This window comes from Spermophilus citellus (genome assembly GCF_964194105.1).
Source record: "Spermophilus citellus genome assembly, chromosome: 2".
Lineage (NCBI taxonomy): Eukaryota > Metazoa > Chordata > Mammalia > Rodentia > Sciuridae > Spermophilus > Spermophilus citellus.
The window spans coordinates 66,095,567-66,231,711 of NC_138183.1; the positions used below are offsets into that span (position 1 = coordinate 66,095,567).

Here is a 136,145-nt window from a genome sequence, read left to right on the forward strand (position 1 = left end):
GGTGATGTAAGTAATCCACACTTCCAGACACTTAACAAAGTAACAGGGAGGGGAGGACGCATACAAAAAGCAGAATATTTATATTTTATTTGCTCATACTTAATTTTTGAATTAATATAGTTTAATGAAACATATAAAAGAGTAAATTAGATATAGACAATTAAAATGAGGCAAAAGAAAAAAATAAGAGTAAAACTATAAATAGGAAGTAAGAATAAAGTTAATCTATGGGCTGCAGTTGTGGCTCAGAGGTACAGCGCTTGCCTAGAGTGAGGCACTGAGTTCGATCCTCACCATCACATAAAATAAAATAAAGGCATTGTGTCCACATATTTTTTAAAAGCCCTTAAAAAAAGAATAAAGCTAATTTAAAAATACTTACCACTGAATTCTGAGCATTTTCTAAAAATGGGACACAGATTTATCTCTGAGCTTTCAACTATCAATGCAGAGTTAAACATAATCTCACTTATAAAATGCCAACTATCTGTAAGGAAAAAAGAAAGCAATTTCTCAGAAGCTACCGTTGAAGAATAATACACAAAGGTGAATATTATTTGTTGTATTCCCGGAATCCATCCTCCCCTTCATCCTTCCTAACAGTCTCAGTTTTAGTTTTGCTCAGGTATCTACTCTTCCTTCATGCAGCATTTGTGATTGAAGGGAGTTGATCCCAAATGTGATCAGCTGATTTGTATAAACTTATTATACCGTTAGTATGAGCCAAGCAGTGATTGGTTTAAGAATGAACATATGACTCAACAGCAGCCAATAGGATACAAGGAGGTGGTTGCTGAAGAACTTCTGGGAACATTTTCTTGGCTTTGAGAGATACTAATAAGAATCCAATGTCTCTTACCTGATGTATGTGAAAAGAAGCTGCAATTGCTACTGAAATCCATATAGGAATCATGAGGGAAACTAGATTGAGGACAAACAAAACATACAAGAAGGGAAGAGCCAAACAACTGAAGAGAAATGAATTCTTTTCACTGTACCAGAAGTTATTACTACTGCTAGACATCCACCCATATAAACATCATTATTTACTGATTTGATTCCAATGTCTGATATCTGTAGTCCCCAAAATGCTGAAGCATATGCCTTCCAATGTATAAAAGCATGATCTCTCTCCCAAACTTAACATCTAAGTAAGTATAACTGTATAACAACACACCCTCTCCTATTCAACTGCACATACCACAAATATTACCTTAAACTTATCTCACATGGCAGTCTACTGTGCAAAGTTCTGGGAATGTAGTGATGTGATGATGATGTAATAAGTGATATGAAAAAGTACTTCATGCCATAGGAAAGAGATCTGATCTATTCTGTGATGCAAGCAGGAGGCCTTCTAGGAAGATCCATTTAAATGGAGATAGGAAGGGTTAAAATTGAGGAGTCATTTGCCAGGAGGAAGAAATAAAGGAGGAAGAATATTCTCGGCAAAGGAAACAGCATTTATCTCAGACATAGGGGAACTGAGGTTAATTCAGGAGAGCTGGAACTGAGATAATAAAGTAGAAAATAGGATGAAATGAAGCTGAGGGACAGGCAAGTGCCCCCTAAGCAACATGAAGGATTTGGAGCTTTATCTTCATGATAAAGCTTTATCTTCATGATACCCTAGATGTATTTTAAGCAGGGGTGAGATAACATTTTCAAAAGACTATTCTGACATGGAATGAAAAGGGTCCAAAGTGGATATGGAAAGCCACTTTAGGAGGCTCATGTGGTAATCAATGTGACAGATGATGATGGCTTCGATAGATGGTAGCTACAATGGATGAAGACCTGCATAGACCAGACAGTGTAATTTCCAAGATTTGTTGATAATGTGGATGTGTAGAATTAAGTAAAGAGAGAGGTAAAAAAAAAAAAAAAAAAAAAAAAAACAAGCACCAGGTTTGTGTAAGTAAAAGATTAAATGAAGTGCCATTCATTTAATGAATGGTACTTAGTGATGAATGGCATTTAGTCTACAGCAAATAGCAGTAGACTAAAGAGGAGGCTTGAAGGTTGTAGGAAGTAATGAGTTGAATTGGTTAATTTTTTCTAACATTTTATTATGAAAAATTTCAAGCATACAAAAAAAGCTCAAAGAACTGCATAATTTACTTCCATGTACTCAACATCTAGATTCTATAATTAAGGTTTTACTGTATTTTCTTTATCACATCAAATATTAATCCATTTTATTTATGTATGTATTTCAAAATTGCAGGGGTCAGCACATTTCATCCCCTAGACACCTCAGCATACATATAATTAACTATATATTAAATATTAGCTTTTGACTTCTTTTTTATTCCTCTTTAAGGTAAGATTTATATGCACATATCTTGTGTATAATTCTGTCAGTTTTGACAAGTACAGTCATGCATTTCTTAATTGTGGGGTTACATTCTGAGAAATGTGCTATTAGATAATTTTATCATTATATGAGCATCGTAGCATGTATTTACAAAAACCTGGACAAAAGAACCTACTACACACCTATACTACATGGTTCAACCTATTGCTCCTAGGCCACAAAACTGTATAGCATGCTACTGTACTGAATATTATGGCAATTATAATACAAGTGAGTATCAAAACATATCTAAACATAGAAAGGGTATAGCAAAAACATAGTATAAAAGATTAAAACGGTATACCTGTCTAAGGCACTTACCATGGAGCTTGAGAACTGGAGTTGCTTTGGGTAAGTCAATTAATGAATGTGAAGGCCTAGGATATTAACTGTATGCTAATAATAGACTTTACAGATACTTGACACTATAGATACTAATTTTATTTAAAATTCTTCTTCAACAAAATATTAACTTCAGTTTACTGTAACTTTTTTACTTTATAAGCTTTAAATCTTTTGACTCAATAACAGCTTACATATACAGTGTACAGCTATATAAAATATTTTCTTTATCTCTTTATTCTATAAGCTTTTTTCTATTTTTAGAAGTTTTTATTTATTCTTTTTTTTATTTTGTTTAAAACTAAGACATGGGGCTGGGGGTGTAGCTCAGTGATACTGTGCTTGCCTAGCATGCAAGGCTCTGGGTTCAATACCTGGCACTGTAGAAAACAAAAGAAAAGAAACATAAGAAAACAAACACATTCATTATCCTAAGCCCACACAGGGTCAGGAGTGTCAGTACCACTATCTTCCACCTCCACACTTTGTCCCACAGAAACATCTTGGGGGCAATGACATGCATGGAGCTGTCACCTCTGATAACAGGGCCCCTGGAATCCCTCCTGAAGGGCCTGCCTGGGGTTCATTTTGAGGAGGTAGAATTCTTTTCAGAAATATGTCCGTGGTAGTTTGCTTTTTAAAATTTTTCACCATACATTTGCTTGTAACTAGATAATGCATTATGAATATTGCTGTCTATTATTGAAAAAAACCTCTTTGTATCGGTGGGTGGGTGTGTATTTTTAACCTTTTCAAGGTGCGTGTTTAGGTTTGCAAGAGCTTCGGCTAAGCCCTTCACTGAATTTTTTCTTTTTCTTCTTCAATTTCCTTTTCTTTTGCCTTTTCTTCAGCTATGTGTTCACTAGTAATGTTTCAGCTCCATTATAATCTTGGAGGACCCCCATCCTATATGCAGTTCTTATTGAACAAAACATCATAATGTAGCACATGACTATATATTCACCTGTGTAACCCAAGCCCCTATTGTGATTAAACATTACCATTAACCTAGAAAATTTCCCAGTGCTAGCTTGTTCCCAATAAATTAACTCCCCAGCACCCAAGAGGAAATCACTTGTGATTTTTTTCCTGTAGTTTGGCTTTTGGTCTTCTAAATTTCCATTTTAAAAAGTGGAATGACTTGCATTTACTCTCCTACGTCTAGCTTCCTTCACTCAACAAGTTCTTGAGACTCATTCAGGTTGGTGAATACCTCAGCACTTCATTCCTCTCCATTGCTAAGTACCATTCCATCATAGGACTATTGCCATTTTATTTTCTGTTTACTCCTTCAGTTTATTATGCCTCTTTTCCTCCATTCCCATCCTCTTTCATGTTAACAAAATTATTTGTAGAATTCCTTTATAATTCATGTGTTGGTGTGTATATGTCTATATTATCAGTTGGTATGTCCCCTCACCTTCCTCCTTGTCCTTAATATCACCATTATCAAATCTTCATCTAAGTTGAAAGTTTAAATTGACACTTTAAAGATATCACTGGCCAAACAGTTTCTGATGAGATGTTCACAGTCATTTGAATCATTTTTTTTATCTGTACATAAAATTCTGCTTTCCTTTGGATGCTTTCAAATTTTTCTCTTCATTGATTTTCAGAACTTTGCGCCTAGACAAAGTTTTATTTGTATTTACCCTTGGTAGGGTTCTTCCTGAACCTAGAAATATGTCTTTTACCAAATTTGAGAAAATTTTGGCCATCTGTTTCTTTTTTAAAAAAAATTTATTGGGACATTATGATTATACATAATAGTAGGATTTTTTGACATTCATATATGCACATATTATAATTTGATCAACTTAATTCCCCAGGATATCTGTTTCATTAAATAAATTTTATGCCTTGTTTTCTCTTTTCTGTCCTTCTGGAACTCAATTATATGTATTTTAGACCTTTTGGTATTGTTGTATAAGTTCCTGGGAATGTGCTTATTTAAAAAATCTTTTTCCTTTCTTTTCTTCAAATTGGAAATTTTTGATTGCTCTGTTTCAAGTTCACTGGCTCCTATGTTTTTTATGCTATTAAGATCTACAGTAAATTTTTATTTAAAATAGTGTATTTTTTAGTTCTAGAATTTCTATTTTGTTCTATTTTATTATTTATATTTTTCTGTTAAGAGTTACCATTTGTTCTTTTAGTTTGTGCATATTTCCTCATCTTCATAAATTGTTATAATACCTATGAAATCTTTATCTACTAAAATCTTTACCTTCTAAATTTACTAACTTGGCTGAACTCATTTAAACTCTGCCTCTCTTGGACAGTAGCTGAAGCCTCTTTTAAATACTAGTCTCAGCAGGGCTACTTGGAGTCTGCCCCAAGCAAAAATGCCCAGTGTGTGGTTAGCTAGATACATATATTTGAATTTTGGGAAAGAGATTTGAACTAGAGATAAAGAGATTTTGAGGAATCAGCATATAGATGGCAGATAAAGTCACTGGAGTAGGTGAAGTCTCTGAAGAATAAAGTGAGAAAAAAGTATATTATATTAATTTTCCAGAGCTACTATAATATAGGACCACAGAATAAGTGGTTTAAACATTAAAATTTTATTTTTCATAATTCTGGGAGCTTAAAGTCTGAGATCAAGGTGTCAACAGGTTGGTTTCTTCTAAGAATTCTTCTTGTTAGTTTTGCACCATTGTGACCAAATACTTGACAAGAACAACTTTGAGAAGTGTATTAGTAAGCTTTTTCACTGCTGTGACTAAAGGATTTGACCAGCACAACTATAGGGGAGGAAGAGTTTATTTGAAGACTCATGGTTTCAGAGGTCTTCGTCCAGAGAAGGCTAGCTCCATTCCTTGGTGCTTGAGGTGAGGCTGAACATCATGGTGGGTGAGGATGGCAGAGGAAAGCAACTCACATCATGGTGATCAAGAAGCAGAGAGACAGACTCCAGTTCCAAATACAAAATATATACTTCATAGCCACGCCCCCAATTAACCACTTCCTCCAGCCACACTCCACTCGCCTCTAGTTACCATCCAGTTAATCCCATCAGGGATTGATTTGCTGATCAAGTTAAGACTCTCACAATCCAATCATTTCTCCTCTGAAACTTCCTGCATTGTCTCACACATGAGCTTTTGGAGGACACCTCATATCCAAACCATAATAAAGAAGCAAAGTTTATTTTGGCTCACAGTTTCAAGATGTTAGTCCATGGTGAGCTGACTTCTAGCTCAGGGTCCAAAGTGAGGCAGAACATTATGGCAAAAGGGCATGATGAAGGATTGCTGCTCTGTTGTTCATGGCAGCCAGGAAACAGCAGGGCAGGGCAGTCACTGGAAAGGTGAACCCTTCCAGGGCACACACCAGTTACCCATTATCTCCACCCATGCCCTACCTGCTTACAGTTACCATCCAGTTAGTCCACTCAAACTAGGATGGACTGATTAGGTTGCAGCTCTCATTTTTTTTTTTTTTACCTCCTGTATTAACACAGGAGCTTTTAGAGGACATACTATATCCAAACCATAGCACCTTGGCTTACCCATCTTATAAGGACATCAGTCATTTTAGATTAGAGCCCACCCCTAAAAATCTCATGTTAGCTTTATTAGCTCCTTAAAGACTCTAGCCCCCAGGGGCTGGGGTTGTGGCTCAGAGGTAGAGCACTTGCCTAGCATGCCTGAAGCACTGGGCTTGATCCTCAGCACCACACAAAGTAAAAAATAAAGACACGTGTCCACCTATAACTAAAAAATAAATACTTAAGACTCAAGCTCCCAAATACAGTCATATTCTGAAGTTCTGGGTATTAGGACTTCAATATATAAATTTGGGGGAGGGAGAAAAATTCAGCCCACAAGAGAAAGCATAAATTAACCAAAGGAACTCTAGCATTTAGGGTCAGAAAGTGAAAGAGAGGCCAGCAAAGGAGGCTTAAAAACATATGTCGTAGAGGGACAGCCAGGAGAACATTCTAGGTGCCAAAGGAAGAATGAGCTCCCAAGAGGAAAAAGTCTACAATGCCAAATGTTCCTGTGAAGTTAAACATGATAAAGACTAAAAGATATCCAATAGGTTTAATGAAAGGAAAATCATTGATGAGCTTGATGAGAATTATTAAAGTGATGATGGGAATTAAAGTCTGACTGATAGATTGAGCAGTTAGAAAGAAGGAAATAGAGGCATTTAACTCCCCTGGAGTTGGAAACTGAAAGAAGGCAATAAGAAACAAGTCAGGCATCATTGCAGCACTTACTGTAGATTATTTCATTCAACCCTCACTTCAACCACTTTCACTGTGGTGTACTCACTACTTAATTGAATTTAATACTTGTTAAATGCCTACTATGTGTCACACATTATTTCAAGAGCTTGGAACAAAACAAATATCTCTGCTTTTGTGAAGTTTAATTCTTGTTGAAAGAAACAAAACTATAATCATTAACAACAACAACAATAATAATAACAATAATAATAAATTTTTATTATATAAACAGTAAGCTATAAAATTATATAGCCTATTAGAAGGGATAAGTACTATGGAAAAAAAAAAGAAAGGATAAAGAAAATGAGAATTATAGGAAATGGGGAAGGGAAAAAGCTGCAGCATAAAATATTAATGAAAATATGCAATATTTCTACACTTACAACTACCAAACTAAAAAATTTTAAGAGATCAAATACATGGAAAGATGTACCATGTTCATGGATGCCTCTATACAGTTAGTGTATCAGTCCTCTTCAAATTGGTTAATATATTAAAGGCAATCACAATCAAAATCACAGCAGACATATTTTTGTAGGAATTGGTGATTTAATTTTAAATATATAAAAATTTAAAAATCCTTTTTAAAAATCCCAAGAAAATCTTGAAGAAGAAAAAGTTGGAGGTCTTCAGTACTGATTTTCAGAATATAGTATACAGCAACAGAAACATCCCACCTGCTGGCTTCCCTTGTGTGCAACTAAGATCTGTATACCTGTCCAAGAATCTTTTATGCAGTAAAAGCACATCACAAAACAACCTAAGTTAATTCAAAGTCTTCCCAAAGATATAAATGAACTAAATATACTCCAATGTTAACATTTGGTAATGTTGTCCATGGCAGAGAAAATAGACAAAGCATTAAGAAAACTCTTTTATCTCAAAAGAAAATTATTAGCTCACTGGAGATTTATTTTCAATTCTGTTTGCCCTAATCCAAAATTTCCCAAAGTTTATGACTTGGTAATGTTATTTTATGAGAATGAAGGGGAATGATTCTTGATCACATAGGGTTGTGCTGAGTTCAACAAACTTTTCTACAGTGATTCTATTGACGCAAAACTTCCCAAAACTTTTAATATGTTAGTATGCTTTATAAGTATCCAAGATAGCAGATAACAGACATCTGCATTTCAAACCTTCATAAAGTAACTAGTGTTCAATGAAACAACACACTTTCAGAAATTCTACCTTAGGTCAATGAAAAAATGCTGCAAATATTAACTAAATTTTTTCCAACTCAGGAAGAAATAGCTAATTTTAATGCTTATTAGAGAAAATCTTGTATTATATGAGATATAAGGCATCTACTTTTTTCCAAAAGAACATAGGATTAGAAATCAGGAGATGTGCTCTTGCTGTTGATAAGGTAGAAATTTGGTGATACTGAAAAAGAAAGACTGAATCTCAAAAGAAAAGTACCCAAGAGCCTTTGGAATGCAGGAAACACTTGTGAGTCCAAATGCAAAACAAGCATTCCTGAGCAACCCAGCCTGTGCCCTTGGTTAGTGCCTCTGACCCATGCCCTTGCCTGCAAAAACTAACATTAGGGCAAGAGGCAAACTGGCGTGAAATTGTTTAACTACACCCTGACTCCATCTCTATTTTAACCCCTAGCTACTATAAATATTAACACCAGAAACAAAGGGTTTTCTGTCTTTTCCTTTGGAGATGGCCTTCTTTCACTTGCCTATTATTTTGTATCTAATTGGTTCTTTATGTAATCTATCTTTCCCTCCCACTTTCCTTTCTTTTACTCTAGCTTCCACATATAAGAGAAGACATTTGACCTTTGAGTTTCTGAGTTTGGTTAATTTCACTTAACATGATATTCTCTATTTCCATCCATTTACTGGCAAATGCCATGATTTCATTGTTTTTAATGGCTGAGTAGAACTCCATTGTATATATAGCTCAATTTCTTAATCCATTCATCTATTGACAGGTATCTAGATTGATATAATTTAGCTATTTTGAATTGTGCTACTATAAACATTGCTGTGGTTGTGTCACTGTAGTGTGCTGATTTGTGATCTTGTTGAGAAAATATCCAGGAATGGGATGGCTGGGTCATAAGGTGGTCCCATCCCCAGTTTTTTTTTTAAGGAATCTCATACTGCTTTCCAGGGTGGTAATACTACTCTGCAGCCCCACCAACAATGTAAAAGTGTTCCTTTCTCCCCATTACCTTGCCAGCATTTATTATTTGTATTCTTGATCTTTGCCATTCTGACAAGAATGACATGGAATCTTTGTGTAGTTTTGATTTGCATTTTCCTGATTTCTAGAGATGTTGACCATTTTTTTCCTGGGGCAAGACAAATTGATGAAAACAGAATAATACCTCTGAGTGAGAGATGGGAAGGAATGACTGGAAAGGGGCATCATGGAAATGTTCTATATGTTGAACGGGGTGCAGATTGCATGAACACATGCATTTGCAAAACTCATCAAATTGCATGCTTAAAATCTGCATTTTATATGAAAATTATATCACAATTTTTAAAAAGAGATTACAAAAAGCATAAAGAGTTGCTTCTGCCTTCTATGATGAATACTTATATAGGTTCCTTCAAACTATTTCATGTCCTCTGTGGAGAAGTTGGAAATCTGAGAGTATTCTTCCCTACAGTCAGGCTTCTGCATCTGAATTGGATTTGCCAATTAGTATGTCTGTTCAAGACTTGGATAGTGGAAAGAAAGCAACATCACCTTGCCATTTCCATGGATCTTTGGGCAACAAGTAGACTCTGACAAATGATAGTGCTGGCAGTGGTCAGACCCCACACTGCTATAAAGCAGCTGACAGTGAGAGCCTGACAGACATCAGTGACAGAATGACAGTAGCAAACAAACCTCTGGATCTCAGTTGTGGGAGAATGACCTTGAAACCAAGAGCCCAGGGGCTTTGTCTCCTCCATCCCTTCTAAGGTTTTGTAAGCACCTTATTCCTGTTCTAAATTCTTTTCTGGTTCAAATAGCTGGAATGGTTTCCATTTCCTGCACTGAACCCAGATACAAAGCCCCACCCCAGACCTAACAGAATAATGCTAGAACCAAGTTCAAGGGTGATTGTGAGGCTTACATGAGATCCTACAGTTGAAAGAAAAAAGGGACTTGCAATAGAGCAGATGCTCAGTATATTAGGAATCTACTAAATTATTGGGATTATTGGGTCAAATTATGGAGATTATTACTGGACAAGGTATAAGAGAACATAAAAACTTAGTGGCCTATTACAAAAACACATTCAAAATTTCAACCAACTCATCCTTTCCTAAATTCATATGGATTATGGTATTGCAATCGGAGGAAGTTAAAGATGTTATTTAGATGCAGTTGTTTGGACCAGGGACTGGTGAAGAAGCCCAAGGATGTCATACTAGGTGTGAACAAAAAGGCCAATTGCCCTAAAGCTGCTGATTGGGGTCAGCCGTTCCCATGTGGTCTCTCACATCTACTCCAAGCCTGTGAAAACACTAGTCTCCATACAGTAGGCATAATGGTCTTCTAAACTTGCAAATCAGATCATATCACTTCCTTTCAATGACTTCCCATTATCCTTCAAATTAAACTGTAAACTCTTGGAAACTTTAGTTAATAATACCCCTGTGGTCCGTTCTCTACCTGGTGTTCAGATCTTATCTCACATTATCCTTCCCCTCATATTCGTATCTCAGATTAGGCTGTATTCTGAATATTTACATCCCATAAAATTCATAAATTGAAATCCTAGTCCTGATGTGATTGCATTTGAAGAAGAGGCCATTGGGAAGAAATTAGGTCATGAAAGTAGAGTCCTCACATGAGTGATACTGGTGCCATAATAACAGCCAGAGATCTAGCTAGCTCCTTTTCTGCAATGTGAGGATACAGTGAAAAATCAGCAGTCAGCAACCCAGGAGAGGGACCTCACAAGAACCAAACATGCTGGCATATGATCTCACTTTCAGCCTCCAGAACAATAAAAAATAAATTTCTGTTGTTATAAGCCATCCAGTTTATGGTATTTTGTTATAGTCTTATAACACTAAGTTAGACACCAATGGGCTTTGGAAAATGTAATTGGTTTCTGGTGGCAAGCATTGCCAAAATACCCACTAAGGAACCACAGATGCAGAAAATCCTGATAAACTGAGTCTTTTGTGTAACCATGCATTTCAATTTTTTTTCATTTATAAGAAAACTTAAGCAGTTTCCATCACCCAGTTTTTTGTCCCAACATAAAAATAAGATGATGATATTATTATTATTATTATTATTATTATTATTATTATTATTATTTCAGCTTGAAGCATGCCAGAAAATTACCTTTGCCTTTCTAAAGCTGCTCAGGCAGTGCAGTCTCCTGTGGAAATATCAGACAGTGCTTTCCTACAAATCCCACACATCCCTGCTCTGGAACCAGAGAAAATAAGTATGGTTCTTTTTCCCTCTAAGAGCCTTGACACCTATGACCACCATTTACTGAGCATGCCCAGGCTCTAGGTGCTCAATGGACAGGCACAAAGAAGAATGAGACACAGTACTATCTTTAAGGAACCAAGAATTTGACAGAATGTGTAATGTTCTGCATAGCCAGGCTCAGTGACTATCGTACTAACTCCAAAGAGTTTGTGTGAGAATTAATGAAATTAGTCCTGAGCCTGGCAGATGGTCACTGCTCAAAAATGTTAGCCATTATCATCATAATTGAGGTGAAAAGTTAATTCTAAAATAACTTTCATCTCAGAAGCTTTTTTCCTAATCTCTTAGAATTCACAAGATTAAGAAGGCAACTTTCCTCCTACAGAAAAGGTGAAGGTTTAGTTTCTCTTTTTCTTGTTATTCTCTTATTGTTCATTGGTTTTCCTGATAAACATTTTGCTGAGCACCTACAATGTTCAAGAAGCATGCTAAATACTGGAGGTAACATACAGTTTTGGACTCTGCACCTTTTGTATCCCAGCTGTTATAGCACACATTTTCACTTAACAATTTAATGAAAAAAAGAAGGGAAAGATTGGAAGTACTGTGAAAAGACAAACTAGGGTAAAGACTGACCTAGTCTTGAGGTAAGGAGAGTGGCCTGGAGCAAGTCACAGTTGAGCTGAACTTTGAAAGGTAGGTAGAAATTAGCTAAGTCAGGGTTTGGATATGAGAAGTGGGAGGCCCATTTCAGGCAGAGAGAGTAGCAAGAGAAAGGACTGTGAAGGAGCAGGGCGGGTTTCCTGTTTGGTAATGGTGTATATGTGTGGTTATATTTGTTTATTTTTACCTTTCTTCATAGACCAGAACCTCAATGTTATGGTAGGAAGTGAGGTGTTCCCCCAAAAGCTCCTTTGCTGATGCATGAATACTCAGAGGTGAAATTATTAGATTATGAGAACTATAGCCTAATCAGTCCACTCTAGTTTGAATGGTCTGACTGGGTGGTAAGTATAGGCAGGTGAGGCATGGCTGGAGGGCGTAGATCACTGCAGCTCTGGAAGGGTTCACCTTCCCTCAGGTCCCTTATTCCTTCTCTCTCTGCTTCCTGGCCACCATGTATGCAGCAGCTTCTCTGCCATGCATTTTCACCATGACATGCTGCCTCACCTTGGATCCAGAACAAAGAAGTCAGACAACCATGAACTAAGACTTCTGAAACCATGAGCCAAAATAAACATTTTCCTCCCCTAAGTTGTCCTTTTCAGGTCCACCAGTGGCCTGGACACTTGTTCTAGCAGAGTCATTATCTGGCCTCTGCACATATATATGAGATCTTAAGTCAGTCTAACCTTTTGTGGGGGCTTCCATTTCTTTATTTGAAAAATGAGAGTGTTAGGATAAAGTGATCTTTAGGGTGATTCTGATGATCTCTTATACTACTTGGAGATGGTCTGACATATGTTGACATATTTACTGGATCCTCCTTCTCTGGATATGCCATATTTCTGATATATGGCCCCTACCACTCTGAACATGATTGATTTGGGGGTGTGAATTTGACTCAAGCTTGTTTTCTTCTCTGGAACTTTTAAATTAGGCTAATCCTCTGAATAAATTAAATTAAAAACTGGGTGGTTGTTGGGAAATCACTTTCTTCCCATTGGGTAGAATACTTAGGGAAAGGAAGATTTCAGAGGGAGAAGAATGAAGCATGAACAGAAAGTTCTTATCTAAGTTCTTATTAAAGTTCTTATCTAAGGCTTAGGTGTATACTTCTGCTTGTATTCCACTAGACTCCCTTATATCTTTAACAATAAATTCCCCTTTTTCTTTAAGCTAGCTTGAATTACATAGTGGATTGTAGTGTTTTTCTAATGATGTGTTCCCTTACCTACTCCTTTTGGTTTACCTATGGGAATTCTCCCCTTACTTTTCATGGGGTTCTATCTAGTAAGACAAACCATCATCAACACTGCCTTCCAGGATGAGTTCATAATCTATCCTGGCCAATCAGGGCACACTATAGCCCCTGGCCACAATGATTGCTTTGTGTATGGGGCTTAAGACCCAAGCAAGGTTAATAAATGTCTTCCCTAAAACTGATATGATGCGTTGGAAAATGAAGTTCTCTTTCTGCTGAGTGGCAACTGAGATATGTTTAGGATGTTCAGGCACCTTTTTACCTGATTTGTGAAGTAATGCTATCTGCAGAATGAAACCAAGCAGGGACAAGCCAACCTAAAAGATGGAGCGAGAGAGCTCTGAAGACATCATTTGTACCTTATATTCTGCCCTGCCTAAAACTAGGTCCACTACTAGACTTTCCTGGTTACATAAGCCAGTTAATGTATTTCATTGTTGCTTTGTTTAACCAGCTAGAATTGGGTTTCCATCACTTGCAACCTAAATATACTTGATTAATATCAGTTAATTTCTATTACTTGCCACCAAAACCTTAACTGAAACAAATATATACAAATAAAGAGTTTGATGAAGTCTTGTAACTTGAACAGTTTTCCCTGTAGAATTAAGAAAGACCACTGTTTGAGCAAGGGTTCCTGAGTTACTCAGGTAACTCCTTTCAGATGCACTCTCTTGAATCTCTAGTTTCCATCATGGGTTGAATTGTGTGGCCTCTTAACAAAAGTAGTTGAAGTCGTAATCCCAGTATTTCAGAATGTGACCTGACTTGGAATTAGAGACCATTGAAGTTATAAGTAGATAAGAAGAAATCACACTGAAATGAGGAATGGGGGCCTAATCCAATATAAGCATCTTTATAAGAAGACATCCATTCAAGAAAGAACCCCAAGGAAGGCTACTCCTACAATCCAAGGGACATCTACTCACATCTACAAACCAAGGAATACTTGAAATTTTCAGAAGCTAGGAGAGAAGTGTGAAACAGATAAGATGCTCCCTCAGAGCTCTAAGAATACAGCAGTCCTGCGAACACCTTGATTTTGGACTTCTAGCTTCCAGAGCTGTGAGACAATAAATTTCTGTTCTTTTAAGCTGTCCAGTTCATAGTTCTTCTGCTATGGCAGTCCTAGAAAACAAAGCTCCCAAACCATGAAGCACTGCTAGGGTGATGGTTCTAGGTACGTATGCAGAAAGAACAGAAAGTTCTTATCTAAGTTCTTATTCAAGTTCTTATCTAAGGCTTAGGTGTATACTTCTGCTTGTATTCCACTATGCAGTTGCACTTGCTGCCTCCCAGAAGGGTTTTAGTTTTATTTAGGTTAGAACAGCTGTCTTTAGACTACCTCCCTACTACACTACTCCCCTTTCATAATTTCTTTCCTTTGGCTCTAAAGAAACTGGAGGCCCAAATGGAAATTCTGATAGAGTATCCCATGGTCAACCCCAGTGGAATTGATTGAGTTCAGAGCCTGGTTTCCAAGGCACAGAGATATCTAAGGAAGATGGCATTCATGACTGGCAGCAAGGAGGAAGAAAGAAGACAATGAGAACCACATGCTTCAACACAGCTGGCGGCAAGGCAGACACCCACCAGCTAGCATCCAGGGCCCTGTTCCCAGCCTATGTTTGGGCAGTGTGTGTGGCAGCCATGTTGAAAAATGAGGGAATTGTCCTTTTCTTTTCCCAATAGCCAGTGCCAACCCTCAACACAACCTCTGGGAGAGCCAGCCCAGGGCATGGAAAAGGAGGGGAGTGGAAGGCTGAACAAAAAGTAAAACAAGCACAAAACCTGTATCTCTGTCGCAAGAAGAGATGTACAGGAAAGAAAGTCCCATTCCAAGTGCCTGACCTCCTTAGCAAGCTAATTAGAAACCAGATATGATGTGGGATAATGCCACATTATTATGAGGGGGTTGTAGGACAGGATCACACGCACCAAGCTCTTCACTAGTGTTGAAGTTTTATTTTGGAATGTCCTCCAGAGTCTCATATGTTAAAGGCCTGAACCCCAATGCAGCAAAGTTCAGAAGTGGGGATCTGGGGAAGTGATTAGACCATGAAGGCTCTGACCTCATCAGTGGATAAATCCATTGATGGCTGAATGGACTACAGGGAGGTGGTGGAAACAGGGGACAGATAGAGCATGGTTGAGAAAGCAGATCACTGGGGACATGCTGTTGGGGATACATCTGATCTTGGGCCCCTACTCTGTCTCTGCTTCCCAGCTTCCATGAGCTTAACAGGTTTCCTTCTGCTGTGATGTTTCTGCCTTGGCCAGCTGATCATGGAGTGAAATCTCTGAAATCATGAGTCAAAATAAATCTTTCCTCCTCTAAGTTGTTTCTTTCAGGTATATCACAGTGATGAAAAGCTGAATAACAAAACCAGTTTGAGAAAGTTTTTCTCGCCAAGGCCACCAGAGATGGCTCTTTCACGTAGACTGCCATGGAGGTAGGGGAGAAATGAAATTTTGGGTCTGGGTACCTTTTGCGAGGGGTGGGGGTGAAGGAGAAATGTTTTCAGTTTTGCCACTTGGGTGTGTCAAGCTAGAAGTGTTCTTGAGGGCATCCCATTCCCACCCCACACCATGCGCCAACACTTGGGGGTAAAGAGATAAATACAATATGTACCCTTTCAGGACCTTATAATCCAGCAGGTAAGAACCAAGCAGTAAAACACTGTGGGATAAATGCTGTGACACTCCGAGTGAGTTGTGCCTAGGGTACCATGGGGATCCAGCAAAGATGTCCCCATGTATACATATTCTTAAATTAGCTGTTCATCACAATATTGAATGACTACATAGGATGCCATAGGACACACGTAGCTATGACTACAAAGGACAAATACCTATTTTTGCTTAAGCCTATTTGAGTTCTTTTCAGTCACACTAAAGAAACAAATCCTAATATAATCTCCAGGGGGAATATTTGAGTCAATATGCATTGGTCAACTATAGGTCTTCAGTTCCCACCCCCCCCCAAAAAAAAAGCACAAAAAATTAGGATGCTGCCTTTTTTATCTTTTTCTCACAGTGTTCATCTTCCTATCTCTAGTTACTGAACAGACTTTTAAAGAATACGCATTTGAAAGGTCACCAAGGTATGACTTGCTAGTGACATTCATATGCAATAGTTTAGAGCTATCGGAACCCAAAATTTAATGTTCATGCTGCAGTTTCTTCACTAATTGTACAATATAAGTCTCACAGTTTTTCTAAGCCTAAATTTAGCAGTGTCTATGCGAAAGATATGAGATCATGTTTATAGAAGTGTTTTAAAATCCATAAGGCAGTGAGTGGTACATGTGAGTCAAAGCAGATAGGAACACATTCCACCTTGGAAGTCAGCTGCTTAGAGGAGAAAAACACCCTGAGTGGAGGAAGCACTTATCTCAAAGCAGGGAGGTCAATTTGGACATTTTAGTATTAGATCAATGATGCAAATTGGAACTCCCTCCCTCTGATGATTGAGAATGGCTCAAAAAGTGAGCTGACCTACAGTCTTATCCGTTCTTTCTCCTAACCCTCCCCAATATAGGCAGACAATGTTAGTGCCATGAAGTTCAAAATTCCCAGAACCTTCCAGATTATTCTCATTACCAAGACAGGTAGCCAACTAGAAACTACTACTAGGGAGAAAATCATTTTACAACCTAACAGTCATTCCAACCTTTTCAAAAAAGCATAAGTGGGGGCTGGGGTTGTGGCTCAGTGGTAGAGCACTTGCCTAGTATGCAATGAGGTACTGGGCTCAATCCCCAGCACCATAAAAAAAAGTAAATAAACAAATTAAAGATGTCATGTCCATCTACAACTGAAAATATTTTTTTTAAAAAAAGCACAAGGACCTCTTTTAAATACCTATTATTTCCACAGACCTGTTTCTATATGAAAGAATCTACTAAAAAAATACTGCTGACTTAGAAATTGTATGACTCAGTAATGCTTTAAAGTGGATTTATATGCTATTCACCATCACCATAGTTCTAAACATCTGGAAAGCCAGTCCTACAAGAAGTACGAGGTGTACAATATGTTCAGTCATCAGACAGTCTTCTTGGGACACACAGATTCCTGGCAAACAGATCAGACAAGTAGGACAGCCCCTGAGGGACTGGGACAGCTGATCCATTCCTATTTCCCCTGAAGCCCCCTTTATTGTTAACAAAGGTTTTTGCCACATACTCCTTTGATCTTCTACCTTTCAGGTAAGTGGACAGGAAGTTCAAGGTCTTTGTGGGGTTTTGTTATTATTATTATTTTTTCATAACTTGGGCTACATTCAAGGTTCTGATTGAACCTTCACTGGTCCTTCACCATCTGTACTCCCAAAAGACAAAACTTGGGACTGTGAATAACACTCAGGTTGTCAAGGGAAGAGCTGCGAAAGTGTATTCTTGGCATACAGGATCAACAGCTCTTACACACACCCATGAGGTAAACTCTACATTTTAAAAGACACTTAAGAGTATTGGCCAGGCTCTTTTCCTAAAGAAAATATTGGGGAGGGTTAGGAAAAAGAGAGCCTATCAACAAAGGAGCAGGGCTGGTGGAGATTCAAGACAGGGGCTTGCTGTATGTTCAAGAATATCTTTTCAAAAGCCCACTTACAAGGCCCAAGCCCTCTCACGTTCCCAACACTAGGTGCATCGCCTCCAAAACCTCATCTTTGCATCTGAATGATAGCTACTGCCAGATGGAACTCTAGTCAGACTTCTCTACAAAAGTAGGTGTTTTGAGGATCATGCTTGAATATGGTCAACCATAGGACTTTGAGGAAACTTACATTTCTCCGTGGTTCCCTCCCCCATCCCACAAGGGTTTCTCCCTAAATTCTCCTGACCTTTTCTTGCTGAAGATCCAAAGTGGACTCTACTGGTATATGAGCCTCTGAGCTATGAAACAGTTAGTGTGACTCTTAAAAAAAACAGGGAAATTTTTATAACACACCTGACCCCTCAACAAAGGAAGGTGGTTTGGATCAGAGTGGGGCTGGCAGTCTTTGTTCTGAAATCCATATAGGGGAGGTCAATACTGGAGGACTGGGCAAGGGTTAAACATAAATCCTGAATTTTCCACCTCAGTTCCCTACAACTGCTTGGCTTCTCACAAATAGCCCAATCAAGAACATTCATGTTTATATATTCTATTTTTCTAAAAATCCTACTAAGCCAGGAACCTCCAACATAGCATCTGAAGAATAAAAGCATTACTTGATGTTGATATTGTCCCTCCCCCCCGACCCAGGGTGGGGAGAGTTCCCTGGTGAAGTAAGTTTGAAAAGCGGTGGATTTCAATAGACAGTTTCAACTGCAGGACTTCTGAGAACTTTTGCAATGTTAACATACAGTGTGACTCTTCAAACCTGGGTTGGGACTGTGGCATTTTCTAAATCTGTTAATTCGTTCCAGGCAAATTATACTATGATGTTCATATCCTGTTGAACATGCTCTATAAAGAACTATGCTGGATCTAAAGAGTCCCTAATTTTTAGGCAGAGAATAGTGCTCTAACTCAAATATCCTGCTTCCAGCCCTGGAGAAGAGGCAACAAGCAGGAGCCCATGCCCCTCCCAGAGGATGTGAAAGGCAGACACATGATGGACAGCATCAACTGAATCTACCTGGAGACTCCTTCTTCCCTTTGCTAGGCTCCTGTCCCTCCTCCTGGCATGGCCACTCCCCACATACTGCTCCACACCCAGGATTGGCCATTACTTTTCCCTCTGGGTTATCATCCAAGGTAGTGTTCCTCTTTCTAGACCAAGAATACCACTGGCTAAAATGCTGACCATTTGCCAAGCTTCCATGTTAGCTTTGGTCTACTGAATACAAAGATCTTGCCATTGTCAGACATGGATTGTTAAATTGAATTCATCCTTGTCTATCCAATTCTTTACCATAATGGTGGAAGACTCTGGATGGTGAAAGGTGGTAGGAGGCAGGCAGCGGACATCTTTTTGAGGATATCTAGGGAATTCAGCAATGCAGTCCACAGTGCACACCTAGTTTTTGCTTGCCCAATACCCACTTTCTTCATTGTAAAAACATAGATTTTCCTTTGAGAGTCATCTCTTCCTTCCCTCTTAGTCCACACAATTTGAGTGAGGCTGACACCATTACCACTTGAGAGAGAAAAATACTCCCCAGTTCCAGTCAAAGAGTACTCTGTAATCAGCAGGAGATGCAATTCTAGGAGATTTTAAAAAATTTTATTTTATTTTTTGAAGTATGGGCAGAGATGCTCTCTCGGTCTACTAGAGTTGTCTAGAGAACAGAAAACTAAAGATTATGCTGCTGGGAAAAAATACTGAAGAAAGCAGAGCTGAGTGATGGGACAATATCAGTGTGAATTCTGATATTGTCTGAATGCCTGGATCCAGCTACATCTGAAGCCAAATAATCTACTAAATTTCTTAGTTACAAGAGCCTATAAATTCTTTTGAATCAATTTGTTGGATTTCTCATTTGCAACAATATTCACCCCAATTTCAAAGCCTTCGGATTTACCCAAGTTAAAACTGACTTCCATATCCCTGTCTTAATATCTTGGAGCTCAAAAACCCTTAACTTTTACTCTACCATCCATCAAGAAGGCAACTCAAAGATTATTAACACCTACTGTGTGCCAGGGTTTTTGATTATAGCCTTTTGCAGGTTTTGTTCATATCCTAATGAAGCAATTGGGGCTTAAAGACCAAAGCTTGCTCAAGGGTAGATGGAAGACTTAACACCACCAGAGCCTTAGGCACATCTGACTTTTTCTGTTCCATGCAGCATGTTGTTCCATAGCATGAGAAAGGCTATGAGAAAGGTAGATTGATAGAATATTTCAGGCCAACAACTAGAGGATGATAATTTTTCTTTCTTGGTAGGAGAGGGTATACTTCCTTGCAACTGTTTGGTGTACATGTGGTAGGATCTGACAGTCCTAAGTTCAGCCAGGCTTGTCATTCTGCCCTTACTGGATGGATGCTGGCATCTGTGCTGGAACACAGTGAACTTCACTGAGAGGCCTGTGGGCTTTCTTTTTAATTCTGTCACGTTTGTCATGGGGCAGTGTGACCTCAAGCCATGTGCAGGTGCCATAGCTTGTATCTGTTCTTCTAACTGGGCACATTTGAGTACTAGATGTAAAGATAAGCCCTGTGGCTTACGCTGACATTCACCTCACCATGAGCTAGAAGGCTGCTTGGAAGAGTCCCCCCAAAGCGAACAACTCAAAGGAACCTAACCACAACCATGTTCAAGAGCTCATCTCAATACGAGAGTGGTGTGAGTAGCTATTTCCCATTTTCAGATGAAGTAACAGAGGGTCAGGTCAGAAGGATGGAGGGCCAGCCAAATCCTACAGATGGAGCTACGATTCAACCACAGGTCTAATTCCTAAGCGTGTGGTAGTTCCATAATGCTCTTTTAAAATTTGGGAAACCAAAGCTTTCCTAATAACTGACTTTTTTAAAACAAAAGATTTTTTTTTAATAAAGAACTTTAAAATCATAGCCACACCAAACCTTAAAATATGGACCCAGACCCTACCACCACAACTTACCTGGGAAGATTAAACAACTAACAGTAGGGTGAGTGCTGGTAACAAATAGCAGGGGGTATACTGTGGGGACTGCAGAGATCCCTCAGGAACTGCTGAGGCTTTAAATTTGATGTGTCTTAAACAATGGAGGCATCAGAGGGTTGAATTTCTAGGGCTTTTATGACAGTGTTATCAAACCACATGTAAAAATGTGTGTATCTCAAATCTCTGACTTTTTATAATCTTCCTTTTAAATTGCTTGGTGGTCAGCAACTCATTTAAAATAGAATTAGCTGGTTCATTTTATATCATTGTATGCTTAGAAATCCTTGCGGGGGGGTAGGGGGGTGGGCGGGGAACCCTCACCTATAGTGTTCTCAATATTTTACCAATGAAACGGAAGAACATTTATTTCATTGTGTAGATATTTATTTTGTCTCTTTTCTTTGCATAATTTGCAACCAATTTTTTTTTTGTCCCCATGTCTTTTACAAAGCTAACAGACACTAAGCAACAGTGGTCAAAACAGAGCTTAGGACTAAGAGAGGAGCATGCGGGAGGCCCAGGACCCAGGTACACTTCAGCACTTAGAACAGCCTGAGATTGGTTGTCACAATTAAGATGGATTCCTTCTTGCAGCAAGCCAGCTACCATTTCAAAATATACGCTCTCCACTAATATTCTGCCTTGAAAACGATAAAGAGCTTCAGAATTTCCTATCATTCCCAGATGCACCAGGAAGAAGCACCTGTGCCCATCATCTCCATTGCGGAGCATCATTTGCTCCCAGGATGAAGACCAGTTACCTAGATGGCAACTAATCAGTCCAGCAGCAGCCTACCACACTCTCTCCACCATGACAACAAGGCCCTCATGAAATCATCATTTGTCATTGCTGTTGGTTCATAAAATTTCATCTTTAACTTGGCCTTTGATTCCTATAAATTTGTCTACCTTTTATTAAAATGTATTAATTTTAAAATAATTTCTCTACTACAAAAATTTTGGAAATCTACCATTTCCCAAATTGTAGTAGAGAAATTATTTAAAAATTAATAAATTTGAATATTTTTTTGATGCAAGGTTCTTTAGAGGGTTGGGAATAGAGAGGAAATATAAAGGAACAATGTCCTGAGCCATCAGAAACTTAAATGTCCAAACACTTAGGGTGTTCTGAAACAGATGCTAACCCAAGGCCCATGCTCAGGGCTAGGGTCAGGCTATCTGCCAGGTATGGGTCAAATATGACAAGGAATTAAACAAAATGACAGCTTCTGCTTATTTGTGTAAAGGAATGATGTCACTTGGCCTCTGTTAAAAGTCAAACACTGATAAATTCTTTTACTCAAATGGCTTAAGATGTGGTCGACAAAAGAACAAAAAGACTTAGTTGTCTACTGACATTCCCATTAACTATTAGTCACTTCTAAAGAACAAGATAGGGTCATCAGAACAGGGAAGCTGTGACTAAGCCCCAGTTACTTCCAGTAGCTCTGAAGCAGGTAAGGAACAATGGAGATACAGGTTGGGCCTAGGGTGCTGCGTGCCCATTCACCGTGGCTTGGCTTACCTGACTCACATGTACCTCCACAGGTTTCCAGTAGCACCAACCAAAAAGCAATAGAATACCTACCTTCTTCTCCTGACACACTTGACAAAAAACCCCAATAAATCTACTTCTTCAGCCTATCCTGTTCCCCCCCTCAGGTACTACCAAAACTGAAAATTCTGTTTCCCTGGTTCTTCAGTTTCTCCACCTACCTTTGATTTTATTAATTGCTTCAAACCTTCTGGACTCCATCCTGCCTACTTCCTTTCCCCTTCTTTAGCACTCTCAACTCTTGTGTGTGTGTGTGTGGTGCTGGGGATTGAATCCAGGGCCTTGTGCATGAAGGGCAAGCACTCATACTGAGTTATAGCCCCAGCCCCATACTAAACTCTTTTGCCTAGTGACCATAAATCCAAATGTCAGTTAGTTGATGTTGGCCAGTGTTGGCCTCATCTGGGAGCCTCCCAAATTGACGACCAAGATAGAAATGGCAACCTAAGAGTGACAGTGACAAAGGACAGGTACCATGTTGCAATATAAGTTTCTGTTTTTCATTTTTTTTAAAGTTGCTTCTGTGATTAGACAACCTTTACCACTTTTATCGGAAAATATTTTTAAAAATAAAAAACAAAACCAGTGAGGTTTAGTTGCCCTGATGGGGCAATTTGAATTTCAGCAGGTCCTCCTGTTGTTCTTTCCTAATCGGCATGATGGTGTAATACCTTAGTTTCCTCCCACCTCTTACCAAGGTTTTGATAAGTATGATAAAATCATCAGGATATGATGGAAAGAGATTGATTCTCTCTGCTGAGAGACAGAAACAGGGTCTGAGGATATACACAATGATTCTACCATGATATCGAACAAATTCACAGGTATACTTGCCTACAAAACTTAATGGTCCCATTGAACAACTACTGCCGGAACTCAGAGCACTCCATTCCTGTTAGCAGAGAGGGGTGGACAGGCCAAGACAGAAAACTAAGCCCCCAAATGCTGGAATCTCTCTCAGCAAACTACCCCAGGTCAGTAGCTAAACCAATCAGGATCAAAGCGGGGAACACAGCAGAAAATGTAGGAATTGAAAGGTTTCCACTATGTACCGGCAAGCAGCAAAGGGTAGCTTCTGCCCGAGGAACAATACTGTTCCTGAGAATTAAAATAGGGGCTGGGAGGAAGCTATTTAAAAAATATTAAGTTTTTCCTTTTCTAAGCAATTCCATCATCACTTCCACCCAATGTTCCAATTCCAGAAGCAGGTGTGCCACATGGAGGGCTGCTTCCCCACCACATACTATCAGATTTGTAGGCAGGAGCACATATCATCTTCTCTACTTCTTGGGATGACCTGTCTGGTCTGAACCTGCCACCCTGAATTGACCGGAGGTATCATTTCCAGGTCTTGTGCCAAAGGACAGAAGGTTTCTGTCAGATAACAGACATGTCCAAGCAATGTGGCTACTTCATTCTATATCTGAGTTCTATATGGGTAGGTCTGAGTTAAGATATCAGCGTGGTAGGCAGAATTCTAAGATGGCCATCTGTGATTTCCAACCCCTGCTTATTCAAACCGTAATCTAGACACTGCTGTGACCAGCTGATGTTAAGACCAGGAGATTATCCAGGGTAGAATTTGTTGCTATGAGTCACCTGAAAGCAATATTTTCTCCAGTTGGCATCACAAGAGGAAGTCAGATTCAAGTTGAGCATGGTGGCACATGCCTATAATCTCAGTGACTCAGGCAAGAGATCCTGTTTCAAAATAATATAAAATGAGCTTGGGATATTGGTCAGTGGTAGAGCACCCCTGGGTTCAACCACTGGTGCCACCAAAAAAAAAAAAAAAAAGAAAAAAAAAAGCAATATGTAGGATTCAGTTCACCATTGCTGGCTTGAAGATGAAGACAGTCAAGTAAATAGAAATGTGAGGAGTTTCTATATGCTGAGAATTATATTCAGCAGCCAGCCAGCAAGGAAGTAGAGATTTAAGCACATATACTGAATTGTCAACAATCTCAATGAGCTCAAAGCACATTCTTTCCTGAAGTCTTCAAATGAGAGTCTGATCCAGCTGACATTCTCACATCAGCTTTGTGAGACCCTATATAGAAAATTCAACAAAACCTACCCAGATTTCCACCCTATAGAACTATGAGATGACAAATGGACATCACTATAAGCTGCTAAGTCTGAGTTCATTTGTTATGCACCAAGAGAACACCAATACAATACTTAAAGTTTTCAGTAGAGTGCCTCAGCTCATATGGCCAGGCCTTCCCCAAGCTTAGCTCTCCATCTCCACATCTCCCACATCCCATGCTCACCAGAACACAGCCTTTCATTGGCCTTTTTCACTAACAAAAAAGATTTTTAAAAAAATGGTACCAAGAAACATTGGTAAGGCAAAGACCATTCCTTTCTGCAAAGCCCACCCAGGTGGAGAATATCCTTAGACCCTTCCCCTGCTACCAACCACAACTCCATACATACCAAAATATGAAACCTATTTGTTGGCAGGGAGAATCTACCATGGGTCCTGAGTATTTCTGCACATGGTTACTGGGAAGCCTTTATCAAATCCGTTCTTAGAACTATGTTTGCAGCAAATATTCTTGGGAGATGAAGTAATGTCTCCAGGTAGAAAAAAGAACAGTCTTGCTAAAAAAAGAGGTGGAGTTTCCAAATTATGCACTGCATTTAGAAGGGCCCCTTCATGTTCACTGTGGGACTTGTGAGATAGGTGCTATCAATATAAAAAAGAAGCTCATACTGCTTTCTGTGCTGAGTACAACAGTTCTCTGTTTCTGACCCAGGACTTTCATGTCTTCTTTTAGCATCCATGAAACAGTAATCAACCTTATCAGCTTATGCACAGGTAAAATCCCAGATGCTGACTTCATTATACTTAGACCTTTAAATCAGAAGATCTTACTTTTTTTTTTTTTTTTTTTTTTTGTGATTCTTTCACTGCATTTCACCAAAGGTTTGATATTCACTGAACCAATTACAACACTGGGAAGGAGATCTTACGTTTTTACATTATAAATACCAAAGGAACAAAACACGCATTTTGAATTTTCTTCTGGAGATAATAAAATTTATATCATAGGGCTGTTATAAGAATAAAATATAGTATAGCACACTTGGTATATAGAAGACATCCCAAACACCCAATAACTGCTCAACCCCAACACCCCAGCTACCCATTCCTCATACACACCATGAAGCAGACGAGGAAAAGCATATGTTCATGATAGCAATCCAGTCAGAAGACAAGAGATAAAATGGTCTACTATACCAACTTCAGACATTTGCATGGCACTGCAGGACACATAAAGAGCTCCCACACATATTGTTGCATTTAATCCCTACAATAGATACCACGGTCAAAGAGGTGGGTCCTTGCAGAAAGAAAGGCAACAGATTCCACAGGTCTGGAAGATAGCTGCAGCCCAGAAGTCCATGAATGTGAGCTGAAAAAGTACAGAATGCTTCTGTGATACTGATTTAGAAGCGTGATCATGTCTTGAGGACACTGTTCCTCTAGGTCAGCCAGGGAACATGTACTTCCACCAGGCCTCCAAGGAATGTTAATGCCACTGAAGAAATAACTGGAATCCACACAGCAGAGAGATGCCTTTTATTTGCATATTGATATTTTAGTAGGAAATCCTTAATATAAGTGGCTATCCTGCTCTGGATCAATACATGTGGACTTGGTCCCTTTGGTGTCTTTGGCAGCTTCTATAGGCAATGGGGCTTTATCTTGTGACAGTATCACTTGAGAGTCTTGCTAAGGTTGGAGAAGCCAATGCCCACACAGGTCATCAGCACTTTATCCCCACCTTTAAGTTCTTCACCACACGGCTTGGTTTCAATTTTAAACATAATCTGGAAAAAGCTCTTCAAGTGCCGCAAAAATTCTATCCTAAAAACAAACAAACAAAAAGGGATTTATTTTTTTAAATTTCTCCTCTCCCTCCCCATACCTAGAATTCAAATTTTTAATTTTCAGACCAAATACAAAGACTGAAATTAAGAGTTTCTAATCAAGCAGTATTTACTTATAGCCTACTAATTTCCAAAAAGGATTTAGCTTACAGAGATGCACACAAAACAAGTTTAATTGAAAAAACAAAAGTTAATCCATGACATCCACAACAAATAAACCATTTAGTCCTACATTTTCGTTAGAGTATGAACATATGGTGATAATTCTGAGTGGTCCATGCAGACAGAAACATGTAATTCAATGATTCACAGCATCATGATGTGAAAGACAAGCAAAATGATTCTTTCTGGTGTTTTTAGATAAGTTCTCCCTTCGTTCCCCAATAATTCCCCTCTGTTTACTCAACAAATATTGAGTGCCTACAACTACATGCAGGCATTGTTCTTGGTGCTAGGGAAGGTGGTGGCCACCTGAAAAGATGAAAATAAAAATTCTTCCCTCATGAAGATTTTGATCTAATAGTACAGACAAGATAAATAAATTCAATATTTTTGAAAAGTACAATGGTAATTTAAATAAAGCAAACAATACAGATGGGGAAGATATTGGTATAACTGTATTTATGCATATTTGACAGAAGGCAATATTTAATAATATGGTCATGGAAGAGTTCACAGTAAACATGGCAAATAAGATTCAGGAGGTTGTTTCTTATAATCTCACTTAACACAGAGTGTTAACAGCATCCCAAGATGACTTTGGGAATGGCAATTCTGTAGGCAGTGTGGGCATACAGGCCTCTAAAAGGATGCCCTCTATGAGGTGACACTGCAGACTCAGCACTACCTCATTGAGCCTGACTATAAGACTCACTTGGAGAGGTAACTAAACCTGTGTTCTGATCAACTTGCAATCAAAAGGGAGCAGGTGTCCATGTGGAAGAGCCCTGAGTCACAAATAGGCAAAAACTTGCCTTCCCCACCCTCCTACCAAGAACTAGCTATTATTAGTAAGCATGCCTGGCAATTCTTATCAGGCAAATTTGGGAAACACTGGTTTGGGGAAGAATAGTGGCATTAGCTTCTTTAATGAATATTACAGAAAACCTGTACTATGCTGCCTTCCTATCAAACTACCCAAACTCCATGTCCCATCCAGATAATTCTCAACCTTCACTGTACATGGAATCACTTCAGGGGCTGTAAAAAATGCTGATCCTAGACATGTAGACCAGTGGAATAGAGTCAAGAAAAAAATACATATTTAAGGGCAATTTGATAATTCAATTGGGAAAGAATGATCTCTTCAAAAATGCTGTGGAAACAACCAGATACCCACAAGCAAAAGAATGAAGTTGACCCTTCCTCATTTCACAGAAAAATAAACTCAAATGGATCAAAGACCAAGCTGTAATTGCTAAAAAGATAAAACTTACCAAAAAGTGGGGGGGGATAAATCTTCATTATTTTTTTAAAAAATTTTTTTAGTATATTTTTAGTTGTAGTTGGACATTTATTTATTTAGTGGTGCTGAGTATCGAACCCAGTGCCTCACACGTGCTAGACGAGCACGCTACTGTTGAGCCACAACCCAAGCCCCTTCATTACTTTTTTTAAATAATTTTTTAGTTGTCAATGGAATTTATTTTTATTTATTCATATGTGATGCTGAGAATCGAACCCAGTGCCTCACACATGCTAGGCAAGCGCTCTACCACTGAGCCACAACACCAGCCCCCCTTCATTACTTTTTGCTAGGCAACAGTTTCTTAAGTATGACACCAAAAGCACAGCAATAAGAGAAAAAAAATAGATGAAATGAATTTCACTGAAATTAAAATCTTCTGTGCACCAAAAGACAATATCAAGAAAGTAGAAAAACAACCTACAGGATGAAAGAAAATATCTGCAAACCATATGTCTGATAGGATCTGGTCCCCAGAATATTCAAGATCTTTTTCAACTCAATAATTTTGTTAAAAAATTAAAAAATTAAAAACTAAAAGATGGACAAGAGATCTAAATAGATATTTTCTTTAAAAAGACATAGAAATAGCTAGTAAACATATGAAAAGATGCTTAACATCATTTGTCATTAGAGAAATGAAATCAAAACCATTATAAGCTGGGTTCAGTGGCACATACCTCTAATCCCATAGGCTCAGGAGGCTAGGGCAGAAGGATCGCAAGTTCAAACCCAGTCCCAGCAAAAGCAAGGCACTAAGCAACTCAATGAGATCCTATGTCTAAATAAAATACAAAATAGGGCTAGGGATGTGGCTCAGTGGTCAAATGCCCCAGAGTTTAATCCCCAGGACCACCCCCCCCCCCCCGCAAAAAAAAAAAAATCCATTATGAGATACTACTTCATACCAAACAGGATGGGTACACTAAAGCCAGACAATAACAATAATGTGGGTGAGGAAGTAAAGAAATTAGAATCCTCACACACTGCTTGGAGGAATGTAAAATGGTACAGCTGCCATGCAAACAAACTGGTTGTTCTTCCAAATGTTAAACAAAAGGCTACCATATGACATAATAATTTCCCTCTGAGGTATGTACCCAAGAGCAATGAAAACAAACACACCACCTCCCCCACTTTGTCCTAGGGAAAAACAAAAACTCATACACAAACGTTTATAACAGCATTAGTTACAACAATCAAAAAGTAGAAACAACCCAAAAGCTCATCAGTTGATCAATAGAAAAATAAAGTGTGACTATTATTCACATTTAAAAAATTTTATTTAAATGTTTTTATTCAGATAAAATTGTTTTTTATTTCAATAAAATGTTTAAATGATTTATTTTAAATAAAATGGAATATTATTCAGCCATAAAAAGAAACAGTACTAACACATGCTCAACACGGATGAACGTGAAAGTATGTTAAGCAAAAAAAGCCAATCAAAAAGGACCACATACTGTATGGTTCTATTTATATAAAATGACCACAACAGGCAAATCTATTACAAAGGCAGAAAGTAGATTAGTGACTGCCTGGGGTGGGGAAGAGTGTAAGGTTGACAAGTGACCACAATTGGGCACATGGTTTTTCTTCTGGGGGTGATGAAAATGTCCTAAATTTAGGTTGTGGTTACACAACTCTGAATCTGCTTTAAAAAAAAAACTAATAAATTATACACTTTAAGTGTAAACTGCATTGTATGTATATTTCAATAAAGTTGTTAATAAATAAATACATATCAGGCTGGGGTTGTGGCTCAGTGGTAGAGCGCTTGCATAGCACATGTGAGGCACTGGGTTCGATCCTCAGCACCACATAGAATAAATAAAAAAAAATTAATAAATAAATACATATTTATGAAGTAAAAAAAAAATACTGATTCTGGTTCTCGACCCTACTCAGTCTATGCCAAACTAAATATAAGTCTACTGCAATTATTTTTCCTCCCTCTCTGTGCCTCTGATCTAGTCAAAGGAAGCAAAAGGCAACAAGGAGGAAAGAACATCATCCTATCTGGCTGAAAATGACCAGTGTGTCGGGGCAAAGGGACAAACCGGCAACTACCTTGGAACACCAGAGCTCAGGTGAGTGTACAAGCCCACAGAAAGCGCTCCACTTCTTTTCATTCCCTTCCACCCAGAAATGTACAGCCTCACCTTCATCTTTAAAATAGCATCAACTCTTCTATGAAGCATTCCTTAGTCAACAATGCCTACCCTATGGGATTTCCCCTCCCCTCTGGGGTTTCCCCAGCATTCTGTTTCTGGTGTCTAATTAAATGCTTACATACAGTTCTGTCCATAACTGTCCCCTCTCCCTTTGTAAATTATATAAAAGCATCAATGACCTACTCTATAGATGGAATCCATTATACCTTAGGCACTATCTAAGTCCTCAATAAAAAGGCACTGAATAGAATTTAGAAGTTATGGGTGATTTTGAGAAATGACTTCCAACATTTTTGGCAATTAAAGGAAACCCGTTCTCCCCCTGCTGGCTTTTCTGTCTTCCTAACCAACTGAAATTTCTCCCCTCTCTCCATTCATCCCATCACCTCCCTCACCCTGTCCTAGGGAAAAAGAAAACAAACACATCAAACCCATACTAAAACAGGCCACATCTGTGGGCCAAGCTTCCAGCTGGCAGCAACACAGAAAAGGCCAGCCGTTTCACCCACTCATCTGTATTCCAAGGAGAAAACAGCTTGTTCTCTCTTTCACTGCTGCTGTGGACTAACATAGGCCCAGGGCTCTCTCTGCTCCCAGGGCCTTACCCAGCCTACTTCACTCTGAATCATTTAACTGTGCTTGAAAAGCCAGACACCTTCCCCAGCTGGCAGAACTCCTGAGGGGCCTCAGCTTGCTTGATCTCTTGGAGGAGGATGGGAGAAACAGGCTTGGGTATGCAGGACTATGTATTTACAGCTCTGGGGTATTTGTAGCCTTTGGAACAGTTAGAGAAAGCAAAGTCGGTTTGACTTTTTACATAATGTTCTGCCAACCTCTCTGCCTGTCTAAGGAAGGCTGTAGAAGAAACTGGATTAAGGTACATTTCAGAATGTCTTTCCCCCCATCTCCAATCCATTTTCCCTAAGTCTCCAGTAGCTGGAATATTAAACAGCAAAAATGCTTAGAATCTGAGAAATGACCAGGGATGATGGTAAATTCCAACAAACAGCCTTCTTAGGAAAATGGAAACCAAGAGAAGAACAAACTCACCCAGATCTGCATGCAGATGAACAAAGCCTGAACCGGTGCTGCTCCCAAACCCTTCTCCACAGCCCCAGGCTGCCTCCCCATTCACAACACTTCTTTTTCCTTTGCTCTCATAGCACATACTGCAGACTCACACTTCGTAGGTACAACCACATGGCAGGACAAAGGGACCTACAACACACTGTGGGCAACACTGCCCTTCAACTGATGACCACCTGCACAGTGCAGCTGGTAGCCTTTCAGTAGAGCCATTTTAGACAACTGGAACTATGAAACTCCTGGGTGAAGGATTTTACTCCTGACTCGGAGAACTATGTCTGGAAAGAAGCTTTATTTTTTTCAGAGGTGATTTATTTTCAGAAAATAAAAAATGAACTTTTCTATGCAAATCTCCAATCCATCTAACAAGCAGATTTTAGAAAATTCTGGAGCACAGACATAAATTTTCACATATTTTCAAAATGTGGGTTGTTCCCATTGCCATTACCACTGCTGGTCAACAGGCAAGGGCCATCAGACTCATGGCCATTAGCCCACTGAATCCCAATTACCCAAGACTTGCCAGGTCCTGCCCCTTAGAAACAACCCCTCTTACCAGGACCCCTTCTGAAGCATGTTAGCGAAGGGAAAGCAATCATGGGCTCAGCTTTCTCTTTGGCAGTTCCACAGACACAAACCATGACAGAAGGCCCTGCCTCTTGCTCCACCAAACCACTCAGTTTCCATGATACTTGGATATAGGGCAGACAAGAGTTGGGGTTAGCCACAACACAGGTATGTAAGGCATTATTCAAGAGGTTAAGGAGAAAGAACTGGGAGTAGGAAAAGAAATCTGCTGTAGTCATTACATGGAAGCTTTTAAATATATTGTGGTGTGTTTCTGAAGCTTATCTAACATCAACTCCAAGAATGAAATGATTACTTCAGGAAACAGAACAAGGCAGGCTGCATTGTTGAGACTCACAGTTCCAAGCAGAGTTTGGCCAGGATCAGGCCACAATGTCTCCGTTTTCATCTGAAAAGTAAGGGCATTACTTGTTTTTTACTACATGCCAAATATGTTCTGAGGCTCAAACATTAACAAAGGTGATAGAGCATCACAACATTTGTAAAGCACTTCATAAATGTAAGGGAAAGGGCACTGTGTGAGCACCCAGGAACAGTGAAGCTTCTCAATCTGTTGATCTTCATTTGCTGAGCTTCGTTCTGGGCGGGTCAAGCAGCCTGATCGCAAGAGTTTAAAAATGATGAGGGCTCGAGCTCCCTAGCACTTCCACAAGTAATGGGAAGAAGTTATTTGTCAGAGTTAAGAAAAAAACTATTTTCTATGATCTATTTTAGACTTCCAACTAAAGATAGGATATAGTTTTACAGCAGAATTTGAAACGAAGACTCTCATGGCACCCTGCCTCAGGCAAAGAGCTGGGAGTCCAATAATGGAGAGAATCCCAGCTCTTACATAAGAGCACAGTGATTAAAGGAAACAGGAACTCCAGATAGAGCTGTTCTGATCTGAACCCCACTTCCTGTCTGTGTGACCCTGGCACATGACATGACCTCTGTGTGCCTCAATCCCATCACTTGTAAGATGATGCATATAGTAGCAGTACCTATTGTTGTTGTTGTTGTTTTAACCCACCCCCATAGGATTATGCTGAGAACTGAATGTGTAAAACATTATTTGAAGGCTGGGGATTTAAGTGGTACAGTGTTTCTCTACAATGCACAACCCTAGGTTCAATCCCCAGCACCACAAAGAAAAAAGAAACAAAACAGTATCTGGCTCACAGTAAGCACTGTTTTTGTTTTGTTTTTTTAATAAACCTCTACTTTTCAGAATTTGTGGGAATAGTAAATAAGATACACATAATTTGCTTAGTAAGAGGACTACAGGAAGTTACTCATGTTTAAAAATCAATGGATATAGATTTGTAGGTAGATGAGTAGACAATTTGCTGCTGACTTCAGTCCTGGGATTGCCCAAAGCAAGTTTACCTCCTAGTGTTCAAAGTGACCTGACTAGGAGAATGGACTAGGGTAGGGCGAGGAGGTGCCCAAGCAGGAACCTTGGTAATAGAACTGACTATCTCCTCAGGAATGTTGCCAGGAGCACTAACTACCTGACCTCACTTAGGCCTCACTCCCTTTCCATGAGCCCAGGATTTCAGAACCATTCATCTTATCTACAGAGCCTGGCTTATAGATGCTGAACACCACACCAACGGTCCCCCAAACACTCTGTGGCAAATCCAGAACTTGTGGCTGGACTCCAAGGTCTGGCATAGGCATTCACAGGGAACTCTGGTAATCTCAGTCACCTGTCACAATTTCTAAAAACACTAATTAAGATGTTTATTGGTATGTATTTTTCTTGCTGCTAATCCAACTTTTAAATTAAGTATAAATCCTCCCCTAAACTACAAAACGAAGCTTTTTAAGTACAAGAGTAGAACCAGTGTCACCAATTTTAAACTACATTTTAAAAAACAAAAACCACCACCAACAAATTTAACACAAATAGATTCTCCATATACCAGTGTGTAATCCAGTACTATTTTACTCTGATGAAAAATAATCTCTCTTGCCTTCCTTGAGAATTTCACATGTAGACTTACTTTTTGGACTAGTACAATAAAACTATCAACAGCAACCTCCCAGAGCAAGAGAGTGAGAAAAGAAAACAGGAGGGATACAGATATCTTACTTTCCAGGTAGGGACTGAAAGTAGCACTGAAAGAAAAAATACCCTTCTTAATCCCAGTGTTCTGTAAATAGACATTTAAAAAAACTACTTAAACAAAGCAAAATATATGCAAACTGCCAGAAGAAATACATTTTTTTAAACCAATGAAGATGTTGCTTCTGGTTTTCTTTAGAATTGTGAGGTTTCCCCAAACTGATTTCTATAATTTTAACTGAACATAAAAATCTATGTGAACTAGGGAACACCGTAATCCCAGCTACTCCGAAAGCAGAGTCAAGTTCAAGGCCGGCCTGGGTAACTTGGGGGAGACTCTGTCTCAAAATTAAAAATAAAAAGGCTGGGCATGTGGCCCAGTGGAAAAGCACCCAGAGTTCAACCTCCAGTACTGCAAAAGAGAAAAATGAATGAGAGAGATACTTTGGTCTCCAAAACTTTTGACTCCAACTAGAATAATCTGTTCCCTCTACCATAATGGTACTGGCAATGGATTCCCCTATTGGTACTGAAAATGGGCTCTGCCCCATTTTACCCTTGACTGTCCTCATAAGTAGGATGTTGACTATGCCAATAAGGTTCTACCTTTACCATTCATCACTATGGGCCACTGGAGCCTTCCACAGTAATTAAGGGCAAAAAGTATCCAAACACAAACAGAGCTTTCTTGAAAATAAATTCTCTATTTCCCTCTCTGTACTAGCTTATCAAAAAGAAGAGAGGCTGCTGTTCCTACCCCAAAACAGAGCCCTCTGCATGAATCCCTGGGAGGCAGGTAAAGCAGAGGAATAAGAATGTGTCCAAGTCACAGGCCAGGTCTCAAAACACATAATCTTACAATCTGTCATACTCCTTTCAGAGCAGACCATTGTCTTCCTGAACATGCAGTAATTTAGGCAAGGTTTCTGGAAGACAAGACACTGCAATTAATGTTTGGTGAAGGATGTGCTGAGAAGGATACAGGAACCTTTAAAAATGTCTAGTCACATCCTGGCCATCTCCAATGGTCTTAAAAAGATTGTTTAATCTCTGGAGCCAAACTGAAAAAAATCTCCAAAAGGAAAAAAACAATTTTTTTTAAAAAAATAAATAAATAAAAACATATATTCCATTTTCACATAGTGTTCTGCCAAAACCCATGCACAAGGACCACATGCATTTTGGGACAAAAACTCTTTGCTGTGTAAGCTGTGAGGCCTTCTGCTGCCCCTGAAGCAGAGCCTGGGAAAGCAGCAAAGACGCTATCTAAAAAGTGGATTGGGCTTGGGGCAGTCACACAGCTATGTATCACTTCTAGCAAAATTTTGATGAAAAGTGAATATCTGCATTTAGGGTGCTATATTCCCAGCCTTCACCTCCTCTTCAATGCTTCACCATGTCTATTTTAGCAATGTTGACTACTGGTGTTAGCATGTCGTTTAGGATTACTCAATTTCAGGTTTCCTGTCCCATGAAATACTTTACACAAGTTATCAGGAGATAACGTGCTGCTCACCAGTTCCCTTTTGTTAGTCATCCCCCACTGCTAACAGAATGCACTCTCTTCTATTTTCTTGATCCAAAAAGACCTTCCATCACTAACCCAAAAAATAAAAATAAAGCCTCCAAAAGAATCTTAGTCCCTTGGCTGTCATGCTCCCAAAGCAAGGACTCACTGCTGCACTGCCCTGTCATAGTTCTTGCCCTTTTCTCAACGTGATGGCACCACCATTCTTCAGTTATCACAGTACTGTACCTTTCAGATATACAGCATCGGTACCATGATAACCGAAAAAGGACAGTTCAGTCTCATATCTAGCTGAGTATTCTCCCTCCCAACTTATCACCCACAGATGGACATATAATCATCATGAAGTACATAAGCACATGAGTATGCCAAATGAAGTCAAGTACTCCAATAGGATGTTTTCAGCAATCTCACTATTGATGGGAAATGCTTCTGGTACTGTGCTCTTCATAATTAGTCTTCTGACTAGCTTCTCTTTTTGTTTGCTTTCTTACCTCAGCAGTCAATTTCTGCTAGCATCCAACTGCCAAACTCCCCACTACAATTTCCCTACTAGTCTAGTAATATTACTATAAACTTTGCCTTTCTTCATCATTTCTAGCCAGCTAATACCTATCATTTTGGAGAGAAGGACAGCCCATTTGAAGGACTTAAACTAAGAACAAAATCCAAACTATATAGAACCAGAAATCAACCTCTAAAATTGAAGCAAAATCTAAAGCACAGACAAAAGAACTACTACTCAATAAATATCTTGTAACTTCCGTTACATGGAAATAAGTGGGTAAGGAGAGGAAGGCAGCAATCCTTGTACGTCAAAAAAAAAAAAAAAACCATCAGGTCGTGAGCAGCAACTACCAGTTCATTTAAGCAGGTGGTCATATGATGGGCTATGCGCAGGGCAACATTTCTATCATTTCTACAATTAGAAAATTAAACTGGACAGAATAATGAAGTTGAAAGAAAACAACTTACGTATAAGGAGAGAGTGGTCCTAGCAGAACTTTGGAAACATCCTGCTGTCCAAGGGTCATTAGCAGTAGAGCCAGACTTTGATTTGTCGAGTCCACACATCCACCCTGTAAACACAAACACTTTAATGATTAATCATTATACAAACCAGAAAATGGAAAACCAGCAAAAGAAGGAATGAGGGAAAACCCAGAAACACTCAGAATGTTAGAGTGTACTAAATAGGAGACTACAACGTTCAAGTAATAATAAAACAGAACACAGGTCTTATAAGAGTAAACCCTGTATCAACTAACATGAAGAAGTTAAACTAACAATTCAGCAAAGCAATTATAAAGCTGAGATAATCAGAATGGATAACATTCAAATTTCCTGAAGTCAATCTAGTGAAAAATGAAACTTTCCCTTGGTAACTGAATAGCAGTGAGACATCATTTTATTAAGTATAAGGAAAAAAGGCAAATTCAAAGAAATGTTCAGTTAATTTCAGAGTTAAGTGCATTATGTTTATATTTCTTCAGTCTGTCACAAAACAACACAGTCAACCCGACATAAAAGCAGCTTTCCCTTTAAAGAACCCTACTCCTACACTTATTCCAACCACTCAGAATCTGCTGGTCATGCTCTTAATTCTCTTCTTTACTTCTTCCTGAGTACCTTGAAACTGGAGAACTGTTACTGTGACATCCCTCCATACTTATTACTTATACATTATTTCCTCCCCATTTTCTTTCTTTTTTCTTCCAAATAAGCAGAACAGGAATCTCTTCAAAAATTTCCTCCCAAGACACAGCTGCTTTGGTTGCCTTTCTTCTTTTGTTCATTTTCTCGACCACTTCAGTCAATTTGCTTCTAGGCATTACTGCTATTTAAACTTGTCTTAAAAATGTCTTTATTTCAGATCATTCTTTCAGGTTAACTTTAGTTGCAACAATTTAAACCTTATATTGTACACAGGGCATGTAGGATGACCTAGAATTTCTACCTATTTTGCACAGGTCACATGTGGCATGCTGCTGTCCCAGGTTAGACTCTGAATAGAATAAGTGGCCAGTCAGTACTGTTCATGGGGGACATTCCCTTCCTTTTTAATGCATGCAGGGTAAGAAATAAATCAGTTCTCAGGTACAAACACTCATTTTCTGGCTGTCAGATTTCATTTAGTAACCTTGACAAGAACATAGGAAATAAGGGGGGTTATCCTACTGCTAGTGTTAATTAAAATGTATTGCTCTTCCTCAATTACCTAATAAAGAATAGGGAACTATGTTTATCTCACTCAGCAAAATTTAGGACAAAAGTTCCTTTTCCAAACAAAATCAGAAATCTCACCAACAAAATTAATTCTGTTTTACGGATCTTGCGCCCTTTCATAATACTGCCTAAAATCAAACTGTTCTCTTCGGGCTCTGCTTCCTATCACTATGCTGTTATTGCACCATTCTCAACTGATTCTTATTAGATACTGGACCAATATTTTAATGCAATAAATATGTTAGGGTCCTTTGCAGGATACCAAGGAGGAAGTTGTGGGGGCTACAAGATGCCAAGGCATGGGATAGGTTGCCTGCCACTTACCCAATACCAGAGGGAGGCTTTGATAAACAGGGACTTGAACTGTCCCTGAACAGATGAATAGGCTTTGGAGAGGGAGAGCAGGACAATGGGAAATAATGAGCCAGGGCCAGTGTGGAACAACCGTAGGGGGAAGGTGGGGTAGCCAGACTGAGGAAAGGCTTTCCTAACTGGGTTAAGAGTACTGACTTTATCTCAGGAAAGTGAGAAGCCAGGGAAGGTCCCTGAACATAGAAGCAAAGAGATCAACACAGTGTTTGGAGGGATATTTAGACTGCAAAGGAGGCTGGAGAGGATTTGGAAAAGACTTCTCTGGGCCAGTGTCCATGTATAATCCAGGTCTGAGGTGAGGTGAGGTGGGATGGGATGGGCAGGACAGGAGGGAAGTTCCTGGAAGTCTGGTACAGAATCTAGGGGCTTAACAATCAATAAACAAAGGAATTGGGTCAGAGGCTTAAAATTTTGGTAAAAATAAGGAGTACCTTCAAAAGGGGTGGATTTTTATTACTCATTCAAATCATACTGCATCACAGATCTGTAAAGAATTACTTTAAAAAGCATGAAGTATATTATTTTACCAAGTAAAGATTATAGTCACACAAAGAAGTTTTCTTAATGATTAAAACAAAACAAATTTGGTCAAAAAATAACAAAATGGTTTAGTAAAGCTCTTAAGTAGAGTAAAGGGAAAAAAAAGGGGGGGGGAGGCCTAATCCAGATTGTTTTTCCTTTTGTGGACTGGTGGGCTGTGCTTTCACCCTAAGGCTCATAATTCATTCCAGCTGTGCCTGTGGGCTCCCTGAGACTGCTCTAAAATGTGACGCTTTCAATTCTCCTAAGGTCTACTAGAAAGGAAGAGAAAAGGGCCCATGGTCCAAGGGAGGGCTGGTCAGCCACCACAGGATCAGGTAAAGTAACCCTAAATAATTCAACAACGAGCTTGAGTACACACATATTACATGCATCTTTTTGCCTCTCACAATGTATAGATGGCAAATGTCACAAATTAATTAACTGGAAGATCAACCTCTTCATCACTGACTTTCAAACTTTTAGCTACTACCCATCTTTCAAAACTATCACCAAAGCTAGTATCAAAAAATGAACTGATTTAGCACCAAAAATCTTGCAGCAGATCTTGACTGCATGACAGGACACTTCCTCCTTGAGGAGAATTTTACCTCCTTCCTTCACTATGGTCCCACTGTGAGGCAAGAAGAGGGGGTGGAGCCGCTGTCCACAGGGTACAGCTATAATGCTCTGTCTTCCATTTTTAATTAGATGAACATTATTACATAAATCCACTTAGGACTTGGAAATTTTAATTAATTCTGAAACAGTTCATTCTCACTTATCTCACCTTGTGACCAATGAGATATTTTCAAGAACACTGGCATAATCAGGGAAGCAGACTATGACAGTAAACTGTCTTTCACTGTAAGGCCTTTCAAGGGAGCAATAACCAGAATCCAGGCTCCTCTGCACTATAGAGATTAATAAACTGAACCAGTGGCAAAAGGTAGGATTAAAAGAAAAACAAAACCACCAGTGTACCCACTTAACCGATTTTATTTCACTGGCTCAGATGTGATTTTTGCTACTTTAAACAGGATACAACTTCCTTGGAGACCACAAAGATGACTAAAAACCAGAACGAAATACATAAACAGTAAGATGGAAGCTCCTTAGATGGAAAAGAGAGAGAATTTACAAATATTCAACACCCTCCAACAGATTTTATATTCAAGATTTCTTGAAAATTTTGAGTGCAATCAGTCTCTATTCCTACATGGCAACAACTAAGGGAGACGACAGCCAAGCCATCTGGATTATGTTCTTACTAGTGTCTAGCCCAAAAATGTGGAGCCTACCATCCCTCAGAACCTGGCCTGCACTCTGCACATGTTGGGAAGGGTTTTGTCTTTTTGAGGCAGAATCAAGGCAAAAGAGAGTACAACTGATCAAAATTCTGGTACTAGGTTTATGACACTCTTCTAACCTAGTACATGGCATTTTGGAGAATGTACTTTCAGACAGCTGCTTCTTATTCCTACTGCCATCATCTTCTCTTCCCTCACAATTTCTTCCCTTACTTTAGGTCGCCTCAGCTATTTTGGGGAATCAATAAAAGTATATGCATGCTTATGTGCACATTGCATGCATGGATTAACATAGAAAGATGGTCACTAAGGCAGGTTGATCTGAGCTGTGTCCCATCAGCAGAGGTGCAGAAGCAAAGTGATAATCAGCTGAAGTCTGTCCTCAACGTTGTATTGTCTTTTCTTTGCCCCAGGTTCTCGCGCTTTCCAAAGCCCACCATGGTATGACACTGGCCTGCTTTCCCTAGACATTCATCTATGCTCTAGAATAGATTGTAAAATCCAACCTGCTGGCATTAATTTATACTGAATCAATGGTCACATGCAAAGCCAGATTTCCACTTTTTCTTGAAAATCCTGAATGCAAGGAGTCCCCATTCCCACATGGCAACAACTAAGGGAGATGATAGAATCTGTCTAGTCAGGGCAGTATACTAGTCACTAGTCTCACCTTACCTGCTTTATTTTTTTAACCTTCACTCTTTTGCCTATTCCAGTTCTTTCTCTGCCCCCATTAAAACTTCTTTGCTGTAGTTAATACTAAACTGTTTAATAAATAGGTACAGATTAACTCCTTGGCTTAAGCCCTTGGAGAACACCAAGAATGGGTGACACCAAACTGCTTTTCCCTGATTACTCTTCTCCTAGCACCCGCAGAGGCTGAGGACATACCCTGTAGATTTCTTCGAGCAGAAGCCTGGCACAGTTCTTGCCAAGGTCCTCTGGAAGCACAGCTGCTCCCTGGCCCTGTGGGTTGGAGGCCAGTTCAGCACTGAGGAAGGTGCCATTGGTGGTCTCAGCAACCAGTGACAACCCAAAACCTGGAGACCTAGGGATTCAAAGACACAGACACTTAGTTGGTAAAGGTACATGGGCCAGCAAGTAGAGAACAGAAACATCTTTTGGATGGCACTGTGTCCTAAGGCTTCCTTCTGTTTGCATGAAGCATTAGAGTGCCTGTAGCTTACACTGGAAATAACAGATGACATAGTGAGGTCACACAAAGCAAAACTAGCAGAGGTGTAAGTTTGCATTGCTTTACCTCTTAGCCCTCCACTCCCTCCCCTCCTTAGCTGCAAAAGCTCTTACTGTGAGAGTTTGTAACAATCAACAGTACCTGATAACCTCAAGGGCTATCAAGTATCAAGAAAGATATAGTTCTCCCAACAGCAGTCACATGTGACTTGCAATCACAACAAATGACCTGCTTTCTTCAACACAACTCAACATTGCTCATGAAGTACCTTCTGTTTGTCCAACAGAAAACTAGCCAAAATTATTTGTTTGAGAAAAACTATTTATGACATTAATAAGGTTTTAAGTATATATGAGATCACGATGTGGAAGAACTATACTGACCAGTTATTTGAAAATTAAATTGTCACCAGGAGTGGTGGTGCATCCCTGTAATCCTGGGTATTCAGGAGGTTGGGGCAGGAGGATCACAAGATCAAGTCCAGCCTGAATAATTTACCTCAAAATAAAATTTAAAAAAGGACTGGGGATGTAGCTCAGTGTTTGCTTAGGGTGTGTGAGGTCTTGAGTTCAATCCCCAGTTCCATAGGGGGGAAAAAAAAATAATTTCAATTAATTCAATCATCTAATCAGTCAATATTTAGTAACACCTGCTAAGAGAAAGGGGCACAACAACTTACCCACTTAAGCAAAGGCTCAGGGCACTCTGACTCATGTTTAACAAGATAACATTACCCACCATCAGAAATGCCTAAAAATTCTAGCACGACCCCAAGTTGCCTTTGAGTCACTTGACCAGGAGGAGGAGGGTGATGGCACACAGCTTATCACAGAGGAAGTAGAATGCAAAAAAAAAAAAAAAACCAGAAAAGAGAGGAAGGGAGGGAGACCCAGAAGACAGGCTGATACTGCTGCTTTAACCCACTGACCTGCATTTTCAAATTTTCCTTTCCATGTGAATTTTTTAAGGTGGTTAAATCAGTACTGTTCCACTTAGTTGTTTTCTTTGTTGATACTGGGAATTGAACCCTAGGTTAACCACTGAGCCACATTCCCAGCCCTTTTCATTTTTTATTTTGAGACAGGGTCTCATTAATTTGGTTAGGGCCTTGCTAAGTTGTAAGTCACTTTGAACTTGCAATCCTTCTTGCTTCAGCTTCCCAAGTGCTAGGATTACAGGTATACACCACTTCACTCAGCTCACATAGTATATTAGGCAACTTTTAGAGAAAATAAAGAATATATAAAGAATATACATTGAGCTTTATGTATATTACTCTTATTTTCCCCTCAATTTGGGGTGGGTACATTATTGGGCCTAATTTATGTTAGGTTGACAACGCAGCAAGCCATCAGGTGACCTGATTATCTGCATTGGTATAGATGAAAAGGAGAGCCTCCAAATGGGAAAGGGCTAAGAAACAAAGTATTTACTCTGAGAGTAAAAATGGGTCACAGTGAACTGATACGCATGCTAGTCATAGCACTGACACAGACCACCAAAAATTGCCAGCCCTCTAGGTCCTGGACCATGGCCACAGAATAAATTCTCACTCATCTCTAATGGTAGGTGATGTTAAATAAACTCACTCCTATATTTGAACAAGCCAACTTGTGGATATTTCGCTGAATTAGAAGAGAAAAATACACATCCATGACTTCATTAATTTTAAAACCAGAGAAAAAAGATCAGCATTTGTTATCTCTAACTGGAAATTTAGAAAATCAAACACAAACTTAACTCATACATTGGTTTTATGTCATTTTGCAAATGGAGCATGGAGTCAATGACCCATGGATCTATATCATGTCCACATCTTGATTCATATGTAGTAAGGCTTCTTTCTACTCACTGTTAGCAAGCATGAAACTTGATCATGCACTAGGGTCAGCTGAGTCAGAGGCATTATTAAAAACTCCACTATAGCTGGTAACAATCAGCATGGACTTCAGGCCTGCTCTGCTTCATTCCTGCCCACTTATTGCTAAAACTATCAACCAGATTTAAAAAAAAAAAAAAAAAAGGACTATCAGGATCAGGCCACTTGGACAGCTTCTGCAGCTACCTGTCCTTCCCTAGCCCTCTGCAATCCTTCTCCAGAAAACATCTCGACAACATAATTCCAGACTTACAGCCAAGATGGGAGTGGGGGAGGGACAGCAATAGCAGGCAGGCACTGTTTCTGTAGCAACTACCTTCAATGTGTAAGTAAAGAAAATACTATTGATACTTGAGTAATAAATCAAAGTTTAAGACATCATTGACTCTCCCAACCCCCAGCTTTGCACAGAAATCCTTTCCCAACTCTGACCTCTGACACCACCATCTTTGTTGCTTTGAACTATGAGCCAACATCATATTTCTGAAATCACCTTCACCAAGGTCAAAGATCTTTACTCACACTTAACCCCTTTCCCCACTGTTCCTCTTTTCTTTTTGCTAAGTTAAAATAGACCTTGGGTGGAAAAACTGTGAAAAGGATCAGCTATGGTACCACTTAAGAAAAAGTTAACTTTGACCCACAATAACCAACTTCACATTATTTTTAGGAGACACAACCTAAAAACTTCAGATTCAAAATGTAATGACACCATCGCTCACACTAAAATGATTCAGCAAAACAGGAAAACAAAACCCACAAAGAAATAAAGTAAATGTGGCAAAACACTCATTGATAACTATAAGCAATAGGAAGCTATGGAGGTATTCACTGTGCTATTCCTTGAATTTTTTGTAGGCAATAAACAAAAATGGATTCAATTGCTTCCCTACCTTCCCAGTTTCTAAATATACAAACAAAACCCAAAACAGGCATTACGCAGATCATTTTTTTTCTCTATTTTCATTTTAATTTTCCTTCAAGTTTTTTTCTATTTTTTAAAATTTCAGTTTATATTTAGTTTTTTAAATTTTTTACCAAAGGCTTTAAGTAAACTCAATTCAAATCTGCAATAACAACTTTCTCTGGATCTAGGTGTGTTGTTATTACAAATGGAGAAAGAAGCTGACTTGCAGGTAAATGACAGAGAATTTTTCCCCCTGTACTGTTATTTGTTCAGGGCGTAAGAATCTGTTCATTTTAAATTTTTGTTGGGCTAGAGTGTAGATGGAATTAAAGCTTAAGTCACTTTTTATTAATAGATAGGTTTAATCCCCAACGGTTAAGAACTAGACCCTAAGCTCCTAGCCCTAGCCACTGGGATGTTTTCCAAGTGACAGTGACTCAGAAGTGCCTATTGGTGATAGAAGCAATAAGTTGGAAGGAAATTAATTCTGAAATAATTCTTCCCCTGCTACCCAACCTCAGAGCTGGCAGTTTTAACTTTACCCAGAAGAGACATGTAGCTACCAAAGGTAGCTACAAAAGTAGGTTCCAAAATGAAGACACTTACTTCCCAGAGTTGACTCCTTTCATGTGATCTGTGTAAATATAGATATCAGGTATGAACTTGTTGAGGAGGCCCCTTGCAGAATCCACGATCCGGTTTGCCATCTGAGGTGATACACGTACAGAGTACCTGCAATCTGGAGTTAAGGGTGTCATGTTCCTTGGGCTCCAGGACAAAAGAAAGTCAGTTCTAAAGCAGACAAAGTGTTTTGGAACTGTAATAACATACAGTTGTAACACAGTTTTCCAACTGTGTTTCATTGTTTAACTTTATAGTACCATAACTCAATTTTTTTCATTATAATTATAAAAGGCTTAATTGGTCAAAATTAAAAAACATAAATTCAGGGCTGGGGCTGTAGCTCAGTGGTAAAGCGTTTGCCTTGCATGCATGAGGCACTGTGTTCAATACTCAGTACCACATAAAAATAAGTAATTTTTATGTGGTATGTGGCTCAAGCGGTAGTGTGCTCACTTGGCATGTGCGGGGCGCTGGGTTCCATTCTCAGCACCACATAAAAATAAAATAAAGATGTTGTGTCCGCTGAGAACTAAAAATAAATAAATATTGAAAAATTCTTTTTCTCTCTTTAAAAAAAAAATAAGTAAAATAAAGGTCTATCATACCCAAAGGACTTAAAAACAGCATACTATAGGGACACAGCCACATCAATGTTTATAGCAGCACAATTCACAATAGCTAAAGTGTGGAGCCAATTTAGATGTCCTTCAGTGGATAAATGGATTAAAAAAATGTGGCATATATATAATAGAATTTTACTCAGCATTAAAAAAGAACAAAATCATGGCATTTGCAGGTAAATGGGGGATGACATTGGAGAAGATAATGCTAAGTGAAGTTAGCCAATCCCAAAAAAACAAATGCTGAATGTTTTCTCTGATATAAGGAGGCTGACTCATAGTGGGGTAGGGAAGGGGAACATGGGAGGAATAGATGAATTCTAAATAGGGAAGAGGGGAGGGAGGGAAAAGGAGGGAGCAGGGGATTAGCAAGGATGGTGGAATGTGATGGACATCATTATCCAAAGTACTTGTGTGTGGGCTGGGGATGTGGCTCAAGCGGTAGCGCGCTCGCCTGGGATGCGTGCGGCCCGGGTTCGATCCTCAGCACCACATACCAACAAAGATGTTGTGTCCGCCGAGAACTAAAAAAAATAAATAAATATTAAAAAAAATTCTCTCTCTCTCTCTCTCTCTCTCCTCTCTCACTCTCTCTTTAAAAAAAAAAAAAACAAAAAAAAAAAAAAAACAAAGTACTTGTGTGAAGACCCGAATTGGGTGTCAACATACTTTATATACAGAGATATGAAAAATTGTGGTATATATGTGTATTAAGAATTGTAATGCAAAAGAAGTACATGTATAAAGCATAAATTGGCATGAACAAACTTTATATACAGAGATATGAAAAATTGTGCTCTATATGTGTAATAAAAATTGCAATGCATTCCACTGCTGTTGTGTATTTGAAAAAAAATAAATCAATAAAAGATTAAAAAATATCTATCAACTTATATAAAATAAATAAGTATATATATTTTTAAATAAAAACATAAATTCAGAGACTGGAAAATATAAAACATGAGCTCTTCCATCCCTGCCCTCATCCTATTTTCTATTCACACCCCTCTATCTAGAAATGGCTCAACTCTAGGAGTGAAGACAATTGCCTCTCTGCAAGTCATGGGCCAGGTTCTCTTCAAGCTCAAGACCTGAGAACACTTTTCTATTCTCTATCCATTCCCACTTCTGTAAGCAAGAAGTCTTTCTCTTAAGAACCTAAGGTCAGGACAGACACCACACTGAGGCACACCAGGGCCAATCCCAACCCACCTCCTATATGCTGACAGGGAAAGCAAAAAATGCTTAATCAAAGAGCCAGATGAGTACTGTTTTTTTCAAACTTACAGATCCTATTGTTTCTATTATTTAAGAACTAATTATTCCATCTGTGTATGATACAGCCTCCTCCATCTGCTATGTTATGGTCAAAAATACTGATCCCTAGCACTTCCCAAAGGAGGCACCCCGAAAAGAAAGGAGGAAGATATTACTAAAGCAAGTAAAAGGCTGGTGCTTGAGGATGTGGAAACTGTTAGCTAAAATCAGACTTTATTACAGAGACTGGTTCTTCCCAACCCCACATATCAAATTAAAAGTATTAAGCACTTTCAGGTGCAATGTATGGTCAAAAGCTGACTGTATATGTAGGACTAAAGAAATTGAAAAATAATGTCACTTTCCCACCCTGATATGAACCACATGGCAAGTCCAACACAAAAAGCAAGGTGCCATTCCAGCCTAGCTGTTCAAGAATTACTGTCAATAACACATTTAATTTTCATTTGAACTGTAAAAACAAAATGCTATACAAGGAACCTGACCTGGCGTTTACATCCCCCACCACCAACATCTGATTCATCCTGAACATTTTACTAACAGAGCAATCTCCCTTAGGCTAGTGAGTCTCCCAGTGACTCCTGACTCTTCAGGGTCCTTTGTAAGACTTTTCAATCTGCTCAGTATGTTCATCCCCAGCTTTGCACTATCACTCCCTACACCCCCCACACACACATTCAAACTGTCCAAATTCTTCAGTGTGAACTGCCTTCTACCATTTTCCAGTCCAGAGTCCTCTCTCCTTCCCTCCCTCTCTCTCTCCTATAACCCTCCAGTCAGCACCCACCTGTGTTTTTCCCCTGAACTCACCATGTACCTCTTTTCACATGTACACATCTTGCTCTTGTTCTTCAGAAAGACCACATATTCCATAAGGCAGGAACTTTGATTCTGTATCCCTTACAACTCTCCAATACACTACTTTTGTACCCAGAAATACCCGATAAATATTTGACTAGACAAAAAGGACAAACCTGAAATGAGGAAAGAGCAAAGAAGGATTTTTCAATACATACACAGTCCGGTTACATCACCCCCGCTCCTGTCCAGAACATACTTCTAACCACAGACAGTTTAGACAAATTGTCCCAAGTCTCATACCCTTTGGACTGAGTGGGTGCCACCCTGAAGGCTTAAACCTACCTACCCTCCCCAGGACTGATGATGTATCCTAATACATAATCCACAGCACTCATGGCTCCCAACGTCTTTGGCGTCGTATCACCTTTTTTTTTTTTTAATTTTTTTTATAGTTGTAGATGGACAGCATGCCTTTATTTTATTTGTTTATTTTTATGTGGTGCTGAGAATCAAACCCAGTGCCTCACACGTGCTAGGCAAGCGCTCTGCCGCTGAGCTACAGCCCCAGCCCCATATCACCTTATTTTATGCTCACAGCAACCCTGTGGCAAGGGCCATGATGCCTAGTTCTAGGGCTCACCTTAAGAAACAGAACTAAGACACTTGCTCAATATTAAACAGATCTGACTTCCAAAAAAAATCTTCCTCTTACCCCTCCAAAAATATGGAAAGCAGGAGGATAAGAAGGGTGTGTTTTTTAAGTGAAAAGAGACGAACACTTTCTCAAGTGCCTTCCCTACAATCAAGGAAAGGAAAAAAGATTACTCCACAAATTCCAATTCATTCCCAATTCATCTATAAGCTACTTCATTTATTTTTATGTACCAAATCATGAGCTCTGGGACAACACGATAAAACTAAAACAGTGTTCCTTTCTTTCTTGCCTCACATCAGGCAGAGGGAGAACCACAGTGGGTGGCATTCAATAAAAGGTAACTACTGTCTATTCACAGTATTGGCAGGAATCAAACCAGCATCCTCCCAGGCCCTGGCTGGTTGGTCATCGTTCTGCAGAATGCAAGAGAAAAAAAGATGCATTGGGAAGGAACTCAGTTAAAACCACAGTTCTCCCAACCACATCTCTCCCAACTCAGCCCTCCTGTGAGGAAAACCACCAGCGAGCTCAGTCCTACAGCCAACCAGCCCTACAAGTAAACAAACCACAAATTTAAAGCTTTTTCCAAAAGCAGTTCTTTTTTCCCAGGCTCCAAAACTGGCAAAGAAGATGATAATTCAAACCTACATTCCTTTGAGGTGTTTGTTAAATGGCAGTTCTGGAGACCAGTGGCTGGAATGTTTGATCCATAGACAGTAATCTGAGAAAGGGTGCTGTGTTGACTTTCCTGGGGAGTTGAGAGAAAGCCTCTACTAGTCAGAGATACACTGGGGATGGTTTAGGTATTCTTTATCTCCCTTAAGACAGAGACAAACATGAGACCTTGCAAGTGTTTTCCTGATTCTAAACAGGGAAGGTTCAAGAACACTAACAGGAAAAGCCAGGGAAAAACAAATTTGCATCCAGGGGGGCGCCAGGGCACCAGCAACTCTTCCGGCTTTTATGTTCTCTGTAAACCCTCGCGGCTTCCCACATCCCACCACCACCACCAAAGGAACACTCGCCAGGCTTTGAATACTCACAATAGAGAGCACAGGGGCACCCCAGTATGATGCCTCCATGAAACCTAAGGGATTATGACAAGACCATATCAAAACAAACAGAGCGCACTGCTGGAAATCACAGTTATGGACCACAGACTGGATTCCAAGCAGAGTTCACTGCCACAATACAACATTAAAGAAACACATCTCAAAAAAGGAAAAGCAACAAAACTCAAAATATTCCTGAAAGTGTATAGCATTTCATGTACAAGGCCATTTAACTACAGCACTTTGGATAACAATGAAAAATGCAAAACAATTCAAGGGCCGTAAATAAGATTTGACTTTTTGGAGTCCTTTATATGGCAGAATACATTGTGTTTATTAATAAGATCCATCTATAAGTGATTGACATGGATCAGTAGAAAAGGAATTTTTGGTTTTAAAAAACATGCATACCTAGCCAGGCACAGTGACACACGCCTGTTATCCCAGCAGCTTGGGAAGCAGAGGCAGGAGGATCAGCAAAAGTGAGGCACTAAGCAATTCAGTGAGATCCTGTCTCTGAATAAAATACAAAATAGGGCTAGAGATGTGGCTCAGTGGTTAAATGCTTCTGAGTTCAATCCCTGGGACCCAAAAACAAAAAACAAAAAAACACACACCTAGTCACACTGTATTTCATTTCTTTATAACCTTCTCTGTAGCCTTTTTTCCCAGCTCCTCAGACTCCAAGAATATCAAAATTGAACAATCTTAGGAAATCACTCAACCAATTTAACTATCAATCAAGTTGGGGGCTTCCAGGACAGGAACCATTTCTCCTCAATTTGCCCGTGTTCTCACACATATAAGGTTTGGCCCTTAGGTGGTTCCCAGGACAGCCAAGCAAAAACAGACAATAAACCAGTGAAATTCTGTTACATATTCCTCTGTTCTTTTTTATTTTTCCTTTTTTCCCATTTGTGGCACTGGGGAGTGAACAAACCGAGGGCCTTGGATACGTAGACTAGTGCCCTACCACTGAACTATACCAGCAGCCCTTTTTATTTTATTTTGAGATACGATCTTGATAAGTTGCCCAATCTGACCTTGAACTCATCATCTCCAACCTCAGCTTCCCAGGTAACTGGAAGTATGAGCCCCCATCCTTGGCTATTCCTCTGCTCTTGATGATTCTTACAAAGAACTTCAGGCAGCACCACAAGTTTGATCTTTTAGGTAACAATTACTTTCTCCATCTTGTGGCTATGCAGCCCACCCTATTCCATGTCCTTCACCACTTTTTATTCAGGTTAATCAAGGCCTCTGAAAAGTTAATCCACACCATACCTCTTTTCCTCCAAGTAAGACCATCCCTGTTTCTCAGTAAAAATTCCCGAGAAATGCAAAACATTAAGCACACACCTTGCCTTGGGAAGCAGGCATCCTGGCCTACCTTCTTCCTCTACTTCCAGGAAAGTCACTGTCCAACTCATCCCCCTCCTTTGCCTCCAACACCTAGCTCTCTTGTCTGCTCCTAGAATCTTAACTCTTTTAATAACTAAAACATCAAAACAGAATTCCCTAAACATAATCCTACCCCTCCACACAGCATACATATCTACTTCTGTTACACCTGATCTTCAAATCTATTAAGATCTCCAATCCCTTGACTTCCTGCCTTCTCCAGGACAGTGAGTCCTGCTACCTTACCGAGTAAGTCGCATACTGGCAATTGTTTCAATGACGTAACTGTCCACACTCTACCTCTTTCCACCTGTCGTCCTGCACTGCTCACCCACCTGGTTAAGTGTATTCATCCCCTGGGTGAAACTAGCCTTCCTGCCTTCTCTACTCTTCCCTCTAGGATGCCACCATGACAAAATTTCAACTTAAGCTGAGCCCTTATTGCTGTTCCCCAAACCTTTTTATTATCTTCAGTTACTACATAACTGGAATAGCACACCTTTACCAACTTTGTCACTCTCCTTGTCCTACCATGCTGCTCCTCTTATCTTCGATACCATCCTATCTCAATAAAAACTAAAAATTAACCCCAATCTCCTTCTACTTACCTCCACACAGTTCTATCTTCAGCCATCCTTAATATATGCCTATAGACTTGAATCCCTCAAATAAGAGTAAAAATAACAGCAGCCACCATCTACCAATAACTTACCTGTACCTCTTACTGTGTATCTCCTGCCTCATTTAACCTCACTGCAAACCCGTGCAGTAGGCACAATAGACCCACTGATATATGAGTCAACCAGGGCTTGAAGCCAAAGTGCTATCATCAGCAAACAACAAAACATAGAACCCAGACCTGTCTTACTCCAGCCCCTGGCCTTTTACTCACACCTTGTTACCTTAATTCTTCAATCGCCCTCTTTCCTACTTACATCCACTTTATCCAATCTGCAAAACACTCAAATAATTACCAACATTTTCTTAAAAGGGAGGGCATTCTACACTCTCTCCTCATCAAGTTACCACCTCATCTTTTTTCCTCTTCTCTTACCTGTTAAGATTCTGAAGAGAGCATGGTAGCACACGCCTGAAATCACATACTGAGGCCAAAGAATTGTAAGTTTGAAGCCAGCTTGGGTAACAAAGCAAAACCCAGTCTCACAATAAAATTTTTTAAAAAGGACTGGGGATGTAGCTCTGAGGCAGAGTGCTCTTGGGTTCAATCTCCAGTAACCATGAAGTAAATAAGTTTCCGAAAAGAGAAGTTCCAACACATCACCATTTGGTGCACGCACCACTCTCTGGAAATAGCTCTTCCCAAAGACCTCAGCTCTTTCCCCACCCTAACACGGTCTCTTCGGGGGCCTTTGCAGTGCTGACCTGGACTTCCCAAAGGCTGTACTCTCCTCTTTACTTTGCTTTTACTTTCCAGTTTTGGTGGCCTCTCAGGGTTCCACTCTCCTCTCTTCTCGTTCTACCTGGTAACTGACTCCAAATCACTCTTTCTAGCCCCCTCCTTGCCCAAGTTAGAGAGCTACATTTCTAATTTCCTTTTATACTTACCACCCTGTAGTTCTCTTGAAGGACCCACAAACTCAACATGTATAAAACCAAACTCAATCCCACCTTCACCCAACTCCACCCCAAATTTTATCTACTATCAGAACACACATATCTACTTGGGTGTCTCAGTGAGAAACATCAAAATCATCTTCAATAACTCCCTATTCCTCTATCACTGACCAGGTCATCCCGTTGTCATACCCACACTGCCTCTACAGCCTCTCAATAGCATGTCTTACCTGTCCTCTGGCCACTACCCTCACTGCCTCTCTTTTAGGCCCAACAATAATCCCATTACCTTTGCCTCTAAGTGTTGCCATTAGGTGGTATTTTTAAAATCTGATTTTCAAAAATGTCCACAGTGAGCCAAAGTTCTTACATTATCACCAAAGGTGTTCTCTTGATATACAAATTCATTCCCCAGATGAAAGTCACTGATTTTCGAATAAAGGTCAACTCCTTAACATGCCCTTCAGCTATTTACTGACTCCTACCTGTCTTGAAGTCCTGTCTTCCCCATCAAATGCCACTGACTCACCTGACTGCCAGCCACACCACAGCCACACTGCCTTGCTTGTTACTCCCCTCTACAGAGGTGCACTGCTCTGTCTGAAGCACTCCCCCTTTCTATTTCCATTTCACAAGCCTCAGTCCTTCAGGGCTCTATTCGAATGGCCTCTCCTTTCTGTGGGAAAAAGAGGATAAAAGCCTGGGCTCCAGAGTTTAAATTCCAGCTCTGCTATTATTGGCCTTGTGATGGTATTAACAAATTCCTTAAGCTTCTGAAGCCTCAGTTTCCCCATCTGTAAAACAAGATGTGAGTAAACTCAGTTCTTCTTCGGAGTTTAAAAATAAGGTATATAAAATGATTGTCAAAATACACACAGTAAACACATAAATAGTAGATACTATTTATTATTCCAGCCCTCCTAAATCCTCTAGACAAAAGTGGCGAATCCCTACTCTCAATTCCCCAAGCCCACTGCATACCCTCCTATATACCATTTTGCAAGTTATATTAGAACTATAAGGTTGTATCATTTGTTTCCTTTACCAGATGATGAGCTCCTCTGAGGGAGGGAAGGGACTGCAGTTCCTCTGTGACTCTCAAACCAAACCCTCAGGAGAAGACCTCATACCCCAGGGTCATATGCTTAAACATTAACTGAAAAAAACTGAACAAATCAATCTAGCATGGTGAGGCAGATAATAAAACATCGTATCTCAACTAACAAGTATGATTTAACTAAAATCTTTCCCTAGGCTGTTGCCTAAAATGTAAATAATCCTTGGAAGAAGTAAAGCTATTAGTAATTCTTATCTTAGTAAAGCAATAAAAAAAAAAAAAAATGAGGAATCTAAACTCAAAGCAAAAGGATACGCCATTCCTCTGATACGTTTAATTTTTCCTGGATCTGTGAGCTGGATAGGCTTCAGGGCCTTCTTTACAGGACAGGAGAAAATCACTTCACCTCCTCCTCCAGGGGGCATTCCTCGACGCACAATCTGCACAAAATGATGAAGAGTGATAAAGCAAGGATGCAGCAAAGCAGTGAATTACTCTGACACCTAATCCAGAGAGGTTTCATTTTTCCAGTAAGCTCTTCCTCAAGGCAAATGGTCCTTTCATATTCAATGTCAATCCCTTCAAAACCAACAACACCTTGTGTTACCTGCAAGAGGGTATGTGCTGTTGGCAGCATGTCCAAGTCAAAGTCAAAGTGGGCTTTGCTTCATCTATCTACAGCCCTAGGTAGGTCATTTCATCAACGTGACCTATTTTACCTATTTTTTTCTTCCCAGTTCATCAGCTGATCCCATTTCTTAGCTATCAAGAATCCCTTTCTCGGGCATGTGTGCGGCCTGCGTTCGATCCTCAGCACCACATACAAAGATGTTGTGTCCGCCAAATACTAAAAAATAAATATTAAAAAAAAAAGAATCCCTTTCTCTCCTATGCAAATACCTGATCTATCAAGCCCAAAAGAAATCATTGTCCCTGTTTAAAACGATCAATTTTAAAAAATAAATATGCTAAACAGCTTAAGATATCCAGTATTACCACATTAGATTGATATAACTCTTAAAGTTTGGATATACAGTATCTCCAAAAAAATACTGCAAGAATATTAACAAGTAAATGATTAGATTATGAGCACTGTAGGCTAATCAGTCCCTTCTCATTTAAAGGGCCTGAGTGGGTGGTAACTACAGGCAGGTGGGGAGTGGCTGAAGTGATGGATCACTGGGGCCATGCCCTGGAAATGTTCATCTTCCCTGTGGTCCCTTCCCCACTTTCCTCTGTCTGCTCCCTGGCTTCCATGAATGGGGCAGCTTCCCTGCATTGTGCCCTTCCAACATGATGTTCTACCTCACTGTGCCCAGAGCAATGGACTTGGCCAACCACTGGCTAAACCTCTGAATCGTGAGCTAAAATAAACTTTTCCTCCTCTAAGTTGTTCTTATAGAATATTTTGGTTAGCTGACTAACACAAATTCCTTTAAATAGGAAACAGATTCTTAAATCACTTATACTATGTTTTAGAAATACTGAAAAATCTGAGGGACACTCACATTGGGGGTTCCTGAACACAAACTATATCGAGATCAGACTAGCAATAGGAACAGCATCCTTACGGCTCTCCTAACTGCTATGGAGAGGGCTGTGTGAGGAATACAGGAGTTAATACATGTAGAATGTTTACTATAGCACCTACCACAATGTACAACATGACTGTTGGACACTACTATCATTACTAGCAAGTCCCTTTCAGTTCAAAGTTTATAGTGTTTGGTTCATGAGCCCTTTGGGACTTCTTAAAGATGATAACTTCAATTGTGACATGCATACACACTGAGTCACAGAGCTCTTCCAAGCAATTGATAACATACATACAGCCAACAGTTCAATATATTCTTACCTTTAGTTCAAACGATTCACCATCAATCCCAAACTGTTTCAACAGAGGGAGAGCTGTTGCCTTAAGAACATCAACCTATAAAGTATTTGAAGGGAAAAAAAGTTTAATTAAACTTTGGGCAGATAGAAAGAGTTCAAAAAACAGGCAAGGGTTAGCAACAAGGCAGGTGGTACAGTTTGGTGAAGAGAAAATGCTGGCCTACAACTGCTCTATCCAAGTTAAGTCTCTGATTTTGCAAATCACTGGGCTTCTCGGAGCTTTGCTTTCCTCACTGATGAAATGGAGACCTACACCTACCTTGTAGTCTCCTTGAGCATTACATGCAATAGGCATGAAAAAACTGCAGGGCTCATAGAACAAACAAACTGGGATCTCTGCTCGTTTTTACAGGTATACACACTGTGAAAGAAACTATCATTCTCTTTCAGTAATCTTTTTAATGTTTAGAGCTGGTGGCACTCAGAGTAAAAGCAAACCAAATGAACTATTCAATATTAACCTAAGAGTCCAGATGAAGGTGCTGATTCTACATGGGAGGGGAGAGTAGTGAGGGAATTATAGTCTCAAAACCCATGAGACAACACAGACCCCAAATTACAATTATAAAACCATCCACAGTTAACGGCAAGACTTTTGCCAAGTGTTATTCTTATCTCTTCCCTATTCAGAGCTCTGAGGTCTTCCTTATCAATTTGTGGATTTCTCATAGGATATCAGAATGGCATCCAAATTATGTATATCTAAAAATCAGCAAATGTTGCTCAATTGTAACATGCGCATTATATCTTGGCTATGAGGTAACCCCCAAAAGTTCCTGTGTTGATATTCAGAGGTGAAATGATTAGATTATGAGAGCTGTATCCTAATCAGTAGACTGATCCATTTGATAAATTAAAAATACTGAGCAGTAACTATAGGCAAGTGGGTCATGACTAGAGGAAATAGGTCACTGGGAGCATACAGTAGAGATTTTATATTTTGTCCCTGGTTCCTTGCACACCCTCTGCTTCCTAGCCACCATAAGCTGATTAACTTTCTTCCCTCACACCCTTCTACCATGAAGTCCTGTCTCACCTCAGGCCAAGAGCAACAGAGTTGGCCAAACATGAACTGAACCTCTGAAAATAATGTGCCAAAATAAACTTTTCCTCTTCTGAGTTGTTCTTGTAGGGTATTTTGGTTACAGCAACAAAAAAGACTACTAACATGATGGGAAAGAGAATCATTCCCTACTAGTTCCTAATGGAATCAGGGGCTGGGGATATAGCTCAGTTGATAGAGTGTTTGCGTCACATGCAGGAGGCCCTGGGTCCAATCCCCAGCACCACAGGGGGTAGGGGGAACCTCTAATGGAAACAGGTATTCCTCCTTGATCCTGAGAAGACTGACCCTATCAGGGGACAGCGAGGGAAGGTAGCACAAACAGAGGATATAGGAGAAAGCCCTAATCCTGGTCTTGGCTCTGCCTCTAATTAGCTGTACAGCCACAAATGAGAAAAATCACAACCATCTCAATTTCTTGTCTCTAGATAAGAACCTTATGCTGGTTCGTCTCCAAGCTGCTAACAATTTTCACAGGCTGATTTGACAGAATGATCTCCAAGGAGGCTTTATAGCAGAAGATACGCTCTAACTAAATATCTGGGTATTAGAAAATTAACCAGAAGTAGAAATAACCTGTAAAGCCTGGGAACGTGTTCAGAATGGATCAGGTGTGGCAGGGGCAGTGACAAGGAAAACCTATTAAAGATTAGCTTATTTTAATTAAATATTAAAGCTAAACATACCCAAAAACGTAATTCAGTCATGCATCACTTAACAATAGGGATATTTTCTGAGAAACACGTCATTAGGTGATTTTGTCCCTGTGCAAACATCACAGAGTGTTCTTACCTACTTTTTTTTTTTTTTTTTTTTGAGATGGGGGTGTTGCTAAGTTGCCCAGTTGCTCAATCCTCCCATTTCAGCCTCCAAGTGGCTGGGATTACAGATGTACACCACCCCTCCAGCTAAGTGTGCATATATAAATCTAGATGGTGCAGACAAGTACACTCCTAGGCTATACGGTATGGTTGATTTTTAAATTTGTCATTTTTATTTTTTGTTTAAACTTTTTTGTTCAAAACTAAAACACAGTCTGGGTGCAGTGGCGCACACCTGTAATCCCAGCAGCTCAGCAGGCTGAGGCAGGAGGATCACAAGTTCAAAGACAGCCTCAGCAACTTGATGAGTCCCTGAGTAGCTTAGCAAGATGTTGTCTCAAAATGAAATATTAAAAAGGGCTGGGGATGTGGCTCAGTAGTTAAGCACCCCTAGGTTCAATCCCTGATACAAGAAAAAGAAAAAAAAACCCTAGGGCACAAACACATAGCTTAGGTCTATGCAGGATCAAGATCATCAATATCGCTATCTTCTACCTCCAAATCTTGTCCCACAGGAAGGTTTTCAGGAGCAATAACATGCATGGGGTTGTCATCTCCTCTGAGAACAATGCCTTCTTCTGGAATTCCCTTCTGAAGGGGCCTTCGTGGGGTTGTTTTACAATTAGCTTTTTCATAAGTAGAAGGAATAAACTCTAAAATAACAAGAAAACTATAATAGAGTAAATACATATACCAATAACATTTATTTTTATCAAATACTATGAACTGGATGAGCACAGTGGTTTACATCTGTAATCCCAGGCTGAGGAAGGAGGATCCCAAATTCAAGGCCAGTCTAGGCAATTTAGTGAGACCTCAGGAACTCAGTAGAACAGTGTCTCAAAATAAAAAATTAAAAGGGTTAGGAATCTAATTCAGTGATAACCTGTCCCTTGGGTTCAATCCCCAATCCCCAGAAAAAAGTATTATGTCCTGTACATAACTGTATATACTATGTTTTCATATAACTGGCAGCACAGTAGGCTTGTTTACACTAGCATCACATGTGACAGAAGCTTTGCACTATGACATAAGGACAGTTGTGGGGTATTTTGTTTTTGTTTTTTTATCAGGGATTGATCCCAGGGGCACTTAACCACTAAGCCATATCCACAGTCCTTTTTTGCATTCCATTTAGAGACAGGGTCTCCCTAAGCTGCTTACAGCCTCGCTAAGTTGCTGAGGCTGGCTTTGAACTTGTGATCTTTCTGCCTCTATCTGAGCCTCTAGGCTTACAGGTATGCACACCACACTCAGCTAGATGCAACATTTCGACAGCTACGATGTCAATAGGTGACATCTTATGGGACCACTGGTATATACATAGTCTGTCATTGATGGAAACACTATTATGTGGCACATGACTATATACTCATATGGGATTGCCAGAACCCAGAAGAGTCTGTCTAGGATAGAATTAAGGGTGGCTGGGGAAAGGACGAAGCCAAATCTTAAAGACTTGGTAAGTGCTAGGATACAGGTTACTCTGAAACTAGGCAGCCACCACCTCTCCTGGGGGAAAAAAGGTAAGAAAGTAGAGCATCCTTTCTGGCTCATTCTACTTATACCCTAAGTCACAAAGGACAAAGTCAAATAAACTTATTTCCAAAGTCAGCCAGAAGCACAAGTGTAATTTCAAGTACTGTCCTGTCTCCTAATCACTCTCCACCAGACACACTTGGTATTGTGAGACAAGGGTTGGAAAGCTAAAGAGGGCTTAAGCCTCAATCTGCCTCTAACTAGCTGTGAAATCTGGGATACTTCCCTAAATCTCTGAAGCCTTAGTTTCTTCTATATGAAATAAGAAGCTAGCCTAAACACTCTATTATCTTCTCCAGCTCTGCATGTTCTAGCTAAAGCAGAATAAGGCCTGCAAGCTCTGCTTCAGGGAAACTGAGCTGTCCCTCTATGGTACCTAAAAAATGGTAACTCAGGGTACCTTTCTCAGAGGTCAACAACACTTCTCACTACCAAACCTCACTGTTCAAGCTTAACCTGACTCCTGCAAACAGTAACTCTGGATCATTCCCAGCTACTTACAATTTGACTGCTGCTTGGTTTCTCCAAATTTCTTTTCTATTTCCAGCTACTTTTTTCTCTCTCATATCTTAAACACTCACTTCCCCTCACTCTTCTATTCTCAGTTCCTTGCTCCACAGGGCAAAAAACAATAAACAACAACAACAAAAAAACTCTACGACTCACAAAGTCTAGAAAGGAAATTGAAATGAATAAGGAGATCAACTGAGAATTGTGTCCAGCTGGAAAGCTCATGTCTTACCAGAGGGCAGCTGCCACATAGCTCCAACTGATGGCCATCATGCAGGAACAGCCTTCCACTGCTCCTGCACTGCCCTACTCATGCAAAAGCTGGGATTTTGACATGAACAACAAATTCATTCTCTCTCTTTCTCTCTCTCTTACTCCCCTCCGCCAACAAACACACACCACTGCCATCATCACATTATATAGGCCAAAGCAAAGACAGCTATAGGACCAATTCAGCTAAAATGCTACTAGTGTTCAACCATAGCTAGTCAATCTCACTGACCAGACTTATCTCAGTAGGTAAGATCCTGAGGACCTGCTTTGAATTTCCAGACAGTAGTTTCTAACTGCCATATGGACATCCCCATGTAGTTATGCTGCCAAAAGCTCAGAGTACAGTAACAAAATCAAACACATCATCCATTATCCTACCACAATTTCCCCTTACTGTGTCAAACACTATCTAAACATTATCCTTAAAGTCAATCAGGACAAAAAAAATTATGAAGTCACTTTTGGCCATTCCTCTCAGTCCATCTCCAAGTACTTATCAAGTCATTAAGTCACTCTTGCCATCATGCCCTTCTCCTTATTTTCTACTTCCAGCTTTATAAAGCCCAAGCTAGTCTATCACTTCTCCAATTCACTGTTCACTCAACATCCAGGATTATCCTCCAAAAAGCCATATTTAACATGTTAAGAGGTAGGACCATGGAAGACCTAAAGATACGCAATTCTGTCTTCCTGTTTTCTATTGCTATAATAAAATGCCTGAGACCAATTTAAAAAAAGAAAGAAAAAAAGTTGATTAAGTCATGAAGACACCACCTTCGCAAATGGACTAAGGATATTATCACAGAAGTGGGCTTGTGAGAAAAGGATACATTTAGTCCAATTTTTCTGTGTTGCCATCTGATGCCTACACCATTTTATGATGCAAGACAAAGGCCCTCACCAGAAGCCAGCACCATGTTCTTGGACTTCCCAGCCTACAGAAATGTAAGAAATAAACCTCTGTTCTTTATAAATTATCCAGTCTAGGTATTATGTTACAGCAATGCAAAATGGACTAAGGTACTGACGATCAGCACTTTGCTTGTACCTCTATCAGGGACCAAGGGGATTCAGTCTTTTCATCTCCCTAGCCATGCGCACAGGTGTCTACCCCATGAGAATGAGAGCTCCCTGACAGCAGAGTCACTCATGGTATTCATACTTGCATGACATGAGTAAATGGAGACAGGCTAAAGAAGTTACTCCTTACCTAGGATTAGGAGTATTTATTTTAACCTGGGCTAAGCCAAGTATATCAACCACCATCATTTAGTCATGCTGCTGGCAAAAGGAGATAGTCCTGTCATATATGAAAATAGATTTGTTTTTAATATGCTGCATAAAAGAATTAAGTACCATTTCTGGGGAAGTTATCAACTACACTGAGAACAGCTTTTAAAAAATAGTAATTATAGAAAAGGAGTACAAAATTGGGATACACAGCATTAAAGTCCCAAGTATACTTTAGAACCTTTCCCCATAATTTGACACACTTTTCCTCCTTACATCTCAAAATATAGATGCCTCCTCTCACACTTTTAACAAAAGGGCCCATTTCCTAGCATCTTCTTAAAAATGCAGATTTTCTTCTTGAAAATCTTCTCAAAATGCTTCTTGAAAAGCAATCACTTAAATTAAAATTCTTATCAGTTTATATAACATTCATTTACAGGTAAGAATTTCAGATCTTGCACTGTACACTGTATTTAGCATGCTAGAAAAAGAGTTTACACAGCTGAATTACCAAGGATTGAGAAATAAGTCTTCCATTGCCTAAGAACATATTAACCCAGATACTGGAAGGTATTCTGGTGGATACCAGCCTCCAATTTGGAGCTCAATACACCACTAACTGGTCTTTTCCAGTTAGGAATGCTGCACACACTTCAGAGTTGGCCTTAGAAAATGCCCATTCAAGTCTGTGGTCTATGTCTGTAACAGTGAAGACAAGTCAGGCCTCTTGATCTTCAGCTTTAACACCTTCTCTGGACAGTTAAGTATCCAAAAGCAGCAACTTTTCCTTCTGAGCACACTGGCATTAAGAGAACTGTACTGATCAAAATGAAGGTTTCAATTGTATATCAAACTGTTCTCTCCACAAATGCAGAAAAACTAGAGAGTTTAGTAAGAAGTTTACTGGTATCCACAAACTATCACACATTCCTTCCCTGCCCTTATGCTTTTTTCTAAATCTGCAAATTTCGCAGATAAAGAAAGTTCCTGATTTTATGGTTGAAGACTGGATAAGTCAAGACTCTGCTGTGGCAATGCCAAGAGATTATTTTCTGCCTAAAACTTTGATCTGCTGCCCTCTAGCCTCAGCTCTCAGATGACCTTACAAAACTCCACTCTCATACACTTCAGCCAACAGAAGCATATTTCATGTCAAACACTATGAGACATCAAGCATCTGTTTTGAAGATTCCTAGACATAACAATGAAAGGCACCTTGATGAATGTTAGTAATCATCCTGAATGTGATGATCACAAGTTTTGGTTCATCTGCCTCCTGGAGTAAATTAACCACTAAATCTCAGATAAATAACAACAACAACAAAAACCCACTCAAAAATAGAAGCGTGCTTATGAGAAACTTTTTTCTTAGTAATTGAGTAATAATGAGAAACAAAAGAAAAATCACACCATGGTTTGACCTTGATACTCACCGAAGGGTCAACTTGGTCATTGGTCACTCCTCGCAGTACTATTTTTAATGGGTGCTTCATAAATGGTGCCAGGCAGAGAAGACCCTCCAGATAATAGCCAATGCCACGAAGGACACTACAGTCATGTTCCAAGGATCCACCATATAGGAGGCCAGGTTGATAATATAAGGTTGTTCCTTAAACCAGAGGGAAAAAAAACAGCCAGATGCAGCAGGAACAAAACCAGTGTCACAAGACAACGAATGCAGTAAGTCCCAAGGGGAAAACATGGCAAGGGCATCCAAGGGAGTTCAAAATGCCATTCCTGAGAGTCTGCACTTCACTCCAAAAGCTGAGTCACTACTGACAAGCCTCTGTAACAATAATAAACTGTGAGTGTAATTTAATAAATAGTAATAAATTAAACCCCTCTCTAAGCCATCTGAGTTTCCAAAGTCATGGCAGGGCACAGAAGAGGGCTCTTCATAGGCACCCTAGCCTCTTAGATGAACACTCTCAGACTGTGCTGACTGTAGGTTCATGAACAATAGTCTTAAAGCATCACACCAGCAGCCAGTATCCTCTAGGCCCCTTGAAATGAGATTTCTCATACAGTTCATAAACCAAAAAAAGATGCCTAGAAAAGCAAGTACTTTGTGGCACTCAATGCCAAGAGTGGCAGCAATTTTAAATTAATACTAATAAATGGAACTATCTAAAATTATGTTATGGTTCTTGGTGAACACTCTTCTTCATTTTCTTTACTCATTTTTTCACATATATTTATATCATCCCCAAATTTTCTTACTAAATGTGATATCAGAGGAAAAACATTGTAAAACACCCTAGATGATTTGGGACAGTAGGGTAAACTAAGTACTTCTAAGACATTGCTCAAAATCTTTTGCAATGTCTTCTGGCACAATTTATCAAAAATAAATAAAGGAAAATAGCTCTTGAGAGTTTATAAAATAAAACACAAAAATCTAAATAATCACAATCATGATTATATTCTCATTAAAGTGACCAACACTTCTCAAAGGGTATGATTCTAGGTCATTTATCCTCAACAGTGTTAAGATCAAGAAGCCAGAGAAAGAGTATATAACCACAAAATCCTTCAATTCCACCTACTTATGCCAGAAATTAACCAAATGAGAAACTGACGAGATAAGGATGATGGCTTTTATTCTAAAGGGGGAATGAACAGGGTCACATAAATAAATGTCTTTCCAAACTCCACTGTGGACATGACTAGAGAATAAAATTATCTGCCTTCTGAATCTCCAATAATTTTTTCTTTTTTTTTTTTAAGAGAGGGTGAGGGGAGAGAGAGAGAGAGAATTTTAATATTTATTTTTTAGTTATCGGCAGACACAACATCTTTGTTTGTATGTGGTGCTGAGGATCCAACCCGGGCCGCGCTGCATGCCAGACGGGCGCGCTACCGCTTGAGCCACATCCCCAGCCCATCCAATAATTTTTTCATTTCTGAAAAAAATCTCCAGCAATTTCAAAGTAAACAAGGCAAGAAGACTGAGGGAATTACAGCTGGCAAAGAGTATCTAAACATTTCAGGTCTGAACCTTGTTCTCTGCCAGGTATGGGTAAATGCAGCCACAGATCAACATATCTCACATGGTACAAGGCCATGTATGAATCCAAGCTTGTCTTTCTTTAGAGAGTCAACATGGTGGTAACTGGGCATGGTGGCCAACACCTATAGTCCCAGCTATTCAGGAGGCTGAAGTGAAGATCACCTGAGCCCAGAAGTTCAAGTCCAGCCTGGGCAACACAGGAAAACTCTGTTTCAAAATTAATAAAATTTTTTTAAAAAGAAAGCCAACATATGAAAAATCAGCAATTCCTTTGTGGAATATGTGTATAGAATTCACAAAGCCAGTCAAAGGATATTTGCCATGACTCGTTACACAAAGCAGATAAAGATTCTAATAGAAAAAAAGAAGAAGGGGGAAAAAAGCTAGAAACAACCTAAGTATTTATCAGTAGAGAGCATTAAATAAATTATCACCCATCCATACAATGGATTACAATACTAGAGCCCACAGAAATATGGAGGTGGACCTGCATGTGCCAGTAGGGAAAGTTCTATGAGACATCTGTGCAAGTGAAAAAAAATACTAGCTGCAGAACTGTGAAGAACATGACCCTGTTGATGGTCTGGGTTACATAAGTGCTCATGTAAGCAAGTGTGGTGACTGTGGCTACCCCAGGAGAAGGGACTGGAAGAGGAAAGTGGTAAAGGGGTTTTTACTTTTTTTTTTTTTGCACATATTTGTATAAACTTATTTTAAAAGACAAAATTTTAAAATAGATTTCAACACGTACAACTACTCAGAGTTTACTTTAAGAATAATATAATGATATATGTAAATGGACTTTGAAAAGATTTATGTAAATGTTAGGTATAAAACATGCTTGCTTGCTCATTTGAAACTCTGAGTTCTCTACCTTCCTTAAATCAAGTGTATGCCCCTTAAGTTGACAGATTTCACATACACCTCTGGAAATTTTTATCAAACACAGGAAACTGGGTCTATTTGAACTATTTTAATGATCTAGAATGATAATTTTTTATTACAATCTTCACTCACAGATTCGTCTTGTTAAATCCAAAAGAGAGCCTCTAAACATTCTAACCTAATGAAGACTTGTGTGACACAAAGTAATTAGTAAAGTTTTAAACACAATATAGTATTTATACCATTAAAAAGAGAGACGGCTGGGGTTGTGGCTCAGTGGTAGGGCACTTGCTTAGCATGTGTGAGGCACTCACTGGGTTCGATTCTCAGCATCACATATAAATAAATTAAAAAAATAAAGATCCATCAACAACTAATAAAAATATTTTTAAAAAGAGAAACAGAGGAATGTTTAGGTAATATATATAGGTCCTTTCAGGAATGGACAGAAAAGGAGCTCACCTGTTTGGTTTATTTCAATTCGAGAACCATTAGTTATTTTGTCCAATAGCCTTATGAAGCTGGCTTCAAAATCTGTGGGGAAAAGAGAAAGATTGGCCTCATGTTAGGACACTTCATCTGACCCTGGTACTATAGTAGACAACAGGTTATTTCCAGCACCATACGCAAGCTTTCCTCAAGAGCTGTGTGAGTGGATGAGTTGAGGAACCTGAAGCAGTGGGAAAAGCACTAAGTAGCAGAACTGTAAGAAACAACTCAGCCTTCACATTCCACAAAAATCAGCAACTCTATACCAGCAATGTAATGGGATATTAATTTCAACTGCATAAAACCCATAATAGTCCTTTTTTGACCTCAGGAGGACAAATCAAATAAGAGAAATGGCAGAAAGCAAGCAAGGGTTTTGACTTCAATTCTTCCAGATTCTGAGAGGGGAGATTAAAATTATGGGCCACTCTTCAGTCTCACAGATAGAAAGAGTTCACAGTTTCTCTCTGGCACTCCCGCAAAAAAAAAGTGTCCCTTCTCCCTTCCTATCCCTTTCTGATCCATAATCATCTAACCAGTTCAGTTTTTATTAGATTAAAAAGGGGCTTGGGGACTGAGGTTATGGCTCATTAATAGAGCACTTGCCTCGCATGCGTGAGGCACTGGATTCGATCCTCAATACCACATAAAAATAAATAAATAAAATAAAGATATTGTGTCTATCTACAACTAAAATATATATAAAAGGTACTTGAACATACAGTATAACTGGCACCTACTTTTTTTTTATTGGTTGTTCAAAACATTACAAAGCTCTTGACATATCATATTTCATACATAAGCTTCGAGTGAATTATGAACTCCCATTTTTACCCCAAACACAGATTGCAAAATCATATCAGTTACACAGCCACATTTTTACATAATGCCATACTAGTAACTGTTGTATTCTGCTACCTTTCCTATCCTATACTATCCCCCCTCCCCTCCCCTCCTATCTTCTCTATCTACCCCATCTACTGTAATTTATTTCTCTCCTTGTTTATTTTCCCATTCCTCTCACAGCCTCTTATATGTAATTTTGTATAACAATGAGGATCTCCCTCCATTTCCGTGCAATTCCCCTTTTCTCTCCCTTTCCCTCCCCCTTCATGTCTCTGTTTAATGTTAGTGTTTTCTTCCTGCTCTTCCTCCCTGCTCTATTCTTAATTGCTCTCATTATATCAAAGAAGACATTTGGTATTTGTTTTTTAGGGATTGGCTAGCTTCACTAAGCATAATCTGCTCTAGTGCCATCCATTTCCCTGCGAATTCCATGATTTTGTCATTTTTTAGTGTTGCGTAATACTCTGTGGTGTATAGATGCCACATTTTTTAATCCATTCATCTATTGAAGGGCATCTGGGTTGGTTCCACAGTCTAGCTATTGTGAATTGTGCTGCTATGAACATCGATGTGGCAGTATCCCTGTAGCATGCTCTTTTAAGGTCTTCAGGGAATAGTCCGAGAAGGGCAATAGCTGGGTCAAATGGTGGTTCCATTCCCAGCTTTCCCAGGAATCTCCATACTGCTTTCCAAAGTGGCCGAACCAATTTGCAGTCCCACCAGCAATGTACAAGTGTACCCTTTTCTCCACATCCTCTCCAGCATTTGTTGTTGTTTGACTTCATAATGGCTGCCAATCTTACTGGAGTGAGATGGTATCTTAGGGTGGTTTTGATTTGCATTTCTCTGACTGCTAGAGATGGTGAGCATTTTTTCATGTACTTGTTGATTGATTGTATGTCCTCCTTTGAGAAGTGTCTGTTCAGGTCCTTGGCCCATTTGTTGATTGGGTTATTTGTTATCTTGTTGTCTAATTTTTTGAGTTCTTTGTATACTCTGGATATTAGGGCTCTATCTAAAGTGTGAGGAGTAAAGATTTGTTCCCAGGATGTAGGCTCCCTATTTACCTCTCTTATTGTTTCTCTTGCTGAGAAAAAACTTTTTAGTTTAAGTAAGTCCCAATTGTTGATTCTTGTTATTAATTCTTGTGCTATGGGTGTCCTATTAAGGAATTTGGAGCCCGACCCTACAATATGTAGATCGGGGCCAACTTTTTCTTCTATCAAACGCAGAGTCTCTGATTTGGTATCAATGTCTTTGATCCATTTTGAGTTAACTTTTGTGCATGGTGAGAGAAAGGGATTCAGTTTCATTTTGTTGCATATGGATTTCCAGTTTTCCCAACACCATTTGTTGAAGATGCTATCCTTCCTCCATTGCATGCTTTTAGCCCCTTTATCAAATATAAGATAGTTGTAACTTTGTGGATTAGTCTTGTGTCCTCTATTCTGTACCATTGGTCCACCCACCGGTTTTGGTACCAGTACCATGCTGTTTTTGTTACTATTGCTCTGTAATATAGTTTGAAGTCTGGTATCGCAATACGCCTGATTCACTCTTCCTCCTTAGTATTGCTTTTGCTATTCTGGGTCTTTTATTTTTCCATATGAATATCATGATTGCTTTATCTATTTCTACAAGAAGTGCCATTGGGATTTTGATTGGCATTGCATTAAGCCTATAGAGAACTTTTGGTAATATCGCCATTTTGATGATGTTAGTTCTGCCTATCCATGAACAGGGTATATTTTTCCATCTTCTAAGATCTTCTTCTACTTCTCTCTTTAGGGTTCTGTAGTTTTCATTGTATAAGTCTTTCACCTCTTTTGTTAGGTTGATTCCCAAGTATTTTATTTTTTTTGAGGATATTGTGAATGGAGTAGTTGTCCTCATTTCCATTTCAGAAGTTTTGTCGCTGATATACAGGAATGCCTTTGATTTATGCGTGTTGATTTTATATCCTGCCACTTTGCTGATTCATTTATTAGTTCTAGTAGTTTTTTTTGTAGACCCTCTTGGGTCTTCTAGTTATAGAATCATGTCATCTGCAAATAGTGATAATTTAAGTTCTTCTTTTCCTATTTTTATGCCTTTAATTTCTTTCGTCTTTCTAATTGCTCTGGCTAGTATTTCGTGGACTATATTGAATAGAAGTGGTGATAGAGGGCATCCCTGTCTTGTTCCAGATTTTAGAGGGAATGCCTTCAATTTTTCTCCATTCAGAATGATGCTAGCCTGAGGTTTAGCATAGATAGCTTTTACAATGTTGAGGTAAGTTCCTGTTATCCCTAGTTTTTCTAATGTTTTGAACATAAAGGGATGCTGTACTTTGTCGAATGCTTTTTCTGCGTCTATCGAGATGATCATATGGTTCTTATCTTTAAGTCTATTGATGTGGTGAATAACATTTATTGATTTCCGTATATTGAACCATCCTTGCATCCCAGGGATGAATCCTACTTGGTCATGGTGCACAATTTTTTTAATGTGCCTTTGTATCCGATTCGCCAGTATTTTATTGAGGATTTTTGCATATCTAGGTTCATCAGAGATATTGGTCTGTAGTTTTCTTTCTTTGAGGTGTCTTTGTCTGGTTTCGGAATCAGAGTTATGTTGGCCTCATAGAATGAGTTTGGAAGGGCTCCCTCTTTTTCTATTTCCTGAAATAACTTGAAAAGTATTGGTATTAATTCTTCTTTAAAGGTTTTGTAAAACTCCGCTGTATACCCATCTGGTCCTGGGCTTTTCTTGGTTGGTAGTCTTTTGATTGCTTCTTCAATTTCATCCATTGATATTGGTCTGTTCAAATTGTGTGTATCCTCCTGACTCAGTCTGGGCAAATCATATGTCTTAAGAAATTTATCGATGTCTTCACTATCCTCTATTTTATAGGAATATAGGTTTTCAAAATAATTTCTAATTGTCTTCTGTATTTCTGTAGCATCTGTTGTGATATTGCCGTTTTCATCCCGTATGTTAGTGATTTGAGTTCTCTCTCTTCTTCTCTTCGTTAGCATGGCTAAAGGTCTGTCGATCTTATTTATTTTTTCGAAGAACCAACTTTTAGTTTTGTTAATTTTTTCAATAGTTTCTTTTGTTTCAATTTCATTGATTTCTGCTCTGATTTTAATTACTTCTTGCCTTCTGCTGCATTTGTTGTTGTTTTGTTCTTCCTTTTCTAGGGCTTTGAGATGAAGTGTGAGCTCATTTATTTGTTGGTTTTTCTTTTTTTTTTTTGAGGAATGACCTCCAGGCGATGAATTTCCCTCTTAAAACTGCTTTCATTGTGTCCCATAGATTCCGTTATGTTGTGTCTATATTTTCATTTATCTCTAAGAATTTTTTGATTTCCTCATTTATGTCTTCTGTAACCCTTTGATCATTCAGTAACATATTGTTCATTTTCCATGTGATATAGGATTTTCCCTTCCTTCTTTTATTATAAATTTCCAGTTTCATTCCACTATGATCGGATAAAGTGCATGGTATTATCTCCACCCCTTTATATTTACTAAGGGTTGCCCTATGGCATAATATATGGTCTATTTTTGAGAAGGATCCATGTGCTGCTGAGAAAAACGTATATCCACTTGAAGATGGTTGATATATTCTATATATTTCAGTTAAGTCTAGGTTATTAATTGTGATATTGAGTTCTATAGTTTCTTTATTCAACTTTTGTTTGGAGGATCTGTCCAGTGGTGAGAGAGGTGTGTTGAAGTCACCCATAATTATTGTGTTTTGGTCTATTTGATTCTTGAACTTGAGGAGAATTTGTTTTATGAACGTCGCAGCGCCATTATTTGGTGCATAAATATCGATAATTGTTATATCTTGTTGGTGAATGGTTCCTTTTAACAGTATATAATGTCCTTCCTTATCCCTTTGGATTAATTTAGTCTTGAAGTCGATTTTATTCGATATGAGGATGGCCACCCCTGCTTGCTTGCGAGGACTATGTGCGTGGTATATTTTTTCCCAACCTTTCACCTTCAGCCTGTGTACGTCTTTTCCAGTCAGATGTGTCTCCTGGAGGCAGCATATTGTTGGATTTGTTTTTTTAATCCATGTTACCAGCCTATGTCGCTTTATTGGAGAGTTTAAACCATTAACGTTTAGAGTTACTATTGATGTATGTTTTGTACTTCCACCCCAACATGAACAAAAAAAGACAGGGCACCTAAAGACACCTCCAGACGAGATCATCCCAGGACATAGCAAACAGGTGCTTCAGAAGCAATATTTCAAAGAACTAGACGTGAGCTAGCTCATCCTGGCAACAGTGAAGATACAGCTCCATCACCTGGTATAAAAAAAATCTCAAGTTCACCTAATAGTAAGACAGACGTTCTCAAACTTCATTAAGCCAAGATGTATAGGATTCCTTACCCATTTACCTTCTGGACACCTTGACTCTTCCCTCTTTAAGACTGCTCCTGGGGGACAAAATTTCAGCTATCTAAAAACCTTAAAGGAAAAGTCCCCAAAGCAAGTATAATTTTACTACATTGTTTAGGAATACATAATAAAGTTATAAATCTATAAAGAGAATTGAAGCAAATGCCATATTAGTCAGGATGTGCCTACCACTAAGGACAATATAGTTAGCTATGAATAACTGTAAATGGCAAGAAGTGCATAGATGTTGGCAAGGTTCTACTTCTTGAACTGGATGAGGGTCACCCAGATGTTCATTTTACGATCCCTTAAGCACTATTTTATGTCTTGGCTATTTCTCTTGTTCTTATATTTCATAGTTAAAATAAAATTTTAACTGTTAGGATAATTAATCTTGGGGTTCCTTAAATACCACCTGCCATGCCTAATCCCCTCCCATTCCTTATCCCCAGAGTTACTCCTCTGGTGAGTGAACTCATCATTTCTTTCATGTGTGTATATGTGCCCTATAAGACAGAAAGGCAAAAGCATGTCTCAAAGAAGCATGTAGGGGGAACATAACTGAAGATCTGTACTTTAAAAACAAGGACCTGACCTGGAAATAGAGCTCTATGGCACCTGCCTGGCATGCCTAGACCATGGGTTCAATCCCCAGCACTGCAAAAAGTAAAATTAAATACCACCCAGGAGCAAATTTCAATAAAGCTTCAATTTCAAAGTATTCTAACTCAAATGTGTACAAATACCGAGCTGATTAAGTAAATCATGGCATATCCATGTACCATATCACTCTGCAGTCTTATAAGATTTTAAAATACACTGATATAAATCATCTCCAAGGTACATTCAGTGGGGGGAAAAAAAGATGACCATTTATGTAAAAAAGTAAATTATATATTATAAATATTGCTTATATATAATTTATATAACTTGCTTATATACATATATATAATTTGTTTTGAGAAAAGAGTTCCGAAGAGAAACAAAACAAATTAATAATACTGCTACTTAACAGGGAGTGGGACTGGAAGAGAGTCAAAAGAAAGACTTTATAAACTCCCTTTGAATTTTGAATCATGTGCATGTATTTTGACAAATAGTTTCATTAAAAATACAAATAAAGTTACTGCCCTATAATTTAAAAAGACAATAAAAGAGTTTTAATCAAATAGCTTAAGACATATCTTTATGATACTATGTAGCCATTAATATGTTTAAGTTGTTTATTTACCAAAGGACATGCTAACACTATATTAAGGGAAAGTTAAAAAGGAACATATGCAATGTGATTGCAATTTCTTTAAAGAATAACTGGAAGACAAGGCAGTAAACTGTAAAAAAATTAAACTGAATCATTATTTTCCTCATTAAATTCAAGACAGAAATTACAAACACATACCCAACTCTTAGAATTAAAAGATGTCCACACACTTGAAAATAATATGCTTTATTTATTTATGCACATGTGATTATATAAAATGTGATAAAAAATTATATTTTAATGTAAAGAAATATATAACATCTCTCCTCAATTACAACCAGGTCAAGGGAAAATTACAGGACATAATAAAATACCTTAAACAGATATATAAATTTAATCAAAATATATGGTAGTCTACCCAAAAAAAGTTGCAACTCTAAAGATTATAATTTGATTTGATTACCGTTGATAGCCAAGAAAAGGAAAAAAGGCAAAAATAGCTGACAATTTAGAAATGGAACAAAATTAAAAGCTAAAAAAGTAAATGAAAACAATAATCCTCCTAGAAAATAAACAAAATTTAAAAATAAGTGTTAAAAAAAATCAGGCTAATTCACTGAGAAAACACAACACAAAATAACAACCTCACTTATTTTAAAAAAATAAGGAATGATTGAAAATTAAAAATAAAAACATTGAGCTTTTATGGTAAACTATTTCCCATTATTTACTAATACATTTAGAATTAAGATAAATAACTGTGATAAATGGCAATCCAACACAGATAAAAACAAAAGATATATAACAAAGGGAAAGAGAAAACTTACCAATAATAAAAAGAAAATGAAGGACTTGGAAAACTTTTCCAATTCTCAAAGAAAAAATAAAAAGCATATCACATACTTCAAAATACAAAAAAGAATGTGCAAAGATGGTTATTGCAAAACAAGAACACCTCTAAACAAGAAAATTACAGGTTAATCTCATCCAATGAGAACCGTTTTTAAAATCCTAAATAACATCTTAGAAAAGAGATTATAACACATTTTTTAAACTATTCTTTATTAAGAAGGGTGCTTCCCAAAAATGGATGGCAGATGAAGCATAAGAAAAACTACAGTATAACTAAATATAATTCTAAACACATAAATGGAGAAAAAAAATCAAGCAGGATAATTACTACTGAATATGTGTTTGATAAAATTTAAATCAGTGGGGCTAGGGATGTGGCTCAAGCGGTAATGTGCTCACCTGGCATGCATGGAGTGCTGGGTTCGATCCTCAGCACCACATAAAAATAAATAAAGATGTTGTGTCCACCGAAAACTGAAAAATAAATATTTAAAAATTCTCTCTCTCTCTCTCTTTTCTCTCTTTAAAAAAAAAATTAAATTAGTTACTGAACTAAGGATATAGCTCAGTGGTAGAGCTTACCTAGCACATGCAAGGCCCTGAGTTCAATCCCCAGCACCAAAAAAAGAAAATTCAAATCTGTAAAATTTGTTTTAAAGGGTATAGAAGTTAATTTATTAAATGTAATTAAGAGTTTGTATTTTTAAATGGAAGACTTTGAAGTTCAAGGAAAGTACAAAAGTCCTCCCTTCTTCATGGGGGATTCATTCTAAGATCCCCAGTGGATACCTGAAACTACAGAGACTACTGAATCCTATTCTTTCCCACACAGACTTACCTATATATCTACTTTATAAATTAGGCCAACTAAGAAATTAACAATTAATAATAAAATATAGTGATTATAATATACTACAATGAAAGTTATGTGAATGAGAATTCTCAAAACATTTTATTATACTGTATATTTGCCCTTCATCTTAAGATGATGGGAGGTGATACACTGTCTGTGTGATGAGATGAAATAAGGTAAATGACAGACGCACTGTGATGTATTAATGTTAGACTATTTATCAGGTTAATTTGAACACAGCACTGTGATATACCACCACAGTAGATCTAATAACTGAGAGAGATACCAAGTAACTAGTCAGTAGGTAGAGCAGACAGCATATACAACACGAATATGCTGGACAAAGGAATGATCCACATAATAGGCAGGATGGAGCAAGACAATGTTGAGATTTCATCATGCTGCTTAGAACTGCATGCAATTTAAAACTTATAAACAGTTTAATTCTGAAATTTTCCATGTAATATTCTCAGACCCCAATTAATTACTGATAACCACAAATATGGAAAACAAAACTGCATATAAAGGGGGACTACTATTTTTCATAACTTTGGCATAATCAAAAGTTCTTTTAATTTTTTTTTAAATTACAAACTGGACATTAAACTAGAAACTACTGCCTATAAAAAAGATATTAGATTAAAAATGTGAAAAGAAAATCACAAGAACAAGATATTTACAATACTTTTATATATTCAGAATATATTAATAACATAAATCAATTTTAAAAAGACAATCTCAAACAAAAATGAGCAAAAGATCTGAACAGACACTTCACAAGAGGGTATCCAAATAACCAAAACATCAAAGAAAAGGTGTTCAACCCCATTAGTATTAGGGAAATGCAAATTAAAACCATAATTAACTACTTATACATCATTGCAAAACTGGTTGAGATGAGATGAAACAAACTGACCATAGCAAACAATTAAAAGGATGTGCAGTAACTGGAACTCTCATATACTGATGATGGGAGTATAAATTCACCCCCACTTTGGAAAACTGAGCCTAAGTACACACCCTATAATACAACATACACTCAAGGAAAATACATACTTATGTGCACCAAAAGACTGTACAAGAATATCCTTAGTATCACTATTTGTAATAGCTGAAAACTAGGGGAAAAAAAACAAGTGTGCATTAGAATAGACTATATAGATTGTGGCATATTAATAAAACAATATCATGATACAGCAAAGAAAGTCAACAAAATACTGCTGTTACAATATAGATGAATATCCCAAGCAAAATACATAGCTAAAGAAGCCAGCCACAAACAGAAAACATACTATATGGCTCCATTTATATATATTATAGTTCATTTTTAGAAACTTAATCTAGTTTGTTAAAAGTCAGTTAATGCTTACCTTGGGATGTGAGGGAATGAGGTGAATAGCAGTAAGCATGAGGGGGTTGTGGAGGAGTATGTTATGTTCTATTGCTTTACATGGGTAATGGCCATGTGAATGTCCACTTGCTTATAATTTACCAAGCTTCACATTTATCATTTGTATATTTTTCCTATGCTTGGTACACTTTAGTAAAAGATGACTTTAAAAACAAAAAATAGCTGGGCACAGTGGTGCATGCCTATAATCCCCAAAGCTTGGGAGGCTGCGGCTGGAAGATCTCCAGTTCAGTCAACCTTACAACTTAGCAAGGCCCTAAGCAATTCAGTGAGACCTTATCTCTAAAAAAAATACCAAAAGGGTGGGGGGACACAGCTGGGCTGGGTATGTGTGATGTGTGTGGCTCAGTGGTTGAGTGTCCCTGAGTTTAATACCCAGGAGGGAGGAAGAGAGAAAGGGAGGGAGAGAAGGAAAGAAGGGAAGGAGGGAGGTAGGGAGTAAAGGAATAAAGAGAGAGAAGGAGGGAAGGGGAGGGGAGGGGAGGGGAGGGGAGGGAAAAAGATAAAAAATAGAATTCAAAGAAAAAAATGCCTTTTAAAAACAGGAAAAGAGCAAAAAAAAAGAATCTAAAGAAAATTAAAAAGCAAAAGATGTTAATAAAGGAAGAAATATCAATGAAAGAAAAGGCTAACTTACTAATTATGCAAAAGAACTTCACATACCTTGATTTGGAATTATATTCCATTTTTGTTTTTGTTATGTTATTCATCATCTCTGCCTCTCTCTGAGTCATCTTTGACACAGTAATTTCAGGTCTAAGACTCTATCTTATGGAAACAGAAGTATGTTAGGATATATGTACAAAAACTTTACTGTTGCTTCAATTATAACAACATGCTGGAGATTTCATAAATATCTATAGTTAAAGGAAAGGTTAAGTAACCTGGATATGTCTATCTGTATTATGGAATACTCTTTGTCTCTCTTTTTAAAGCATGTTACAAAGCTCATGGAATAATGTCCATGATGTGTTCATATGCTTATGAATGCTTTTGTTCATATGTTATGGAATGCCTAGCAATATTTTTGTGTACACCATGGAATAGGTTCTAGAAGACTGCTTCTTGAGAGTATGACTGATGAGAGATGTGCTTTAGTAGTCTGGACAATAAGGTACATAATCTGCATGGATGATTTCAAATTTCAAATCATAAGAGTTTGTTTCCTCAAACATACATTACTTTCATAATGTAAAATGAAATCAAAAATTTTGGTTATACCTTCAAAATTTCTTATTTTAAGTGCTTATATAAATTCTGTAAGAGAAATAAAATCAATAAAGGACAAAATAATTATCTGATTTATACTGTCTTTAAAGTTTCCTACTTAATATCCAAACTCTCCAGTTCTAGTCCTTTCCTTCCTGAACAGAGAGCATTTCATTCACCTCAGTAAACCACTAGAAACAGAGGGGCATTAAATAATAACAAAAGTCAATGCACCAAGATGGCAAACCAATCCTAGATGCATCAAACAACAAAGCTACAAAAACTGATCAAATTGAAAGGTAAAAGATAAATCCATAATTATTGTTGGAGATTTCAACACCTCTCTCTTAACGATCAAGAGAAAAACTGGACAGAAAATCTTTAAGGACAGAGTAACTGCAGGTTCTAAGATTAAACCCAACACTGGGTCTAAAGTACTCTAACCCAACAAAAGGAATACAGATTTGTTCTACCTGACCATGGACTATATACCAAAATAGGACATTAAAATTTTTAAAAAATTGAATTCAATCAGAACATGTTCTCCTGTGATAATGTAATCAAATTAAAATCAATAACAGAAAATCAACAGGAAATATTCAAACAGTTGGAAACTAAACAATAACTTATAAATAATCCATGGGTCAAAGAGAAAGTCTCAAAGAACATAAAAAATACATTGAACTGAGTGAAAATTAAAATATAATACACCAAGTCAAGCACAGTGTCATGTGGCTGTAATCCCAGCCACTCAGAATACAGGACCACAAGTTGAGGATAAGCCTAGGCAATACAGTGAGACTCTACATCAAAAAAATAAATAATAAAACACAACATACTAAAATCTGTGGGACACTGTTAAAAAAGTATTGAGAAGAAAGTTTATTGTACTAAGTGCATATATTAGAAAAGTGAATTTTTTTCCAATAATCTGAGCTCTACTGAAGAATTTAGGGAGAAAAAAAAAGCAAAATAAATCTAAACCAAGTAAAGGACGGAAGTAATAAAGATACAAGCAGAAATAAATGAAATTGGAAACAAAAACTAGAGAAAACTCACTAAAACAAAGAGCCAATTCTTTATTTTACTTGTTTATTTAATTTACTCCTTTTCTGCTGGGGAGGGTAACAGTGCTGGAGATTGAACCTAGAGCCATGTGCATGCTAGGCAAGCATCTATCCACTAAGTTACACCCCTAGACAAGTATTGATTCTTTAAAGAGAGCAATGAGATCAATAAAAATTACACACACACACACACACACACACACACACACACACACACACACAGAATAAGAGAGACAGGGAATAGAGAAGACAATTACCAATATCAAGAATGAAACAAGGTAAGTCACTGCAGGCATCCAAAAGATAATAACAGAACACCATGAACAACTCTACATATATAAATTTGACGAGTTACATAAAAATGTACTACATCTTCAAAAAATACAAACGACTACAACTCAACCAATATGAAGTGCATAATTTTAATAGCCCTATAGGTATACAGGAAACTGAGTTTAAAATAATATTAAAACTTCCAAAAAATAACCCTCTAATCCTAGATGCTTTCATTGGAGAATTCTATCCAATATTTAAAGAAAGTTAGAATCAATTCTGCACAATCTCTTCCAGAAAAAAAAGAAGAAAAAACATTTCCAATTTATTTTAAATAAATATGACCCTGATACTAAAACTAGAACAAGAGAACACAAAAGAAAAAAGCAACAGACTAATATCACTCATGAATATACACACAAAAATCCTTCATAAAGTATGAGCAAACATATGAAATTATTTTACATATTCAGTAATACATAAAAGAATTATACACTATGACCAAGAGGGATGATTTCCAGGAATGAAATGCTAGTTCAATATCTGAAAATCAATCAATGTAATAGACTGCACTACCAGGCCAAAGAAGAAAAATCACACAATCACATCAATTGTTGAAGAAAAATCACTTGATAAACTAAAACACCCATTCATAATGAAAAACTCAGAAAAAAATGGTAATAAAAGAAAACTTCCTCAATTTGATTTAAAAAAAACAAACAAAATATAGCTAACGTATTTAACAGTGTTTTCCATATTTAACTGGGTGCTTTCAACTTAAGACAGGGAGCAAGGTAAGAATATTTGCTTTAACCACTCTTATTTAACATAATGCTGGAAGTTCTAGCCAGTGTAATAAGGCAGAAGAAAGAAATAAAAGCACACAAATCAGAGAAACAAGTTATTCCTGTTCATAAATGTAGGAAATAGTAAATAAATCTACAAAAGCCTCCTACAACTAATAGGAAAATAAAGCAAAGTTGCAGGATACAAGATAAATAGACCAAAAATATTTTTGTATTTTTTTATACTAACAACACATGGAGACCAAAATTCAAATACTACTAATTTCAACTGATTTAATAAAAAAAAAAATAAGTACACAATCACAAAAATACAGTTATCTCATCCTAGACAAAGGCACCACAAACGTACATTGGAGAAAAGATAGCCTCTTCAACAAATGGTGCTGGAAAAACTGGAAATTCATATGTAATAGAATAAAATTAAACCCCTATGTCTCTCCCTGCACATAACTAAACTCTAAGTGGATCAAAGACCTAGACATTAGATCAGAGATCCTGCATTTACTAAGAAAAAAAAGTAGGCCCAACCCTCAAACACGTCAGTTTAGGAACTGACTTCTTCAACAAGACTCCTAAAGTGCAAAAGGTAAAATCAAGAATCAACGGCTGGGGATGTGGCTCAAGCGGTAGCGCGCTCGCCTGGCATGCGTGCGGCCTGGGTTCGATCCTCAGCACCACATACAAACAAAGATGTTGTGTCCACCCAGAACTAAAAAATAATAAATTTTTAAAAATTCTCTCTCTCTCTCTCTCTCTCTCTCTCTCTCTCTCTCTCTCTCTCTCTCTCTCTCTTTAAAGAGAGAGTGAGAGAGGAGAATCAATAAATGGGATGATATCAAACTAAAAAGCTTCTTTACAGCAAAGAACATGTACAGAGAAAATCTTCACCACCAGTACCTCAGAAGGCACTAACCGCCAAAAAAGTACTCAGAAAACTTATCAGAAAAATAAATGACCCAATCAAAAAGAGGCAAAGGAACTGAACAGGCACTTCACAGAAGAAGAAATACAAATAGTTGTCGCTCAGTAGTAGAGCGCTCACCTAGCACGTGTAAGGCATCGGGTTCAATCTTCAGCACCACATAAAAACAAGTAAAATACAGTCATTGTATCCTTCTACAACTAAAAGAAAAATATTTTTTAAAAAATACGAAAAAAATTTTCAACATCTCTAGCAATCAGAGAAATGCAAATTAAAACTACATTGATAGTCCATCTCACTACAGTCAGAATGGCAGTTATAAAGAATACAAGTAACTGGGGCTGAGGCTGTAGCTCAGTGGTAAAACACTTGCCTCCCATGTGTGAGGCACTGGGTTCAATCCTCAGCACCACCTAAAAATACATAAAGATACTATGTGTTCATCTACAGCTAAATAAGTATTTTAAAAAGAATACAAGTATATTAAAAAAGAATACAAGTAACAATAAATGTTGATGAGGATATGGGGAGAAAGGTATTCTTATAGTTTGTTGGTGGAACTGCAAATTAGTGCAACCTCTATGGAAAGCAGTGTGGAGATTCCTTAAAAAACTTGGAATGGAACCACCATCTGACCCAGTTATCCCACTCCTCAGTCTATACCCCAAAAACTTAAAAACAGCATAGTGCAATGATGCAGCCACATCCATGTTTATAGCAGCTCAACTCACAACAGCCAAGCTATGGAAAACAACCTAGGTGTCCTTCAACGGATGAATGGATGAAGAAAATATGGTATATATACACAATGGACTATCACTAAGACATAAAGAAAAATGAAATTATGGCATTTGCTGGCAAATGAATGGAACTAGAGATTATCATGCTAAGTGAAATAAGCCCAAAACACCAAAGGCCAAATGTACTTTCTGACTTGTGGATGCTAACTCAAAACAAGAGAGGTTGGGGAAGGAAATAGTAGAAACAGATTGCACTAGACAAAGTGTAACAAAGGGAAGGGAAGGGAAGGGAAGGGGGAGGGGAATAGGAAAGACAGTAGAATTAATTGGTCATAACTTTCCTAGCCTTATATTTGTATACACAACCAGGGTAACTCTATATCGAGCATGAGCACAAGAGTGAGAACCTAGCCAAGGTGGCGTACACCTGTAATCTCAGTGGTTCAGGAGGCTGAGGCAGGAGGATCACAGTTCAAAGCCAGCCTCAGCAAAAGCAAGGTGCTAAGCAATTCAGTGAGACACTGTCTCTAAATAAAGTACAAATAGGGCTGGGGATATGGCTCAGTGGTCGAGTGCCCTTGAGTTAAATCCCTAGTACCCCCCCCCCAAAAAAAAAAAACAGTGGGGACTCTAATAGAGTAAGTTATACTTTATTTATGTATATTCTGCCAAAATACATTTTACCATCATGTATAACTAAAAAACAAAACAAAAAAAAAATTTAGGTAAAATCTAAAAAAACACGTACGGGTCTTATATGCTAAAAACTATATCATCCTGATGAAAGAAATTTTTAAAAATCTAGATAAATGGAAAAACAATCTGTTCCTGAATTAAAAAACTCAAGTTATGAAAAAATATCCCAGGAACTCGGGGTGTGGCTCAAGCCGTAGCGCAGGGCGCTTGGGTTTGATCCTCAACACCACATAAAAATAAAAAATAAAGATTATATATATATAAGTCCCAAATATCTCCCCAAACTGACATATAGTTTAAAATAATTCTTATCAAAATCCCAACAAGATTTTTGGAGCTTAGACAAGATTATTCCAAAATTTATATAAAAAGCCAATTTACATGGAACTAAAATAAGTAAAGTGATTTTGAACAATAAAAATGTTGGAGGAATCAGTCTGATTTCAAAAAATTATAAAATTACTGTAACCAAGATTCAGTGGTTAGACACATAGACCCAAAGAACAGAATGGAGAGCCCTAAAAGAGAACCACACAAATAATCTTATTGATTCTCTACAAAGGTACAAAAGCAATTAAGAAGAAGAAAGATTACCATTTCAATAAACAGTGCTGAGCAACTGGAGATGCATGGAGAAAAAATTAACTTTCATCTAATAAGCTTTACATGTCATACAAAAATTAATTATAATACTTTAGAAAAAACATACAGGTTGAGTATCATTTATTTAAAGTGCTTGCAACCAGAAGTGTTTCAGACTGTGAATCTTTTTGGATTTTGGAAAATTTGTATATGTATAATAAGATATCGTGGGGGATAGGACTCAAGTCCAAACATGAAATTCTTTTACATTCCTTATATGCATAGCTTGAAGGTAATTGTATACATTTTTAATGCTCTTGTGTTCTAACTGTGACCTGTCACATGAAGTCAAGTATAGAATGTTCTAGTTGTCAATGCTCAAAAAGTTTTGGATTATGGATGGAGGATTTCAGATTTTCAGATTAGGAATGTTCCAATTTGTGGTAGAAAATCTTCAAGATCTAAAGCAAGGCAGGGTTCTCTGATGTGAAATCAAAAACCACAGAACATAATAAGATAAATTGTTAAATTCCACCTCATTAATATCAAAATCTTTTCTGCACAAGACTGAAAATTCATAATATAGAGTGGGTGAAAATATTAGCAAACCACATATCTGACAAAAGACTAGAATAAGTAAAGAACACTCAAAACTCAGGAATGGGGGTATAATTCAGTGAGAAAGTACATAGCTAGCCTGAGCAAGGCCCTGGGTTTAATCCCTAGTACCAAACCAAACCAATCCAAACTCCCAAAATGCAACAATAAATACAAACAATCCTATTAGAAAATACATAATAACAAGAAAATGTATTTTACTGAAGACATCATTAGTCATATGGAATACACAAATTAAAACTACAATGAGACATCACTACACATGTACAAAGACGATTAAAATTAGTGACAATATCAAGTGTTGGTAAGGATGCAGAGAAACTGATACTGAAATTCATATGCTGCTATGAACTGCTAATGGGAATAAAAAATAGTATGGGCACATTTAGAAAGAATTTGACAATTTTTTTAAAAAACTGAACATGCAACAACCATAAAACAAAGCAAATGTCCTCCTGACATTTATCCCAGAGAAAGGAACACTTGTGTGCACATAAAGACCCATACACAAATTTTTATAACAGTCTTATTCATAATAGCCAAAAATTAGAAATGACCCAGGCCAGGTGCAGTGGCACACTCTTATAATCCCAGCAAGTTAGAAGCCTGACACAAGGATTTCAAGTTAAAGGCCAACCTCAGCAGCTCAGCAAGACTGTCTCAAAATAAAATATAAAGAAAGGGCCAGGGATGTAGTTCAGTGGTAGAGTGCACAAGGCCCTGCTGGGTTCACTTTCCAGTAAATCAAAAAACAAAGGAAAGGAGGGAAAGAAAGAAGGAACACAGATGTCCTTCAACAGGTAATGGTTTAAAAAAAAAAAAAAAAGTGGTACTTTCATATCATGGCATCCTTCTCAGCAATAAAAAGGAACAATCTTGATAAAAACAACAGTAAGTGAAAAAGGTCAATTCCAAAAGGTTACACACTGTCTAATTCCATTCACGTAACATTTTTCAAATGACAAAACTGTAGAAGTGAAGAACAGATAAGTGGTTGCCAATCCTTAAAAACACAGTGGTGGAGGGAAGACAAGAGAATGCAGCTATAATGGACAATATGAGGAATCCTTGTAGTGGTAGAAATTTTCTGTATCTCCATTCTATCAGTGTGAATATCCTGGTTGTAATACTGTAGGTATTATGGTTTTTTCAGATATTCCCACTAGGAAAAACTGGATAAAGTATAAACAGCATCTCTCTGTATTAGTTATTGTAACTGTATGTGAATCTATGATTATCTCAAAATGGAAAGTTTGAAAAAAACAGATGATGGACAGTTCCACATGAAATAGCACTTTACGACCTCCCAGCAGCAGCAGCAGATCTGAAAACCTTAGGATCCTTAGCTTTAAAAGATAAGTCTTATTTGGGGCAGTCAAAAATCATTTGGGAGCACATTTTAATAAGTCAATAGAAGGACAAGGGGCTGCTAATCAATGGGACAATATTTAATCTATATTTATCATTATTATAGTCATCCAGCTTCCCCCAAATCCAGGTGACTATCAACAATCCTGAATCCTAGACCATGAAGGGGGGTGGGGATGGTATGCAGGTACATTTTCATTTGGAAGATCCAATTTATGAAAACACAGATTTGTCCCCAAAACAATGCATCAGTTTCAGTTATCCAAGAAATGTTTTACCTTTCAAATAATCTCTACACAACATGTTTCCTCAGCACATTTTAAAAGATTCTTTTAGTTAAAACTCCCCTTAGCCTTCCTTTTTCAGAATCTTATCTACTTAAGCTATATGTAGCACTTCCATGGCACCAAGTAACTCCTCTTATTTCCCAGGGGAAGACAGTCATGTGACCTGCTGGGTAGAAGTAGTTTTGTCTCCTAACTCCTAACTCTTGCCCAAGTCCATCATTTCTGCTATTATCTTTCTCATAAAATTATTTTCTATTCAAACCTGACATTACACAGAAATTGTTGAGTCAACCGAAGTCTACAAGACACAACCCTAGTGAAACCCTGACAAAGTTGGGAGGTGCTTTCCAACACTGATGAGGAAGACGAAAGTCTATCATGCAGTTGGACAGGGAAACAGGCCCTCTAGGCTAGAGATGGCTGCATTCTCCTTCCAGCTGTTAATCAGTGGATGCTCAATTTTACCAGCTCTTACTGAATTATATCTTGGCTCTTTTTATTTTTTTAACCAAAAAAGCAACAAAAAAAAAACTTTTTTATACTCAATGACAGAAAGTATAATGATACAACAAAATTGGTTATGTTCCTCCAGAAATGAACTATAAATTACTCATGTGGTTGAATAATTATTAAAACCACTCCAGGATCATCTTTCTTTGGGGTTCAAATTTTTATTATTTACAACCTCTGCATAGAAGGAGACAGCCTGAAGTCTCAGAGATGACCTATATCTCATCCACTTATTAATCCTGTGCAGTTTTCTGTGTACCACATGCTGCTATTCCTAATCATGAGGGATATGGGAAAAAAGAAAAGCCTTAATTATTAAAGTCCAATATGCCAGAATTTTTCCAATATCAACACTGCTGACACTATGGGAAGAACAATTTCTTGATGGGGGGAGGGGGGTGCTGTCCTGTGCATTATAGCATACTTAGCAGCATCCTTGGGCTCTAGCCACTAAATGCCAATAGTACCCACATCCCAACCCAGTTGTGACAACCAAAAATGTCTAAGCACTGCCAAATGTCCTCTGGGGAACAAAATTGCCCCTGATTAAGAAACCAGTATGTTATATAACAAAGAAATACTTGTAAATGATCACCTGATAGGAAAATGGAAAAAGAAGATACAGAGAAGGCATCATTATAATTCTCTTAAAGTATCTGAAAATTTTCCAAAAAAGAAACTGGAACAGATTTTTGATACCAGACAGCATAACTTTACCTAGTGAATTTTAAAGGATTCTTTAAAATTCTAAAACTAACATTTATTCGTCTTCTAATAAAACTAACATTTATTCTTCTTCTGTGTCAGGCACCTTTCACTACACTTGTATTATTTAATCCTTACAACAATACTGTGGGGAAGGTAGCACTGACTCTTATTTACAGGTGAAAAAAGTTGAGGTTTAGAAATATTAACAAACTTGCCCAAAGCCTAAGAGCTAACAGCAAAAAGGCAGAACCAGGACTCAAACCAAGGTCTAACACTGAAGCTACTATGACCATGACAATTAAGAATTTTTTCCTCAGCAAAAAAAGAAAGAAAAAGAAATGTTTCTATCACCAATAACTAACAACTCCATCCTGTCAGAACAGAAATCAATCTAGAAAGACTTTTTTCACAACTTTCAGGGAAATGGCTGCTCTGAACTCCATTGAGCCTCTCTGCCATACTCACCTATTCCCACTACTCCTCTCAAGTTCTTCCAACTTAGATGGCAAGCTCCTTTAAGAACAGCAGCAGCAATCAGTTTCTCACATTTACATCCTCCACAAAAACATGTATATAATGGGTCTCGAAAAAGTTTTTCTGAAAGAATGGTCCTGAAACAGAAGGCCTCCCATACCATCCCCATCCTCTCAAAGCCCATTCCACAAGATATTATTCTTGCAATTTGATTTGAAGATTTTACAAGATATGCTAAGTTTTTTCCAACTCTCATGAGTCAGGAAGAGACAGAAAAAGATAGATGACTGGATACACTGGCTATACCTTCAATCAAACCACAAAAAACTCACTTGACTATGATCATAAGCAATGTGTCAAGGGCTACTGGTATTTATCTATATCTATGTTTATATGCACATAAACTTACATGTGCGTGTACACAAATGCAATAAATCTACAAATGTGTGCATATATGTGTATCACAGTTCCCTCTTTAAGAAATTAAGCATACAAACATCTATCTACCAGGCTTCTGAAGCTTTGAAGTCAGCACAAAGAGGTCTAAAATAAAGGTCTCTTTTTGTCCCTTGGTATATTAATGAGGTAAAGCAAATAATGCTCTACTGTGGTGCTCCCCGTAAAAAAATCAGCGTATCTGCCAACTAGTACTACCTGCTCCAGGTACCAGTCTGGTACCATTTCAGGAAAATGCCAGTGGCTAAGTCCTGTTCTTGAAAGAAACGGGAACTCATATTTGTGTGGCACTGAAGAGATGTTCACAGTGTAGTGGGGAAGACAGGAAAAGCATCCTTTGGAAAATTAAATATTAGACTGGAGGCTACCTGTCAAGAGACAAAACTCTGAATTCCATCTTTTAGGCACTATATTTCTGTTAGAAAGCCCACATCTCCAGGTTAAAGTACTTTGAAGGAGGAAAAGATTACCCAGTGTTCATAGAAAGTGAAAGCTAGGAGAAAGGGCTTCAAGCTTGAAAAATGCCAGAGCAGAGGAATCAAGCAATCAAGAAGGGGCAGAGTTAAATTAAGAAGAACAGATGTTGAAGAGAAGAGCCCTGGCATAAACAATTTAGTGGTCTCTCCTTAACTTCCTCAGTTGTTTTCACACAGTAGATGGAGGACAGGAACCGTGCATAACCTTTTCCTCAGTCACCAGGTTGCTCACTATTGTTCCTGAGGTCTTCAGGTTCTTTCCTTCCTAACTTGTCTCCATCAATAACATGATATTTCCCACCACCACCATGTGCAATCACCATCCAAGAGAGGCAGAAATGTTAACTATTCAAAAAAAAAAAAAAACCACATTAATCCAGATTATGAAATAGGCTAGCACCCTTATACAGGAGCCAGTGCAAAATTAAACATATGAACATGACCCAGGAGGCTTTCAGGACTAAACCAAAACCATCAACCTTCTCCTTCAATTTACAGTTTTTTTTTTTTTCTTTACCTGTTTCTCCTAATTTGGGACAATCAGACACAAGCTTTTAAATGCATACCTTTCACCAGGGGACCAGGTGAAAACCGAAGCCACTCCATGCCATGTGTTTGAATTAGGCCCATTTTTAATCTACCTATCTTTGTGGGGCAAAAAGTAAGCTTTGAAACCTGTAGTTTTATCGCTTGTAAGCAACCCTTTATTGAAGTCAAGGCAATTGGGCCTTTTTTACTATTTAAAAAAAAAAAAAAAAAAAAACTATCTCAAAGCTCCTGTCACGCACACATCAGTTACAGTTACATCTGAAAACAGATTTTTTTTTTCAATCCACACCCAAGAAGAGATGTGAGGACAGCTGAGAAATAATGGCGACAGAGACAGCAGGGGGGTCTGAGGGAGGCAGCTGCTTCTGAGACCAGTATTGGGACGGGGCAGGGAACCAACCAGTGGCACTTTTCTCTCCAAATCTCCCGAGGGCTCATTCACCCTTTCAGTCCAACAAACTGTTTTTCTCCTTTGAGACGTTTATTACAAGAGGAATAGGGACTGAAGGAAAGCGAGAGGAAGATGCCTGGGATTTGCTACAACACGTAATGCTGGAAAACGTGTAGCTGTTTACTTACTACTAGCGCCTGGGAGACGCTGTGCGCAGCGCACAGCTAAGCGCATCCCTTGGGGTCCCACCCCGCCTCCGCCACCACACTGGCGCGTGCGGGCACCGGGGCCACGTGCCACCAGCCCTTTCCTCGCGCCCGCGGGACCCTGAGGACCCCTGCGGCGCGCCGCCCCCCAAGTCATAAGCTCCGGCTTCCCTCGGCCCTGCACTCACACCGCGGCACAGCCCTCCCCAAGTTACCTCGGAGGCCTGGGTTGTCATCTCGGGCCCGAATCTTTCGGATTTTGACTGGGCGCCCGCTCAGAGTAGACAGGACCAGACGCTGGCGCAAGAAGTTGCACCCCGCGTAGCTGAGGGAGTGTGTCTGAGTCGCCATGTGCGCGCCCTTTGCAGAGGCACGGGCAGGCGGAGCGCGGCTATTTGGATGGGCCAGAGGGTCTTGACCCCACCCCCGTGACAGCGGCGACAGCGGCCCCAGCTACCTCTCTCAGCCCCACAGCCCCGCAGCCCCGGGCGCGTCCACGTGGTTTGGAACAGGAAGACAGAGAGACAAGACACCGGGTCAGAGGGGAGTGGGGCGGAGCCAGTGGCCACCTCCCCGCCTCCCCACCCGACTGGGGGCGGCCCCTGAGCCGGGCCATGCTGCTATTGGCCAATGCAGAATCAGGGCGGTGCCCGTACGCCGACACCATAGGTTCGTGCTCGAACTGGGCGGAGTCTATACCGCACTGCCATTGGCCCGTAGTGGAGCTGGGTGGTGCCCGGGCCCCCGGCAACAGAGCGCGGCGGGAGGGAGTGTGCTGGCGCGGCATAGGAACCCAGGAGCTGGAGTCGCCTGTTCTTTAAGTCACTGTGGGGTTTCTCCCGGTACAAGAGTCCTGGGATAGCGACAGACTTCGACTGGGAGCCTACTACACGCAGGTGGCTTAGCATCGCTGCTTAGAGCAACTGAGGAGTGAGGATGGCGTTATCGTTCCCTGCTTTTTCCCTAATAGAAGAGAAAACCAAGGTCTGCGTCCCTCTCCTGCTATCCGCGCAGTGCTAAGAGCATTGCCAGCTCAGTTCTTTCCTTCCACTATCACCCTGGAAGGTAGTGCCTTCCGACTTACTACAAGGGGAAGGACCCCAGGAAAACTACGAAGCTAGACGTGGGAGCCTGTATTAGGATATGCCCTTCGACACCAAGTTATTCTTTTGAGATAGCTCCTTGTGGCCCTTAATTATTTGCTCTTTATATTCACCATGCTTTTTATGTCAAAACAAGCCCTTCACCTCACATACTTCATAATGGATAGTTGTAATAACTTCAGTGCTGCCTTTTTGTCCTCCAATCCTGCACACTAAAATCTTACTGAATCTTGGAGGTTTTCACTCTTTTTCCTAAAAACCTTCAAAGATGCGCGGCCGACTATCAAATGACTCCAAACTTAGGAGACAGCTCTGAGATAATAGATTCTGCAGTGTTTCCCCAAGATTCCCCAATGAATTTAAGCTTCACATGCCCACCGTGGTAATTTGCTTGGTTAAGAATCTTTCCTTTCCCTGTATCACTTACCAACACCCTTATGATATTTCCTAGAATTAAATCACAAATAAATTAATTTCACTCAAATTCTTTCCTTGGGGTCTTCTTCTGGGCAACCCCAAAATAAATCCTGACCTTAAATTTCTGAACTGAGATTCAGAAAAAAAAAAAAAAACATAATTTATTTAAAGTGGTAACAGTAAATGGTAAAATCAGAACAAAATATCCATCTAAGTTCTGAATATTTAATAAAAAGCCTAGCATAAGTCTGATGGTGATGAAGTTGTAATGTTAAAGGAACCAGACAGAGAGAGGGGGAGAGAGCACACTGCTCCTGTAGACACCCAGCATCAACTGCCAGACAGGGTAATAAGCAAGCCCTCAGATGATTCCATTCCCCAGCCAGCTTCTGACCAGCCTTTGCAGCCATCCTAGCTGAGGCCATCTGGAGCACAGATGAGCTATTCCTTATGGGCCCTGTCCAAATTGCATATCCATAAACTAAACCAATTATTGTTACCATATTAAAATATGGTTTAGGAGTGGTTTTTTATACAGTAATAAATAATTGAAAAAGATTCACTGTGGCACATTTGTATTGTTTCAGTTTTGATTCAGTATAACTATATATTCTTGATTTAGTTAGGGTTTTTTGTGGCTGTGACCTAAACACCTGACCTGAACAATATAGAGGAGGAGAAGTTTATTTTAGCTCACAGCTTCAGAAGTAAGGTCTATGGTCAGCTGACTCCATAGCTCTAGGTCCAAGGTGAGACAGGTCAATGGCTAAGAGTGCAGTAGAGGAAAGCAGCTTAGGACATGGCAACTAGGAAACAGGACTCTGCTCACCAGAGATAAAATATAAATCACAAAGGAGTACCCCCAGTGACCTACTTATTCCAGCCACACCCCAGTTGCCTAGAGTTGCTGCCCAATTAATCTATATCAGTGGATTAATCCACTGATTAGGTTACAACTCTGATACTCATTTTACTTCTGAACATTCTTGCATTGTCTCACATATGAGTTTTTGAGGAACAAACACCTCACATCCAAACCATAACAAACCCTGCATAGTTCTATCTCAGCAAGCCACAAGAAATATCTTGGATAAGATTATTGAAGGCCCACTGGGAGTGAGGCTCTATGCTAAAGGTTTCACCAAGGTAATCTTATTTATCCTCATACCAATTAGTTCAAATGTTATATTAAAGATAAATAGAGGTTTGGGGGGTAGGAAAGATGGTGAAATGAGACAGACATCATTACCCTAGGTACATGTATGATTGCATGAATGGTGTGATCCTACTTTGGGTACAACAAGAGAAGTCAAAAGTTGTGCTAGCACAACTCCATTGTGTACAATGAGTCAAAGAGCATTCTGCTGTCATGTATAACTGACAAGAAAAAACAAATAATTTTTTAAAAGATAAATACAGGTTTATGATACAACTCTGTTATTCTTTGCTTATATTTGAAATTATCCATTACAATTTTTTACATCTGTTCATAGATTCTTCTTTCATACTAAATGATAAATGGCATATTCCTTGCCTTGTACTTGCTTCCACACTTCCATGATCATAAGGATAAAAGCCTACTTGGCTCAACCACAGGCCCTCAGATGTAAGGGCCAGGGTAGAAGTTAGCTCCTCCCAGTTCACAGAGAACTTGCTCAAGACCACACTTATACCCACCCTGCTAATTCATTATGTCCTTTGTTTTAATCATCATGAATCTGAGAGCTTTTTTCCACATCAGCCTGGAACTAATACTAACACTGCTCTAGTTTCAGGATAAATGTTTATGTTCAATGCTCCTCCTTTGAGATCCCATAATAACTATTCACAACTGCACACGTAACCTTGTATAATATATGTAGTAGCCTCTTGAACAACATTCTGTAATCCAGTGAGGGAAATCCTATGTCCTATTGTTTAGAGAAGAAGTAGTATCTTATCATTATATCCCCAGTGCTTAGCACCAAGTAGGAATTTTTAAAAGTGTGAAAGAATGGCTAGGCTAAATCAGTAAAGTCAACATGTCAACATTTGCTGAGGGCCATTGCCAAGTAGGAATGACGCACCGAAATTTCCTTGCCAGCGTACCCGATGTTAAATGGACTTGCCTTGGAAATTCGCTGTGACATTGCATGTGTGTTTGAGAAAGGTGACCCTGCTCAAGGACGAGGGTGGATCCAGGTTTAGGGTGTATCCTGCAGGTTTTAGGAAGTATCCCGGTTTAGGATAATTTGGGTTTAAGGCGTTCCCAGTTTAAGACAGTCTGGGTTTAGGGAAGTTCCAGGTTTAAGGTTATTGCTGCTGGGAATAGGGCGTATCCTGCTGCCTGAGTTCCCGTTGAGTTCTCTGGAATTGAGAAAGTATTTGGGACGTGAATTGTGCGACAGAACTTGGATTTCCCCAGAATGTGTGTGTAGAGGCCGGAGTGAGTTCGGGAATAAAGAATTGCTGTTTGAATCTACAAAGCTGTGAGTGGCTCGTGATCTTGTGCCCAGCCAAGACTGCGGCAAACATTCTAGATTCTCAAACTTTAGCATGCATCAAAATTCCTAGGTGGCTTGTTAAAACACAGATTGCTGGGTCTCCTATCCAGAAATTTTTTCAATATAGGGTAGAGCCTTGAGAATTTACATTTCTAGTGATTTCCTGGGAGATATTGATGCTTCTGGCCTAAGGACCACATTTTGAGAAGTTTTTATAAGTTTAGAAAAAAGGACCTGTAATATACCTTTAAGTGTACCAACATAAAAATAATGGGAGTCCTGAGAAAGGAGAGAGATAAAGGGGAAGAAGAAATATCTGAAAAAATACTGAGAGCAAAATATCTCCAATTTTTATTAAATTCATGAGTCTACACATCTAAGAAGCTCAAGAAATTTCAAGGAAGATAGAAAGATCCACACCAAGATATGACATAAGCAAACTGTTGAAAGACAAAGAATATTGAAAGCAGCAAGAGAGAAGCCATTTATTGCATATAGAGAGACTAAAAAATAGATCAACAGCTGATTTCTCATTGGGAAGCATGAAGGACAACAGGAAGTGGGAAGAGATAGTCAAAGTACTAAGAGATTAAAAAAAAAAAAGTCACCAAAAATTCTATATCTAACAAAATTATCAGAACTAAGAGCACAATAACAGGAGAATTTGTTACTAGTAGACTTAAGCTACAAAAAAAAAAAAAAAAAAAAAAAAGCCAAAGAGAGTCTTTCAGGCTAAAATAAAATGACACCAGACAGTTATTCAAAACTATATGAAAAAAGAAGAACACCTGCAAAGGTAAGGATGTAGGTAAATATATACGACCATTTCAATGCATTTTTGTTCACAACCTATTTTCCTATATTCTTTCAAAGACAGCTGCATAAAACAGTACTTATGAATCTATGTTGATTGGCATATAATAAATAAAGGTGTAGTTTCTAACAACAGCACAGGGGAGAGAGAAGGAGCTATATAGGAGTAAAACTTTTACATACTACTGAAACTAAAATGGGATTAATTTTTTGAATATTTTTAGTTGTAGACAGACACAATATCTTTATTTTATTTGTGGTGCTGAGGATCGAACCCAGTGCTTCACATGTGCCAGACAAGTGCTCTGCCACTGAGCCACAACTCCAGCCCTAAGATGGGATTAATTTGAACTGCATTATTATAAATTAAGATGTTAATTCCAAGGGCAACGACTAAGAAAATGTAAAAAATATGTAGTAAAATAAATAAAGGGGCTGGGGTTGTAGCTCAGTGGTAGATCATTTGCTTGCACAAGCAAAGTACTGGGTTTAGTCCTAAGCACCACATAAAAATAAATAAATAAAATAAAGGTATTATGTCCATCTACAACTGATTTTTTTAGTTTAAAAAATAACAAAAGAATTAAACTAAGGAAGTGGATAACTCCTTTCCTTTAGCAATCCCTTCTTCTATTTACTTATTGTCCTTAGGGATATTGGTGCTGTTGTTGTTGTTCTTGTCTATAGTACTAGGGAGGAAATTCAGGGCCTTGTATATGCCAGGAAAGTGCTTTAACATGGAGATATTTCCCCTACCCGTTTTATTTTATTTTATTTTGAGACAGGATTGTGCTAAATTGCTGAGGCTGGCCTTGAACCTTGGTTCCTTGAACCTCCCGAGTCCCTGAGATTATAGGCATGCACCTCTGTCCTCAGAAGGCCTTATTTTTTTAAAAAGTTCCAAAACACTTTGGTACCATCTATATTCTACATTTTTAAAACTATTCCTCCTTTGTCTAAATTTATTTGTGGAGAATTCCATTGCAACATAAATTTTAATAGTTTTGACTGCCATTAAAGTCAAAATAACAGTGGTTCAAGCATAAGTGTGGGAAGCCATTCTGACACGTGATTGGGTGACTCCCGTTAAGGGCCTGAGGCGCTTTGGCTATGTCGTAGCTTTCCCGACCCTTTCCTGATGAGAGAGCCCATCCGTGTGGGGGTGTGCCTGACCACTGACCCCGGGGACCCAATCACTGACCCTGACCTTGGAGTGCAGCCCCCCCCTCAACCTTCATTGGATGGAATTCTCCCCTGAATCTCTTGTTCCCCATTAAAAGGCTACTCCCCCGGCGTGTTCACTCTCTCTGTCTCCTGCTAGCCCTGAGTAATCCTTGCTGCCCTGCTGGGCGGTTAGAGGAGGGAACCAGAGAGGGGAGCCGTCTCGGACCTAGCAATATAAATAAGGTAACTGAGTCTGTGTGTTTTATTTCGATCTCTTCTAACTAACTTTATGCCTAGAACCTCATTAATGAAACCATTGCGCAGGCCACGTGGTAGACATAAGCAATCTAGAGTTGCTATGCAGATGTAGTATATTATATTATTCTTCCCAATTAGTATTCCAAACGTAAAACATATATTCTCACCATGATATATATATAAGAGATATATATATATATATATATATATATAAGATATATATATATATATATATATATATATCTTCCTGCCTTATTAGTATTGGGCTTTGCCATGTGACTTGTTTGATTGATAACACAGAACTCTTAAGAGTTTTGTGTGCTTCCATCAACTTCCTTTTCTTTTTCTTACTACAGTGAGACTATGTCCAGATTGGGAAATGCTTCTCCAGCATTCTAAAATGGAGATACATAGAAAACATCCATGCCCAACCCACAGCAGCAGTCACCTTACATGTTCTATAAATGAAAAAAAAAATTCTTTCTATACTCCTCTAGAAATTTGTAATTGGTTGTTACTGCAGCAAACTGCCCAGTTGGGTGGCTCCATCTTTCTATCTTCTTTCTCTTTAATTATAATAATGCAGCTTCCAACTTGTGGTAGGAAACAACTTCTCCCAATAGCATCACACACTGCCCTGTGGGAAGACAGAATGGAAAATAAACAGCACCTATACTCTTTTTCTAAAGTCACTACCAAAAATTGCATACACCTCTCCACTCAATCCCATAGCCCTACTAACCATAGCCCACAAGAAGCAGGAAAATACAGTCTTCAGCTGAGCAGTCATGTGCCAAACTAAACAGGTTCCTCTATTTTTCTGCCATTTACAGATCACAGTGGTCCCCTATCTTCCCCATATATAAACTTCAATTGTTATAATAGTAAGAAAGAAAATAAAAATTCTTGGATTTTCATGAAAAGAGAAACTAATATGTACTGAATTCCTAATACTAAACCAATACTAGGTATGATTATTGGGTGCTGGGGAGACAAGAAACGATCTAATAAAGTCCCTACAGCCACAGAGATTTACATTGTAGTTAGGGAAGAATGACAATGAATAAGTACTCAAACAATTAAGATAATTTCAAATTGTGATAATGTGTCACAATAAGAAATGTATATTTGGTCTCTGCCTCTGTTTCCTGACATGGAGACCCTAAAACCTCGTACTTTCCTAAGAAACACTGGTGCTAGGAATATCTTTTGTTCTAATATGTGATCTTTGAACTTGATTCCTGATACAGAGCTCTTAAATCCCCTAGGATTTTCTGGGTGCTGGAATGTCTTTTGTTCTAATGAAAAAATTCTTGGTGAGTTCCTAAATGGGGAGGTGAGACAGAAAGACCATTCCACAACCAAAAACTTGGAATGGTTAGCCTTATCCCCCATTCTTCAAAAAGGAAAGAGGTAATGGATATTTAGTTAATAAACAATCAATCCTATACGATGAAGCCTCCATAAAAATTCCTAAACTATAGTGTCAGAGAGTATCCTAGTTGCTGAACACATCCACATGCCAGGAGGGTGCCAACTTCAACTTCTTAAAAACAAAAGATCCCGCACGTGGGACCCTCTTGACAACATTCTATGTACCTCTTTTTCAGAGTGTTCATCTATGTCCTTTGAAATACCTTTATAATAAATTATTAAACGTTAATACATGTTTTTCTGAGTACTGTGAACTATTCTGATAAACAGTTGAAACTGAGGAGGATGAATTTCATGATTGCTTTTCTATTTCTATGAGGAATGCCACTGGGATTTTGATCAGACTTGCATTAAATCTGTATATTGTTTTTGGTAGTATGGTCATTTTGATAATCTTAATTCTGCCTATCCAAGAGCAAGGTAGATCTTTCCATCTTCTAATGTCTTCTTTGATTTCTCCCTTTAGGGTTCTGTAGTTTTCATTGTATAGATCTTTTACCTCTTTCGTTAAGTGGATTCCCAAGTATTTTTTTTTTAGGTTATTGTGAATGGGATAGTTTTCCTCATTTCCTTCTCAGAGTATTTGTTACTGATATACAAAAATGCCTCTGATTTATGGGTGTTAATTTTATATCCTGCTACTTTGCTGAATTCATTTACTAGCTCTAGAAGTTTCTGGTGGAGTTTTTTGGGTCTTCTAGTTATCAAATCATATTGTTAGCAAATAGTGCTAATTTAAGTTCTTCTTTTCCTATACATATCCCTTTAATTTCTTTTGTCTGTCTAATTGCTCTGGCCAGTGTTTCGAGAACTATGTTGAATAGAAATGGTGAAAGAGGGCATTCCTGTCTTGTTCCAGTTTTTAGATCTGGGAATGGAACCACCATTTGACCCAGCTATCCCTCTCCTTGCTCTTTACCCAAAGGACTTAAAAGCAGGGACACAGCCACATCAATGTTTATAGCAGCACAATTCACAATAGCTAAACTGTGGGGCCAACCTAGATGCCCTTCAGTGGATGAATGGATTAAAAAATGTGGCATATATATATACAATGGAATTTTATTCAGCAATAAAAGAGAATAAAATCATGGCATTTGCAGGTAAATGGATGGCATTGGAGAAGATAATGCTAAGTGAAGTTAGCCAATCCCCCCAAAAAACAAATGCCAAATGTTTTTTCTGATATAAAGAGGCTGACTCATAATGGGGTAGGGAGGGGAAACATGGGAGGAATAGATGAACTCTAGATAGAGAAGAGGGGTGAGAGGGAAAAGTAGGGGCAGGAGATTAGCAAGGATGGTGGAATGTGGATGGACATCATTATCCAAAGTACATGTATGAAGACACGAATTGGGTGTCAACCTACTTTATATACAAACAGAAATATGAAAAATTGTGGTATATACGTGTAATAAGAATTGTAATGCATTCTGCTGAAATTTTTTAAAAATCAACAAAGAGAGAGAGAGAGAGAGAGAGAGAGAGAGAGAGAGAGAAAGGAAGGAAGGAAGGAAGGAAGGAAGGAAGGAAGGAAGGAAGGAAGGAAGGAAGGAAGGAAGACTAACTGAGGAGGAGGTCGTGGGAACTTCCAATGCATAGCCAAGTTGGACAGAGGTTGTGAATGACTTGGAAACGCACCATGTGATTGGCATCTGAAATGGGAGAGCAATCTTGCAGGTCTGAGCCCTTAAGTGTGAGGTCTGTTAACTTGAGATAGTTAATGTAGTATAGAATTGAACTGAATTGTGAGACACCCAGTTGGTGTCCACAGAGAACTGAAAAACCCATACACGTCTGGCATTAGAAGTGGTATGAGTGTAGAGAAGAAAACAGTTTGGTTTTTTCCAAATAAATAAGTTCTAAGAGAGTGGTGAATGGTTGGTTGGCAGATTGGTCAGAGAGGACCGTGTTAGAGAGGTAATATTTGAGAAAATGCCACCCTTGATAAACTCTAGAATACAGCATTTCAAGAAAGGGAATTTCAAATTCAAAGGCCATGAGGTAGGCATAGTTCTGGTGTAATGAAACAGAGTAGGCAAATGGTAAGAAATAAAGCTGGAGGGGTAGGTTTGTGCAAAGCCTTGAAGACCATGAGGAGGAGGTCAGGTTTCATTCTAAATGAGACGTGGAGCCTTTGGAGGGTTATAGGTAAAGAAGTTGCATGGTCTGACTTAAATATTAACTAAATCACTGTGGCCATGGGGAATTCCTCCAGGACCTGTGCTATATGATATACAGATATTAGTCACTTAACACTACAAAAATTAATTTTTAATAATTTTAATAATAGCAATTATTATTTCTCAAGGAGGCTATATAAATGTCAAAGTTCATATAATTCAAAGAAGATGCAATCAACATGGCAAACAGATCATCTTTAACTCCTGATATTTACACCCATGTCTAATTTCCTCCACTTGAGTGTTGATGGGACCTGTAACTTGTTTCAAACCAATAGAATATGGCAAGAGTGATAGGATGTTGCTACCTTGACTTTTGCATAAAAGTCTGTCTTGGTAGTAGACTTACTTAGTCTCTTGTTGTTGCAAGCCGCCATGAATCCTATAGCTATAAGAAACTGAATGCTACCGACAACCACATTGAATGAGAGAGTGGACCCTTTCCTGATTGAGCCTCCAGATGAAAACTTAATCCTGGCCAACAACTTACAACCTTACAATACCCTGAAACACAGAACCCAGAGAAACTATGACTGAACTTCTGACCACAGCAATTGCCACATGTGTAGTATGTTTAAGCCAATAAGTTTGTGAAAAATTGTTACCCACAACAAGAAAATAATAAGCCAGGTTTCAAAACCTTGTCTGTCTGGGCTCCAAATTCTGTGCTCCCTCTCCTACATCTGATCAGTTGAATTTATAGAGAAAGTTTTTAACTGAAGAGTTGATAGAAGTTATAGACTGTCAAAATTTGCAGAAGTTCACAGGTCATATAGTCCATCCCTCTAGGACAAACAAATCCCCCTCTCCCAAGGGAATGTCTAAGGCTAGAATATATGTATGTAGTGTGTGTGTGTGTGTGTGTGTGTGTGTGTGTGTGTGTGTGTAGCACAGGGGATAAAACCCATGACCTTGTGCATGCTAGGCAAGCGCTCTCCTACTGAGTTACATCCTCAGCCCAGAAGGTTAGGATATTGAGCTAGAAAATAGCATTTATATTTATATGGCAAGGAATAACAAGGATAACTAATAATTTTTTAAATTTATCAATCTGAAAGAACCATTGATTGTGATAGTAATCTTTTTTTTTCCTAGAGTTGTAAACAGTAGAAACACTCACAACATTTGAAAAGGTTTGTGTATTTATTTCAGAGAGAGGGGCAGTATAAAAAACCAAGAGTCTTGGTACACAGACAGTCATAAATTCTATTAGCTGTGAAAGTAAAAGATGTGGACCACCAACAGGTGATGGAAATCTCAGAGCAGGATTTTGTTGGTTCCTTCATAGTGTTGGGAATTAAACCCAGGCTGTTATGCATGCTAGGTAAAGATCTATACCCACAGTCCTCAGAGCAGAATTTTAATCACAAAAATCAGTCTTGGAGCCATTTTATCATAATTAGAAAACATTATGACTTGAAATTATGAAACTTCAAATGTGAACTGAAACTTAATAAGCAAATGTGGAATTGGATTGTCAATAGTTACATAAATAATACATTACATATTTCTTAGGTCTGTGTTAAATTCCTGTATTTATCCACTGTCTCCATTAATACATCTGTAATTGTCAAACCACATTTTCTATTATCTGATTTAGACCCACATAGTACAATTCTTTTATCATTAAAGACACTTTGACCTGAAAAGGATAGTATTGATTTATTAAACTCAAGAGGTATCCAAATTTCCATCAACTAATTGATGGATTAACAATATGTGGTACACAGAAGAATATTTTTCAGCAATAAAAAGGAATGGTGTGCTGATGTATGCTAAATCATGGATAAATGTTGAAAACAGTATGCTAACTGAAAGAAGCCACCCCCCCCACACACACACACAAAAGCCACATACTGCAGAATTCCATTTAAATGAAGCATTCAAAATAAGCAAATAGAGATGAAAGTAGATTAGATAAAATAAAAGGTCCTTTGGAAATCCAGACAATTCTTAACCAATCTATTAGGAAGAAGCCACCTTTTTTCCTATAGCACTAGCAAATCTAGAATAGGACTTTCATTGGTCCTGCTTGGGTAGCATGCCATTTCTGAACCAATCACTCTAATCGAGGGGGATGCAGTATTGTGACTGACCAAGCCTGGATCTCATATTCACCCCCTCTTTAAAGAAAACAGTATCAGTGCTTCTCAAACCACAAGAATAGAGCCTGAGTGCTATCTCTCCTAAGGTTAAAGTGTTGTTATGGTAAGAAGAGAGAACAGAAGCTAGACAGGCCAAAACAATAGATGAACACTTTACCAAACCCACACAAGGCCCAAGAGAATCTCATCACGTAGAATCTCTTCATGACTTTGTGGAGCTAAAACTTCATAAAACATGGCTACTTCTCCAATTCAATTCAATCCCATATTTATCTGAAACTGGTTAGTGTTAGAGTACAAGAGTCATCTGTGCTTGGAAAGCAACAAGGATACAGGGTGAGGGACTGTGATAGTAGAGTTGAACAAGACTCTGTTCTCAGGAAGTTTACTGGCTAATCCAGGAGTTCTTAGACTTTACTATACAAAAAAAAAAAAAAAATCACCAGGGGGGATTTTATTAAAGATGCATATTCCTAGGCCCCAAACTTAGATTTAGAGAGTGTGTGAGGTCAGATCCAGAAATGTGTGTGTTTGTAAATAAGCTCCCCAAGAGATTGTGTTCCAGGGGGACCAAAAACTCCCTTGAAGATTCTTTTAGGGGTGGGCATGCAAAAAGAAAGATACAGGGCACCTAAGATATTCTATAAAACCATTGCAACTGAAAGGTGGCACAGAGGAAACAGTGTCCTTGTTTAGCTTATTTCATGAATTTTACATAAGGTATGGTTCATTATAAAGAAAACTAGAGCATTTTATCTAGTCTACTACAAATGTTTCTGATTTTGATGAGCCTGGGGATGTTCGAGAGATAAGAAGCTAAGAGCTGGCCTTTATTCATTTGCTTAGAACAATCCTATACATTTCATATCCTTTAATCCTTTGAGAATTTTGTAATGCAAATGAATTTACCCTTCAGAATTTATTCAACTCATTTGTATTTTCTTAGCTAAAAAACATTATCTTTCTATGTTTCATCCAAATTATTCAATAAGTCATTTGAACTTTTCTTTCTTTCTTTCTTTCTTTCTTTTCTTTCTTTTTCTTTTTTTTTTTTTTTTTTTTTTTTTGTATTGGGGATTCAACTCAGGGATGTTTTACCACTGAGCTATATACCCAACCCCTTTTTTATTTTATTTTTTTGAGACAGGGTCTAACTAGGTTGATTAGGACCTTGCTAAGTTGCTGAGGCTGGTCTTGAACTTGCCAGCCTCCTGCCTCAGACTCCCAAGTCGCTAGAATTACTGACATGCACCACTACACCCAGCCCTGAACTTTTTCGAACTAATTTACTATTAGATACTATTAAGGTTCCATTTAGATTGACTCTCCTGAATAAATAAAGTTGACTCTCCTTAACCTCATGAGTAAATTGTAGGCATGGTCCCTCAGAATATTGAAAATCAACTCTGCAGGCTATTTTTTATACTGGGATAAGTTTCTGATATTAGATTATCAATTGAGAATGTCACAGACAAATAAAACAAAAAGGAGACCAATTGTGCTTATTTTATGTCCACAAGTTCTTATATAATCTCATAAATGTATGCTAATTTCCCTTTCTTTGAGTTATTAGTTGGACTTACAGGCTCATTTTTAATAATAGAATATAGCAGAATTGACAATATAACTTTTAAGATTAGGTCACAAAAGGTATTCCACCTTCTTGCTTGAATTGTTCACTGTGAGAGAAGCTGGCTGTCATACCATTAGAATGCTTCAGTAACTGTGGAGAGGTCCCTGTGACAAAGAACTGAAGTCTTAGCCAATAGCCATGTGAGTGAACCATCTTGAAAGAGGATCATCCAAGTTCATTCAAGCTATCAGGTGGCTATAGCCCCAGTTAAAATTTTGACTGCAACCTTGTAAGATAAAGAGCTAGACCTACCCAGCTAACTGACTTTGAGAGTTCTGACACTCAGAAATTGTAAGAGAGTACATTTTTGTTGGTGGTACCCACTATGTTTTAGAATAACTTGTTACACAGAAGTAGATTGCTAATCCACTGACAAAATGTGTCACTTTTTTATTTTAAAATAAAGGATATTTTTTAAAACTACTATCATTGGCTAAAATAAATGACTTTATTTATCTTTAACTTTTTATTGAGTACAGTTTTATATATGCCAAAGATAAAGAGTAAACCCTCATGTACTTGTTTAAATTCAACAAGTATTAACTCATGACCAATTTTATTTCATGTATACCCACATCCATTCATGCATATTCATCTTAAATTATTTTGAAGGGAATTCCAGATAGCAAATTATTTCATTTGTAAATATTTTAGTATATATTAATATATATATATACACATTATGTAGATAGATAGATATAGATATTTCTAAAAGATAAGTGTCTTTTTATACATAACCACAATAAGCTTATCATACCTGAAAACATAATTCTTTAATATTGCTGAATATTCAGTGCTGTAGTTTGGATATAGTTTGAGACTATCTGCTTAAGATTCATGTGCTAGAAGCTTTGTTCTCAATGTAACAGTGTTGAGGTTTTTAGGACTTTTAAGAGATAATTATACCACGGAAGCATCATGTTTGGAGGGATTAATATAGTTCTCCAGAGTTGATTAGTTCCCTCAAGAGCAGCTTGTAATAAAGAAACAAGCCTAGCCTTCCCTAATGCTCTAAGTTACTGGCTCATCATGTAACCTCTTTCTCTCAGTACTACTGAAAAGTAATGCCATCTACCTACCATTTTATGACTCAATAGGAGGCGCTCACCAGAAACTGATGCCAGTGCTTTGCTCTTGGTTCTCCAGAATATGAGCTTAATAAACCGTTTTTCTTTTTATTTTATACAGTTCCAATGTATTTTACCATAGCAGCACAAAATGGACCAGAACATCCAAGTATTGGAAGGTTTTAAAACTTTCTTATACTTTATATGAACCAGGATCAATTGCTTGATCTGTTTTATACATTTCTTCTCATTCAAGTGTTCCCACATTTCTCAAAGTACATAATGTCTAGATGTCTCCTTTTTGTGTTGCTAGCCATTGATGATCATTTCTAGATCCATTAATATTCTATAGATAGAAAAATAGTAATATTTAATTTAATTATTTTTCATTTATTAGCTTGAATACTCCTCATACAAGAATACTGGAATACTCTTCATACAAGAGAAACTTTCATCAACTCTTTTAGTTGCCTAAGCTACAGTTCATGGAGAAACAATAAGATCTCTGTTTATTCCTTCTTTAAAAAAAATCTATCAGTTTTCAAAATAAAGTTTTGCAGAAGTGTCCCTACAGAATTTTGGGGTATATAAATATATTTAGTGTTTCAGTGCATTGCATTTGGTATTCCCTTTTTCCCCCTGGTGCTGGGGATGTTTGACAAGTGCTCTACCACTGAGCTACATTCCCAATTTTTTTTTTTTTTAAATCTTAAGACAGGTTTTTGCTAAGTTGCCCAGGCTGGCCTGGAGCTTGTGAACATCTTGCCTCAGTCTCCCAAATTGCTGGGATTACAGGTGTGTACCACCATATCTGGCTATTATTTTTAATAATGCTCAAATTATCCTCCTTCTCTAGGAGATACTTCAACCTGGATTCTAAGCCTTTTTGCATGGTTCTAATATTCCCTGGTAATTTCTTGCTTTTTTGAATGGAATGATGTTCCAGGCACAAGTTTTATATTTTCTGCCACTAATCTGGAATCGTTTTCCCCAGAAGCTCTGATTTTTATTAATGGGAAGTAGTTATTAAAAGCCATAATCTGGGCACTCTCTGCTACTTAGTCCTTTTTTCAAGAATTTTTCAGTAGAAAGAGATTGAAAATACTTTCTCTTTTTAAAATTAAAATACACTGAATAAAGATAAAAATAAATACATTGTGAATCCATAGTGGTACTTCTAATTTAAATTTGGGATTTAAGATATTTAAATTAATTTCATTGTTTTTACATTTGTCTTTGTTTTTATACCAAAAATCTTTGCTTCCCAATGACCCTTGCATAATTACTCATTTGCTTTAATTTATAAGACACAAAACAATATACTATTGCCAACAATATGATCACAGAAAACAGTTTACAATTTTTTGTTGTTTTTGTCCTTAGGATATAGTTCCCAAGTGATATATTAGTGAAATTACTGTTTTAAAGCATTTGACACAGTCCTTTCTGTGTGGTTATATCATGTATTCAATTTATAATTAGATTGATGCATTTCATTTTACTTCTGATTTTTAGGGACTTTAAAAAACTTTTTTTTAAGTTTGTTTCATAATTATATAAACTTTATAAATCATATTTATAAAACATAATACATCCAGAGAAGTCTAGCTACTATCCCCACCTGTATTCACTGTCCTTTCCTCCTCCTAGAGAAGACTGATTTTTTTAAAAAAAGTTTTTGGATTAGCCTTATTTTTAAAAAATATAAGCATTAACCTATTAATTTTTCTTTTCTCCCTTCAGCTTTCATAGACAAGTAGTATCAGATCACACATGATTTTCTTCATATTGGTTTTTAACTAACAAATATATTCTATAAACCATTCCATAGAACTGAATAGTTAGTTATTGCTTATTTCTATTTACAGTTTTCTTTATTTGAATAGACTGTATCTTATTTGACAGCCCATTACAAAAAGTAATATTTCCAATGTTTTTCTACTGTAGTACTTTAGCAATCAATTGCTTACCTCAAATATATTTTCATATAACTTTGAGATATATTTATAAGAGTGGGATTGGTGGATCAAAGTTAAATACAAATGTAATTTCACTAGATATTGTCAAATTCCCTTTTATATGTGAATTAGTCTGGGTTTGCCCCAAAAACTGAATCAATGGCATACACGCGCGTCCACACACACACACACATGCAGAAAGAGATTTTACTATGAGAATTGGCTTACACAATTATAGAGGTCAGTAAGCCTATCACATGCAGTCTGCAAGTTGGAGTGTTAGAAAAGTCAATGCTATCCTTCAGTTCAAGTCTGAATCCCTGAGGCACAGGGTCTTCAATGTTTAAAAGTAGGAGACTAAGATTTAATTTGCCTTTCCTCTGCCTTTTTGTTCTCAAAATTTTGGCCCTTACCTGATTAGATGGCCCTGCACTGCTAAGGACAATCTTCTTTACTCAGTCTAATTCAAATGCTAATCTCTTCTAGAAACACCCTCATAGATTCAGAAGTAATGTTTTTCCAGGTACCTGGGCATCCATTAGCCCAAGCAATTTGACACATAAAATTGGTCATCATAATGTGCATTATATCATTTTACATTCTCATCTACAGCATATGAAAATGCCCGTTGGGGGCTGGGGATGTGGCTCAAGCAGTAGCGCGCTCGCCTAACATGCGTGCGGCCCAGGTTCGATCCTCAGCACCACATACAAACGAAGATGTTGTGTCCTCCGAGAACTAAGAAAAAATAAATATTAAAAAAAAATTCTCTCTCTCTCTCTCTCTCTCTCTCTCTCTCTCTGTCCCCCCCTCTCTCTCACTCTCTCTTTAAAAAAAAAAAAAAAGAAAGAAAATGCCCGTTGGCTCACAGTCCAACTGAGAATATTTCACTTTCACTTCCATGGTTTCAGCTACATGCAGTCAACCATACTCAGAAAATATTAAGTGGAAAATCCTAAGGATAGAAGCTGGGGTTGTGGCTCAGTGGTAGAGTGCTTGCCTAGCATGTGTGAGGTCCTGGATTCCATTCAATAAAGGTCCATAGACAATGAAAAAATATATATTGTAAAAAATCCTAAGGATAAACAATTTATATTTAAAATAATTTTTATTAGAGTATATTGTGATAATTATTCTAATATTATTTAATGTTGTTAATCTCTTATTATGCCTAAATTATACATTAAACATTATCATAGGTATGTATAAGAAAAAGGCATATATAGGATTCAGTACTATCTCTGGTTTCAAACACTCCCTGGGGGTCTCAGAAAAAATCCCTTTTTATAAGGGGCAACTGTATTGTTAAATTTCCAGATTCTTGCCAGTATGACAAATGATAACACGTATTTTGTGTATTTTTAATTAATAATTTTTTTTCTCTTAAGGGAGACAAGATCCACCCACACCAGGCCATGGGGGATCCAGGCTCACAGTAGGCCCAGGTCTACCCGTCCACCTGCTGGGCAGACGCCTGCCAGAGCCTAGCCTCTGGCACAGGACTGCCCCTTCTGACCAGCAGACTACCACAGGAGGTCAAGCCTGATGGCCCAGATCCACCCACACCAGCCTGCACAGGACCCAGGCTCACAGTAGGTCCAGTTCCACCCCTCCACCAGCAGGCACCCACAAGAGCCCAGCCTCTGTCACAGGACTGCCTCTTCTGACACGAAGACTACCGTGGGAGCCCAGGCCCAGCCCCAGATTCGTCCACACCGACCTACACAGGACCCAGGTCCAGGGTAGGTCAAGTTTGCTCCCACCATGTGGGAGCCTAAGCCTAACCCACTTTCATCTTAGGACACTGCAGTCATCACCATAGCCTTCCCCACGCAGTAGCCCCTAACTTTTTGACAACAGACAGGCTTAGAAGCAGCTGCATCTCAGAGCAGGCATCCCAAAGGGAGTGAGAGGCCCACCCTTTCAGCCCTATCTCTGTAAGACATTGCTTCCAACTTGGGGCACCTTAACTATTATCTCAAGTTACCCCGGCTATTGCTGCCACCACCTTTAGATGCAGTAGCATCCATTGAGGGACACCAGCAGGGTCTGGAAGCCTAACTTCAAGGTGAGGTACAGACACTCTGCATGGGTACTCCAAGAATATAGCGAAGAAACTGTAATATCTCAGATCCACACTGCAAGAAAGGAAGACACATAGACAACATGAAAAAAAAAAAAAAAAACAAGGGAAAAAAGTTCCCCAAACAAACCAGGACACTATAATAACAGAACCCATGGACAGCGAAGTTGATGAAATGTCAGAGAAGGAGTTCAGAAGGTTCATAATTAAAATGATCTGTGAATTAAAGAAAGACCTAACTGAACAAATACAGGCAAAAATTGATCACTCCAACAAAGAGATAAGAGAGCAAATACAGGTAGCAAAAGATTATTTCAAGAGACAGAGAATCTGGAAAAAATAAAATAAACAGAAATCCTTGAAGCAAAAGACACAATGAATCAAATAAAAAAAAACTCAATAGAAAACATAATAAACAGACTATATCACTTGGAAGAAAGAACATCAGATAATGAAGACAAAGTATACAATCTGGAAAATAAAGTTGATCACACAGTGAAGATAGTAAGAAACCACGAACAGAACATCCAAGAATTATGGACAGCATCAAAAGACCACATCTAAGAGTTATTGGGATAGAGGAAGGCACAGAGTTTCAAACCAAAGGAATGCACAATCTCTTCAATGAGATAATATCAGAAAATTTCCCAAGCATGAAGAACAAATTAGAAAAACAAATACAAGAGGCTTACAGGACACCAAATATACAAAATTACAACAGATCTACACCAAGGCACATTATAATGAAAATGCCTAGCATACAGAATAAGGATAGAATCTTAAAAGCCACAAGAGAGAGGAATCAGATCACATATAGGAAGAGACCAATTCATATCTCAGCAGATTTTTCAATCCAGACCCTCAAATCCAGGAAATTGTGGAACAACATATACCAAGCTCTGAAAGAAAATGGATGCCAACCAAGAATCTTATATCCAGCAAAACTAAGCTTTAGATTTGATGATGAAATAAAGACCTTCCATGATAAACAAAAGTTAAAAGAATTTACAACTAGAAAGCCTGCACTACAGAACATCCTCAGCAAAATATTCCACAAAGAGAAAATAAAAAACAATGATGAAAATCAGCAGAGGGAGGGATTACACTAAAGGAAAAATCTAACCAAAAGAGAAACCAATTCATCTTAAATTTAAATATCAAAAATGAACAAAAATGGCTGGGAATACAAATCATGTCTCAATAATAACCCTGAATGTTAATGGCCTAAACTCACCAATCAAAAGACATAGACTGGTAGATTGGATTAAAAAAATATGCTGCCTCCACAGACTGAAAGTGAAAGGTTGGGAAAAATCATACCACTCACATGGACTGCAGAAGCAAGCAAGGGTTTCCATCTTCATAGCAAATGAAGTGGACATCAAGCTAAAGTCAATAAAAAAGGATAAAGAAGGACACTACATATTGCTCAAGGGAACCATACACCAACAAGACTTAACAATTATAAATATATATGCCCCAAACAATGGAGCGTCTATGTTCATCAAACAAACCCTTCTCAAGTTCAAGAGTCAAATAGACCACAACACAATAATTTTGGGTGACTTTAACACACCTCTTTCATCACTAGATACTTCCTCTAAATAAAAGCTAAACAAAGAAACTATAGAACTCAATAATACAATCAATAACTTAGACTTAACTGACATATATAGAATATTGGAATTAAATTAGAAATCAATGGTAAAATAAGAACCAACACCTGGAGACCAAATAATATGCTACTGAATGAATAATGGGTTGCAGAAGATACCAAGGAGAAGATTTAAAAAATTTTAGAGGTGAATGAGAACACAGATACTACATATCAAAATCTCTGGGACACCATGAAAGCAGTTCTAAGAGGAAAGTTCATTGCATGGAGTTCATTCTTTAAAAGAAAAAAAAAGTCAACAAATAAATGACTTAACATTACATCTCAAAGCCCTAGAAAAAGGACAAATAAACACCAAAAGCAGTAGAAGACAGGAAATAATTAAAATCAGAGCTGAAATCAATGAAATTGAAATGAAAGAAACAATTGAAAAATTTGACAAAACAAAAAATTGCTTCTTTGAAAAACTAAATAAAATTGACAGACCCTGAGCCATGTTAACAAAGAGAAGGAGAGAGAAAACTCAAATTACTAACATAAGTGATGAAAAAGGAAATATCACAGCAGACACTACAGAAATACAAAGATAATTAGAAATTATTTTGAAAACTTGTACTCCAATAAAACAGAAAATATCAAAGGCATCGACAAATTCCTAGAGTCATATAATTTGCCCAAATTGAATCAGGATGATATACACAATTTAAACAGATCAATTTCAAGTGATGAAATAGAAGACACCATCAAATGTCTACCCACCAAGAAAAGCCCAGGACCGGATAGATACATAGCCGAGTTCTACAGGACCTTTAAAGAAGAACTAATACCAATACTCTTCAATTAATTTCAGGAAATAGAAAAAGAGGTAGCACTTCCAAATTCATTCTATGAGGCCAATATCACCCTATTTCCAAAACCAGGCAAAGACACATCAAAAAAAAAGAAAACTTAAGACCAATATCTCTAATGAACATAGATGCAAAAATTCTTTTTTTTTTTTTAAAGATAGAGTGGGGGGGGGAGAGAGAGAGAGAGAGAGAGAGAGAGAGAGAGAGAGAGAGAGAGAATTTTTAATATTTATTTTTTAGTTCTCGGCGGACACAACATCTTTGTTGGTATGTGGTGCTGAGGATCGAACCTGGGCCGCACGCATGCCAGGCGAGCGTGCTACCGCTTGAGCCACATCCCCAGCCCCAGATGCAAAAATTCTTAATAAAATTCTGGCAAATTGAATATAAAAACATATCAAAAAGACCATGCACCACGATCAAGTGGGATTCATCCCAAGGATGCAAGGTTGGTTCAACATAAGGAAATCAATAAATGTAATTCATCAGATCAATAGTCTTAAAGCATCATATGATCATCTCAATAGATGCAGAAAAAGCATTTGACAAAATACAACACCCCTTTATGTTCAAAACACTAAAAAAATTAGGGGTAACAGGAACATGTCTCAACATCATAAAGGCTATCTATGCTAAGCCCCAGGCCAACATCATTCTAAATGGAGAAAAATAAAGACATTCCCTCTAAAAATGGAACAAGACAGGGATGCTCTCTTTCACCTCTTCTATTTAACATAGTTCTTGAAACACTGGCCAGAACAATTAGATAGACAAAAGAAATTAAGGAATACACATAGGAAAAGAAGAACTCAAATTGACACTATTTACTGATAATATGATTCTATATGTAGAAGACCCTAAAAGTTCCACCAGAAAACTTCTAGAACTAGTAAATGAAGTCAGCAAAGTAGCAGGATATAAAATCAACACCCATAAATCAAAGGCATTTCTGTATATCAGTGACACATCCTCAGAAAGGGAAATGAGGAAAACTACCCCATTTACAATAGCCTGAATAAATAAATAAATAAATAAAATACTTGGGAATCAACTTAACGAAAGAGGTGAAAGATCTATATAATGAAAATTACAGAACCCTAAAGAAATAAGTCAAAGAAGACCTTAGAAGATGGAAAGATCTACCTTGCTCTTGGATATGCAGAATTAATATTATAAAAATGACCATACACCCAAAAGCACTATACAGATTTAATGCAATTCTGATCAAAATCCCAATGGCATTCCTCATATAAATAGATAAAGCAGTCATGAAATTCAACTGGAAAAATAAGAGACCCAGAATAGCTAAAGCAATCCTTAGCAGGAAGAGTGAAACAGGTGGCACTATACCAAACCTTAACTATACTACAGAGCAATAGTAACAAAAACAGTATGGTATTGGCACCAAAACAGACTGGTAGATTCAATAGTACAGGATAGAGGACACAGAGACTATCCCACAAAATTATAATTATCTTATATTAGACAAAGGATCCAAAAATAAGCATTGGAGAAAAGATAACCTCTTCAAAAAATGGTGCTGGGAAAACTGGAAATCCATATGCAACAAAATGAAATTAAACTCCTATCTCTCACCATGCACAAAATTCAACTCAAAATGGATTAAGGACTTAAGAATTAATCCAGAAACTCTGCATCTAATAGAAGAAAACGTAGACCCTAATCTCCATCATGTGGGATTGGGCCACAACTTCCTTAATAAGACTCCTTTGGTGCAAGAATTAAAATAAAAAATCAATAAATGGGATGGACTCAAACTAAAAAGTTTCTTTTCAGCAAAAGAAACAATCTGTGAGGTGACTAGAAAGCCTACATCTTGGGAGCAAATCTTTACCCTTCACACATCAGATAGAGCACTAATCTCTAGGGCTTACAAAGAACTCAAAAAGCTAAACACCAAAAAAAAAAAAAAAAAACAAAACAAAACAAAAAAAAACATATAACCCAATCACAAATAGGCCAAGGACCTGAACAGACATTTCTCAGAAGATGATATACAATCAGTCAACAGATACCTGAAAAAATGTTCATCATCACTAGCAATTAGAGAAATGCAAATCAAAACTCCTCTAAAATTTCATCTCACTCCAGTCAGAATGGCAGTTATTATGAAGACAAACAACAATAAGTGTTGGCGAGGATGTGGGGAAAAAGGTACACTCATACACTGCTGGTGTAACTGCAAATTGATGCAGCCAATATGGAAAGCAGTATGGAGATTTCTTGGAAAATTAGGAATGGAACCACCATTTGACCCAGCTATCCCTCTCCTTGCTCTGTATCCAAAGGACTTAAAAACAGCATACTACAGGGACACAGGCACATCAATGTTTTTAGCCACACAATTTACAATAGCTAAACTGTAGAACCAACCTAGATGCCCTTCAATAGATGAATGATTAAAAAATGAGGCATATATACACAATGGAATATTACTCAGCAATAAAAGAGAATAAAATCATGGCATTTTCAAGTAAATGGATGGAGTTAGAGAAGATAATACTAAGTGGAAGTTAGCCAGTCCCCAAAAACCCAATGCTGAATGTTTCCTCTGATATAAGGAGGCTGATTCATAGTGGGGTAGTGTTGGAACCTTTTACCTCCTTTCTGACCATGGCCATTATTGGGTGTTGGCTGAGGTGGCCTCATGGGTTAGCATTTCCGTATATGTGACCTGGCTGGATTGGCATTCGCGGGTTTTTAGCCGGAGCCCGGGTTTTTGACCTTAGTCCCGCCTAATGGTTTAATCTGAAATCTGCCTAGGCCCCTTAGTGATAGTGACGTAACTGCCCCTTATTGGTTCTTGCTACTGTCTCTTCTTACTCCCTCCTTCTATCACTATATAACCTTGTCCCTGACACAATAAAGTTGAGATTGCTGCACCTCTATAGTTGACTCCACTCCCGACTCGGTGTGATTCTTGGCCAGGCTGGGTGACGGCCGGGTCGCGACACTCATCATCTTGCTCAGCCCCGGAGACACTAGCTGGTCTAGGGCACTTCACTACCTCTGTCGCAGGGCAGTTCAAACAGGGTAGGGAGAGGGAGCATGGGAGGAATAGGGGAACTCTAGTAAGGCAGAGGGGTAGGAGGGAAAGGGAGGGGCATGGGATTAGAAATGATGGTGGAATGTGATGGACATTATTATCCAAAGTACATATATGAAGACACGAATTGGTGTGATTATACTTTGTATACAACCAGAGATATGAAAAATTGTGCTCTATATGTGTAATAAAAATTATAACATATCCTGCTGTCATATTTAAATTAAAAAATTAACTAAAAAACAAGACAGACATAATTTCAAACCAAATATATCTTTTTGAATTGTATACAATTAGATTCTCAAACTCACTACATGTTCTTGTTTGTGCTCATTTTTCTCTAGGTTGGTGAATACTTGCTCACAGTTCAGTATCAGTGTGCAAAATATAGAAACCATTGCTCTGGCCAATGCTTTTTCATCTATACGTATAAAATAATGATATTTGTACACTCTCTGGAGTGGAAGGGTGAGCCTTCTCATAAACAAGGACAACAGGCTCTGGAGTCTGAACATCCAAAGACTTTGCCCAGATTCCCAAGGAAAAGACCCTTAATAGTTACACACAGCTGGAATCCATATGTTATGGTTTAGATATTGTTTTAGTAAGCTTTTTTGCTGCTGTGACTAAAGGACCCAACCAGAACAATTTTAGGGATGGGAAAGTTTATTTGAGGGCTGACGGTTTCAGAGATCTCAGTCCATAGAAGATCAGCTCCATTCCTTAGGGCTTGAGATGTGGCAGGACATCATGCCTGAAAAAGAGTGTGGCAGACGGAAACAGTTCACATGAAGATCAAAAAGCAGAGAGAAAGAGAGAGATCTCCACTTGCCAGATACAAATATATATATCCCCAAACCATATTCCAGTTCCCACCTCCTCCAGCCACACCCTACCACTTCATTTAGCACTCAATTAATCCCAATCAGGGGATTAATTTGCTGATTGGGTTAAGAACAACCCAATCATTTCTGCTCTGAACCTTCTTTCATTGTCTCACATGTGAGCCTTTGGGAGACACCTCACACCCAAACGATAATAGAAGTGTCCCCAAAAAGCTCATGTCTGAGATAATACAAGAATATTCAGAGGTGAAAATGATTAGATTAAGAGAATTGTAACTTAATCAGTGGATTTATCCACTGATAAGGACTGAGTGGTATGTGTAGGCAGGTGGGGTGTCGCGGGAGGAGATGGGGGACTGGGCGTACCTTTGGGGTTTACATCTTGTCCCTAGTAAGCAGATCTCCCTCTTCTCCCTCTCTCTCTCTCTCTCTCTCTCTCTCTCTCTCTCCTGGTTGTCATGTCCTCAGCTGCTTTCCTCTGCCATGCCCTTCCACCATAATGTTCTGCCTCACTCAGAGCTGTGGAGTCCATTGACCAGGAACTGAACCTCAGAATCTGTGAGTCAAAATAAGCTTTTCCTTTTCTACATTGTTTCTGTCAGGTCTTTAGTCACAGAAATGAAAAAGCTAACGACAACACCATACCTGTTAGAAATCTCTGTATTAAAAAACTAACTCCATTCATGATATATGGATTCTTATTAGTTTTCACCTCGGAAGTTTGCCTTTGTCTAGGCATGACTATTAATTTAGGACTAGATTTTCCTCTGAGGATTATAACCCTCTGTCCTGTAACTAAAATAAAAGTTGAAATTAATTAAGAGAACAAAGAACAAATAGTTTCCAAGCCCAACGAAGTATTTCAAAAGTTCTATTCACTCTGTTTTTTTTAATTATAAATCATATGCTATTTATATTATAAATCTTTTTATTTGTCTATTAAAATTAGGCACATGCATTTCACTGCTATTATGGTTTAGACCTGGAATGTACCCAAAGGCTCATGTGTTGAAGGCTTGGTCCCCAGTTCAGCAATGTTTAGAAGTGGGGCTTTCAGGACATGTTTGGATCTCTAACCTCATCGGAGGCTCAATCCATTGATGGGATCATAATTTGAATGGACTATTGGACATGAAGGAAGTGGGTCCTGGGTGGCATGCCCTTGGAACTATATCTTACTCCTGATCTCTTCCTCTCTCTCTCTCTCTCTTTCTCATCCCCCCATCTCTCTCTCTCTCTCTCTCTCTCTCTCTCTCTCTCTCTCTCTTCTTTCTCTCCCCTTCCCAGCTGCCATAACACAGGAAACTCTCCTCTGCCACATCCTTTTGGCCAAAGAGTAGACTCAGACCCAAAGCAAAAGAGCCAGCCATACATGGACTGAAATCATGAGCCAAAATAAATCTTCCCTTCTTTAAGTTGTTTTTCTCAGGTATTTTGTAACAATAATGAAAAGCTGACTAATAATAACTGCCTGATTAATTTGGGGTATGACCATGCATTTTGCTTTGGCCAATAAAATGTGAGCAGAAGTTACTTGTGTTGCCTTCAGGCTGAAGCCCCTCTTTCCCTTTGCTGTGGCAATCAGTATTTTTCCAATTAGTAACTGCTCCATCAGGTTGAGTCCTGGATTAAAACCCACTAAGATGAAGCAACCAACCCACCATGGACATGAGCCTGAGTGAGAAATAAACCTGGGTTGTTCCGACCTATTGAAATTTGGGGTTTGCTCATTCCTATAACATAACTTGGCCTATCCTCACTAATAAAGTACTCTTCAGTGTGGCTTTGTATTATGAAGACCTGAGATTTCAATAAAGTTGAAAATATGGTAAAAGACATTGAAATAGATCAGAGATATCAAATGATCACTCCATAATTGAAAAAATAACATGTATCATCTGCCAAATTGATATCTACTTACAGGTCAATTAAGTTATTATTCATGCAATCACAGGTTCTCAGACTTAAAGGATCTTGGAGATGACAAAATCCAATACTCTTTCCAACACACAGCTCCTCTGTGCAACATCCCCAGAGAGTGGTCTTTCAGGATCTTCTTGTAAACCCCCATAAATAGAGAGCTTAGATATATCATATGAGTCAGTGTATTCCAATTCTTAATAACTCTTAGACTTGTTTAAAAGTGCTTTATTATATGTCAAGTCAACTTTCTTTCTCTTACTTCAAACCATTGGTTATATGAGTAAATTTAATTCCTCATATCAAAAAAAAAATTCTAACATGCCTTCTTCTCTTGGTGAAATATACCCAAATTTTGTAATTTCTCAAAGTCACTATTTCAGACCATTCTCTTCACACTCCCTCACCTTGGGTCTCTCTGTGAATCTGGTAGACCATTCTTCAGTCTAATAACCAAAAAGACTCTGCATTCATCATTCACTATTCACTACCCCCATCTCCAACTCTACCATCTCCCAATATGGTTGCTGGTGGAATGGAATCCCTACCACAGTCACCCATAAAAGACATCTTTGATGTGACAGTCCTCCAAGAAATGAAAACCACATGGAGAAGAATGACTAATAGTTAAGTGTGGAATTATAATAACAGAAAAGGCTGAATCCCTGCATTTTGCCTTCAGGGAGCATTGGAACAATGGACTTATTGTATAATTCCAGCTGAGTGATTTTTGGGACCACTCTACCATCTCCCAAGATGGTTGCTGGTGGAATGGAATCCCTACCACAGTCACCCATAAAAAACATCTTTGATGTGACAGTCCTCCAAGAAATGAAAACCACATGGAGAAGAATGACTAATAGTTAAGTGTGGAATTATAATAACAGAAAAGGCTGTATCCCCGCATTTTGCCTTCAGGGAGCATTGGAACAATGGACTTATTGTATAATTCCAGCTGAGTGATTTTGGGGACCAAGGCAGTCTGAAACCAGAGAAGGGAAATCAGCTGCAGTGGATTCCAAGAAATATAAATGTGTGTATACTTTTTGGAGGGAAATTTCCAGGGATTTCTGGGAACATTTAGTAACTTCTGTGCTTACATATGTTTAGTTGTATAAGGCAAGGGCTTATTCCAAAAGTAACCATTCAGAAATCAACATAATTTTATTTTAAAAAGTATCCAACTGGCTGTTTCTCTAACTCAGTAGTGGACTGATTATCTAGCATGCACAAGGCCCTGAATTCAATACACTGCACACACACACACACACACACACACACACAGACAAAAGTGTCCTACCAAAACATGCTATCAGAAAATTTAGGATGCACAGAAAAATACACACACACACACACACACACACACAAATTAAAAAGTTATGACAAAAGCCAGGCACAGTGGCACATGCCTTTAATCCCAGTGACTCTGGAGGCTGAGGCAGGAGTATCACTAGTTCAAAGCCAGCCTCAGCAACTTAGTGAGGCCCTAAGCAACTCATCGAGACCGTGTCTCTAAATAAAATATTTTTTTAAAAAAAAGGGCTGGAGATGTTGCTTAGTGGTTAAGGCCCTCGGATTCAATTCCTGGTTCAAAAAAAAAAAAAAAGTCATGGCAAGAAACTCTACAATAAAAATTTTGCATTATTCAATAGTTAACGGAATACTTATTTATGGTCACGTTTGATGTTAAAACCATTATTCTTCAAAATTACTTTGTCTGTGTCCTTAAATTTTACTTAACAAGATTTAGACTTTTTAGAGCTTTAACTCTCCTTTCTGCTAGAATTATAAAATTTATTTCAATTTCTTGACTTTCAGACAAGGAAATCAAGAACAATAAACTTCATGGTTATTGAATCATTTACCAAAGTGAAAAGTAGTTTGGGGTAAATACTTCATAGTCATTGCAAACTCGAAGTGTCTAAAAACAGAGCTCATCTTCCTCATTGCGCCTTCTTTTTTTTTTTTTTTTTTTTTAAGAGACGAGGTAATGCTATTTTTCTGGTCCACCACACTTATAATCTCAATGCCTGCCTCTCTTCTCAACATTTTCAAGAAGACAGAAGTTCTGGTATGGGGGAGAGATAGCTCAATGCTAGAGAGCATACAGAATGCTTGGGACCCAGGGTTAATCCTTAGCACCTCCCAAAATAAAAAATAAATAAAAAGAAATTCTGTTGTTTCTTCTGTTAAACTTTCTCTAGGATTTCAGCCCTTCTAGAATTTTATGCCACTCCCTTAGTTACCATCACCTGAGAAGCTGTGAGTAAAAGAAGACCCAAATTAATGTCCATTTAGTTTTCTCCATTATTCTCCCTAAAACATCCTTCCTTATATTTGTCAGTCTGTGGTCTTAAGAGAGTCAGAGATTTTTTTTTTTTAAAGAAAGAGTGAGAGAGAGAATGAAAGAGAATTTTTTTTTAAAGAGAGAGTGAGAGAGGAGAGAGAGAGAGAGAGAGAATTTTTAATATTTATTTTTTTAGTTCTCGGCGGACACAACATCTTTGTTGGTATGTGGTGCTGAGGATTGAACCCAGGCCACACAACAATCGAGTGGGCTACCGCTTGAGCCACATCCCCAGCCCCGCGTCAGAGATCTTAATTATTTATTGATTCAAATGTATACTCTTTAGCCTAATAGAAAGACATTTACTTATCTACTCTGGGCCATGCATAGGACCAGGCAGGAAAGAAACAATGGTGAAATCAACAGATAAGATTCCCAGCCCCTTAGTGCTACAATCTAGTGGGGCAGGCAGACAATACAGAGAACAACAAAAACAAAATAAATATATAACTTATGACAACTGTTCTGAAGGACAGTAACAGAGAGCTGTACCCAAGAATCACAAGGAGAATCTACTTTGATTGCTGGGTAAGGTGAGGTTTAGAGAAGACTGAAAGACAACTTGGGGAAAAAAAGAGGTTTCTGCCACTGTCCAGGCAGCAGATGATGATGAGGGTTATATTGGAGATACTAGTTAAGAAGCAAAAATAATAGGACTGACTAATAATGGATTTGATGAGAGGGGTGGTAAGAGAAAGAGGTGAATCAGAGGTCACATCCAGCATTCTGGTTTAAAGAAATCAGGTAGAGATAGATATACTGAGATAGATTTGCGAGAAGAGTGAATCTGGGGACTCCATTTTCCAAGAGCTCCCTTTTTAGACCTAACCAACCATTTAATAAGAAGAACCAGCCAGGGGTCACAACGATAGTAACAACTCAGGCATTGGCTCCTCACGGCTCCACCCCTTAGACTCAGCTATTCCAAAGAGAACTCTGCCCCCTGAGCAGATAGTGGCTCATCTTCATCCCAACTGAAAATCCGTCCAGAGCAGCTATGACCTTGTGGGGTTTATCTTCTGCAGCCTTAAAGGAGTCCCTAATAAGGAGTATAACAAAGCACCTTCCCAGAAGTTTGAACAGGAGGGACAAAGAAGGGAATTTCTCCTGAAGATTTACCCATCTAGCAGGGCCACTCTCTCTAGAGAGGGTCTGTGGAATAGAAGGAAGGGAGCCCCCTCTCTCCCACTGATACAAGGGCAAGGTCCTTTCCAAGGGGTTTCTTTGAATCAATCTCATCTGAAAAGAAGTGTCACTCTCACAATTCCCTGCCAACAAGAAGCAAGTTTGCCTCCTCTGGATCTGGAAAATGTGTTTCCCTACCAGGAGCAGAGAAAGGCCAAGTCAGCCCCTCCTTGGCACACAACCATCCTAAGGCTATGTCCTGGCATCCTGTCCACTCCAGCTCTATTGGCCAAGCTTGCCCAAGGAAAGGCTTCTGGATTGATAGCTTTCCTTTCGCTACCCACATAGCACTCCCTGGACCAACTGAACCCCACCTACCTCCCTCACTGAAATATGTACTGTGTGGCCCCTGGGACCTGCCCTAGATTGGCCACTCTTAGGCCACCCTAGGCAAGGTCCTCAACTCTCTGGAGAGAAAGATTCCTGCATTGCTGCTGCCAGGATCACTCAGGCTGCTGACATTCTCTACGGCTGAGTGCTTAGACAAGCTAGAGACACATTGTCTGCACCAGGGAACAATATGGCTCTTCTTCCAGGCAGCAACCTCACACCCATGGCAGCTCTTCTTTCTGGGTTGGGGCAGTGTACCTTCGACAAAAAGATCTGCCGCTTGAGAAACACTTCTTTTGTTTTCTAACCTCCTGGCCATGGACACCATCCAGAGGTAGCTACCATTCATTATGAAGAGAGCCAGTCCCACCTGAGGGGCCCCTGGCAGGATGCCCTTGACTGCACCTGGGATGGGACAGTCCAGCAGCCCTAACACCATTCCCATTGCCATCACACTTCAAGCTCCACCCAAGACACACAGTTTGACCTTTGGACTCCTTGCCCCAACTATCTCTTGGACATCTTTCTCTTGACTATCTCTTAGTTACCTCCAACCCCTTACCTGTGCCAACTCTGTGAATATCAAATAATTCTTGACAAATGCAAATTGATTTGTGGTGTCATCTGAGACTTTACCCACTGCCGTGACTAGCCCTTCTGGATCAGGCCTGCTGTACTGAGGAAGAGAGTCAACCTTTAGTGGTGACCCATGTGTGTCTGACTTCAGATTTAAGAGTTTTTCAGATTTTGTAATATTTGCATACAATTTATCAGTTGAGGCCTGCATAGTGGTACATGCCTGCAGACCCAGCTACTGGGGAAGCTGAGGCAGGAAGATTCCAAGTTCATGGCCAGCCTGGCCAATTTAACAAGAACATATCTCAAAATAACATTTGAAAAAGGACGGGGATATAGATGTAGCTCAACGGTAGAGAACTTGCCTGGCATTTGTGAGGCACTAGGCTAAACGTTCAGAACTGAGGGGGGTAAAAAAAAAAAACTTACCAGTTGAGCATGCCTAACACAAAAACCTGAAATCTGCAATGTTTAAAGTTTTGGATTTTAGGAGCATTTCAGGTTTCAAATTTCCAGATTAGGGATGCTCTACCTTCATATAATATTAAATAATATGTGTATAATTTTCTTGTAACACATGTAATTATATGTATGTGTATGTAGAAAAAGATGTTTCATAAAGAATTGCCTCACATGATTATAGGAGCTGACAAGTCCCAATATGCAGGATGAGTCAGAATGGTACAGACCCAGGAGAATGAATTATTTATTACCAGTTCAAATCCAAAGTCCAGAGAATGAGGACAGCAAATGGTATAGTTCCTAAGCAGACTCAGTTCCCAGGAAAAGTCCATGTTTCTTGTTTGAGTCCAGAGGCAAGACATAGCTGATATTCCAGTTTTAAGATAATCAGCAAATCATAAGAGATCCACACCTAGACACATTATAATGAAGATGCCCAACATACAGAATAAGGAGAGAATTTTAAAAGCTACAAGAGAAAGGAAGCAGATTACATTTAGGGGTAAACCAATCAGGATAACAGCTGATCTCTCAACACAGACTTTGAAAGCTAGAAGATCCTGGAATAACATATTTCAAACACTGAAAGAAAATGGGTTCCAACCAAGAATTGTGTATCCAGCAAAATTAAGCTTCAAGATGGAAGATGAAATTAAAACCTTCCACGATAAACAAAAGTTAAAAGAATTTGCAGCTAGAAAACCATCTCTCCAAAAAATCCTCAGCAAAACATTACAGGAAGAGGAAATGGAAAATAACAATGAAAACCAACAGTGGGAGGAAGGACAGTAAAGGGAGGAAAATAATCAAAGAAGAAAACAAATCAGGTTTAGTAACATTAATAAACAAATATGGCTGGAAGAACAAACCATATCTCAATAATAACCCTAAATGTTAATGGCTTAAACTCACCAATAAAGAGACACAGGCTAGTAGAATGGATCACAAAACATGACCCAACAATATGCTGCCTACAGGAGACGCATTTGATAGGAAAAGACATACATAGACTGAAGGTGAAAGGTTGGGAAAAATCATATCACTCATATGGACTTCGGAAACAAGCAGGAGTGTCCATACTCATATCAAATAAAATAGATTTCAAGCCAAAGTTAATCAAAAGGGATAAAGAGGGACACTACATACTGCTCAAGGGAACCATACACCAACAAGACATAACAATCATAAATATATATGCCCCAAACAATGGTGCAGCTACGTTCGTCAAGCAAACTCTTCTCAAGTTCAAGAGTCTACTAGACCACCATACAATAATCATGGGAGACTTCAACACACCTCTCTCACCACTGGACAGATCTTCCAAACAAAAGTTGAATAAGGAAACTATAGAACTCAATAACACAATTAACAACCTAGACTTAATTGACATATATAGAATATACCACCCAACATCAAGCAGTTACACTTTCTTCTCAGCAGCACATGGATCCTTCTCAAAAATAGATCATATATTATGTCACAGGGCAACTCTTAGACAATATAAAGGAGTAGAGATAATACCATGCATCTTATCTGACCATAATGGAATGAAACTGAAAATCAACGATAAAAGAAGGAAGGAAAAATCATGCATCACTTGGAGAATGAACAATAGGTTACTGAATGATCAATGGGTTATAGAAGACATTAAGGAGGAAATTAAAAAATTCTTAGAGATAAATGAAAACACAGACACAACATATCGGAATCTATGGGACACATTGAAAGCAGTTCTAAGAGGAAAATTCATTGCATGGAGTTCATTCCTTAAAAAAAGAAAAAACCAACAAATAAATGATGTCATACTTCATCTCAAAATCCTAGAAAAAGAAGAGCAAAATAACAGCAAAAGAAGTAGAAGGCAAGAAATAATTAAAATCAGAGCTGAAATTAATGAAATCGAAACAAAAGAAACAATTGAAAAAATTGATAAAACTAAAAGTTGGTTCTTTGAAAAAATAAATAAGATCGACAGACCCTTAGCCATGCTAACGAAGAGAAGAAGAGAGAGAACTCAAATTACTAGCATATGGGATGAAAAAGGCAATATCACAACAGACACTTCAGAAATACAGAACATAATCAGAAATTATTTTGAATCCTTATACTCTAATAAAATAGAAGATAGTGAAGGCATCGATAAATTTCTTAAGTCATATGATCTGCCCAGATTGAGACAGGAGGACAACCTAAACAGACCAATATCAATATCAATTGAGGAAATAGAAGAAGCCATCAAAAGATTACCAACTAAGAAAAGCCCAGGACCGGATGGGTATACAGCAGAGTTTTACAAAACCTTTAAAGAGGAACTAATACCAATACTTTTCAAGCTATTTCAGGAAATAGAAAAAGAGGGAGAACTTCCAAATTCATTCTACGAGGCCAATATCACCCTGATTCCTAAACCAGACAAAGACACTTCAAAGAAAGAAAACTACAGACCTATATCTCTAATGAACCTAGAAGCAAAAATCCTCAATAAAATTCTGGCGAATCGGATACAAAATCATATCAAAAAAATTGTACACCATGATCAAGTAGGATTTATCCCTGGGATGCAAGGCTGGTTCAATATATGGAAATCAATAAATGTTATCCACCACATCAATAGACTTAAAAATAAGAACCATATGATCATCTCGATAGATGCGGAAAAAGCATTCGACAAAGTACAGCATCCCATTTTGTTCAAAACTCTCGAAAAAATAGGGATAACAGGAACATACCTCAACATTGTAAAAGCAATCTACACTAAGCCCCAGGCTAGCATCATTCTGAATGGAGAAAAATTGAAGGCATTCCCTCTAAAATCTGGAACAAGACAGGGATGCCCTCTCTCACCACTTCTGTTCAACATAGTTCTCGAAACACTGGCCAGAGCAATTAGACAGACGAAAGAAATTAAAGGCATAAAAATAGGAAAAGAAGAACTTAAATTATCACTATTTGCAGATGACATGATTCTATACCTAGCTGACCCAAAAGGGTCTACAAAGAAACTATTAGAGCTAATAAATGAATTCAGCAAAGTGGCAGGATATAAAATCAACATGCATAAATCAAAGGCTTTCCTGTATATCAGCGACAAACCCTCTGAAATGGAAATGAGGACAACCACTCCATTCACAATATCCTCAAAAATAATAAAATACTTGGGAATCAACCTAACAAAAGAGGTAAAAGACTTATACAATGAAAACTACAGAACCCTAAAGAGAGAAATTGAAGAAGATCTTAGAAGATGGAAAAATATACCCTGTTCATGGATAGGCAGAACTAACATCATCAAAATGGCGATATTACCAAAAGTTCTCTATAGGTTTAATGCAGTGCCAATCAAAATCCCAATGGCATTTCTTGTAGAAATAGAGAAAGCAATCATGAAATTCATATGGAAAAATAAAAGACCCAGAATAGCAAAAACAATGCTAAGCAGGAAGTGTGAATCAGGTGGTATAGCGATACCAGATTTCAAACTATACTACAGAGCAATAGTAACAAAAACAGCATGGTATTGGTACCAAAACAGGAGGGTGGACCAATTGTACAGAATAGAGGACACAAAAACCAACCCACAAAACTACAACTTTCTTATATTTGATAAAGGGGCTAAAAGCATGCAATGGAGGAAGGATAGCATCTTCAACAAATGGTGTTGGGAAAACTGGAAATCCATATGCAACAAAATGAAACTGAATCCCTTTCTCGCCATGCACAAAAGTTAACTCAAAATGGATCAAGCAGCTTGATATCAAACCAGAGACAAGGCATCTGATAGAAGAAAAAGTTGGCTACGACCTACATACTGTGGGGTCGGGCTCCAAATTCCTCAATAGGACACCCATAGCACAAGAATTAATATCTAGAATCAACAAATGGGACTTGCTCAAACTAAAAAGTTTTTTTCTCAGCAAAAGAAACAATAAGAGAGATAAATAGGGAGCCTACATCATGGGAACAAATCTTTACTCCTCACACTTCAGATAGAGCCCTAATATCCAGAGTATATAAAGAACTCAAAAAATTAGACAATAAGATAACAAATAACCCAATCAACAAATGGGCCAAGGACCTAAATAGACACTTCTCAGAGGAGGACATACAATCAATCAACAAGTACATGAAAAAATGCTCACCATCGCTAGCAGTCAGAGAAATGCAAATCAAAACCACCCTAAGATATCATCTCACTCCAGTAAGATTGGCAGCCATTATGAAGTCAAACAACAACAAGTGCTGGAGAGGATGTGGGGAAAAGGGTACACTTGTACATTGTTGGTGGGACTGCAAATTGGTGCAACCAATTTGGAAAGCAGTATGGAGATTTCTTGGAAAGCCGGGAATCGAACCACCATTTGACCCAGCTATTCCCCTTCTGGGTCTATTTCCTAAAGACCTAAAAACAGCATGCTACAGGGACACTGCCACATCGATGTTCATAGCAGCACAATTCACAATAGCAAGACTGTGGAAGCAACCTAGATGCCCTTCAATAGACGAATGGATAAAAAAAAAAATGTGGCATTTATACACAATGGAGTATTACTCTGCATTAAAAAATGACAAAATTATAGAATTTGAAGGGAAATGGATGGCATTAGAGCAGATTATGCTAAGTGAAGCTAGCCAATCCCTAAAAAACAAATGCCAAATGTCTTCTTTGATATAAGGAGAATAACTAAGAACAGAGTAGGGAAGAAGAGCATCAGAAGATGACTAACATTAAACAGGGATGAGAGGTGGGAGGGACAGGGAGAAAGAAGGGAAATTGCTTGGAAATGGAAGGAGACCCTAGGGTTATACAAAATTACATACAAGAGGAAGTGAGGGGAAAGGGAAAAATAATACAAGGGGGAGAAATGAATTACAGTAGAGGGGGTAGAGAGAGAGGAGGGGAGGGGAGGGGAGGGGAGGGGGGATAGTAGAGAATAGGAAAGGCAGCAGAATACAACAGACATGAGTATGTCAATATGTAAATCAGTGGAAGTGTAACTGATGTGACTCTGCAATGTGTATACGGGGTAAAAATGGGAGTTCATAACCCACTTGAATCAAAGTGTGAAATATGATATATCAAGAACTATGTAATGTTTTGAACAACCAATAAAAAAATAAATAAAAAATAAAAATAAAAATAAAAGATAATCAGCAGAAGGAATTCCCCCTTACTTTGGTACTACTCAGGCCTTTCACTGATTGTAAGAGACCCAGCCTTTTAAGGGAGGATGCTCTGTTTTATTCACTCTACCAACTTAAATCTCATACCAAAACACCCTTACAGAAACATCCAGAATCATGCTTGATCAAATATTTTCTTGGCTCCCTATGGGCCAAATTAACACAAAAAATTAACCATTCCACCTGAGGATGCAGACCAACTGCTCCAACACTTACTAACTGAGGTGCTAAGAATATTAAAACCTATAAAGAAAGGGTTTGTTCTGGAACAATCTAGTCCCAATGTAGGACAACCAGCCATGTAGGACAAACCATGGGGTTTGCCACAAGATCAGAGACATGAAGCCAATGAATCTAAGATTGCTGAGAGTGCAATTTATTGGGGGGTGGGGAGGAACCTACTAACAGAAATGTGGTCTTGAGTAGCAGCAAGATCAGATGGATCCCTGTGATTTGAGACAGAAATGGGGGAATATCCATTGGTCAGGGCAAAAATGACTTTATTCAAGCCAGAATGCTCCTTATCTTGAGATAATTTGCAAAATCAGGCACATTTCTGGCACCTGGGTCCAGTCATAAAGCTCCATATATGGCTTTAGTGATTTTTACCTGTTTTCAGTGTGCTGGGAAACTATGTTGGGAATCTGACCAGGTTTCCCAGGGGCAGTCATGGTGGTCACAACTCAGGATGATTGCAGCTATGTCAGCCTAAATCCATACATGTTCCAACAGTAAAATGCATCAGGCCTACTTCAGATCCTCATAGGGATTAAAAGAAGGGTAACGTCCTACTCTGCCTACTCAGTAATGTACTTGTTCTGTGATAGGTTAACTTGAGATGGCTGTGAGGCCTCTAAGGGTCAAGTAGGCTGTAGGATATTTGAGCCTCGAGGTCAAACGAGGGAGTTAGCATATAGCATTAAACCAAGGGATAAAGATTACGGAGAGAAAAGAGAAGAGGGTCTGGAATGGATTCCTGTAGATTGAATAGGAAAAGAATGGATATGTATAGAAGAAAACTGAGAAGTGCCAGGAAGAGGGAAGAATATGGTATCACAGGAATTAAGAATATTTGGAGAATGATTATACCAAATACCATGGCGAGATCAACTAAAGAGAACACAGAGAGTGCACAGCGTTTGATTATTTATAGACTTTTGCAGTTTGTGCACTAAGACACAACACTAGCCCACTGTCATTTCCGTAAATGACCTGACCTCTTGATGACTTCTGACATACACATTCTAGTTTTCTCAGGACAGTTCTCCAATAAGTCATGTTGTTGTTCTCATTCTCAAATGTAATTCCAAATAGTGTTCTCTTTTATTCCCCGAAGTGCACCAGATTGCATGGTGAACTATATGGTCTTCCCATTTATAACACAAGTCTTTTGTGCCAGGGTTATAAGGAGGTAACTTCAGTCCTACTTCCTCCATTCTCCTTGCTATCTCAGGGCTTTTGCTCAGGGTACTCCCCACACAACAGAAAGTCCATTTTGCTTCTTTCTGACAAATTCAGATTTACCTCCTCATGCTGCATTGATGGTCCATCCCACCACAGACCTTCTCTGTCTCTTTCTTTTAACATTGTATTTTTATTCTGAAACAATATAAGATTTATAGAAAAATATAAAACATGAAACAAAACACTTTTTTCTTCTTATCTAATTAATAGTAAGTTGCCAACATTGTTCCCATGGCCCCTAAAAACTCCAGTGTATATTTGGTAGGACATTCTTCCTCCAAAATCAGGAAATAAACATGGATGCATTGTTACTATGTAATTCTTAGATTTATTCCAGTTCAACTGGTGTCTTCACAGCAATGGGTCCAGTTCAGAATCACTCATTGCTTTTGTCAACTCTCTTTAATCTCCTTCAATTTGTCAAAGTTCCTTGGGTTTTTCCTTGACTTTCATGACCTTGACCATTTTGAAACTACATACCAGGTATTTTAAAAAATGTTCCTCAACTTGGGCTTTGTCTGCCATTTTTTCATAATTAGATTCAGGTTGTATCTTTGACAGAAATAAGACTTATTGTTATTATGTTTGTCTCATTGTGTCTATGCCTCAATAGGTCATATTACTAATGACTAACTTTGATCATTTCGTTAAGGTGACATCTACCAGATTTTTTTACTATAAGGTTACTCTTTTATCCCTTCATAATAAATCAATATTTTGTAGGTAAGAACTTTGATACTATGTAAAATTTTCATTTGTCATCAAAAGTTTTCTTTATTCATACCCCTTTACATAAATATGGATTTATGAATTATAAATTATCCAATAGTATATTACCATCATGTGGACTACATTGTTATTATTTATTTGTTTATTTTTGCAGTGTTGGGGATCAAACCCAAGGCCTTGTGCATACTAGGCAAGCCCTCTGGCACTGACACATCACTAGCTCACTGTCATTTTTTTCAGCTTTCAAATTGTCCCAGATATAGCCAAAAGGAATATTCCGGGCTGGTTCTTGTGTTCTTCTTTGAGTTCTTTCTTACTTTCTGGTCCCATAAGAAAAGTCTTAGAATCAACCATTTCTCTAAGGGGCCTTGGTTTCTTAGTGAAGTATTATATTTAGAAACCAGGGTTTACATTGTTGATTGCAAGCCCTCTCTGTGCACAGAACTAGAGAGTATCTAAAGATACACAAACACATATGCATTTACACTTATATTTACATATACATATCTTATTTGTTTCTTTACTTATTGAGAAACATGAATTCACACTAATGCTTTCAATTCCAACCCAAGTTTCATTCTACTTTTCTCTCTAGTTTCCTTTCCTTTTCCTTCCTTCCTTCCTTCCTTCCTTCCTTCCTTCCTTCCTTCCTTCCTTCCTTCCTTTAATGGAGTTCTACTACATTTCCCAGGCTGGTCTCAGACTTCTGGGTTCAAGCCATCCTCCTGTTTCAGTCTCCCAAGTACCTGGGACTATAAGCATGTGTCATTGCACTTGGCTGTCTAGTTTCTTTTTTTTTTTTAATTGGTTGTTCAAAACATTACATAGTTCTTGATATATCATATTTCACACTTTGATTCAAGTGGGTTATGAACTCCCATTTTTACCCCGTATACACATTGCAGAGTCACATCAGTTACACTTCCACTGATTTACATATTGACATACTCATGTCTGTTGTATTCTGCTGCCTTTCCTATCCTCTACTATCCCCCCTCCCCTCCCCTCCCCTCCCCTCTTCTCTCTCTACCCCCTCTACTGTAATTCATTTCTCCCCCTTGTATTCTTTTTCCCTTTCCCCTCACTTCCTCTTGTATGTAATTTTGTATAACCCTAAGGGTCTCCTTCCATTTCCAAGCAATTTCCCTTCTTTCTCCCTGTCCCTCCCACCTCTCATCCCTGTTTAATGCTAGTCATCTTCTCATGCTCTTCTTTGTCTAGTTTCTTTCTTTCTTTTTTGCACCAGGGATTAAACACAGGACACTTAACCACGGAGTCACATATCGCCAGCCTTTTATATTTTTTATTTAGAGACAGGGTCTCACTGAGTTGCTTGGGACCTCACTAAGTTGCTGAGGTTGGTTTTGAATTCACAATCCTCTTGCCTCAGCCTCTGGAGCTGCTGGGATTACAGGTGTGCACCCCCACACACACACTCCCACCCCACCCCACCCCCCTCTAGTTTCATTTTCAATTATTTTTCCAACAGCAAGAAGCTTTGCTCTCATTGCTTTTAATACCTCTACATGCATGTCCTTAGATATACCACTTTCTCCCCAGCTGCACTCCAACACCCCATCCAGTGAGGACACTCCTTTACCCCATTTAGGCAAGCAATGACACCCTGTGCCAGACTCCATCTGAATGTAAGCCTCCTTATCCTGGTCAGGTTCTGGACACCATAGTTCTGCCCCCACACTCTCTCTGTGCACAGAATATCTAAAGATACACAAACACATAACCACATCTGCATTTACATTTATATTTATATACACATATCTTATTTGTTTCTTATTGAGAAACATGAATTCACACTGATGCTTCCAGTTCCAACCCAAGTTTCATTCTACTTTTAGCTGCCTGCCTTGCTTGTCCCTTCTCCCACCCTCGTGAATTTTGCACTTGATTATTCAAGGAAGGAGGAGGAAGGAAAAAGGGTAACTGTATCTTCTCTCCTTTCAAATACTTCCATCTCCTTTATGCTTGGTCATTCAGAATTCAATGATTATTTCCACCATGTATTGTCCTTAAATTGTGTAATGCCTTTAAATTGCATCTCCCCAATAAGATTGGCTCTGAATAGAGGAACTCTAGATAGGGCAGAGGGATGAGAGGGGAAGGGAAAGGGCAGGGGCTTAGAAATGATGGTGGAATGTGATGGACATCATTATCCAAAGTACATGTATGAAGACATGAATTGGTATGAATATACTTTGTATACAACCAGATATATGAAAAAAGTGTGCTCCTTATGTGTAATATGAATTGCAAAGAATTCTGCTGTCATATGTAAAAAAATTAATTAAAAAATTTTAAAAAGGTCTAGCTATTAATACACACAGCAACTTGGATGGATCTCCAGGAAATTATACTGAGTAAAAATATCTTAAATGGTGAGAAAAAAATGGCTCTGCACTGAGAGCAAAGGTCTTGTGTCCTTCTTTGGGTCCACCACACTCTTTTCCCTTTGCACAAGGCCTCCTCCTGGCTTCCTCTTGCACCTCTTCTGGCTGAAAGCTGGGTGTGGGGAGTAAAGTCATTCAGGCCTGAGATCTGGCCTTGCCTGATAGTCTGCCCAGTGGCTGGGGCAGTCCTATCAGTTATTTGCACACAGATGGCCCTTGGGAGGAAGGGGTGGAGGGGTTGTTCATGGGGGCCCAGGCTGTGAGGCTTATATCCAACACCTCTGAAGAATAAAGTACCCAACCCAGGACAAAGAGTCAGGCTTTCAGACTTTGTGTCGTGAGGAATATTATTTTAAAAGATTAGTCACATAGGCATTTGATAGCCCATAAAGGAAACAGTGGATGACTAACAGAAATTACAGGCTGGCTCCACCCTCTTGCAGAAATGACATATTCATTTGAATGCTTTGGAGGATTTCACAACTCGCAGTGCTTAGTGCTCCCGGGAAAAGATAAATTTAATTATGCTGCTTTTGAGGCTTGAATTCTAGTAAAACAACCAAATTTTCCCGTCTACTCCCTCCCGCCAAACGTAGAGGTATTTACGTTGACACAGCGCCATCTGCTGGCCCTTTGAATAGCAGCAGTTGATTATTCGCTGATTATTGTTTCAATGGCGCCTCTCACTGCTGCTCATTTTATTTGTTCATTCTGAAAACATTTACTGTGTCCTAATGATGTGTCAGACACTGTACTCAGTGATAGAGATACAAGAACATATAACCACTTCCCTGTGTAGTGTGGTAATTTTTAAACTCGGCACAAGTCAGAATCATCTCAGGAAAAACTTAAAATGTACACTCCTAGGCTCTGCTTTGCAGACTTCAAGTTGAGGGTCTAGATTAGGTCCTTGAAGCCTGTATTTTAAACCAACTCCTCAGGTAATTCTGAAACAGAATCTCCATGAATTATATTTTGAGCAAAAGTAAAGACAAAGATACAAACAGTAGAATCCATTATTGCAATGTAGTCTAGTAAATGCCACAAAATAAGGACAGGGTTTGCTAGGGACATAGACTAAGGAATAGAATGGAGAAAAGTTCCCAGAAGGTAAGAGTCTAGACAAATAGTAATTGGTATGGGTTAGAGGTGTAGCTTAGGATACTTTCCTAGCATGCGTGAGGCCCCTGAGTTCACATCCCCAGCACTTCAAAAAAAAAGAAAAAGAAAAGGTTGGGAGATGACAGAGAAGGGGGGGGGGATATACAAAGGCAACAGGGCATGAAACTCCATGAGAATTGCAAGCAGTGTGGGAAGCTAGAGCTAAGAAGAGCGTGGGCAGAGTGTCAAAAAAGCATCAAGGCCCTGGAATATCAAGCTAACCTTATCTGCAGGGCTCCAGGGAATGTGGACACTTCTTACACAGAATGACTTGACCAGTCCTGCATTTTAGGAAGATCCCTCTGGCAGCAGTGCTGATGGTGGATCCTTTGGAGATGAAGTATGAGAGCTCTGAGTGGAGGCAAGGGCGGAGGATAAAGAAGGGGCAGATCTGAGTGGGGGTCATGGAGGTTCAGGCAGAAGAACATGGGGCAGGTACCAAGTGAAAAGGCCTCACAGATGACTGTAAACACTCTAGCTTAGGTGACCAGATGTTATTTTACAAGACAGGGCAAACAGAGGGATGGGCAGGGCTGGGTGGCAGGCGTCAGGGAAGAGTAGGAAAGACACAAAAGGAAAAAGGAAAATGCACAGTATTTCTCTATAGTATGTCACTGCTCTCTTCTGTCATTTACTATATGGTCGAAATTCTTCCTTTACCTTTCTGCACTTTAGATATATCCATCTGTAAAATACAGATTGTAAGAGCATCTACTTCATAGGGTTGTTGTAAGTGTCTAGCACATATTGTCTCAACAAATGCTATTGTTTTATTACTTTTAATGTTATTTATAGTAAAATTTATTACCATATTAAATAGTTGCTTGTGGTACATATAATGCTCCCAATGCTTCACCCCCTCCATGTTAAGAACTGTTACATCCATGGCTTTTGCCAAGGGACTTTGCAGTACCTCCCATTAGTACAGCCAGAGTGCTTCCCCCTCCAGGCCTCTGTGACTAGCTTAGGCCAATGCCATATTAATGATGATGACACAGCTGAGATTTTAAATCTGCTTGTGAAGTTTGGCTTATTCTCTTTGCTTATGAAATTCACCAGGGCTGGATCAGCAGCCTCAATTCAGAAGGGACCAGCCAACCCATAGGCTTGTGAAAAGACATAAATGGGTTTTTGTTGTATACCAGGAAGATAGGAGTGTTTCTATTACAGAGTCTGTTTGCAACAATTACAAATCTTATACTGATACGGAAAAAATTGTCTGGCCAAATTGTTCAATAATTAAGGGACTCTTGTCTCTCCATTAGGCTCTTTGCAAGCAGAAACTGCCTAGGTATTCTAGATCTGACAATACCTAAGGTATTCTGGGCCTTTGGTAGGAGCAATCATTTTATTTATTGTTCTTAATAGCTAAGACATGGAATCAGCTTCAGTGTCTGTCCATCAATGTATAAACGGAGAAAATATGATAAATATGCACAATAGAATATTATGATTCTTTGAAAAGCAAAAGGAAATCCTGTCCTTTGCAACATCATGGATGCATCTAGAGGGCATGATTAAGTGAAATAAATGAGCTAGGTACAGGAAGATAAATACTGCATGATCTCATTTGTATATAGAATCTAAAAAAGACTACCTCATAGAAGCAGACAGTAGAATGGTGGTTACCAGGGGTGGGGGTGAGGAAGGAGTTGGGAGATGTCGATTAAAAGATATAACATTTCAATCAAGGGGCTAGAAATGAAGCTCAGTGGTAAAGCACATGCCTGGTACATGGGAGCATTGCAAAATTTTTTCACTTAGGAAGAATAAGTTCAACAGGTCCACCTAACAACATGTTAGCAATAATGTATGGTACACTTGACCATTGTTGCTAAGAAAATAGATTTTGAGTGTTCTCATTACAAAAAAAAAAATGAAAAATGAGTGTGGTAATGCCTGTGTAATTAGTTTGATTTAGCCATTCCACAATGTGTACATACGTCAAAACATCATGTTGTATACCATAAATATTTATATTTTTATTTGTCAATTATAAAAGTAAATCTAAATATAAAAGCATTTATTATGCTTATTTTAGGGTTTGACCAACTTGTAGCCACTAGGGTCACTTGGTGTCTTTATGTCCATGAGAAGAGAGGCATCAAGCAGAAAAGATGGCAGATGCCCAACCCCCGTCTTCAGCTTAGACCCTTCCTTCCCCCTGATCAAGCTCAACTCGTGGCCCTGACCACAGAATGACCCAACAAAGCTAAATTTAATTATATGTTTGAAACCTAGAGCAGGCTCAACTTGGCCTCCAAATCTCCTATTTGGAGCACCCATATTACCAAGACTGTTTTCTGTATGCAAGGGGCAGGATTGTCTTCTTTCTTTTTGTCAGGGAGATCTGAGGTCTTTGTTCATTTCTCAGTTAAACTTGATAACCCTGCTTTATTTTGGACAGCAGAGTGGGGGGAAAAACACTGGGTCAGGAGTCAAAAGATTAGCTCTGCTACTGAATTATCTGACACAGCCACACAAGTTAGCTGACTCTCAATTTTTTTCTTCCTTCTTTTCTCCATCCCTTCCTCTCTTTCTTGCTTCCTCTTTTTTTTTTTAAATTTACTTTTTAGTTTTAAGCCGACACAATATCTTTATTTTACATTTATGTGGTGCTGAGGATCAAACCCAGTGCCTCGCACATGTTAGGCAAGCACTCTTACCACTGAGCCACAACCCCCAGCCCACTCCCTCCCTCCTTCTTTCTTTCCTTCCTTTGTTCTTTCTTTCAATTGTGTTACAAGGACCTCATGTTACAAGGACCTCTTTTCTTTCAATTGTGTTACAAGGACTCTAACACTGAGTTACATTCCCAGTCTTGCCCAATTTTTATTTGTAAAATGGGAATTATCTGGCAATTGGGAAGATCAAGTAAAAAAAAAATGAAATATAAGCAATTGTTCCTAAACTGAGGAGGTTCATTAGTGTGGGGTAGGGGTTGGGAGTAAAGCAGGAGAAATAGTACAGAAATGGTTCCTCCAGCTCAGGAACCTCAACACATCTCCCACTGAAGGCATTCTTAGTCCATTCTGGGGAGTTGAACCTTGGGCCATAGGTTTAAATCCTATTCTGACCCTCTCCCTCTAGGTTGCTTTAAGACTTCCTAGTTTAATTTATACCACTATCTCTTCCCTCATTTTGATCTCAGCGTGGGCATGGGACCTTCACAGCAGTTTAGAATTCTCAATGGTAACCACCTGTGGTGGTTTCTTATCCTTCTGAAACCACTGAAAGGCTCACTTGGTCACAGTGGGCCTTTCCTATAGGAAATTCCAGATGAGATATTTATTCCAGATTAGAATCTGAGTTTGTTTTTTGTTTGTTTGATTGCTTTGTTTTTGCTTGTGTATTACTGTATACTGAGAAAGATTTTTCACCTGCTTATACACATCCTCAGGACAAGTGAACTACAAACTCAAAGCAAAACTGCAAAGAGGGCAAGGTTTGTCTGGAGGGTTCCTCCATCATCCTTGATGCCCTCTTCAAGAGCATGAAGAACCAAGAAGCAGATTATGTTGGATGTCCTTCCAAGCCATCCAAATCTCCTACCTCCCTGTGCCCTGAGGCATCATGGTTCTGCCATCTGCTGGGACTAACTTGACTATTTTTAAAAAATTATTGCTAGGGCGATTTTATATATATAATTTTTTTGAGACAGGGCCTCCCTAAGTTTCTGAGGACCTTGCTAAATTTCTGAGGCTGGCTTCAAACTTACTATCATCCTGCCTCAGCCTTCTAAATTTCTGGGAATACAGGTGTGCATCACTGAGCTTCGATTAGATTATAATATCTTTTTTTGTGTGTGTGTGTGCTGGGGGTTGAACTCAGGGGCGCTCGACCACTTAGCCATATCCCCAGCCCTATGTTGTATTTTATTTAGAGACAGGGTCTCACTGAGTTGCTTAGAGCCTCACTTTTGCTGAGGTTGGCTTTGAACTCTCAATTCTGCTGCCTCAGTCTCTGGAGCTGCTGGGATTGCAGGTGTGTGCCACCATGCCTGGCAGGTAATAATATCTTAGTGCTAACATATTTGCCTTTTAATGGCAATTTTTAAAATCTTGACCCAAATATGGGAGTTGAAATATAAAGAGAATTTTAATAACAATAACACAAAAACAATATTTGTAGACAGGGCCTTTCATGCACACAATGAGTAGCACTCACACATCGTGAAGAGCTGAGACAGGCAGGCTCTCCATCTTTCTCTTGACATAGAAACATTCAGTGCATGTCCAGGTCTGTGAGATAATTAGTAACTGAAGCAGGACTGGGTGAGACTCAGCTATTCTACTTTGCTCTTCATTTCTTTGCCATGTCATTATACTATAAAGGAATATTGAATGAGACAGAGGTTGCAAATATTTACTAGAAGGATAAACTGATATTCAAAAGAACTGTCTGCAGGTTTACATTTTCTTTTGCTTTTATTTTTTTCCTTAGTACTTGTTGCATCATTGACTGAAAAGAAGGTGGAGAAAAGAAACAGCAAAAGAAAGAGAAGGAGTACTCAGTATATACCTGGCATTTCACAAACGTAATCTTACTTAAATTACCGGACAATCACACATGATAGGTCCCTGTTTCATAAACACATGGAATGATGCTGAGAGAGGTTAGTCACTTTGCTCCAGGTCTTCCAGCTCGGGAGAGTGAATTTTGCTGTGTGCCACTGAGAGTCCTGTGAACTAGGATATCCTTGAATTTCAAGAAGGATTATCCTCATGGGAGTACACAAGGTCCTGGATCAAGGAAATTTGGACCTATTTTATAGGTTTTCTAATATTTTAATAAGTAGTAGGGCCAGCTCCTCCTCGTTGCTTTTTATTTTTTTTCAGGGCTTTCCCTGGTATTCTTGCTTATTTATCCTTCCAAATGAACAATTGTGATAAAATGGACTTAGCTCTCAGGCTCCCCCTTCTGTTGCTTTTGCAAAGTACAATGATATTATTGACAGTTTCCAGACAAGAGTTCTGTCTCCTCTATTTTAGTCCCCTACTTTGGTCTAGATATTTTCTTTCTTTTCCCCCATATCCTACTAATATTCTCTCCGCCTAGTCTTATTTCTTTTGTAGTATTCCCATTCTTATCTAATGACAACTCTTTCAGTAGCTCGGGGAGAAATTTTTCCTTCATTTTATTCAACTGATCCATCAGGGACTCCTTTTGAGTTCACATTTAAAATACGTTCAGGGAGAGACATCTGTGTAGAAGAACAGGGTGAGCAGAGTACTCATGTGGGTAAGTGGCCAGGTGTGTGATTTCAGAGCCAGGAGTGGCACAAAGATGTCAGTGTAGGGATGCTCTAGCATGGAGTGTCAGAGCCCCAGCAAGAAGAGAAGGGTGCCCACATATTGGAATGGTGGTAAAAGGCCCACCATGGAGATGAAGTCAGATGGCTTGAGTTGGATTACAGGGAGGATGAAGCGCTATTTTCTTCATGTAGTCTCAAGGCCTCGCTAGGCGGCTTCCTCATGTGGCCCAAATTTGAGCTTTTTTGTAGTGTGGTGGACTTGGAGTAGTCAGATTCCCTCTGTGACAGCTATAAGCTTTCAAAATGAGTGCTCAGTGAACAAATCAGAAGCTGAATTGTTATTTATGACCTAGCCTTGGAAGTCACATAGCATTGTTTCCACCATACTCAGTTGGTTAAAATAGTCACAAAAGCCTACCTAGTTTAAAAGTAGAGGGGGACACAGACCCCATCTCTTACTTGGAAAAGTGTCAAAGTCACATGTAAGAAAAGCACATGGACTGTAAATTGGTCTCCTTGTAGCTATCTCTGGACAACATCTTTTGTCACAGTGGCTGATAAGGCCCAAAGAGACTGGAACCCCCCCCCCCCACCTTCCAGAACCATTCATTCTGTTAATCTCTTGCTTTGTTTGCTCTAGGCACACTGACTTCCCTACTATTCTTTGAAAACTAAGCACACTCCTCCCTCAGGGCCTTTGTACTTGCTCTGCCTACACTTTCTAGGATTATCTCTCTCCACATATCTAAATAGCAGGGCCCCAGATTTCCTTTAGGTCTCAAATTGTCTGACAACCTTTCCTTAACAATAAAATAACAATAGCCCTATCCTCATTCTCCATTTATCTTCTCTGATATATTTTTCTCTGAGGCAACTATAAACACCTACCATTTAATGTATTTATTCATGTGCTTGCCTCTTTTCTCTCTTTCTAATGGAATGTTAGCTCCATGAGAACAAGGAAGGCCTTATCTCTTTTGTTCAGGATTGGAATGATGTCTTTAGCCAGTAGCTACAGAGGACCTGAGACAGACCAATAGCCATATGAGTGGACTTCCTTCCCAAATTGTGGTTTGAGTTGACTGCAGCCTCAACCAATGCCTTAACTGCAGCATTGTGTCAGATTCTGAGCTAAATCTGGACTCCTGACACATAGAAAATGTGAGATAATAAATACTGTTGTTTTAAAGCTACCATTTCAGAGCCGTTTGTAAATAGCAATTGATAACTAATGCAGATTAGTATTAGTTAGATTCTGTAGAGATTGTTACAGTAATGGTTCCCAATGGATTGTACCTCTCAGTATCTGTGCACATGTGTGGTCCCCTCACACATGGACTCTGGATTTGTTTAAAGGAAAGCATGAGGCAAGAAGAGGTGTGAGAAGTACTAGCACATTGACCCTTGCCCTCCAGGAATCCTGAGTCCACAGAATCTAAAGATGCCAGGGACAAAAGACCTTGTGGGGAAAGGCCCAGCTGTCCACATAGTTTCAGCCATTCCAGCTGATCTGTCACCTTGTAGTCACACAAGTGAGCCCAGGGGAAACCAACAAAGACAAACTATACAACTGTAATAGAAAATAAATCATTTGTATTAAGCCAGTAAAGTTTGGAGAGGCTTTTTACAGAAGTAGACAACTGATGTACCCTCCTTCTCTTCCAGACTCACCCCCCCTCCACACACACACACACTATTTATAGACAAGTTCTAGCTGTGTTGCCCAGGCTGGCCTGGAAATTGCTTTTTCTTATCTTTTTATCCCATTACAATGCTAGT

General features: G+C 38.5%; 1 protein-coding gene across 5 annotated transcripts; it reads right to left on the minus strand.

The window, feature by feature from the left end:
• Window positions 1-25,400: 25,400 nt before the first annotated feature.
• On the minus strand, window positions 25,401-86,792 carry RCL1 (RNA terminal phosphate cyclase like 1). Of its 5 annotated transcripts, XR_014020427.1 has the most exons (11): window positions 86,492-86,792; window positions 64,351-64,422; window positions 61,427-61,602; window positions 54,517-54,591; window positions 52,977-53,101; window positions 44,205-44,330; window positions 40,509-40,665; window positions 36,166-36,269; window positions 31,950-32,000; window positions 28,445-28,545; window positions 26,151-26,276 (listed from the first exon to the last, which is right to left on the minus strand). XR_014020427.1 is itself a non-coding variant. In XM_081279706.1 (10 exons), the coding sequence occupies exons 1-9, from the start codon at window positions 86,625-86,627 to the stop codon at window positions 31,997-31,999; spliced, it is 975 nt and encodes a 324-aa protein (XP_081135832.1). In that variant the 5' UTR covers window positions 86,628-86,792; the 3' UTR covers window positions 26,162-26,276; window positions 31,950-31,996. The 5 variants fall into 5 exon arrangements, 4 of the variants coding, with proteins under 4 accessions (XP_081135833.1, XP_081135834.1, XP_081135831.1 ...); XM_081279706.1 differs by lacking the exon at window positions 28,445-28,545 and having other exon boundaries at window positions 26,162-26,276; XM_081279705.1 differs by lacking the exons at window positions 28,445-28,545; window positions 31,950-32,000 and having other exon boundaries at window positions 25,405-26,276.
• Window positions 86,793-136,145: the final 49,353 nt, after the last annotated feature.

What these genes read in the sequence shown, in the direction of transcription:
- RCL1 (XM_081279705.1), bottom strand. Translation starts at nt 86,627, where the DNA reads ATGGCGACTCAGACACACTCCCTCAGCTACGCGGGGTGCAACTTCTTG. An exon ending in ATGACCAAGTTGACCCTTCG is followed by an intron (nt 54,592 to 61,426) that starts GTGAGTATCAAG and finishes AATACTTTATAG; the next exon opens with GTTGATGTTCTTAAGGCAAC. An exon ending in AAAGGAGTCAACTCTGGGAA is followed by an intron (nt 40,666 to 44,204) that starts GTAAGTGTCTTC and finishes TTGAATCCCTAG; the next exon opens with GTCTCCAGGTTTTGGGTTGT.